The 144,179-nt window shown below is 43.9% G+C and overlaps 2 protein-coding genes across 3 annotated transcripts; one reads left to right on the top strand and one right to left on the bottom strand.

Annotated features, from left to right (window-relative positions):
* The first annotated feature begins 39,492 nt into the window (after window positions 1-39,492).
* On the top strand, window positions 39,493-82,449 carry LOC129701473 (coiled-coil domain-containing protein 69-like). Of its 2 annotated transcripts, XM_055642670.1 has the most exons (9): window positions 39,497-39,666; window positions 54,373-54,436; window positions 70,002-70,213; window positions 70,793-70,892; window positions 76,840-76,913; window positions 78,279-78,380; window positions 79,364-79,483; window positions 79,622-79,719; window positions 81,789-82,449. In XM_055642670.1, exons 1-9 carry the CDS (start codon window positions 39,619-39,621, stop codon window positions 81,970-81,972), a joined length of 1,002 nt encoding a protein of 333 aa, XP_055498645.1. In that variant the 5' UTR covers window positions 39,497-39,618; the 3' UTR covers window positions 81,973-82,449. The 2 variants fall into 2 exon arrangements, with proteins under 2 accessions (XP_055498644.1, XP_055498645.1); XM_055642669.1 differs by having other exon boundaries at window positions 39,493-39,666; window positions 79,364-79,719.
* Window positions 82,450-94,583: 12,134 nt separating this feature from the next.
* On the bottom strand, window positions 94,584-111,726 carry LOC129701475 (platelet-derived growth factor receptor-like protein). The gene is made up of 6 exons (XM_055642671.1): window positions 111,303-111,726; window positions 108,197-108,509; window positions 102,426-102,577; window positions 98,590-98,883; window positions 96,889-97,028; window positions 94,584-95,871 (listed from the first exon to the last, which is right to left on the bottom strand). Exons 1-6 carry the CDS (start codon window positions 111,358-111,360, stop codon window positions 95,662-95,664), a joined length of 1,167 nt encoding a protein of 388 aa, XP_055498646.1. The 5' UTR covers window positions 111,361-111,726; the 3' UTR covers window positions 94,584-95,661.
* Window positions 111,727-144,179: the final 32,453 nt, after the last annotated feature.

The following is a 144,179-nucleotide window of genomic DNA, read 5'->3' on the forward strand; positions in this document are numbered from 1 at the left end:
GCTGGGCTTGAACACTCTGGAGTTTATAAGGATGAGAGGGTATCTTATTGAAACATATATGATTGTTAAGGGTTTGGACACGCTAGAGGCAGGAAACATGTTACCGATGTTGGGGGAGTCCAAAACCAGGGGACACAGTTTAAGAATAAGGGGTGAGCCATTTAGAACAGAGACGAGGAAACACTTTTTCTCACAGAAAGTTGTGAGTGTGGAATTCTCTGCCTCAGTGGAGGCCTGTTCTCTGGAAAATTTCAAGAGAAAGCTGGATAGGGATCTTAAAGATACCGGAGTCAGGGGATATGGGGAGAAGGCAGGAACAGGGTACTGATTGGGGATGATCAGCCATGATCACATTGAATGGTGGTGCTGGCTTAAAGGGTCGAATGGCCTACTCCTGCACCTATTGTCTATTGTCTATTGCCTATTGTTTGTTTGTGAGACTGCGTGTCTCTGTGTGGCCGTGTGTCTACGTACATGTCTGTCATGCCCTGAATTATGTCAAAATGGTAAACGATAGCGCTACAATTTTTGGACCACCTTACTCTGGTGTGGTGTGGTGTATCAAGATTTGTTCAGATTGATGTTATACTTTATAAGTTATTCACATTTTTAACTTTACAAAACCCCATTTTGAGAAAAATTACTTGAAGTTGCAGTGGCAGTTACAGCTATGACGTCACATTGGGATTGTAGCCCTGCCCGCTACTATGTTACAAATCCCAGGATGCTGAGTCCTGGCAGCAAGTGCAATTGGGTTGTTTTTCCTGGGTGAGTAGTCGAATATTTGTGTTGGGGGAACGGGTTGCATTGGGGGACCAGGCCTCCCATGTGACAGGGACCCAACGGATCCCACTTAGTTTAGTATATTACTAAAGCTCTCATCTTGTTTGTTTGTTTGTATGTATGTGTGTGTGCGTGCATGCGTGCGTGGATGCGATATTCCATTACCCCGCAAAAACGGTATACGATAGTGCTACAATTTTTGGCTACTTACTCACTATTATCCTGGGATGTAAAAGAAACAAGTTTCCTTGGGAGTGATGTTATATTTTACAAGTTATTGACATTTTAAACTTTAAAAAAGACATTTTTCAAACCACTTTTCCACTTGCCCTGCCCGTCAGCCACATACAATGACTTCACACTCATTTACATTAAAAAATCGCGATTTTCAAAAAATAAATTATAATCAATTTCTTCATTTTTCATTTCACAGCTAACATTTAGCTTATTTTAAAGATAAATCACGATTTTCATCATGAGGGGTGGGATATGGGGGTGTTTCATTTAAAAAAACATCACAATTTTCATTGTGTGAGGACGGGATAGGGGGAGGTAACGATTGGGGGAATAGGGGAATAGAGGGAGATGAGGGCGGTTGGGTGGGAGAGGGAGGGGGGAAAGTGGGGGAGGTGAGGAGGGAGTGTGGGGGAGGAGGGGGGATAAAGGGGGAAGAGGGGATTGGGGGAGGTGAAGAGCGGGGTGGGGGGGGGGATAGGGGGAGGTGAAGAGCGGGGGGGGGGGTGGGATAGGGGGAGGTGAAGAGCGGGGTGGGGGTAGGATAGGGGGGGGAGGATTGAGGATTGGGGAAGAGGGGGATAGAGGGAGAGGAGGGGGATAGGGAGGGGAAAGGGGTTATGGAGGGAGAGTGGGAGTGACTGAGGTTAAGGGAAAGGAGAGGGAGGGAGAGGTGCGGGAGGTAGTGGAGGAGGTGAAGAAGTTGGGGAAAGACGAGGGAGGGTGAAGAGGAGGGAGATAGAGTGCTGGGGATAAGGGAGAATGGAGGAGGATAGGGGTAGGAAGAGGGATGATGAGGTAATGGAGGTGGGGAGGGGGAGAGAGAGGAGGGGAGGGAGGGGGTGAGGGGAGGAAGCAGAGGAGGGTTGGTGGAGGTTGGGGAGAGGGAGGATGATGGAGGAGGGGCATAGGGGATTGAAGAGGAGAGTGAGATGTGTTCACATTGATCTTAAATTTTACAAGTTATTGCCATTTTAAACTTTAAATACATCAGCTGCTCCTGCGCAGTTGGGGGCTATGGGTGAGTGGTGGATTATTATGTTGGGGGAACGTACCTAATGGGTACAAAGCAGAATGGACACGATGCGGAAAGGATACCAAGCCGAATGGACACCACGCTGAATGGACAAGACGTTGAACGGATGTGACGTCGAACAGCCGCAGAACGGACATGACGTCTCCGGGGACGGGATTGATCCGACACATTGTCAGTCATCGACTAATGTTAGCGATTGGTCCAGACCCCGTGTCTATCACATCACTCGCCGGGAGAGACGGGAGTGTGGGGGGAGCTTGAGCTTGCATTTGTAAAATGGTGGTAGTGACTCTGTGGCGATTGGTGGTGGTGGACGCGGGGGTCTGGACCAATCACTAACTTTTGTTGATGACTGACAAGGTGTCGGACCGATCCCGTCCTGGAGATATACAAGGTACAACAATTTAACTCCTTTTAAATGTACCAAGGTGCACAATTCTTGCAGCAAAAATAGATTTATTTAAAGTGTTTCATACCTATTTATCATTTTTTCTTCATGGTCATTCGGCGTCATAAATTTTCGACTTAATGTCCGTTCAGCTTCGTGTCCATTCAGCATCTTGGCCTTTCGACGTGATGTCTGTTCAGCATCTCGGCTTTGACTTCTTGGCTTCCGCTGAACGTCCTTCGGTGGCGCCCCATCCAGATACCGTTTGAGTCTGAAGTAGGGTCTGAAGCGTTGGGTAAACATTCTACAGGGGTCAACAATGGCAGAACTAACGGTGGCACAGTGGGGCAGCGGTAGAGTTGCTGCTTTACAGTGCCAAAGACCCAGGTTTGGTTCACCTGACTACAGGTGCTAGCCATACATGGGGTTTGTACCTTCTCCCTGTGACCATGATGGTTTTCTCCAGGTGTTCCAGTTTCCTGCCGCACTCCAAAAACATACAGGTTTGTAAGTTAATTGGCTTTGGCAAAAGTGTCAATTGTGGCTAGTGTGTAGGATAGTGTCAGTGTACTGGCGATCGCTGGTCGGTGCAGACTCAGTGGGCCAAAGGGCCTGTTTCCAAGCTGTATCTCTGAAAGTCTAAACTATAATAAACTGATCAAACTCTAACAGGAGGTTCGTGGGGAGGTGTGGGGTGTTGCAATGCAATGTTTGCAGTGCATCACAATGAAACCTCATTGCATCTGGTGACTTGCAATGGATTTTAATTGTTTTTGGCTTCACTCTCACACCCAGATCCAAAGAAACCTTCACTATCCATTGATTAACAGCGTGTTGGCATCAAGACTGCAACTGAAACCAGTGATCTCTTCAGCCCACTCTTAATCTGGGTACATTTTTGGCAAAACACCATAGGATTCCAGTCACCTTTTGAAGGAAACCAGATCACAGAGTGCTTTCAAGAAGTTTATATATTTGGCTTAGTTTGTCTCTGTTGAATTTTATCCAAAGTCAATGCATTCAAGAGTGATTGCTATGGTTTTTGCACAAGTTCTTTGCACAACTGCACATGATGAGAGTTGAACTGTACATTAAATCCCAAAGCATTAATATGGTATCGTTACTGCTTCTCCCCAAGTGACCAGTGAATCTGCTGGTAAAATTCCATCAGACCAAAAATAAAGATAATAAAAATAAATGTAATGCTATGTATGCAATGCCACTTTTGACCTGTGTGTAGCGCAAGAATGCACACACTTGCCAAGACGCATTATGATTTAAAATCACAGCATAAACGAGCCATGACAGTTGGGCAGCACGGTGGCACAGCGGCAGAGTTATTGCCTTACAGCGCCAGAGACCCGGGTTTGATCCTGATTATGGGTGCTTGTCTGTACAGAGCTTGTACATTCTCCTCATGACCTGCTAGGTTTTTGTCTGGGATCTCCGGCTTCCACCCACATGTCAAAGACGTACATTAACTTGGTAAAACTGTTAATTGTCACACGTGTGTGTAGAATAGTGTTAATGTGCGGGCACCGCTGGTCAGCGTTGACTCTGTGGGCCCAAGGGCCTGTTTCCATGCTGAATCTCTAAACTAAAATGAACTAAACTAAACACAACAACATTCTCTACATAAATAGCTGACAGCATGACGGGATCGACCATCTCTGTGTGTTGTTCAGTCTTTGTTCAATTGAAGTTCAGACCTCTTGATCAGAGAATTTGCGTTCAATACCCACGCTAAAGTTTTATTTAATGCAGTCTGACACGCCAGTATTGAGCAGCAGCTGAGCAATTGGAGGCACCATCTTTCAGAAACTGATGCTCCATCTGCCCTCATCTGATCCCACCACATTATTCTGGTTAGTTATGATTCCCAAGTCAACATTAATATACATGTAGACACAAGGAACTGCTGATGCTGGAACCTTAAGTAAAATATAAATTGCTGGAGGAACTCAGCTGGTCAAGCGGCATCTGTGGAGGGAATGGATAGGTAACATTTTGGGTCAGACTGAATGGAGTAAGGGGGATAAGACCTGGGGACAGGGCAAAGCTTGACAAGTCTGGATACAGGTGAAGAGGGATTGATGGATGGACAAAAGCAAAAGGTGAAACAGATAAAAGGGTGTAAGGAAAGAATATTGAATTGTGAAGCAATTTTAAGTAGCGCCCCCCCTCTCTTTCCTGAGCTCCATAAGCACCCATTTCTCCCACCATCCTGTCCTGTCCTCTCCCCACCCCCCCACACACATTCCCACCTCCAACTGCCCCATTTCATTCCACCCATAGCCCCTCTCTAAATTTACATTTCACATCTGCCCCCTCCGTATCTGACACCCTTTTGTTTTCTTTTCATCTCTTGCCTTCGCCCAACAATTTGCCAATCACTCCAACCCCCTCGCATTTATCCATCTATCACTTGTCAGACTTAATCCTGCCTCCGTCTCGTTCTCAGTTTCACTACAGCCAGTCAGAAGGCGAATCCTGACCTGAAACATCACATATCCATTTTTGCCACAGATGACGTTAGATCAGTTTTCCAGCGTTTTGTGTTTAATTAATATATATGTTATTCCTTCATTCACACATGGCTACTTGTGAGATGTTACTATGTAGATATATAAGTAATCCTCGAGGAATTATTAAGACAGATGGGATCAATTTGGTTTCAAAATTGGTTTGAACATAAAAGATGGAGGCTAATGGTGGAGGGATGTTTCTCTTCATGGAGGTCCCAAGACCAGCGTTGTTGAAATTTGTGTTCTTCAGCACTGCCGAGGCATATTATGACATTTGGACATGTATATGTATCGGAAGGATTTTGAGGGATATGGGCCAAATCCAGGAAAATGGGAGTAACCCAGAGTATCAACATGGTTGGCACTGGACAAAGCAAAGAGCCTTTTTCCATGCTGTTTAGCTCTATGACTTTACAACTACGTCAAAGATTAATTTATCTTTCAACTCTATTTTTGTATTTCAGGGAGCTATATCACTCTCAAAAATAACATATGACTACCCAGTTCATATCCCAGTTGGCAATTACTCTGCACTCTTAAATCTGAACAGTAATGGAGATCAAGTTGGATGTCTTCGTGTTTATTTTCAAGGCAAGGGAATGCCACCAGCATAATCAAGGACAAATCGCACTCTGGCCATGGTCTCTACTCCACTCTCCCATCAGGCAAGAGGTACAGAAGTGTGAAAATGTACATCTCCAGAGTCAGGGACAGTTTCTTCCCAGCTGTTATCAGGCAACTGAAATATCCTACCCACAACCAGAAAACAGTCGTGAGCTGCTATCTACTTCATTGGAGATCTTTAATTATCACTGGACTTTATCTTGCACTAAATGTTATTCACATTATTCACTTTATCATGTATCTATAGACTGTGGATGGTTCAATTGTAATCATGTATTGTCTCTCCGCTGACTCGATAGCATGCAACAAAACCTTTTAATTGTTCCTTGGTACACGTGACAATAAACTCAACTAACCTAAACTGTCGGCATCGATCATTAATTACATATCTATTTACTTTTGTTCTGCATTCATTCTATTTTTTTTAATTCTCCCCATATTTTTAAAAGTACCTTCCTCCCCCCCCCCCCCCCCCCCGGGTGTTAAGTCCAGCTGTCCAGGTGTGACACAGGGTAGAGAGGGGAGGAGGGGAAAGGGGGAGTGTCCTCTTCCAAGGGTTGCTGCATGAAGGATTTTCACGTCAGTCTTGGAGACTGAACACACTGTAAATGGGGGTTGTGGGGGATGTGAAGGTACATCGTCGGACTCTCTTCGAAAGGCTCAATGCTGGCTCGAAGGGCCGAATGGCCTACTCCTGCACCTGGTGTCTATTGTCTAAAGCGAGCATAAAAAGCTCAAAGTTCATTCGGGAACAATGCGCCATTGTCACTTGGTTTCACTTTGTGGGAAGTGATGGTGTACGAGTGGGAGAGTCTAGGACCAGAGGTCATAGACGCAGAATTAAAGGACTTTCCTTTCGGAAGGACGACAGATAAACACAAAATGCTGGAGTAACTGAGCGAGAGACATGCAGCATCTCTCTAGAGAAGAAATGGGTGACATTTTGGGTTGAGACCCTTATAAGGACTCCAGTCTGAAGAAGGGTCTTGATCTGAAACGTCTTGGCTGTTGACTGTTGAACGGTCTTGACTGATGGGACACCAGCGCTGCTTCTCTGCATTGGCCATATTTCCCACAAGTCCAGGAAGGGCTGTAGGTTCACCTGGCGGGACAGGCAGAGTGAGCTGGGTTTAGCGTTACTTCTCTGCGCTGGCTGTGGGCTGGGGCACAGCTCCCGTCTGACTCCTGACGTCTCTAGCCACCCAGGGGGGGGAGGGGGGGGCACTCAGGACAGCGCTGGAGAGCCGGCCGGGATCGATCCTGGCTGCGGATGAAGCGCAGATCTGTGCCACGTCACCCTCCTCCAATAACCGCACTCTATCCTCAGTCCCACCCACTCCTCCCTACTCCTCAGGTATCCTTCTTCAGGTTTCGGCCTGAAACGTTGCCTATTTCCTTCGCTCCATAGATGCTGCTGCACCCGCTGAGTTTCTCCAGCATTTTTGTATACCTACCAAACAACCAAAGGAGTTCGCCATCTCGTAAGCCCAATCAGGCATCTCCGGTCCCATCTGCAGGAGAGTGTGTGGTTCCTACACTGGTTTCTTCAGCCACCTTCACACCCAACAGAATGGATTGGAAGCAAGTTATCCTCAAACCCACAGGACTGCCAAAGTAGAAGAAGAGGGGTTTCCTTCCATCTTTCATCTTATAAAGAGTGTCTAAAATCATGAGGGGAATAGATAGGGCGAATGCACAGTCTTTTTATTGGTGCTTGGGAATAACAAACCAGGGGACATAGGTTTAAGGTGAGAGGAGAGATTTAATAGGAACCTGAGGGGCAACTTTTTCACTCAGAGGACGTGGGTGCATGAAACAAGCTGCCAGAGACAGTTGAATAAAGTACAATAACAACATCCAAAAGACTTTTGCAGGTATATGTGTAGGAAAGGTTTGGAGGGATATGGGTCAAACATGAGCAAATGGGACTAGCATTGATGGGGCATCTTGGTCGGCACGGAGTGGTTGGGCTGAAGCGCCTGTTTCTGTTCTTCTACGACTCTATCTGGTAGGAATTTCTTAAGAATATGCTCCACTTCTAAAGTGTTTAGTTCAATATTCTACAGTTGCTTTGAAGCAGTTCTTCTGAAAGATCATACAAGAAGTGGTCCAGGTCTGCCTGCCCGACAACTTGAAACACACAAACTAAGTCTGAAACCACAATAGAAAGAAATGTGCTAGCTCCTCAAACTGATTGATTTCCAGCAGTCCATTCAAAAGACCTGACACAATCCTGCCTCCCATCAACGTGACTGAATAGGGGAGCCTGGAACCAGAGAACTAATTCATTTCCTGAAATCTGCGGGTCAACATAACCCTGTGGGAGGGCTTTGTGGCGCATAACTTAAGTTTACTTACTGAACTATTCTTTAAATAAAACATATCTACGCAGCAAAGATTTGAAATCCTAGATAATGCTGAGGCCTTCTGCTACCTTTTGATCCTTAGCAGGTTTACAAAGTGACTTGTGAAATGAGTGCTGGCCAAAACCTTTGATGCTTCTTACTTTAAAGGTAGCGCGCAGTGTGAGTACATTAAAGCTTTCACCCTGATTTAATTTATTTGCTGAAATTGTGTGGCACTATCCTGAAAAGCAATGCAAAACAAAGGCATTTCTTTTGGCAATCAGTTGAATGGCAGATTCTGCAAGTTCCAGTTGGGTGCAGCAGTCACCTCACCACCTCAGGGTGGCACAGTGGCACAGCGGTAAGGCTGCTGCCTTATAGCACCAGAGACCCAGATTTAATCCTGACTACAGGTACTGTCTGTATGGAGATCGTACGTTCTCCCCGTGACCTGCGTGGTTTTCTCCGGGATCTCTGGTATTCTGCCGGAGTAACTCAGCGGATCAGGCAGCATCTCTTGAGGTCGTGGATAGGTGAGGTTTTGGGTCGGGACCCTTCCTCAGACATATTGTAGTAGGCGGGAGAGAGCTGGGAAACATATGGGATCAGGACTAAGCCTGGCAAGTGATGGGAGTAAAGGGCCTGTCCCACTTGCATGCGATTGCGTGCATTTGGCGCGACCAACCGGAAGCGGAGTTCACGAGAAATTCGTGCTAAATTTGTGCGTGACATCATTTACGTCATGCTTACAAATCAGCTGGGCAGGAGGCGGGCCGACTGAATTTGGGCGTCGCACGACGTCGGGCGGTGACGTCATCACGCAACGCCACGCCGGGCGGTGACGTCATCACGCAACGCCACACCGGGCGGTGAGTCATCACGCAACGCCACACGCTAGGCATATGCCGTCAAGATGCTGCGTACCGTCAAGACGCTGCGTACGACGTCAAGACGCTGTGTACGACCGCAATGCGCCTGTGCGCGTACGCGGGCCGACAAGCCGTTGGTGTGCGAAGGTTTTGGTCACTGCAGGAATTTCAGAGCCCCGTGCGATGTCGGGCCCAGCCCCGCACAACTCAGCGTTTCTAAGTGGGATCGGCCCCGCACGGCCAGACGGTGCCCGTACGCCTCAAGCGACCACGAGGTCGCGTAATTTACGAGCCAAGGTCACGTAAGTGGGACTGGCCCTTAAGTTGCAATAACCAGGCCTTCATATTGGTAGGACTTGGGAGCATTTTCTTAACTAAAAACTAATTTATTGATCTCAAAAACAGGAGTGTCGACAAACCTACTCTGAACAAATTTGTTAATCTATCAATTATCTATCTGCATTTTCATTTTATTTGAAGTCTACTAACATATCCAAAATAAAACAGGATCAGCATTATCTGCTTTAACCTTGTGCAATAAATAATTTGACTGCGTAATCTATCAAAGAGTTAAACATTCCAAGCACTGAAGAAAGTCATAATCTTCTTCTAGATAACAGCTATTTGAACTGTCACTAGTAACATGTGGAAAATATTAAAGCTTTCTCCAGCCTATTAAAGACAGTACATATTGGCCATGTGAGCCTGTGGGGTGACTGTTGATAGACTAGCACTCTGTTGAAGCAACTAACAGGTCCTGTGTTACTAATAGTGTCGTGGAAAAATTTTAATCTAATGTCTGGGTCTCTCAGGGAGCAAGATACAATTGTGGTATCAACATTGCTCCACCTACTCAGATTAGAAGAAGCAAATGCCAAACCGCCCTTGCATTCAGGATCATTGTTGATTGCCTTGAGACGGGTCTGCTCCTTCTCACTGTCTGTATGCCACTCCCAGTGCTGGCTGGAATGCAGCAAGATGTTATACTGGCTGCAGCAGCTGAGAGCCATGTTGAATAAACACCAGTCGCTACCCTTTCACGGCAGATGGAGGGACTTGCGATTGTAGCAAGTCTGCTCAGAAAGTGTTGTCCTTTAGTTATTGTTGCAGTCTCTTACCAGCAATTAGCAACCAGAACATTGTTTACAAAATGAAGCAGCAATGCGAAGCATTGAATTAAAGTTAAAGCATTCCTGATTTTCATCACCCTATCATTGGCCATGATGGCTTCAGCTGTCTAGGCTAGGCCATAAACTCTGGAATTCCCTCCCTTAAACCCCTCTGTCTCACTCTGCCTCCTTCTCTTGCTCTAAGGAGGCCCTCAAACCTTCCTTTGTAACTAAGCTTTTGGTTGCTTGACTTAATATTTCTTTAAGTTGTGCAATATTAATATTTAGTTTGATAGCATTCTTGCAAAGTACTTTTTGCTATCGTTACCTAAATACAATAATGCTTCTTAGACCAGAAAAAGTGTAATTGGCTATAATTGGACTTTTGTAGAGTGTAGGGCCACAAAATGCATGATATAATTGGGATGTATACATTATATATACAGGACATACACTTTCCGTCTCTTCGTCCTTCCATGGTCCAGATTGCACAAAAGTCTGTCCTCTCTTGATTTCTGATGTATGTGCGGTACTGCCTATGCCAAGGTATATTTCCCGAGACAAATTGACTTCTGTGTGTCTGCAAGCGCATGTGCATTGTGTGCATGCACAGGCGTGTGTGTACAAGTGTGTGTGTGTGTGTGTGTGTGTGTGTGTGTGTGTGTGTGTTTGCACACGAGTGCGTGCATGTAATGCTCTGCCTTAGATCTTTATACAGTACCAGTAACATAATCTACATTACAATGTTGCACTGGATAATTGAACTGTGTGGTACTGATACGCAGTCAAGCATTGCAAGATAGAAAAATTGTGTAGAACTATGTGGCTTTAATTAAAATTATTTTTTGTTTTGCTTGGTGTTACCTATTGGAACTAATTATCAGTATTATTCCAGCTAGAGAATTGCTAGAGTTCTTGTTTCAACAACTTATCCGTATTATTACAGCGTTTGAATAATGAGGATGCTGATAAGGGAGTGGACTGCCTTTAGAGGGAACTGTTCTCAGAGTGATTTATCGGACAGTGACGATTGACACTTTCAGGATTCTTTGGGGGGACACATTCTAAACCAATGATGTAGTGGAATATGCAGAGTTTCAGAATTCAACAAATAGATTAGCAAAAGTATGGCACTGAATAACCTCACACTCTGCAATTCAATCCATCTGATCCAACTTGACAAAAATAGCAATGGCTGTGGGAACAAAGTTTCAAACAAATGTGACCCTTGGTTTTTGGCTTTGATTTTCTCCAGCCACTGGGCTGTGGCAAACAATGGAGTTACACTTGGGTTCTTTACTTTCCTTTAATCACAGGCTATCACAGTAACAGGTAACTCAACGTATATCTCCACGTGTCCTCCAGGGGACTTCCTGCACTACACAAACTAACTTCCCAAACACACCGATTGCCGGTAGAAGCCTAAATTAAGATAGACTCAAAACGCTTGAGTAACCCAGCAGGACAGGCAGCATCTCTGGAGAGAAGGAATGGATGATGTTTCGAGAAACCTTCTTCAGACCAAATTTAAATGGAAAGAGACTGACTAACCAAAACCCCACACAATAATAATAACAATACAATTAGTAGTTACATAACACTAACGATAGCAATATTTCTGTGCAATAAACACCAACATTGCAAAACAATAAACTAAGAGTACACAAATTAGGAAGGCAATAGAGTGATGCAGAAATGGATTAGATATCTTCAGAAAATAAAGCACCATACAGCACCAACCTGTATACCTGGTGTAATCAGGTTTGTACGAATGGAAGATTACTGCATTTATGTCTCGCGTTTGACACTCAGTCATCCCTACTAAGACTGGCTGTTTCAATCTGCCTCATTTTAGTTGTTCTGAAGCCCTCATCTCTGTCCTTACTGCACCAATCTACCTCTGGCTGGTCATCCTCTCTCCAAGATTGAGCTCAATCAAAACTTTGCTGTGTGAAAGAATAGAATAGAATAGAATAGAATAGAATAGAATAGAATAGAATAGAATAGAATGCCTTTTATTGTCATTCAAACAGCTTGGTTTGAACAAAATTGCATTTTCTACAGTCTTACATTACAAAAAAACCCAAGACCCACACTTAACACAGTTTACACAAACATCCATCACAGTGAATTTCCAACACCTCCTCACTGTGATGGAACTCTTATCTTTTCCCTTTGTTCTTTACCCGCAGTCCAGCAGTCCAACTGCAGCGTCGAGGCGACTGGGGCTCCCGATGTTAAAGCCCCCGACAGGCGATGGCAAGTCCCACGGCCGTTAAGCCGCGCCGGGTGATGTTAGGACCCCGGCTCTAAGTCATTTAACCCCGCGATTCCGGCGGGAGAAGTTGCCGTTGCGGGAGCTCCAAAAAGCGGTCTCCCACCAGGGACCTGCGAGCTCCCGATGTTACCGTCCACCGGGCCTGGTGCCGGAGCCTCCGAAGCTCCGAAGTCGGGTCGCAGCCACGTGCCACCACAGCTCTTCCCATTCCATAGACGGCCAGCTCCACGATGGCAGGTCTGCAGACTCCGCGATGGAGCCCTCGGGTTGTTTCCGGCCGGAGGCCACCGCCGGCTCCACGATGCCAGGTCCAACGACACCGGAGACCCAACAGGGAAAAAGTCAGGTCCCCCGTACAGGGAAGATATTAAACATCCTTTCATTTTACAATTCTTAATTTTGTTTTCATATCCCTTTGCAACCTCACCCTTCCATATTTCCGCAATCTCCACCACCCAATAATCCCAGCGATATCTGCACTCCGCCATTAGATAAGTCCACTGTGCCTTAAGCTGCTAAAACCCTAATGTTCAGGAAATCCCTCCCAAAATCTTCTGGTGCATCTTTTCAGATATTTCTTGAAACAACACTTGATCGAACTCTTAGTCATTTAACATGGAACAGAACAGGTTTATAGGTTTGTAGGTTAATTGGCCTTTATAAATCGCCCCTAGTGTATAGGGAATGGGAGAGTGAGATAACATAGAACTAGTGTGAATGGGTGATTGATGGTCAGCATGGACCCGGTGAGCCGAAAGGCCCGTTTCTGTGCTGTAGATCCAAAAGTTAAATACTAAAGTAAAAAAACTAAAACAATACAACATAGGTACATGACCTTCAGCTCACCCAGTCTGTGCTGAACATGATGCTAAATTAATCTCATCTCCTCTGCCTGCAGATGAACCATATCTCTCTATACCCTGAATAACCAACTATCTATCCTAAAAACTCTTAAATACCACTGTCAAATCTGCCTCCACCACCACCCCGATGGACCATTCCAGGCATCCATCACTCTCTGTGTAAACACGCCTGCACATCTACTTTAAACTTTGAAGATAGACACAAAATGCTGAAGTAACTCAGTGCGACAGGCAGCATCTCTGGATACAAGAAATGGGTGACGTTTCAGGTCGAGACCCTTCTTCAGACCATCTACTCCTTTAAACTTTGTCTTTCTCACCTTAAAGTTAAGCCCCTTGTTATTACATCTCCTGATATGGGGGCATCAATGTTTTAGTGATAATTTTCCATTACAACATACACACTGTATAACTATGTGGGTTTGTAGTTGTGGTGGCAATTATAATGGCAGTGGAGGAATAATGGTGGAGGAGATTGTGGCATTGATGATAACAAAATCTTGGTTGACACATCAATGTAGTACCATGAGGCTGGGTATGTCAGATGTGTGATCTTTTGGCAGAGTCTCCAAACAAGACCATGTCTGCTCCTTCAAGTGGACATAAAGCATTCAGGAACAGCAAGGATGTTGCTTCTTTAGCATTATCGAGCTCCATTACATTACGGGTAGTACAGCTACTTCATAAATCCAGCAATCCAGGTCCAATACTATCTCCTTTGGCAGATAGTGAAGATGGTTGTGAAGATTGTAGCAGGATCTTGATCGATTGGCCAGGTAGGCTGAGGAATGGTTGACGGAATTTAATACAGCGAAATGGGAGGTGTTGCATTTTGGGATGTCTAACAAGGGCAGGACCAAAGATCCTATAGCAGAGCAAGATGGGTTACTCTCACGCAAACGTGAAGTACGTTCATGGACGATTTTATGACTCATTTAAGCAACCAGCCCCCGCCATCTTGTTCCGCCATCTTGCTCCGCTTTCTTGCTCCCGCCTTCTTGCTTCAGGCCAAAGATTGGATCCGCAGCAAGGAGAAGGAGAGCGCGGCCCGGGGCAGCGAGGAGAGAGAGTGTGGGACCCGGGAGGTTTACAATGTTTCTTATTTACAATGTTTCTTATTTAATGTCCCTTGTCTAGTCTGAAATAAAGTTCATTATTGGATTAGAAGAAATATAATTGTGTGTGTTATATACATTTATATAATTTCATGTATGTGTGTTTATAAACATTTTATTCTTTAACAAGAATCAACAGAATTATGAACTAACAGAATTATGAATCTAACCCTATAATCACGCACAAAAAGTCCCCCCCTGTCAATCACCCTGCGAGTCGGGTCGGTTCCGGTTACTACAAAATCAACTCAAACACTGCTTGTGAGCCATTTAAAAATAAATGATTTAAAAAACATTAAAAAAGACAATTACCAGAATCAAATTTTATTCTTGACAAGAAGTTTGAACTGACAGATTTATGAATCTAACCCACACAAACTGTTGCCCCGCAACATTGATTACAGTGCGAGTCGGGTCGGGTTAGGTAGGCTCAGGTTGCTAAAATGGGCGTGGAAAAATGCCCATGATCCCCTCCATAGCGTACTACACGTCAGTCCATTGCATTTAGCAGGAGTAGCCTATCTTGCTCTGCTATAGGATCTTTGGGCAGGACCTGCACAGTGAATGGTAGGCCTCAGGGGAGTGCTGTAGAGCAGAGGGATCTAGGAGTGCAAGTGCATGGTTCCGTGAAGGGTGAGTCACAGGTAGATAAGGTGGTCAAAAAGGCTTTTGGCACATTGGCCTTCATCAGTCAGAGTATTGAGTATAGAAGTTGGGAGGTTATGTTGCAGTTGTATAAAATGTTGGTGAGACCACATTTAGAGTATTGTGTTCAGTTCTGGGCAACATGTTATAGGAAAGATATTGTCAAGCTTGAAAGGGTTCAGGGAAGATTTTACAAAGATGTTGCCAGGACTAGACGGTCTGAGCTATAGGGAGAGGTTGAATAGGCTGAGGCTCTATTCCTTGGAGTGCAGGAGCATGAGGGATGACCTCATAGAGGTGTATAAGATCATGAGAGGAACAGATCGGGGGTAGATGCACAGAATCTCTTGACAAGAGTAGGGGAATTGAGGACCAGAAGACACAGGTTCAAGATGAAGGGGAAAATATTGAATAGGAATCTGAGGGGTAGCTTTTTCACACAAAGGGTGATGGGTGTACAGAACAAGCTGCCAGAGGAGGCAGTTGAGGCTGGGACTATCCCAACATTTAAGAAACAGTTAGACAGGTACATGGATAGGACAAGTTTGGAGAGATATGGACCAAACGCAGGCAGGTGGGACTAGTGTAGCTGGGACACGTTGGCCAGTGTGGGCAAGTTGGACCAAAGGGCCCGTTTCCACAATGTATCACTCTATGATTTTATGACTATCTCCCAGCGCCATCTGTGTGGTATTTGCATGTTCTTCCCTTGACTGCATGGGTTTCCTCCTGAGTGCATTAGTTACGTCCCAAGAAGGAGCTGATTGCTATGTCAATTATCTAGTGTAAACTATTCACAGAGTAAAGAATTGGTTGTAGGAAAGGCAGGATGTAATTGATGGGCATGGGGAGATGGAGAGAAACGAAGTGTGGGAATGGGACTAGTAAGATTACTCTGAGATCCAGTATGGATTCACTGGGCCAAATGGCCTCTGCCTATGTTGTGATATTTGTAGCTTTATTAAAGCAAATTCCTTCATAGATTGTAAAGCACTTCCAAGTGCATTGATATACACCGAGGAACTGTATTTATTATAGTCTATTTATTGAATTTATTACAGTATAGTGTATTTATTGTACTGTAAAATATGTAATATAAATGTGCAGGGCAGCACAGTGGCACCACGGTAGGTTTGCTGCCTTACAGCTCCAGAGACCCGGGTTTGATCCTGACTAAGGGTGATGTCTGTACAGAGTTTGTATGTTCACCCCATGACCTGCGTGGGTTTTCCCCGGGTGCTCCGGTTTCCTCCCACATTCCAAAGACATACAGATTTGTAGGTTAATTATCTTTGGTAAAATTGTAAATTGTCCCTTGTGTGTGTGGCATAGCGTTAGCGTGTAGGGGTCACTGGTCGGCTGGGACTTGGTGGGCCAAAGGGCGTATTCCCGTGCTGTATCTAAGCTAAACTAAACTAAACTAAACTAAACTAAACTAAACTAAACTAAATCTAAGTTCCTTAGAAAAGCAGAAATTTGAGTGTAGCCAATTTCATCCCTTTTATCTTCATGCCATTGAGCTGGTAATGATCAGTTTCACCCCTCCCGACAGTGCAGTAAATACCCTTCAGTTCTTGTCCAACTTGTTAGGTTAGCGAGACCACACCGGAATTACAAACAAAAACACACTTGTGTCCCCCACTGCTACGCAGCACAATGGGGCGTCTACACAGGCAATCCTCCCGCAGCAGATAAAGGAAGAAACCAACCCATAGCAACGATGAACAAGGCATAGAAGCGAAGGCTGGGGGAACGACAATGCGGACAGGAATGGATTGAGGCCTCAGTGGGGGTGGAGGGGATTTGAGACAGATGTCAGGCAGATGGGTAGTGTGCAAGATAGCAACTGAAACTGACAGCAACAACTGGGTTGTCAGAGGCAGAGAAGACATCACAGAGCAAGAATTCACCAGCACTGCATCAGTAGCGACATTGTAACTGAGGCTGTGGTAATTGCCAGCGTTCTGCATTTCTAACAAATCTGTACATATTTTTCTTGAAATGCTTGTGCCAACATTATAAATGTTCTTTTTCTCTGTTGGCTACGAGTGTCTAACCTATCGACAGACAGCTGAATAGGAAATGGATTAGTGATATTTTAGCAACAGTAAAAACTTAATGGGTGCTGTCTGTTTGGAGTTTGTATGTTCTCCCCGTGACCATGGGTTTTCTCTGGGATCTCCAGTTTCCTCCTACACTCCAAAGACGTACAGGTTTGTAGATTAATTGGTTTGGTACGATGGTAAATTGTGACTAGTGTAGGACATGGTAGTGAGCAACACAGGAGCCCCACAGGGGACCATCCTCTCCCCCTTCCTGGTCACCATCTACACCGCAGACTTCAGATATAACTCGGACTCCAGCCACCTGCAAAAGCTTTCAGATGACTCTCAATTGTGGGCTGCATCAGTGAGTGGAGGAAAGCTAAATACAGAGGTGTAGTCAGCGACTTTGTTGAGTGGTGTGGGCTGAATCACTGACAAGACTAAGGAGTTGGTGGTGGATTTTAGGAAGAGAGCAACACCCCTTTCACCTCTCTCCATCAATGGTGTGGATGTGCATTTTACCAGGGAGTACAAATACCTTGGTGTTTACCTGGACAGTAAACTGGAGTGGTCCAGGACCACAAGAAGGGACAGAGCTGTAGTTTTTGAGAAGGCTCCACTCCTTCAACACCTGCAGTAAGATACCAATTGGTGGTGGCCAGTGCCATCTTCTTTGCTGTCATGTGCTGGGGCAGCAGGGCGAAGGCTGCAGACGGCAATAGGATTAAGACGGCTGGCTCCTCATCAGGAGGCTGGCTCTGGCCTGGGGACGGGGTTGGATTCATGGGAGGTGGTCTTGGAGGGGAGGATGCTCGTCAAACTGCGCAGCATCCTGGACACTACAGCTCACCCCCTCCATGACACACTGGTCAACCTGAGGAGTACCTTCAGCAACAGACTGGTTCCACCAAGATACAGTACAGAATGCCACAGTAGATTCTTCTTCCCTGTGGCTATTAAATTGTACAACTCCTCCCCTTCTGTTGAGGGGTAGACTGCTCTCTCCCCCCCCCCCCCCCCCCCCCCCCCCCCCCCCCCCCCCCCCCCCAGTCCCAGTCTTTGCACATCCTAAATCCTTTCCAGTCACCACTTTAATTTCATGTTTCATGTATTTTGTGTTTTATGACTGTGGGCAGATCAATTTCCATCCTGGGATAAATAAAGTTCTATCGTATCGTATTATATTGTATCGTATCATGTGTGTCGGGAAGTGTTAGTATACAGGGTGATCCCTGGTCGGTGTGAACTCGGTGGGTTGAAGGGCCTGTTTCTAAACTAAACTAAACAAAACTAAACTAATCTAACCTATCCCCATATGCCTGTGATCTCTCTGAACCTTTCCTGATCCGTGTACCAATAACTTGGGATGGTTTGACTTGGTAGCCAATGGAACAGGAGAGACAACAGCATTGACAAAGTATCTCAATGTTAGTGACAAGACTGTGGCATTCTATCTGTTTACATTAATCTAAACGGTCCTGGGAAAATGATAGCCAATAAAACAAAATCATACTTGTTATAGAGTGAATAAATAAAGAATGAATTGTGAAATTGAACCTTTCCGTTGCTGCTTTGGTATGGGTTATTTGGTATGGATGCCTCTACGCACACAACTTTTATGGGAGGGTTTGCAGCTGAGCATGTTGAAAGTTAAGTTGACATTTAGTTTGTGCCAGGAGAAAGTAAATAGCGTGCAGGTGGAAGGAGAGAGGAAAAAGCCGGTGGTTATCTTTGCTCACCACTCCCTTCCTGCAGCACGGGTACATTGCACACTTCCCGACACAGTATCAAATCCAACAATTTCACTTAACTCACATTCTCCTAATCCGATAGGGCCAGTTCTGCAGTAAGCCATCTCTCAGTAAGTCCACTTTTCTCGCTCCACTTGCACAGCCTAACCTGCTGAACATCTCATGTCATATCGAATTAGGCTATTTGGCCCGTCAAGTCTATTCCACTATTCAGTCATGGTTGATCCATCTTTCCCTCTCAAACCCATTCTCCTGTTTTCTCCCTTTAACCTTTGACGCCCTTAATTAATCAATCTACCCAAAGACAGCCTCCACAGCCTTCTGTGGCAATTTTCTTCTTGCGTATGGCGTGCACAGCCTAAAGTTGTAGGACAACTTGTTCTATTTGATCTTATTTGACTGTGCACACCGGGTTGATTGCATTCGTCGAAACAGGGCAGACCACGTGAAGGTTGCAATCTCCCACCCCCTGTGGCAATGAATGACGTACATGTTTGTAGGTTAATTGGCTTGGTGTATGTGTAAACTGTCCCTAGTGTGTGTAGGATAGTGTTAATATGCGGGGATCGCTGGTCGGCGCGGACTCGGTGGGCCGAAGGGCCTGTTTCTACGCTATATCTCTAAACTAAACCAAACTTTACCAGGCACTATTTCCTGAAGGACAATTATTACTATCAAGTTGCCTCATCTATTGCATGGGAATCTACCCAACCCCTTCCTATAGTACTTGCCTAATGTCCTCAACCTCTATTCATATGCCTGTCCCATCACCTGCATACAACCACTGCCTCCCACCCAATCCTTCCCAATGCCCATGCCCACGACACAGTAAATGTGCAAGATCTCAGTTGAACAACATTTGTTAAAAGGCAAACCTTCCTTCAGCCCAGGAATTAACGTAGTCAATCTTCTTAAGTAGACAAAAAATGCTGGAGAAACTCAGTGGGTGAGGCAGCATCTAGGGGGAGAAGGAATAGGCGGCGTTTCGGGTTGAGACCCTTTCTCAGACTGATGTCGGGGAGGGGAAGTAAGAAAGTAGGAGGAGACAGTAGGACTGTGGGAGAACTGAGAAGGGGGGAGAAAGCAAGGGCTATCTAAAATTAGCGGTCAATGTTCATACCGCTGGGGTGTAGACTACCCAAGCGAAACATGAGGTGCCGTTCCTCCAATTTGCACTGGGCCTCACTCTTTCAATGGAGGAGGCCCTTCTTTTTCTATTACCTCCATTGCATATGGATTCCTCCGTAAATAGTGAGAAAACTGTGAACATGTTAACAAGGATATTGGAAAATTATTTTGAATTCACATTGTAGAAATGATTTGCCCCCAAAAAAGATGTAAAGGCACAAATCCAACTTTAAGGTAGCTGTAAAGCAACACAAGAATTCACATACTTGTGAATCGAATGTGATTGTCGCCACTCTCACAGCAGTCAGTGCGATTTTGTGCATTATCCTAGAGTGGAGGTTAACTCCATGATGAGTAATGATTCCTGGAATAATCAGGGATAATTACAGAATTGAAATAAATATGAGCTAAGTCAAAACAATCATGAATTTCCGTTAGAAATAACAGGAAACCTAATACAAATGATAAGGGAAGCATTCGGAGACAGACACTTGATCCAAACTTATTGGCAACAACTCAGGTCGCATGAACTATTGGGCCATCGTCCTACATTCTGCAGTGTCCTGGTGAATTCACTTAGCAAGTTAATTGATTCATTGACCAAGTGTGGACCACAAGAGTCAAGAGTGTTATCTGTACCGACAACTGATCAATGAAATTCTTACCTGAAGCACCATAATAGGCCCGTAACACAACATATGACAATAAATATATTTAGTTCTAGCGTAGTTTCGAGATACAGCATGGAAACAGGGCTTTTGGCCCATCACGTTCACACCAACCATTGTTCACCCACTCACATTAGTTCTGTGTTATCCAACTTTCTCATCCACTCCCTATACAACAGGGCCAATTCACAGAAGCCAAATAAACTAAAACCTTGCACGTCTTTGGAATGTACGAGGAAACCAGATCACCTGGGGAAAATCTATGTGGTCATAGGGAGAATGTACAAACTCTACATAAATAGCATTCAAGTTCAGAATCGAACCTGTGTCTCTAGCTATATGAGGCAGCTGCTCTGCCAGCTGTGCCATTGTGCCACCCTATACAATAAATACAAATTCAATAAGTTAACAATTCCAATGCGAGTGGAAAACAAACCCAAAGTCCTCAATGCATGCAAAGACAGTCCATAGTTCACAGTTGAGGTTAGTGTTGTGCAGTTTTCAATAGCCTGATGGTTGTTGGGAAGAAGCTATCCTTCAACCTGGTGGTCACGATTTTCACATTCCAATAACTGCTCTCAATCGTAGTTGTGATATAATAATAATAATAATAATAATAATAATAATAATAATAATAATAATAATAATATATTTTTATTGTCATTGCACATCAGTGCAACGAAATTTAGTATGCAGCTTCCAACCGATGTAAAAAAAGATAATAATAAAAATTTAAAAATAAAATAAAATAAAATAAACTGTGTGACATGACCATCCGAGGGAGACAGTCCAGGGGGGGTGGGGGGCACTCAGCAGGGCCGGTTCAGAGCCGCTATAGCTCTGGGAATAAAGCTGTTTCTGAGTCTGGAGGTTGGGGCGCAGAAGGCCTTGTAACGTTTGCTGGAGGGAAGTAGTTCGAACAGTCCGTTACAAGGGTGTGAAGAGTCTTTATGGATGCTGACGGCCTTCCTGAGGCACCGTGCGTGGTAGATGCCCTCCAAGGCTTGTAGCTGTATCAGAGCATGACCAAGGTGATATGGCTTTAGTTTAATTCAATTTAGTTTAGTTTAGTTTAATTCAATTTAGTTTAGTTTAGTTTAGCTTAGTTTAGAGATACAGCACGGATACAGGCCTTTTGGTCCACTGAGTCCATCCGACCAGCGATCCCCGCACACTAATACTATCCTACACACACACTAGGGACAATTTACAATTTTACCAAAGCCAGTTAACCTACAAACCTGTTTGTCTTTGGGGTGTGGGAGGAAACCAGAGTGCATGGGGAAAATCATGCGGTCACAGGGAGAACGTATGGACTCTGTACAGACCTGGGTCTCTGGTGGTGTAAGGCAGCAACTCTACCTTTAGCGTACTGTCTTTAATGATACCGGCTGCTTCTTTGAGACAGAGCTTCCTATAGATCCCTTCGACGGTGGGAACATCAGTACCAGTGGTGAACCCGAGATCAATACCTGCAATTGTGGACAATTCTGCCTTGTGTGACTGAAACACTCGCTGAGACATCAACTGAGGTAAAATTATATTTCTGTTAACACCAGGTCTATGATTATATGATCGATTATAATGGTCCATGTTATTTTACTGCAAGAATCAAGTTTAAATCAATCTATTTTGAGAAAGAGTTTCTCTATTTTGCTGGATCACAATGTTACACTGAACAATTCACGATTTCAAAACTTTAATCTCAGTAGAACAAACCATCAGTCTCTGCAGGCATACAAAGCAGGGCAACCCAAGGATCAGAACGTGCCAGCTCTGATATCGATATTGCTAACTCCCATATTCTCCTTAATACTCCAGCTTGCAAATAGTAAGTGTATTATTAAATATTGTCAAGGGATAAGGTTTCTTTTCTGCACCATCTACTTAAAGACAGCAGATTTCTGGCTCTCACTGCTTAACCGGATGGAAGTCAACAACTCTCAAGTTTATTTGGGAGTCCAGCTGTGAGGAACAGTGAGGATATTCCTGTCAGTAGAAGCTTCAAAGTCAAAATCTTGCTGTTGACTCTCAGTCTGAAGAAGGGTCTTGACTTGAGACATCACCTATTCCTTTTCTGCAGAGGTGCTGCTTGTCCCGCTGAGTTACTCCAGCGTTTTGTATCGATCCAGGTACTTTTCTTATGGTCCAGTCAACAGCTAGATTTTGACTATTAAGTCTCTACTGACATGAATTTTCTAGCTGTCTATCTTCAGTGTAAACCATCATCTGCAGTTCCTTCCTACACACTTTATCTGAATGGGTACTCCTTTCTCCATCGTACCCCGTGGACGTGCACCTAATTCTCCCTCTAGCCCACCACCCTTTCAGCTTCCTCCTTGCCCTTCCTCCTATGTTCCTTCCTCTGGCTTCACATATTCCATCTATTTTTTCCTTATCCCACAGCCTTCAGGCTTCTCCGCATCTCTGGCTTTTATCAACCTATCTGCCACTCGAAACCTTCGTCTATCACCTATCTCTTGCCAGCCTCAGTCCCGCCCTCTCCTCTCTTCCAGCTTTCCCTGCCTCCATCACCATTAGTCTGAAGAAGTGTCCCAACCCAAAATGTCACCTATCCCCATTCTCCAAAGATGCTGTCTGTCACGTTGAGTAACTCCAGCACTTTGTGACCTTTTTGTAAACAAGCAACTACGGTAAACTGCCTGAAAATAAATAGATTAGATCCATGACTCCAGCTGCTGAAGTGGAACAAGGTTTGATGCTAGGGGTAATTACAGAGATTCCTGTCGTTTAAAGCTATTTTTAAATTTTAAAATAGTTGCCTTTCCAGGTTGTAACTCCAGCCAGTGGCCCAGTCCCTGTCTGATGAAGCAACATGAAGACAAACAAAATATTTGCTTTGCATCCCTTGCAAAGGTATTTACATCAAAATCCAAAAGCGCAGCACCAGCCCCTCACTTTTCACTGGCATGAAACTAGCACGCTCACTTCTGATGCAGAAATCCCACAATAGAGGCAAGCACATTATAGATGACAATTCCAGTTCTCTATTAACTGCGTGGGGAAAAGTTACCTGAAGGTCACAGTGGTGCAACAGTAGAGTTCCTGCCTCACTGTTCCAGAGACCCGGGTTTCATCCTGACTAGGGGGGCTGTCTGTGCAGGGTTTGTATGTTCTCCGCACGACCATGTGGGTTTTCTCCATGTGCTGCAGTTTCCTCCCACATTCCCAAGACGTACAGGTGTGTACGTTATTTTGCTTTGGTAAAATTATAAATTTATAAATTCATAAAATTATAAATTGTCCCTAGTGTGTAGGATACTGGGTGGGTAGTGTACTGGGTGATCACTGGTTGGCGCGGACTCGGTGGGCCGAAGGGCCTATTTCCGTGCTGTATCTCTAAAGACTAAAGTCTGAAAGTCAGTAATTTATTACTAATGTAAGTGGCAATACCACATTACGTTATTTGTACAATGCTTGCCATTCAGTTGAAGACTAGCTGCCAACAATTAAGGTTGTATGTATTTAAGGCTATGGGTCTCACTAATTTTATGTAATGCAAAATACACATTGCTGAAGGAACTCAGCCGGTCAAGGAGCATCCATGGAGGTAATGGACATGTGACATTTCAGATCAGGATCTTCTTCAGACGCAAGACATCACCTGTCCCTTCCCTCCATAGATGCTGCCTGAACTGTTGAGTTACTGCAGCACTTTGTGTTTTGCTCAAGATGCCACCATCTGCAGTGCCTTGTGTCTGAATTTATCTAAACCTCAACCTTTGTTAAACACAAAAGAACCCATAAAACATTACAGCATAAAGTGCAGTAAAGTTCAAGCAGAAGTGATATTTTTGTGAAACGACATTGAACTGGGTCCCTCTCAATTGCACATACAAATTCTCATTGCAATATTTTGAACCAATGACTTCACATTGCCTTGGCTATTAATCACCCCTCTACCAACATCACAGGAACAGATGCTACAACCCTTCCCACCCCTTGCTGTGCTTCCACTGCCCCTTCCAATCTCCCATTCTCTGGTTTTCAATGATCTCAACAGAGGTCTTGTTTTCATTGTCCCGTTCATGAATAGCACAATGTAGACCTCTTCTCCCAGGGAGAGAGAAAGTTCAAAGGAGATTTCTGTGGCTAGTTTTCTACACACAGAGTGGTAGGTGCCTGGAATGTGCTGCCAGGTGTAGTGGTGGGAGCAGATGTGGAAGCAGAGGCATTTGATAAGCACATCAACATGGACGGAAAAGAGGGATATAAACCCATGTTTAGGCAGAATTTGCACTTTAAATCAGCATTGTGGTCAGCACAGCCATAATAGGCTGAAGGGTCTGTCATTGTAGAAACATAGAAACATAGAAATTAGGTGCAGGAGTAGGCCATTCGGCCCTTCGAGCCTGCACCGCCATTCAATATGATCATGGCTGATCATCCAACTCAGTATCCCGTACCTGCCTTCTCTCCATACCCCCTGATCCCCTTAGCCAGAAGGGCCACATCTAACTCCCTCTTAAATATAGCCAATGAACTGGCCTCAACTACCCCCTGTGGCAGAGAGTTCCAGAGATTCACCACTCTCTGTGTGAAAAAAGTTCTTCTCATCTCGGTTTTAAAGGATTTCCCCCTTATCCTTAAGCTGTGACCCCTTGTCCTGGACTTCCCCAACATCAGGAACAATCTTCCTGCATCTAGCCTGTCCAACCCCTTAAGAATTTTGTAAGTTTCTATAAGATCCCCTCTCAATCTTCTAAATTCTAGAGAGTATAAATCAAGTCTATCCAGTCTTTCTTCATGTATCCAGTCTTTCTTCATTGTAATCTTAGTCTATTGTATTGCATTTTTGTTGTTTATTGTACAGTATTATTATTGATATTTTTGCTATAATTATTGTTATATAACTACTAATTGTATTGTTGTGTTATAAGATTTTCATGAGTTTGTCTCGTCCCACATTAATTTTGGTTCCTACCGGCAATTATTATATTGGGGAATTATTTTTTGTAGCGCAGGAAGTCCCCTGGAGGACACACGGAGAGGGCACGTTGGGTTATCTGTTACTATGATTGCCTGTGATTAAAGAAATTAGACACCAAGTAACACCATTGATGAAAGAATGGGTCGATTGGGCTTGTATTCACTGGAATTTAGAAGGATGAGAGGGTATCTTATAGAAACATATAAAACTCTTAAGGGATTAGACAAGCTAGATACAGGGAAAATGTTTCCCATGTCGGGGGAGTCCAGAACCAGGGGGTCACAGTTTAAGAATAAGAGGTAGGCCATTTAGGATTGAGATGAGGAAAACCATTTTCACCCAGAGAGTTGCGAATCTATAGAATTCTCTGCCACAGAAGGCAGAAGAAGCCAATTCACTGGGTATTTGCAAGAGAGAGTTAGATTTAGCTCTTAAGGGTTAAAGGAATTAAGGGATATGGGGAAAAAACCATAACGGGGTACTGATTTTGGATGATCCGCCATGTTCATATTGAATGGCGGTGCTGGCTCAAAGAGTCGAATGGCCTACTCCTGCATCTATTTTCTTTGTTTCTGTTTCCTTGCAGACCCATTATTACCCACACCCCAGAGGTGTGTAGTACTAAACACCAAAAACCCACGGTTACTCTAATCTGTAATGTTCTATGCTCAATGATTACTGAAATAGATGCAGTTTCACAAGGTTTGTTTTTCCCCTGTAAAGATGACAACTGACTAACTTTATAATGTTAGTAATTGTTTTGATCTGATGTCATGATTCTACTCTTTGGAGATTTCTTTGTAATTGAAATCAATCAGATCGAGTACAACATCTTGAATGGAATGAGTTATTGCAGGATGTTTTACCTCGTGAAAGAAAATAATGAGGATGGAAAAAGTTGAATTATTTCTGAATGAGTGCACTGCAAGGAAGGTAAAGATTCTGATATTTATAGCCCATAAAATTAATTAAATAAACACCTCCCAAATTATTTGCCAGGTGAATAGGGAACTTGGCGCTGAGCGACGTACATTAAGAAAGTGCAATTTTAATCTCTGATCAGTGTTGACATATCTGATCTCAAATGTTACAGAAGCTTGTTCTCAGCACCTCATTCAATCAGCTTCTCTAAACCATTGACACATTTGCTTGCCAAGTTCCTGCTCTTACGATCTACTAATGCTCACTGAATATTTTCTCCTTGGCTTTTAAGTGTACGTTTACATTTCATATTGTTTACTGACAGTGTACGTGTTGAATATGGGTGAATACAGTATTGGATTTCACTGAGACTTGTGTCGAATTACTCTGCCGTCACTTTGTTTGGGTTACATGTGAAAAGTTTACCATTGAACAAGTCAGAGGGGAGCTGCTAGTATATGAGGCCTGGAAAATGGATTGTGCAATGTGGGTTATTTCAATTCCCAGTGTCAGGCACACGTCACAATATCATTGCTTTCCATGTCGTTAGAGTGGAATTTACTCCACATTAATCCAGGGAAGTGAGTATTCTTTAGTGGGCACTCCCAAGGAAATCAAGGGTTCATAGCAAAGTGCTCAACTGGGAAACCCTTTAAAAGTAAATCCAATGGCTTTACTTCCATCCATGCAGCTCCCACCAAATGGCGTTGACCCACTAGAATCACTATTTAGTCAGGTCCTGCCTCCTCAGTACCCTGACCTGCCGTACACCCCCTTCAGTATTGGCCTACAATGGAGGCTGCCACCTCTATTTACAGATGCTCCCCGATTTACGGTGCTTCGACTTACAAAATTTTGACTTTACAATCGGCAAACAGTCGGCAACGGCAGCGAGCCGCACATCACGTGGTCGGATTGTATTAAATGCGTTTTCGACTTGCGATATTTTCGATGTTCGTTTATCGGAACATAACCCCATCGTAGGTCAAGGAGCAGCTGTATACTGTAACTCAATCTTTTGACAAAATAGGTCACCTGTGTTGGCCCCGATAGTATTTACACCTAACTGTCTTCAGAACTGTGGGCCGAATGGTGGAAATATTAGAAGCATTGAACTGTATAGATCAAACAGAGGAGAAGTGATGGCAATGCTTACTACAGAAGATTGACATCAGCAAAGTGCAAAATGGAATTACTTTTTAGGTCCAATTACAAGAATTGCGTTTATGCTAAAGAATTATTTTAATGTAAATGTGGACAGTTCACATGCAAGCCATGTTATCTGAAAAGCACCATATTATTTCCTCACTGCAGTGTGTAAAGCATTGGACATAGAACAGTATAACACAGGAACAGCCAGTTCAGCCCACAATGGCTATGCCATACTGTGCATGATGCCAAGATGAGCTCATCTCCCCTGTCTGCACATGGTCCATTTCACACCATTCCCTGCATATCCATGCACTTATTAAAAAGCCTCTTAAACACCACTCTACTATCTGCCTCCAGAACCATCCCTGGCAGCATAGTCCAGACATCCACCACCCTCTACATAAAATAAATTCCCCCTTACATCTCCTTTAAACCTTGTACCGCTCACCTTAAAACTATGCCCTTCAGTCTTTGGCAATTCCACCCTGGAAAAAAGTTCAGACTGTTTACCCTTTCTATATCTCTCCTAACTTTGTATATTTCTATCAGGTCTCCCCTCAACCTTTGATGTTGCAGATAAAACAATCCAAGTTTATCCAAACTATCCTTGTGGCTACTACCCTCCAATCCATGCAGCGTTCAGATAAACCTATTCTACATTCCTTCTGAAGCCTCTATACCCTCCTATGATGGGGCAACCAGTACTGCACACAATACTCCAAATGCTGCCTAACCAAAGTCCTATAAAGCTCAATAGTATCTATCTATATCTATATCTATATCTACCTATATTACATAACTAACTCTCATCTTGTTATCTTCCAGTTTGCATTGTTTTTATATTTGCGCAAAACCAGTAGGTGATATCGCTACGATTTTTTCGCCACCTTACTCATCGTTGTCCTATGCTGCAAATGCACCAAGTTTTGTTCCGATCGATGGTATATTAAGTTATTAAGGTTTAAATATCCTGTCAATCATGGCCGGGACAGCAACGCTCCTTGCTGCACCAGTCACTGGCTGCGGCCCGCCCGCCTGCCTGCCTGCGCCTACCTTCCTGCCGGTGCGACCCGCCTACCTGACTGATCCCGAGGCCTGGGCGCTGAGCCTGGGTCTGAGGGCACAGACGGCTGATGCTCCTCCGGGGCACGCATGAAGGGAGAGGAGCGGCAACCTTGAGATCGTGCAGAGGTTGAGATGGGAAAGTGGGGGGGGGGTTAAGGGAGAGGTAGGGATAGGAGAGAGTGGGGGGAAACTGGGGGAGGTGAGGAGGGAGGCTGGGGGATTGAGAGTGAGGGAGGGGAAAGTGGAGGAGGGAACCTGGGGAGGATGGGGGATAGAGGGAGAGGAGTGGGGTAGGGAGGGGAGAGGAGTTATGGAGGGAGGGACGGAGGGAGGAAGGGAGTGACTGAGGGTAGCGGCAAGGAGAGGTGAGGGAGGGATTGGGGAGGGAAGGAGGAGATGGGAAAGAAGAGGGAGGGTGAAGCGGAGGGGGAGGGAGTGCTGAGGGATGAGGGGAAATGAGCCGCGCCTGCGCGGTTGGGGCCTATGCGTGAGTGGTTGAATATTGCGTTGGGGGAACGGGTTGCATTGGGGGAACGGGTGAGTGGTTGAATATTTTGTTGGGGGAGCAGACCCAATGGGTCTGCACTTAGTATACCATTATTAAATATCCTTCACTTCCCCCGAAAATGTTGTCGTTTTTTCGCACAATCCGCAAGCATTTCCACTTTTCATTTCACTGCACATCATGTATGTGTTTGTGATGAATAAACTTGACTCGACTTGATAATACTACAAACTAACATGGGACAGAGAACGGAATCGGAACAGCAAATTGTACATCCACACAGCCAACACCTCTTTGACCATCATTTCATAACTTCCTAAGGTGCAGAAGCCCTGATGATAAACAGGGAGGTCACTTAAGGATGAATAAGAATGTTGTCTCATTGTGCCAGCCAAGTGTTGCTAAGCACCAGAGAAGGAACTAGTGTGTACATAAATCTTGCAGTGCGTCACTCTGTGCAGAGATTTCAACTTAATGTAGACTGTACAGAATCATTGCACAATGTGAAATTATCATGTGAAATGATAACTTAATTACAAATACACAGACACATATTTAAGATAAGACGGTGCTAATTCTGCCGTTGCAGACTTCTACCAAAGGTAGCCTGCAAGCGAAAATCCTTCCTTGCCAGCACCAGATTCCTACAAGCTTAACACACAAGGATAGAAAACAGGAAACAAAGTTTGTGCTCTGCTCTATCCAGATGGATCCTCCTTAGAAAATAAGGATGTCATTTGCACTGATCAGCTGATGTTTTTGTGGAAATTCGAAGCCTTGACATACAGAGAGCTCAACCCTGAATCAGATGTTATGATATTATCAAAAATGTCTTCTTACATGACATTAGGCTGAGGCATTATAAAGTTTAAATATCATCAGTTAACTAAAATAATTGGTTACTGGGTGGAAAATGGAGGATACAACTTCGACCATCTGGAAACTGAATCAAATTACATCACGTGTTGTTTGGCTAGGCTCACTGTTTTGTTCGAGTTATTTAGATCTGCAAGTTGCCTTTTGCCTCTGATCTATTCCTGCAGGAAGCAATTCAATATGAGACGCTGTGGATTCTCCATTATGTCATCTTGGACATCAAAAAGAGGCCACGAAGCAGTGTTTTTCAGCTTCTTTTTTCACAGCGGCCGACACGAGATTTTTACATTTTGAGTGAGGCTAACCAAGTGACACAAAGAGGCCATTCAGCCCAAACAAATCAAAGATTTCATTGCAGATTTAAATTCAGATTTTAACGCTAAGAAGTTGCAACTGTATTGTTTTGAAGCAAATAAAGAACAACACTGTATTTATCCAGCAATGTCTATTATGTTGCTTTCTTGTGACAAAAGTCAATTCTCAGACTGAAATGCTTATCAGTCATTGTTTTTTTCTCTGTCTACTAGGGTGAATAAAGTGAGGCTTTACTGAACTATTCCTGGATCAATCCATCTGTCCCAGGTAGATGTTTTCCCCGCTGCACATTCCTTCCTGTTTATTACACAAAGTAGATTGAAAAGAGATGGCAACTGGACAGATGGAAAAAGCTTTTAAAAGGTCAAGTGGCAATCCACACTTGCCTCTTCCCTAACAATGTCGATTTATTGTTCACGTAGGCAAGATGTTAATACCCGAGACAGAAGAAACTGCAGATGCTGGATTACAAATAAAAAGACACAAAGTCCTGGAGTAACTCAGTGGGTCAGGCAAGATTTTTGGAGAATATTCTCCAGAAATGCTTTATTTTTAGTTAAGTTTATTAAGGGCCTGTCCCACGGCGGGGACCTAATTTGCGAGTTTAGAAGAGTTTAGGAGAGTTTAAAAAAGTGTCATGTTCTTGATGTATCGCAGAAGTAGAACACCTCCTGCGACCTCCTACGAATATGTAGAAGACCTCCTTCGATCTCCTTCGACCTCCTTCGACTATGTTGAAGACTAGCTTCGACTAGCTTCGGGAAATTGGACACCGAATAGTGGAGAGTGAAGACAACCACCTTCGACTATACAGGTGCACAACCTTTTATCCGGAGTTCCGGAAACCGAAAAGCTCCGAAAACCGGACATTTTTTCCAGGATGTCGTCTGCACACCAAAGCTCGCGTTTGGCACCAAACTTGACCCGAAACGACCCACGGTCAACCCAGGTCTGTACTACTGTAGCGGCTGCCTCCTCCCCCGGGGAGACACTTAAACATCTGTAAATCATTGCTTAAATGTTAGTCAGTTAGTTTGGAGGGCTTTTATGTGAAGGGGTAAACTTTAATTCTTAGTCCCCTACCTGGTCGGAGAGGCGGGGAGCGGGCAATGCCTTACCGGGTCGCCGTGCGGTAAGCTCCGGAGCGCTGTGGCCGCCGACTCCCAACATCGCGGAGCTGGGGCTGCGGGCGTCCGGCCGCGGGCGGCGCCGGTTGTAGCTCCGACCCCGGTAACTCTACCCCTGGCTGCGCGGCGCTCCAAATCCAGCGCCGCCCGCAGCCCCAGCTCTGCGATGTTGGGAGTCGGCGGCCACAGCGCTCCGGAGCTTACTGCACGGCAACCTGGTAAGGCATTGCCCGCTCTCTCCAACCAGGTAGGGGACTAAGAATTAAAGTTTCCCACTTCATCCCCCCCAACACATAAAATCCCTCCAAACTAACTAAATAACAATTATGCAAAGCTTTACAATGATTCCCCGGTCTCCGTGGAGGAGTTAGCCACTCCCGACTTTTCAAGCCGCCTGCGATATCTGCGATACATCAAGCCTACCTACCTAATCTACGCTAAAAATCTTCCATTCCGAAATCCGAAAAATTCCGAAATCCGAGAAGTGTCTGGTCCCAAGGCTTTCGGATAAAAGGTTGTGTACCTATTCTAACACTATCTACGACTACGTTCGACTACCTACGATTACCCTCAGCTACCTTTGATTGCCTTCGATTACCTACAAGTAACATGTCGATCTACTACAACCTACTTCGACTAAACCTACGAGTAAAAAAAAAAGATTTTTTTCCACGCCAACCAATTTTTACTCACGGATAATTTTCAGCATGCTAAAAAATACTCCTCGACCACACTGAGGCCTCGAGTATGCAGGCAATTCTGTCGATCATGAAGGAGAGTTACATAGACCTCCTAGGACCACGTGTCGTCCATGGTGCGAGTTTGAGTCGAGCGCAAATTCTTCTAAACTCGCAAATTAGGTCCCCGCAGTGGGACAGGCCCTTTATTATCACGTGTATCAAGCAACAGTGAAGATTTTTTTGTTGCAAGCTATCCATTCAGTGGGCTATACCTGATTATAATCAAGCCATCCACAGTGTACAGACACAGGAAAAAGATATAATGATCAGTGCTAGATAAAGTTCAATAACGTCTGATTAAAGATAGTATGAAGGTCTCCAATCCTGCACCTATTTTGTGACCACCTATTTTGAACCGCAAACTTACTATTCTTGTTAACTACATGGTCATCCAAATCTTTAATGAAGATAACAAACAACATTGGACCAACACTGATACCTGTGGCACTCCACTGGTAACAGGCCTCTAATTAGAGACACAATCCTCCACTGCCACTCTCTGTCTGCTTCTGCCAAGCCAATTTTGAATCCAATTGGCCAGCCCACACTTGATCCAATGCAAGCTAGGCTTCTGGGTAGTCTATCGTGCAGGATTTGTCAAAGGCCTTCCTAACATCCATATAGGACAATAGCAATCCTCTGACACAAAAAGCAGGAGTAACTCAGTGGGCCAGGCAGCATCTCTGGAGAGAAGGAATGGGTGATGTTTGTGACAATGTGAAGAAGGGTCTCGGCCCGAAACGTCACCCATTCCTTCTCTCCAGAGATGCTGTCTGTCTCGCTGAGTTACTCCAGCTTTTTGTGTCTATCTTCGGTTTAAACCAGCACCTGCAGTTCCCCCCTACATAATACCAATCCTTTGCCCTTGTCCATCTTCTTGGTGATCTCAATCAGTAACTGCCCTCCTCTCTTACCTGCAACGTTATCATGCCTGCAACATCTGTACCATCCCGGGATGATGAAGATGGGCATCCAGCAAAAACAAGATAGATGCGGTCAAGCAACTCCCTCCCACCCTCCCTCCGCAACCCACCCCCAAACCCTTGTCGCACTACCAGTTCCACTGTTTGCATCATTGTATCCTTCCTATGAGCATATCTTTCCAAGCCAACAATGGGCCTTTATGGATTCCACCCTTCCTGAGGTCATCTGTTGCAGGCCCTGATTTGCTCTGGTCTTTTCTCACCTCCAGTTTCCACCCCCCTCACCCCCACCCACCTCTACTTTTCACTCTGAAGAAGGGTTACGTCCCAAAATGTCACCTATTCCTTTTCTCCAGAGATACTGCCTGACCTGCTTAATTACTCCAGCATATTGTGTCTATCTTAGATGTGGTCGATGCTGTTCATGTGTAAAATGGTCAACAGCTGGGGTTAAAGGTTACTGGGTGCTTTCTCCCTCAAACTTGGATGCTCTCCAGCTCCAGCATGCGATGCTTCACCATTGAAGAAATAGGAAATGATGCAGATTCTCTGGATTCACATATGAACATACCATTTCATCCCACTCTTGCTATAAGGGACAGTATATTGAGTACAGTGGACATTTTAAGCATTGCATTTAATGTGTGGTGTGTGGAACAGATCACCTTCAGAGTAATGGGGATAATTAAAACTTCCTGAAGAATGCATTCCATGGAATTCGTATTTAGCACTTGAAATTACTCGCACTTTAAAAAAAAACAATGTTTTTTTGTAAACAGAGGGAATAATTGTGCTTGAACAAAAAAATCCAGTTAATGAAACTGAAATAAAAACAAAGTTCTCTGCAGGAACTGTGAAGAGTGAAAAATAATTAATGGTTCAGATCAAAGATCCATTGTTAACACTGGGAAAGAAAGAAAACAGGGTGCTGAAACAAGGATGGTGATTTACAAAAAAGGACACAAATTGCAAGAGTAACTCAGCAGGTCAGGCAGCGTGTCTGGAGTAAATGGATAGGTGACGTTCCCAAAGATGTGTGGGCTTTGTAGGTTAATCAGCCTGTGTAATTTGCCCCTCGTGTGCATGTGAGAAAGTGGGATAACATAGGACTAGTGCGAATGGGCGATCCATGGTAGGTGTGGACTCACCCGAAGGACCTGTTTCCAAGTTGTACCTTTGAATCAATTAATTCAACAAAAGTTGTGAAATGCAGAGCTCCAGGAAATGCAAAACAAGTCCAGTCATGCTAATGGAGAGAGAAAAACGGAGCCAATATTATAAATGGATGACCTCGAGCAGAACTGCTTACTTCTGATCCGAGGAAGCAAGGTACCTGAAGTTGTAGAGTTTGATATTGAGTCCAGGAGGTTGTAAAGACAAAGAGCAAGAAGGGTCACGACCTGAAACGTCACCCATTCCTTCTCTCTAGGGATACTGCCTGTTCCGCTGAGTTACTCCAGCATTTTGTGTCTACCAAAGAGCAAGAAGTTGTCCCTCAAGCCTCTGGATTACTGTGCAGGGGGCCACGGATAGATGTCATAGTAAGGTAGATATTAAAGTCACAGGCAAAGCAAGCGTTCGAATCCCTGTGGACTGGATGCAAGTGCTCCACAAAGTGGTTACTCAATCAGCTTTTGCTTTTTTCCAAGCTAGAGGAGAGCACATTGTGAGCATCATATGCAGGTAGCCCCAGTGGAATAAGTGCAAGTGAATCTTTGCCTCGCCTGCAAAGACAAAGCCCCTGGATGGCGAGCAGGGAAGAGTTAAAACAACAGGTGTTACATCTTTTGCAGCTGCCTGGGAAAGTGTTTGAGGTGTGTTTGGTGAAGACGATAGGTGTGAACCAGTGAGACTAGGTGTGAACCAGTGAGACATGAAAGAACCAGTCCTTTTAGAATGCTGAATGGAGAGGGAGCCTAAAGTGTGCTGGTAGTGGAATCTAGTTGAAGGTGGCAAAATTATAATTGCTTTGTATACTTAATCATATGGAGTCTTACCTCCATATCAAAATTAAGGAGCATCCGAATGCTCCTGTTTTTTTATTCTCACAGGGCATACCTAAGATTTAATGAGATGCCATTCATAATTTATGAACATTTCCGAGGTTCCATGCACAGCAGCACAGTGATGCAGCTGGTAGAGCTGCTGCCTCTTGGCACCAGAGACACAGGTTCAATCCTGTCCTCGGATGCTCTCTGTGTGGAATTTGCATCTTCTCGCTGCGATCATGTGGGTATTTTCTCTGGGTGCTGCTGTTTTCTCCCACATACAAAAGATTTGCAGGTTTGTAAGTGAATTGGCCGCTGTGAATTGCCCCTTCATCATCATCTCTCGCAGATGGACAGATGCCAACCGGCCATATTGCCCCTAGTGGGTAGGGATGCAAATAACAATGTAACAATGTAGAAACTTATCCCCAGGAAACATGGAGTTTTCGGCTGGGCCAACTGGAGGGCCTGTTTTTTTTCGGTGCTGCAACGGCGACCTCTTTCAATCAATTCAGTCAAGATCGTGGAGCGGGGCTTAGCACCACTGCCCCGCGCGGCTTTTGATCTGCTTTGATTTGCACATACCCGGTAGATGTAGCACCACCCGGCGTGGCTTTAATGTTCAATTCACTGAAAGAGCAGCTTTGACTTTGATCTAAATCGGGGGGGGAGAAGAGATAAGTTTATTTCCCTTCCATCACAGAATTGAAGCTTTATGTAAATTCAATTATGTTGTGTGTGGGGTCTTTTGTTGTAATGTAAGAAATCGGCATTTCATTTGGAAATCCAGGGTCCAATGACAATTAAATATCTGGAACTCTTACTCTTGTATCTTTCAATCAATTCAGTCAATCAAACTTGATCTGCTTTGATTTGCACATACCTAGATGTAGCACAGAAGTTCAGTCACTGAAAGAGCAGCAACTTTGATTAAAGGGCAAGAATTTAATTCCAGAATTGAAGCTTTGTAAATTAAAATCGAGTAGTTTTTAAAATCTGGAAATAAGGCTATCACAATTCTGGAACCACAAAACAACTGGATTTTCTTTTAAAATAAAGACGTCTAATTTACTAATGTTCTTCAAGGAAAGAAGTCTTCCTTCCTACCTAAAGTGATTCAAGACCTATTAACTTTTTACTAGCCTCAGTTAAATGTTTCAATGCCTCAGTTCATTTATTATTAGGGATGCACAATAAATGCTGACTGTGCCAAAAGTTGATGGAAGTGTATAAAATTCTGAGACATAGATAGGGTAGATAGTCAGAACCTTTTTTTCCCAATGTGAAAATGTCCAACACTAGAGATCATGCCTCAAAGGCGAGAAGGAGAACATTTAGTGGAGATGTTCGGGACAAGTTTTTAACACAGAGAGTGATGGGGGCCTGGAACACACTGCCAGGGGTGATGGTGGAGGCAGATACAATAGTGCCGTTTAAGATGCTTTTGGATAGGCACATGGTAGTGCAGGATAGAGGGATGGATCAATATAGGTCGATGAAATCAATCTATCTAGGCATCATGTTCAGCACAAGAATTGTGGCCCAAGGGCCAGTTCCAATGCTGTACTGTTCTATGTTCTATGTGTTATGCATTTCCAATGATATCAACACCCATCAATGAATGAGTTAATAAAAAAAGTTTGCTGAATTTTGCATGCACAGATTAGCCTAATAAGATTTAGAGTAAAATCACAGTAAACATTGGTAAGGACGTAGACACTGCTGGCAACAGCATTGTTTGTTTGCCATCTCCAATTATCCTCGAGCTGAAGGTGTTGGACTATCTCTATCAACCACCATAAACCCTGGGATTCAGATACATCCATGAAGCTGTCAGGTGGGGAGGATCACAGCAGTGATAACAAACGGGATAGCAATATACTTCTATGCCAGGATGATGTGACTTTAAAGTACCCTACAGAAGGCAAGTGATGGTGTGCTCCCAGTCACGTCCTACCTTTGCTCCATGAATAACTTGGGGATTACTACTGAGGAAGCCTTGAGAGGTTGCCCAGTGGCAAATCACAGCAGGCACAGCACAAGAATGGTGGAGCCCACAACAGTCCATTGTTGCCTGTGGAAGAGGTGATCATGAAGGGATCTCAGTCTGAAGAAGGGTCTTGACCCGAAACGTCACCGGTTCCCATTTCTTCAGAGATGCTGCCAGGCCCACTGAGTTACTCCAGCATTTTGTATCTATCTTCGGGATAAACCAGTGTCTGCAGTAACTTCCTACACATTCATTGGGAGTGTTGATTCCTGAAGAGAATCAAGAGATATGAGGTTTGTGGTGCCAGCTTAAATTTCACCCATTATTATAATAAACGGTGGCAGAAGCATGAGGGACCGATTCGTCTACTTCTGCTTCAAGTGCCTTTTATGTTGTGTTGTGTTGTTTTGGCAGGATTTATTCGCATCCCTAAATGCTCTTGGAATGAAGAGACAGTTAATATTGAATCATGCATTGGGCCAGAAATCACATACATTTCACATTGGATCAGAATAGTGGATTTACTTCCCTGAAATACATCAAAGAAGCAAAATAAAATCTTAGGACAATTTTTAGCTTCAGGACAATGTCAATTCCAGATTTTATTTAAATACTTGAATTTACACTCTTAACAATTGGGGATGGAATTCATGTATCAGGCTTGTCAAGGAACCTGCTCTGCCCGAGAAAAGCTTCACCTAGAGTGTGGTGAGTAATGTGTACGGAGTGGATGCTAAAGTAGGATAACATCGAACGGGTGCCATGGACATAGTGGGGGAAAGGGCCTGTTACCACATTGCATCTCGGAGCTAAAGTAAGCTGCTCTTCCTCACAGCCCTTACCCTCATCTAGTCTCTACAACAGGAAGTACCTTTTCTCCCCTTCAACTCACATTTCCTGTCGTGTTTCCTGCACTAGTCGGCTTTCACCTGCAGCCGCTCTTTCATCAGCCTCACGTCTCTCTCACTCTCAGTGGTATTTGTGGTCAGAGAAAGTCTCTCAGGTTACAGCTTTCTTCACACCCGCCTTTTTCTCCCCCCTTATCATTCCCACCATTCCTTCCAAATCCCCTGCACATTTTCGCTATTCCTCCCCAAACTCTAATTCCAACTTGTGTCCATTGAAAGCCAGCAACTAACTATCTCTGAGGAAATCATATCCCACTCTCTTGCACGCTAGTCTTTGCACAGCCATTGTTCGCTTAAGTGATTTCCCAGAAGCTAGAGGTTAATCATAATAATTTCTTCTCTGCAGTTACTCATAGGTCAACAAAAAAACGTTTCTCACCATGTCCGATTCATACTTCATGTTACATGGGCACCCGAAATTTTTCATGTAAATTTTAACCCTCTTGTCACATCCTAACATTCACCAGCCTTTGATACTCTGGCAGGGGGGTCCCAAAGTTCATTTCCAGTCTTATAGCTGACAAGTTGGGCTGAGGAGACACCTGCTGGTCAACTGAGATCTGTACCTTTTCCCAGAGTCTGTTTTAATATATAAATTGCTATTTCTTGCCCCATTACCTGATGTTGCTCACTGCATTCATCTTCTGACAAACACTTTCTTAGATCTGAAAGTCTCCCTCATACAATTTAGTTTTGAGTTACAGCCGGAAAGCAGGTCCTACGGCCCACCAAGTCCATGCCGATCACCAATCACCACTCACACCAGTTCTATGTTATCCCACATTCTCATCCACTCCCTACACACATGGGGCGTTTACAGGGGCCAATTAACCTACAAACCTGCATGTGAGAGGAGACTTGAGCACCCAGACGAAACCCACATGGTCTTCTAATCGAGTCCACAGCACAAGATTAGAAATTGTTCAGCCGGAGCTGAACACACTTCTCGGCATCTGCATTCAATGGGGTCTTGTGCTTCTTGTGCATAGTGGTGAAAAGATTGGTGGAAACAGGGCCGCGACGTGAACACTCTTTCCTTGACCCCCACCACATGGTTACAGGGAGTTTAGATTAGTTTACAGTTGCAGCATGGAAACAGGCCTTTTGACTCATCAAGTTCACACTGACCATCAATCACCTGCTCACACTGGTAACTATGTTACCCAGCAGTCTCATCCACTGTTTACATGCTAGGGGCAATTCACAGAGGTCCTTTAACGAACAAATCCGCAGGTCTTTGGAATATGGCAGGAAAGCGGAACACCCAGAGAAAACTTGTGCGGTCACAGCAAGAACGTGGAAACTCCACAAAGACAGACACCAGCCGAGGTCAGGATCGAACCTGGGACTCTACCAGCTGCACCACAGTGTAAGAAGTTGGAAACTGAAACTGTGCAATTTATTCCAACTAAAATTTCATAAAAGTGATTTTTAAATGCATTTAGAAAAATTCTACTTGCAAAAGTATCTGCCTTAATAATTAACGACTGTTGTTCGCCTTATTTTTATGATGGAAATCTGCAGATCGAATGACAGTTGAGGAGAGGAAAATCGGTAGTCTTGCAGCTTTAGATGGCGTGCTGTTTACAAGAAATACGGCAACCCTTAACTGCTAACCACAAGTGCACACAACAGACCCGGGTTCAGTTCAAACCAATTGGGTGACGAAGTGCTGAAGGTTTAATGTTTCGCCTCCAGCGTTACTGTGAGCAGGCTTTTCACAGGCAGATCTCTGTCAGTTAGACTGGAGAATGGGCAGCAACAGCAGTAAGTCGTGCTGCAGCAAACCAAGAAAGAAGGTAAGCTTCAAGCCCCTTTGCTCTGGGAACTTTATACCAGTTGAGGAAGCAAGACAAACAGTTGTGTTGTTCGTTTAGTAGAACGCACCTCTCGTTTTCACTTCTCCCAACTAAGTGGCCAGTGAGTGGGAAACTTCTGAGAAGTTTTTAAAAACTCACTTCTATCTGGCTGTTATCTGTATGAGTAAATGTGCAGAGCCACCCGCCCGACTTTTGAGGGCCATACACACAAAAGGATACGGTGTGCTGGCTGCAAAATTTAATGTCGAGTTTCTAAATGCAAATTACAAGTTGAAAACTACAAGTGCATCAACGGTGGTTAGCAAACTGTTTTACATTCATCTGAAATGCATTTTTTGGGGGCAATTTAAAACATCTATTCTGTGCTTTACTCCCACTAAGTTACTGACAGTTGAAGGGGTTTTAAATGCGAGTCAAACATTGGCTGTTCAGGTTTCTTTTGCAAAACGTGGTTTAGAGTGCAGATGGCGATGCGGGCGCGCTGAGTATGACTAGAGGGGCCGAATGCACCGTACTCTGCAGACGGATCAAAAGAAAAGCATATGCATTGCTGAAGTGCAAAGTCCCTAACAACGGTTGAGATAGTGACTGAAATGTAGTTCCTTTTGAACTGTCATTGAGATGTTTCTTGCATAGATGTTTAGTTTATTATTGTCACGTGTACTGAGGTACAGTGAAAAGGTTTTTCTTGCGTGCTATCCAGTCAGCAAAAAGGTGAGACATGAATACAATCCAGCCGTCCACAGTGTAGTCACAGCTATTGGGCTTCATCATACTAATTATTTAGGTCGTGGCTCATACAATTATAGGAGGCATAGATAGGGCAGACAGTTCATTTTTCCCAAGGTGGAAATGTCAAGGAGGGCATAGCTTCAAGGTGAGAGGGACAAGGTTTAAAGGGGATAAGTGGAATTATTTTTTTTAAGATGATGGTGTGTACCTGGAACATGCTGCCAGGGGTGATGGTGGAGGCAGATACGATACTGGTGTTAAAGGTTTGTAGATTGGCGCAGGGTATGGAGGGATATGGTTGGCACAGTGGCGAACAGCAGAAGTGAGGCAGTGGTAGAGTTAGTGCCAGAGACCCAGGTTCAATCCTGACTATGGGTGCTGTCTGTGTGGAGTTTGCATGCTTTCCCATGAGTTTTCTCCAGGTGCTCCAATTTTCTCTCACACCCCAAAGACATGTAGGTTAATTGGCTTCTGTAAATTGTCCATAGTGTGTAGGATAGAGCGAGTGCGCAGGTGATCGCTAATTGGCGTGGGCTGAAGGGCCTGTTCTTCTGAACTAAAACTAAACGTGCCTTTGTTCAGTCGAAGGGTGGTCAATCTGGAATTCATTGCCACAGAAGGCTGTGGAGGCCAAGTCAATAGATATTTTTAAGGGGGAGATTCTTGATTAGTATACGTGTCGGTGGTTATGGAAAGAATGGGGTTGAGCGGGAAAGATAGATCAGCCATGGCCGAGAAGACCTGATGGGCCGAATGGCCTAATTCTGCACCTGGAACCTGAAATATTTTAAGATTAATTTAGCTTGGCATCATATTTGCATCAGGCATTGTGGACTGAAGTGCCTGTTGCCGTGTTGTACATTTCTATGTTCTATGCACAAGCAAATCTCCTACTCTTTTCATAAGCAGAAGAAAATTATTGACTATGAAAAATAGAGAATGATCAGTAGTATCTGTAGTATCAGAAGCAAATGGAATCAAGAATGAAAGATGATTTAGTAACCTCTGGGAATAGATGGAGATAAAGCAACACTTTTGCGTTTGTAATCCCAAGTTTGAACCAATTATTCCATCCAAACATTCAATATAAACCAGAGATATTGTATAAAGATTTAACTTTGTGCTGAAGCAATTTCGCTGGAGTGCTTATTTTTCTTTTACTTTTGGACTTTTGGACCAGCAGGTATTTGCCCCTTGGTCCTTGACAACCTCATTGGTCACTTCAATGTTATTTACTCCTCTCTGAGTTCTCTAAAGTTAGGAACTTGTTCAAATGCAAACAGAAAGTGTTGGAAAAATTGAGCTCGTCAGGGAATGTGCGCAGAAGTATAGGTTCTAGGCTGCTAAAGTGTTTAATGTTCAAAAAACTGAAACCATTGTCTTTGAGTCTTAAAGCACCATTTCCAGCCAACAATTCCATTCTGTGTGCAGACAGATACCTCAAACAGATTCAGATAACTCACAGATCTGGCAATATATTATTTTGGGCCACATGATTGTATTGTCACTAAGACCTTTGATTTCTACATCCATCACCTTATCCAAACCCTGTCCTACAGCTTGTTTTCCAGTGTAGCCCTGTTGCTTCCAAATGACTAGTTCATGAAATAGATAGGATGAATGTGCAGTCCTTTTCCCAGCATTGGGGAATCAAGAACTAAGCATAAGTTTAAGATGAGGGTGAACATGTTTAATAGGAACCTGAGCAACAACCTTTTCCACACAGAGGGCGGTTGGTGTAAGAGGAAGTGGTTGAGGCAGGTTCAATAACAACATTTAAAATACATTTAGATTGGAGTTGTTTTGAGGTATATGGCCCAGTTGCAGGCAAATTAAACTTAGTTAGATGTGGAATCTGGGTCAGCATGGACATGTTGGTCTGAAGGGCCTGATTGCATGCTGCAATTCAATAAAAATGTTGGCTCTAGTTCAAACTGTTGCAGGCTAGCATCAATCCTCTCTTCGTAAGCTTGAAGGACAGAACTGCCAGTGTCCAAACTTGCACCTGTCATCCTTGTGCTTGCTAATTTCCATTGCTTACCCCCCCCCCCCCTTTTCTTGCTTCAAGATGTTTTTACCCAAGTTTAAGTTATTCACGCTGATAACTCCTAATATAGCATTGTACCAGTTTGTTTGACAATTAATGCTCTAGTGAGCGTCTCTAATTTTGAAGCTGTTGTCACTGCTCTCGTCTAGTCTCCCACCTTTCAGCAGCATATACTTGATTCTATAGAACAGCACCACGGCATTGCTATTAGAGTTGCTGCCTTACAGTTCCCGCGACCTGGTTCTCAATCCTGACCCTTCGAACTGTCTACATGAAGTTTGCACGTTCTTTTTCTAAATACATTCCTGTGTTCCATATCCATGTATGTTGGAAGGATAATAGGCCATTGTATATTGCTGTTAGTCTGCAGGTGAGTGGCTGAATCGGAGGTGATGGGGTTGATGGGAATATGGGGAGCAATAAATGAGATGAGTTAAAATGGATGTGGTAGTGAAAAATGAGCAGCCAAAGAGCTTGTTTCTGTTCTGTGTGACCTATGACTTTATGACTCTCAATCTCACATACCTGATACTTTCAGTGTAATTGGCTGGTTGCATGTATCAGCATTAGCCCAATGGTGTGAGAACCCAGCATTGTTTTAAGCTAGCCTGTGCTTCCTAATCTCGCTGGTATTATGGCTCTTCTGAATATTTTTGTGTGGAAGATTCAACTGTAGCTGACCCTCAAAGATTATGACTTGTTGGCTGATGGTTCAATGGCTCTTTATTATCACTTTATCAAGGTACGGTGAAATTCTTTTTGCATACAGATCAGTAAGGTTATTGCCATCCTACCATTAATATAAGTACATTAGGTACAATTCCCGGTTTAAGTACAGAATGCATACAAAACAGCCCACTGAGTCCATATATGCAAGAGTTGCTAGGATTTGGTACTAATTTCAAAGTCCCGGCTGCATAAAGGCCCGTTGCAGCTGTTGCTTCTGACTGGATGGTCCAACAAACCATTGTCCCTCTCCTCGCCATCTTCAGCCTTAGTGCTCCAGTGACATCTGCCGCAGCCGACCTCTAGTTTAATACAGGTGTCAGTGGTTAAAGGGTGAAGGCAGGAGAATGGGGTTAGGAGGGAGAGATGGTTCAGCCATGATTGAATGGCGGAGTAGGGCCGAATGGTATAATTCTGCTCCTACCACATCTGAAGTTATGACCTTGAGGGCACAGTCAGACACCGGTTCTTCTTATCGGCCCTTTGTTCTAATGCCCATCGCCAACTCCCTTCACCTTACTCCCTGATTCCTGGTCTCTGGGGATGAGTAGGAGCCGGGCTTGGCAGCTTCCCCACTCCAGGTGGGTTCCTGGCTTCTCAGCGGGCGAGCACGACATTCGGTTGCGGTATGGCCATGGCCTGCGGGGACTTCTGGCGTGCATAGTCCGTCGGAGGGTGTGGTACAGGTACAAAACAAATTGGGCTAATTCTTAACCAGGGGCTAATGTAACAATTTGCAAATAGGGTGTTGAGGGTAAGAACAGCGCATAGACACATAAAGCTGGCATAACTCAGCGGAGCAGGCAGTATCTCAGGAGAAAAGGAATAGGTGATTTTTTTGTGTCGAGACCCTTCTTCCGACTGAGAGTCGGGGGAAATGGAAACGAGAGATATAGACGATGATATGGAACAAATGAATGAAAGATATGCAAAACAAGTAACGATGATCAAGGAAAGGATGAGCCCACAATGATCCAATGTTGGCTGTGGGCTAGGCGTTAACGAGTTATCCAGACCGTGATAAAACTAGTACGATGACTAGGGTGGGGAAGGGATGGAGAGAAAGGGAGGATTCAAGGGTTACTTGTAGTAAGAGCAATCTAAACTTATACTGCTGGATTGTAAGCTGGCCAAGCAAAATAAGAGGTGCTGTTCCTCCAATTTGCATTTGGCCTCACTTGAGGCCCAGGACTGAAAGGTCCAACAGTCCTTTCAGGTTAGGCAGAGGTTCATTTGCATCTCCTCCAACCTCATCTACTGCATCCGCTGTTCCAGGTGTGGATTCCTATATATCGGTAAGATCAAGCTGATTGTTTCGCTGATCACCCTCGCTCTTTCTGGCTTGGCCTACCTGACCTCCTGCTTTCCGGACACTTTAACTTCCCTTCCCATTCCCATACTGACCTTTCTGGCATTGGCCTCCTCCATAAAGTTTGACATCATTGGAAAACTCTGCTATTCTTTTGTATAGGAAGAAACTGCAGATGCTGCTGTGTTCCAGGGATGCTGCCTGACCCGCTTGTTACTCTAGCACTTTGTATCTTGTCTTCTATTAAAACTTGGATTGTACAAGATAAACGGCATAGCTTCAGTAGACAGAAAATGTTGTCCTATGGGAAATACACCGAATACCAAAGTAATACCCCACATGAGTATCCTTCCGCTTAATTTCCTTTATCTCGCTCTTATTTCATGTTTGCAAATCTATCGTTCAATTCCTTAACTAGCTTCCACTGCTAGTCTCATAACATCTCTACTATTTGCCTCCACAAATGGCACTCTAACTCTGTTATACTAGGGCCAATTGTACCATGCTGAGTACGAGAACAAGCTGTGATTTCTGGATCAAAACCCAGCTTTAATTAAGAAAAAATTAAGATAATTGGATACGCAGGAAATTGTAGATGTTGGAATTTTGAACAAATCACAAAGTGCTGGAGTAACTCATCGGGTCATGCACCATCTGTGGAGGGAATGCACGGGTGGTGTTTCTGTTCAGGACCCTTTTTATTTTTTAATAAAGTTGAGCTCAGTCCCCCATTTTTCCACAAGACTATATTTAAGAGGGAGTTAGATGTGGCCCTTGTGGCTAAAGGGATCAGGAGGTATGGAGAGAAGGCAGGTACGGGATACTGAGTTGGATGATCAGCCATATTGAATGGCGGTGCAGGCTCGAAGGGCGGAATGGCCTACTCCTGCACCTATTTTCTATGTTGTCTATGTCTAAAACGGCAGATTGCTGAAAATGTCTACAGCCTTCTTGTTCATCTTGTGCAATCCAAGCATGCATGGAAGGTATAATTCAGTGACTTGGGATTTCTCGTGTCAGAACAACCTGCCCAGGGGTGGAGATGAAAACTTTTTATAAAGTAGCTACAAAGAACCAGACACCTTGACAAAGAGCTCAGGTATACTTCAAACATGAAGCCACCATATGTACACAATAAAGTGAAACCTGCTTTGCACACTGGGCAATTCCTTAGCACACAAAAAAAAAAGGGTGTATTTTTAACAGATTTCCTGCTGAAAGCGTGTAGTTAATGTCGTAAGCTAATGTTTTTACTGCAGCAGAGCTGTGGTCAATTAAGGGAACAGAAGTAGGAGTTACAGCCATCAAACCAGCTCCAATTCTCATTTACTTCACAACGGATTGAAAATCGAGGCTTTAATAAATCTTGTATAATCATTTTTTAAGAAGTTATAAAGCAGGAAGCAGGCCTTGAACTGAACCTTTGATATCTCTGATGCATTGCCTACACATTTAACAAAAAAAACATATCCTCCCACACAAACTCTCCATCAAAAGTTACCACAATTGAAGCTGACATCTAATATGAAATCAGAAATGGATTTCTCACCTGACTAGATTCAATTTCCACAGTTTCACATCCAGGTTATCAGAATATCATGTCCCACCTTAGAGAAAAAAACTACTTGGTGGTGGTAAAACTGGTTTTCATGAATATTACCTCAGACTTCACATTGCCTTTACAGCTAATACAGTGGTGGTTGGAAAGCAGAATGAATAATCTGTTGTCACAAATGTTTTAACCTGGAACTGTGAAACGGTGCATATGAAGCAACACCACACTCCATAAAACCACAAGTGTCAATATTTTTTTTGGTTTCCAGGCAATGACTTTTCTGTTGCTTCTATTGAGTTCTTATCATGTTAGTGCACATTTCTGCTTTGCGATTCAGTTGCTGCATTGGAATTATGTCAAGGGCCCCATAGTAATGGGTCTTCCGTTGGTGGAAATTGGCACCTTGTGTAATTCCACGGAGAATTGGACCTGGGTTTCTCTCCAGAAAAGAGCTGAAGCCACTGACTTCATGTCGAGTATCATCTGGAATCAAAAGAATGTTACAGCATGGAAGGAGCCAATTTAGCTCTTCGAGTCCTTGGCAACTTCATGCAAGATTAAATCGGCAGATCCCATCCTCTGTAGCGTTTGAGTTTTCCAGGTTTGCAATAGTCATGAATCCATTGCTGAGGCTTTGGCTCCAGAAGAGTGCAAAAAGATTATAAAGTACGGTGAAAATTCAGAAATCTGTGTCAAAGCTTTAATATGGTATTTGTGGGGCAAGAAGAGAGCACAGGTTTGGCCCCCACTAGACTTGCACAGGAACAGATCCTTCAGCACAAAATATCTGTGCTGAATATGATGCCAAGACCAACTCTTATCTACTTGCACATATTCCATATCCATCCATTCCTTGCATATCCATGTGCCTATCTAAAAGTCTCTTAAAGGCATTTATCATATCTGCCTCCGCCACCTCCTGCTGATCTTTAATCATCTGTTAACACTATTTCCCACGTTCACACCCACTCCTTGCACACGAGTGGCAATTTACAGAGGTTAATTAACCTACAAACCCAAATGTCTATGGGATGTGGGAGGGAGTTGGAGCACTTGAAAGAAACCCACATTGTCACAAGGAGAACGTGTAAACCCCACATGAATGGCACTCGAGGGCAGGATTGGACCTGGTCTCTGGAGCTGTGAGACGGCAGCTTTAAGGGCCTGTTCCACTTGGGCGACCTAATCCGCGACTTCTGGCGAGTTTGCCCTCGACTCGTACTTGCAGCACGGTCGACACGAGGTTGTAGGAGGTCTTCATAACTCTCCTTCATGCTCGAGAGTGGTCTCCGCGTACTCGGGGGGGCCTCGGCTAGGTCGCGGCGGTTTTTTCAATGTTAAAAAATGCCCGCAAGTAAAACAAGGTCGCCATGGAAAGAATCGATACTTTTTTTACTCGTAGGTTTGTTTGTAGTACGTCCAAGTAGGTCGGCATGTTAGTCGTAGGTAATCGAGGGTAGTCGAAGGTAGTCGTAGATATTCATCATGGTCGAAGGAAGTCGTCTTCACTCCACTATTCAGTGTCCCATTTTCCCAAAGTTAGTCGTAGTTAATCGAAGGAGGTCTACATAGTCAAAGGAGGTTTTCAACGTGACATTTTTTCAAACTCTTCTAAACTCGCCAATTAGGTCGCTCAAGTGAGACAGCAGCTTTACCCGCTGTGCCACTGTGCTGCACATCCTCCTTGGAGATCCTGTTCAAGAATTCTCCTTAACTTTATTATCCTCTTTTGCTGTCCTTCTTTAATGCCAACTTGCCTCTTACAAACACCCAGCTATAATTACTTTAGCAATCAACTAAAGATTCCTGTTACTATAGATACCCTCGTGGGCAAACATTGAGAACAGAATACATTGAATGCATGGTATCCTTCTGAGGGTATTACCACACACCCACCACTCTTTATGTGATAAAGTTACACCTCGGGTTCCTATTTAATTCCCCCCCCCCCCCCCCCCCCCCCCCCCCCCCCCTCCCCTCACCTTAACCCTATGTCCTCTGGTTCTCTATTTCCCCCCTACTCTGGGCCAAGAGACTCTGTGTGTGTCTACCCAATCTATTCCTCTTATGATTATGTACACAATCATTTATTTGCATTGGGTCTTTGTAACTTGGCAATGTATGTTCCTATTGTTCGTATCCAAGTCATATGGGATAAATGCTCGGTACACATTGCAGTTGAAGTGCATGTAATATATGGTATTAATAGAATTCAAGGAGCTTAGCAGAGAATTTGGGGAACAACCCATGTCATCTTAGCGACAGTCAATTGCTGTGGGCATGAGAGAGTTAGAGGGGGGCACAGGTTTTGACAGATAGCCCATGTGGATTGGGTGGAGCTTGATCCCGATGCACTTTAGAGAACTTGAGCTTTAAATTGGTCAGCCAGGTGCTGAATATGGTACTGAATAGTGGAACCAATGTGAAGAAATTAAACAGAAATGGTTTTAAAATATTCAGTATGTTGGCTCTGTGGCAAGGAAGTTAATGTTTTAAATATCAAAAAGTGAAAAATATAAGATGTTGGAGAAGCAAAATGAAAACATTTGCTGGAAATATTCCATTGATCAGGTTGCATCCGTGGAGAGAAGCCGTCAAAGTTTTGGGTTCTTTCTTCAGAGCTGGGAAGAGTTAAAACAAGTGTTGCAATGGAGAAAGGGATTGTGGAGGAGAGCGATGGGGAATCAAGCAACTGGGTGGAAGAGAGCAAAGATTAAATAATGCAAGAGATGATTGACCAAGATGGAAAAGGGCGGTGAAGGAAAAATAAGGAAAATGTAGGTGTGGGCATGTGAGAAGGAATGGGGCACTGGCAATTTAGTGGGGTAAAGGAAACACTCTGAAGGGAAGCATAGACTCGGTGGGTCAATGTAATGAAATAAGATGAATTTGGAGATGGTCAAAATAGTGGAGGAAGACTAATGATTTCTAATTACCTCAAGGAACGTACAAATAATAAAAATGTAAAGCCTGGAACTGCTGGATTATCTAATATTGTTGACCCCAATTCTGAGTCCACCAGTCCTACTGACTATCTGATTATGCAGTATTCTTCTGATTCTGCAGTATTCTGCAGTAATAAGATGAGTTCAAGAAAATTGCTCTGTGTGGTGTTTCTGAGCTTTCAGTAGTGAAATATGTTTTATTAAACAAACCAGTGGTACTTCTTCTAAAGGTCTTTTAAAGATCCTTTTTTAGTCATGAAGCAGAGTTTCTGCTCTGCTTTAATGAAGAACTAAGCAATTTTAATAATAGCAACTTCTCTAAAGAGGTCTGAATATTTGCCAGCATGAGAAAATAAATCATAGATTATAAAGTTCCCTGCAGTGTAAAACCTCCATTGTTATCAGTATGACTGCACAAACATCAGGAGAATGGTTTAATTTCTATTCTTGGTGTGCAAATACCTTGGATTTGCAACTATAGATCAACTAGAAAAGGTTTAGAGGGATACGGGACAAGTTTAGATGGGACATCTTAGTCGTCATGGATTGAAGGGCCTGTTTCCCTGCTCTATGATTCTCAGTAATTAATGTCAACATCTCTATCCATCTTTAACCAAGCCATTGACCTTGAGCAAGTTGATTCAAAATAGTTTTGTGCTGCTGATTCAAGTTAAGTTTGGATGTATTTATATTCTCTCCAAGGTCCTTGACAAACCTGGTCTCAGCATTGTGGTGGTCATGTCTCTATCAGATGGTCTTTTTCCATATAATTCTATGCCATATATTTCTTCATTCCTTATTGTTGTAGTTTACATACATCTCATTTTTGTAGAGCTTTGTTGCAGTTCATAAATTGAGGAAAGGTAGGGACTTGATAGTGACAAAAATCAGTTCCTATATCAGGCAAAATAGAGACCAATTCATTTTCAAGAAAAAGTGATTGCATTGATAACTGGATTTCAGCCTGTTTGTAGTTGTAGGTGAATCGTATACAGTTAACTCCCTGAACAGCACAGTGCTGATGCGGGTCTAGCCCCTGCTTGCAGTTCCAGAGACTCTGGTTCAACCCTGTCCTTGGGTGCTGTCTGTGTGGAGTTTGCGCGTTCTCCTTGTGACCGCGTGGGTTTCCTCCGGATGCTCCCGTTTCCTCCCACCTTCCAACAACTTGGTTTGTAGGTGAATTGGCCTCTACAACCTGCTCTGGAGTGGAGGGAATGGATGCCAAAATTGGATAACATGGAATTAGTGTGAATGGGTGATCAATGGTCGATGTGGACTTGATGGGCTGAAGGGCCCGTTTCAAAACGTGATGCCCTGAATGGGTTGCAATATTACAATTGCAGTAAAAATATTGTGATAATAAAGATTTGGCAGAATTTCCTGCTGTTATACTAAATATCTCTATTTATAACCCATGTTCCCATAGCCTCCCCTGTCAAATTTAAGGAGCCATGTACATATACCAGTAGATCTCTCTTTGCACTCATTTCAGAATAATGCCTTTCCCATTTCTCCCATTGTATTACACTCTGCATTACTTGGCTTTAAAGTTTATCTGCCCCAGAATGTCCATTCCACCAACTTGCTTGTATCTCCAGGAAGTTGTATGCCTTGCAGTCTATCGTTATGTTCCACGCAGTGCACTACACCTCCAAATTTTGAGTGAAATGCAAATCTGGAAATCTTCGTGACACATCATTCGGAAGCCATGCTGTAAAACACATTTTACATTCCATATATTTTACACAGTTAACAATATTTCCATCGACGTCCCTCTCTGTTACTTCAATTAAACTCGGGCAAACGTTGACAAATCAGTGTTGGTCTTTTCTTATCAAATACGAGTGCTGGGATGAAGATGCATGTCCTTGTAAAATTTGAGAAAAACCCAGTGCTATGGTAACTCTACAGCACCAGTGGAGGGAATGGATAAGCGACACCTTGGGTTGGGACTTTTCTTCAGTCTGATTGTAGTAAGGGGAAGGAACCTGGAAAAGAGGGGGGGGGCAGGACAAAGCCTGGTAAGTGATAGCTGCTGTGCTGCAAAACCTCCTCCAAGTAATGTCGCCCCATCACTAGCCAGCCTGTGTCCAACCCCCTCCTCTCTTCCACCTTTCTTCCCCCCCCCCCCCCCCCCCCCCCCCCCCCCCCCCCCCAGCCCACTGCAATCCATCTGAAGATGTCCCAACCCAAAACGTTACCAATACCTAAACACCACAAATGTTGCCTAACCTGCTGAGTTATTCTAACACTTTGATTTTTTTTTTGTTTTGTTCAGGATTCCAGTATCTGCATTGCCTCATGTCTGCATGGTTATGGTTATTGACTTGATGTAAATTAATACTCCCTGGACATTTAGAATTTGCTCATACATTTCCACCAGCGATTTCACAAGCCCTTTTTATACATAGAACAGTGTTGACAGGCAGGACTAGTTGTCAGAAGTGAATATCACGCTTGAGTTTACACCTGGCAGGAGAGCACTTCTTACTGAATGCAACTGCCCACGGCATAAAACCTACCATTGGCCAGGCATGTACCTTCCAAGTTAAAGCTGTTCCACTGGACTCTTGCCATGTCCTCGCTGATCTTGTCCAAATGGAATTCAACAATCTGACCCGCTGGCAGGTTTAGCATGATGCTGCCACAGGCCAATGATGCCAGCAATAAAGACACTCGCAGAATGCTGCCTGGATTAGAGGTTATTGGCTGTGAGAAGAGGTTGTGCAGACTTGCATTGTTTCTCTGGAATACCAGTGGCTTTGAGAAGACCTGATAGAAGTATTAAAATTATGAGGCATAGAAAGGATAAACGGTCCAAACCTATTTCTCGGGGTGGAATCGTCAAAGACTAGAATGTGTAGGATTAAAGTCAAATGGGCAACATTTAAAGGATTTGTGCAGGGCAGGGTTTTTTGGTTTTTTTTTTTACATGGGTGGCGAGTGCCTGGACCCCTGTGCCATGGGTGGTGGTGAAGCAGATTAAATTGTGGTGTTCACGAGGCTTTTGTATGCAGGGAATGGAGGAAAATGAATTGTGTGCAGGCAGATGAGATTAGTTTATTTTAGCAGCATATTCGGCACAGACATTGTGGGCTGAAGGGCCCCTGTTCCTGTGCTGAACTGCATTATGTTCCATGTTCTAACACCACCTTCTTTTGTTTATCGCCCTTACCAGGCCACCAAATGAAGAGCTTTTCAGCTTCACATTATTTCTGATAACTGATTTATTATTATTATTATTATTATTATTGGAGAATGCCAGTTAGTACACACTGAGGCCGTAGGAACATAGCTGAAGGCCACAAGAGGAATGTGCGCACACACACACACCAGTCTCTCTACCAACGCCCGCCCATTGGCTCCATCTACACTTCAAGCCGCCTCAAGAAAGCAGGCAACATAATCATGGTTCACTCGCAACCTGGTTATTCTCCCTCAGGCAGATGCTACAAAACTTTGAAAGCTTGTGAACTGCTTCTTCCCTGTGTTTACCAGCCTTGCAAAAGCCGGGGTACAGATCTGATCTCTCAACGTACCTTATTGTGAAACTTGCGTTTTTCTTTTTTCTTTTTTGGAAGAAATAATAATGACTGTACCTGCCTCTAGCCCTTCGTCCATATATCCACCACCCTTTATCCTTGAACACACGGTACTCTAAAGGTTGTGTTAAGGGGTATAGAAGAGCAAGCCACACTCAAACATCAGGGTGTTATGAAACAAAGAAGGGATAACGGGCAGATGGGCCCCAAGAAATAAACTTGGTCATCCTGGTCACAAAAGAGCATTGTTTTGATTGCCCAGAGACCTCTTCAAAGAACCTGTCGACCTGGTTCCCAAACCAGTTGCTTCCCACTCACACTACAACATCAAATGTTTTTTGGGTGATCTTTGAACATAGTGCATGCATCTTGGGGCTTTATTTAGGCTTGCCCATCTGCTGCTAAATATCAGGCGGGTGCCAAAAGGTCAAATTCCAAACTGACAGGTAACCTCCTTTATTCCTAACTAGCCTTTTCCTTTGGGGGGCCAGAAGAGGTTACAATTTGACCCATTGTTTAGAGTTCACAGTTACAACAGAGCCAGAGAGTGAATTCAGTCGAGCGGCTGCGGTTGGGAAGGTTACCGGGAGTTGCTGCTACTTTCCTCCTCTGTTTTGATTTTTCACAGCGTCAGTGCCTGGTGGGTTTTAATGCGAGTGCCGTGGGTTTAGCGGTTATCCTGTTTGGGTTGATGCAGCTTCATCGTAAGCAGGGACCTTGGCCACTGGCAATGTGTTAAGCAGTTCAAGGAATTCAAGGCATTCACTTGGCTCGACCTTCAGTCATGATAATATTGAGATTCATCATGTGGTTCAGGCATAAAGTAAAGAAATATTTTGAAGGTTGAAGTGTTTTCTTGGCCATCATCCCACACTTCTTTATAATAGGATTTGATTTATCTGTAAGTCTGATAAATATGGAGAATTGAGCCTTCCCCGATGTGATATTTAACCACTGCACACCCATTCTGCCCTTGCAGGCAAGCAGAGGGATTGTATCATAGTCATACAGCATGGGAGTGGGCCCTTCAGCCTATCCTGCCCATGCTGACCAAGATATCCCATTTAGCTCGTAGGACTAATGGAATCAAGAGATATGAGGGAAAAGCAGGAACAGGGTGCTGATCTTGGATGATCAGCCATGATCATATTGAATGGCTCGAAGGACCTACTCCTGCACCTTTTTTTTTTTCTCTGTTTCAATTTACACTAGTCCCACATGCCTGTGTTTTGCTCGTATCATTTTAAACCTTTCCGATCCATTTATCTGTCCAACTGTCTTTTAAATATTTTTAAATGCTTTATACATTGGAGAATAGTGATATAAATAACTAAGGCAAGATGGTAGATTGTAGTTACAAAGAGAGGGAAATGGTCTGTAGGGAGGAAGGTAATTCTCGGGCTTGATACAGGGACAATGCTTTCCCCTAGATGAAAAACATTGAACCAGAGTTCATCGTCTCGAAATTAAAGGACAAGATATTTGGGACAGAAATATGCAGGCATTTCTTCATCCACAGATTGGTGGATCCTTGGAATTCTCTAATTTGGAGGACCATTGAACTTGTATGCAATAAAAATCAATAGTTTTCTGGGTATGATGAGAATCTTGAGATATTGAGATAAAACAGAACTATGGTAGATCAGTCATGATTTCAATGTGGTGAGGCCTAAAAGAGCCACATGACCTGCTCCTGCTCCTAATTCTAGTTCCTATTATTGTTCATTGCTGACTCTGCTGCCTGTTGCAGATAAGTCTGAGTAAATTATTCTTTCAGATACTGCAATGTACAAGGGATGAGTAACCCTGTTTATTTTTGATCTGAACAGAAAGAAGCTTCACCAGAACACAAGGAGGTTTCTCAAGAATTAACAGCACTTCAAAGCGATGGTGGTAAGAAACCAGTGACAATTAAGCCAATTGATAGTGCCATCATGATGTGGTGGGAATAGGTTTGAAGGGCTGAGTGGCCTTGTTCTAATTATTAAACTTCATGCTTTTAATTTAATAAACTGTATCTCGAACAGTAAAATTGAATCGGATTCAAGACTATTTTGACTAGTCAAATGATGATAATTGGTGACCTTGTGATTTTTTTTTTTGGGTGAAATTGATTCAATGATGTTGTTTGTGAAATATCGACCTGTGAAACAAAATGGGTCTAGATGGAGTCTGAAGAAGGGTTCTGACCCTTAAAACCGAGATGAGAAGAACTTTTTTCACACACAGAGAGTGGTGAATCTCTGGAACTCTCTGCCGCAGAGGGTAGTCGAGGCCACACAGTTCATTGGCTATATTTAAGAATTAGATGTGGCCCTTGTGGCTAAGGGGATCAGAGGGTATGGAGAGAAGGCAGGTACAGATACTGAGTTGGATGATCAGCCGTGATCATATTGAGTGGCGAATGGTGCAGGCTCGAAGGGCCGAATGGCCTACTCCTGCACCTAATTTCTATGTCTCTATGACCCAAAACGTCACCTGTTCCTTTACTTCAGAGATGCTGCCTGACCAGTTAAGTTACTCGTGTTTAAGAATGAACTGCAGGTGCTGGAAAATCGAAGGTAGACAAAAATGCTGGAGAAACTCGGCGAGTGAGGCAGCATCTATGGAGCAAAGGAAATAGGCAACATTTCGGGTCTGAAGAAGGGTTTCGACCCAAAACGTTGCCTATTTCCTTCGATCCATAGATGAGTTTTTCTAGCATTTCTGTCTACCTGCTAAGTTACACACAAAATAATGGAGTATCTTAGGTTTGGATTGAACTGTCCATATATTGTACAACTGTCACCCCTAGTGCTGCTGGCCTGCGTTACAGTATGAGATTTGTCCCTTTTAAGCCAGTTGGATTAAGCCACCTTACTCACATATATAATACTAAATAGTTTGTCTTGCATTCTGCAGAACTCAAGTATATCCTTCCCTGCCCCTCCCTGGTGTTAGATTACCAATGCACTCTCCGGTAATGTTAGATTACATATGTTTCCGGAGTTTGGGGCACATGATACTGACTCCATTTCCCTTGCAATCTAAACTGGCTGGGCAATCCTGGTTCAGTACAGGAGGGATGACTCCTTGTGAAGGAAGGAAGAGCAGAGGCTAGTTTAAATTGAAGATGGATGAACTGAAAATGTGCCACACAAGGATTCTTCCAAAGATAGACACAAAAAGCTGGAGTAACTCAACGGTCAGGCAGCATCTCTGGAGAGAAGGAATACGTGATGTTTCAGGTCGAGATCCTTCTTCGACCTGAAACATCGCCTATTCCTATTCTCCTGATGCTGCCTGACCCGCTGAGTTACTCCAGCTTTTTGTGTCTATCTTTGGTAGAATCCTTGTGTTGCACAGCAGAAGACAGACACTCCTCCTTTGTCAGTGCATGGGAGATCCATAGAGTAATATTGTGAAGATGAATTATTTATCTGTCTAAGGAATTGGAAACGGTGAGCCAGATCATGAAGATGGGTGTCCACCCATGACTTCCCCTGCTTGAGGCTGCATTGCGTGCTGCTAACTGTACAATGGGCCTGTCAAACTCCTGATTATGTTTGACAGACCAGCCCTCCCTACTGCCTCAGCAATCATTGGCCATGTGACCAGCCTTTGCCCTTGGGAAACCTGTATCCTCACTCAGCTTTGTCCCTTTTTTGGGGTTAGGAGGTGGTGACTTTAGAGACACAGTGAGGAAACAGGCCCTTCGGCCCAATGAGTCTGCAATCCCCTGTACACCAGCACTATCCAACGCACTAGCATCGATTTACAATTCACAGAAGCCAGTTAACCTATAAACCTTTTTGTCTTTGGAGTGTGGGGGGAAAACCAGAGCACCCCGAGAAAACCCACGTGATCACAGAGAACACGTACAAACTCTGTACAGAAAGCACCCGTAGTCGGGATCGAACCCGGCTCTGTAAGGCAGCAACTCTACCATTGCACCACTATGCCACCCTCGGCATCACTGTGCCGCCCTCATAGTGAACCTCTCCACACTTGGGGGGAAAAAAACAAAACAGCTCAGAGACGTCACCAGGGGTTTCCTTTCCAATCAACTCTAGGGAGGAAAAGAATGGAAATTTGAAAATGTTTATGTTTTTTTCAAAAGAATTGGGACCAGCTACAGCCTTAATTTGTAGAAACAAAGAACTTGCAGGTGTTGGTTCGAGTGAAAAAGGATCCCGACCTAAAACATCACCCACTCGTGTTCTCCAAAGATGCTGCCTGACCTCCTGAGTTACTCCAGTACTTTGTGTCTTTTAATTGCTTACCCAAATTATCTCTGCCTTGATGGCTGGTATTTTGAGGAAATAATCAATTAATGGTGTGGTGTATCATATACGGTGTAAAAGTTCAGAAGTGATAGGAGCAGAATTGGGCTAATCGGCCCATCAAGAACATCCTTTAATTCTGAGGTTATGACCTCCCACTAGTGGAAACATCAGGAGATGCTATTTTCCAGTGGAATGATCAGGGACTGTCTCCGGTGGACAATCTCAGCAACTGATAGACCACTCTGCCCATCAGGCCACCTCCTGACCAGCGAGCAATTCCTGGCAGTAACTTCATTCTCTGAGCTTCCACTCAATGGTCCAATTCAATGAAGGAGCAGGAGAAAGGCATGACAGATTATTACCACGGGATAATTAATAACAGATAGCCCCATTGGACTAACTGATAGGCACTTCATTCATTTTGCAAAGCAACGTAATTCATAGCTGACTAACTGCAGCACCAAACAGTATTGCATTGAGCCTGGAGCGGTACCATGTTAGAAATGTAAGCCTTTAGCACTCATTCTTTCTCTCACTATCATAATAGATTGCAACACGACATCAAACTCACTGCATGTGTAGCTTGCAGTAATGTTTCACAGCAGTTACCCTCTAAGCCAGTGATATCCACTGAAGTGACAAAACTGCCACAAAATGGTTACAATAGACAATAGGTGCAGGAGTAGGCCATTTGGCCCTTCGAACCAGCAGCACCATTCAATGTGATCCTGGCTGATCATCCCCAATCAGTACCCCATTCCTGCCTTCTCCCCATATCCCCTGATTCCGCTATTTTTAAGAGCCCCATCTAGCTCTCTCTTGAAAGCATCCAGAGAACTGGCCTCCACCGCCCTCTGAGGCAGAGAATTCCACAGACTCGCCACTCTCTGTGAGAAAAAGTGTTTCCTCGTCTCCATTCTAAATGGCTTGCTCCTTATTCTTAAACTGTGGCCCCTGGTTCTGGACTCCCCCAACATCGGGAACACATTTCCTGCCTCTAGCGTGTCCAAGCCCTTAACAATCTTGTATGTTTCGATGAGATACCCTCTCAACCTTCTAAACTCCGGAGTGTACAAGCCCAGCTGCTCCATTCTCTCAGCATATGACAGTCCCGCCATCCCTGGAATTAACCTTGTAAACCTACGCTGCACTCCCTCAATAGCAAGAATGTTCTTCCTCAAATTATGGGACCAAAACTGCACACAATACTGCAGGTGTGGTCTCACTAGGGCTCCGTACAACTGCAGAAGGACCTCTTTGCTCCTATATTCGATTCCTCTTGTTATAAAGGTCAACATGCCATTCACTTTCTTCACTGCCTGCTGTACCTGCATGCTTACTTTCATAGATTGATGTACAAGGACCCCCAGATCCCGTTGTACTTCCCCTTTTCCCAACTTGACGCCATTTAGATAGTAATCTGCCTTCCTGTTTTTGCTACCAAAGTGGATAACCTCACATTTACCCGCATTGAACTTCTTCTGCCATGCATCTGCCCACTCCCCCAACCTGTCCAAGTCACCCTGCATTCTCATAGCATCCTCCTCACAGTTCACACTGCCACCCAGCTTTGTATCATCTGTAAATTTGCTAATGTTACTTTGAATCCCTTCATCCGGTATAATGTAAATAGCTGCGGTCCCAGCACTGAGCATTTCGGTACCCGACTAGTCACTGCCTGCCTTTCTGAAAGGGACCCGTTAATCCCTAATCTTTGTTTCCTGTCTGCCAACCACTTCTCTATCCATGTCAGCACTCTACCCCCAATACCATGTGCCCTAATTTTGCCCACTAATCTCCTATGTGGAACGTTATCAAATGCTTTCTGAAAGTCCAGGTACACTACATCCACTGGCTCTTCCATTTCCATTTTCCTAGTTACATCTTCAAAAAATTCCAGAAGACTAGTCAAGCATGATTTCCCCTTCGTAAATCCATGCTGACTCGGATCGATCCTGTTACTGCTATCCAAATGTGCGGCTATCTCATCTTTTATAATTGACTCCAGCATCTTCCCCACCACCAGGCTAACTGGTCTATAATTCCCCGTTTTCTCTCTCCCACTTTTCTTAAAAAGTGGGTTAACATTAACTACCCTCCAATCCACTGATCCTGAGTTTATAGACCATTGGAAAATTATCACCAATGCATCCACAATTTCTAGAGCCACTTCCTTAAGTACCCTGGGATGCAGACCATCAGGCCCTGGGGATTTATCAGCCTTCAGTCCCATCAGTCTATCCAACACCATTTTCCTACCTAATGTGGATTTCCTTCAGTTCCTCGGTCACAGTTATTGCTGCAGTTATCTGAACTTGAATAAACTTGAGAAAAATTAATGATTGTTGTGATTATGAAATTAAAATAAATGTCGGCAGGTTTGATAGAGTGTTAAAGATTTGAACATAGAACAAACAGTACAGCATCAACACAGGCCCTTTGGCCCACACTGTCTGTGTCGATCATAATGGAAAATTAAATTAACCACATCTACCTGCACATTATCCATATCATTCTGCTCCCTGCGTGGTCATGTGTCTGCCCAAATGCCACTGAAACATCACTATTGTCTGCTTTCACCACCCTCTCTGGCAGCATTTCCAGGCCCCGTCACACTTTGTGTTTAACAAATCTTGCCTCGCACATGTCCATTTAAACTTTCCTCCTCTCATTTTAAAGCCATGCCACCTAGTAGTTGCTGTTTAAATGGTTCTTTATTGTCATGTATTCACTGCACAGTGAAATACATTTTGCCTAGCTTTCACATGCACAAGTCGCCTTCATTTGGAGCCATTTACACAAAGAGAAAAGTCCAAGTCAGGTCCGCGTGCTGGAGTGCCCTCAATCCAGTAGCTGTAGCAGGGCCTCCTCTGTTGCGCTTGGCCCCCAAACTGACCTCCCTTTCATCGCTCAGCAGCCGTGGTGTACTAAGCAGCTCCTGCAGCCGACCTTGAAGGCACTGGAGGCAAAACCCCGGTCCCTCTCCTACTGGCCCACTCCTGCTTCAATTCCAGATTCCAGGGCAGAGCTCAGTGGCATCCCAGCTACCCTTGCAGGCAGCGGCCCACTGGGTCCTTCTTCACGGTGGCTAGGCCGGCCTGCAGCCACTCATGGCCACGGGCGGTCCGCCTTCATTTGCGATTGTTTCCTTCCCTTGGGGCTCCCCACACCCCCACCAAGCACAGCCTCCCATCTCCAGGGTCTTCCAATGCCAACTCCATGCTAAAATCTCTACCCTGCGAAAAAGACTCTGACTCTCTGCCCCATCTATGCCCCGTGTAATTTTATAAACCTCTCTCCTCAGCATCCGAAAAAAACAATCCAAGTTGTCCACCTCCCCTTTCTTGCTAATGCCCTTAATTACAGGCACCGTCCTGGCGAACCTCTTCAGCACCTTCTTCAGTGTCCCCATATCCTTCCTGTACTGTGGAAACCAGAACTACAAACAATGCTCCAAATGTGGCCTAACCATAGTTTGATACAGCTGCAGCATGACTTGGTGACGTTTCTACTCAATGCTCCAAATTCCTGACCTTTGTACACAATGCCCTGTTGTGGATGTGGATGAGTGCATGGAGTAAAAGTTCATGGGTTTAAAAAGAGAACAAAGTAAAGAGCCTCAGAAGGATGGGGAAATGTCAATGTCAACATAGCAGAATATAGTAAAGTTGGTGTCTTGCCCTTGACTTCATTTCTCCATTGAGTTTGTGGGAAGATGTGTGAAGGAGTTGCTTGGTTGCTCTCTCATCAAAGGATGGATGGAAATGAATGGTAAATTCCCAACTGGGCTGTTGCTGTGCCAGAGCAGGACATTGGTACAAGGAAGATTGGAGGGTCTTCGTCCCTAAGGTCATTGTTTGACCAGGTTGATCCTTGCTATGGTTGGGTAGTTTCATGATCTCTTTTATCAATACTATGTTAGTGTTAATTCCAGATTTATTTATTTCAGTAAATTTAACTTTCTAGTTGTCATTGCATGGTTTGGGATTGTTTCATTTCAAGCTTCTGTATTGCTAGTTCAGGAAGATAACCGCAGTGTACATAAACATTGGTGAGGACACCAGGATTAATTCCCACACTCATCTAAACAGTCTATTCTCACTCGCCTAAACTTCCCTAGCCTTTTTAAGCTTTCCTTGTAAGGCAATTCCCCCATTTTAGAGAGTAATAGGTGCCCCTGATTGATCCTGGTCTTTTCTAGCCCCCCAACTCCTTTCTCCTCCTCCCCCCCCCCCCCCCCCCCCCCCCCCCCCCCCCCCCCCCCCCCCCCACTTTAAGCCTGAAGAAGGTCCTAACCTGAAATGTCACCCATCCCCTTTCTCTAGAGATGCTGCCTGACCTGCTGAGTTCTTCTATTTTATCCCCCATTTTAGACATTGAACCAAAATGTTTTGAACCGCTTCCAATGTATTAACGCCTCTCCTTAACTAAAAAAGCCGAATCATCTACACAGTAATGCAGATGTGATCTAATCAATGCCTTAACCTCCCAATTTCTATATTAATATTGGTTTGTTATTGTCATGCGTACCAAGATACAGTTTTGATGTGCTGTCCAGGCATATTATACAAAACTGGAGTACAATAAAAGTATATGCAAGAGGTACTGAACGGGTACTGAAAAGAGAACTAAACAGTGCAGAATATAATGTTGTGGTTGCAGAGAAAGTGTAGATCAATAAAAGTGCAAGCTCAGCAATGAGGTAGATTGGGAGATCAAAACTACATCCTTAGCTGGTGATCGATCTGTTCAACACATCTGAGCATACCCAATTACTTATTGAACCTGCATATCAGCTGTGGGCATATTGTGTATTGGAACATCCAGATCCCCCTGCATTGTATAATTCTGTAATCACTCGCCACATCAATAACATGCAATTTTTTATTTCTAGCAAAATGGGAAAAAATTGCAATTTCCCATTTGCAAAACCTAACAGTATTTATTTGCAGCCTCATTATGTCTACAACTTATTTGCATCAGTAGTAAATTTAGCAACCATGCCTTCATCAAAGTCACTTTTGTAAAGAGTAAATTGTTGAAATCTCGGCACAGTGTGGAACACCACTCATAGAAACATAGAAAACTGGTGCAGAAGAAGGCCATCCGGCCCTCCAAGCCATTCAATATGATCATGGCTGATCATCCAAAAATCAGTCCCGTTCCTGCTTTCTCCCCATATCCCTTGATTCTGTTAGCCCGAAATGCTATATCTAATTCTCTCTTGAAAACATCCAGTGAATTGGCATCCGCTGCCTTCTGTGGCAGAGAATTATATCTTGCTGTCTTGTGAAGATTCCAGTTTATGTTGACTCTGTTTTCAGTTGGGCAACCAATATTCTATCCATGCCAAAATATGAACAAGTTATCTGAGAGTTATGTGTTGTATCTTGTGTGTTTATTGAAGTTATGTGGGACAGCTGGTCCGTGAGTGAATGCTCAACATTTATTAAACAGCTCTGTTGATATTCCAAGACTGATGTCACAAAATGGAAGCTTTTATCTGGTCTGGGTGCATTCTATCTTTAGCTTGTATAATTTGTTTACAAGCATTAAAGAAATCCTTCTATGCCAACTTTTAATGAAACGATTGCTCTGCAAGGACCAAATGACAATCTTGTGTTCTGTATTATTGCCATGATTTGCCCTGCTACCATTTTTTCTCCGCAATTGCATGGGTTTTTCTCCTCAAAATCCCTCCTCTTAACAGTGGATGGCATAGTGGCGCAGTGGTAGAGCTGCTGCCTCACAGCACCGGAGACCCGTGTTCGATCCTGACCACATGCTCTGTCCGTGCGGAGTTTATAAGTTTTCCCTGTGAGCGTGTGGGTTGTAAATGGGTGTTCCGGTTTCCCTCCAATTCCAAAGATGCGCAGGTTTGTAATCGATGGTTGGCGTGAGTCGGTGGACCATTTGCCACGCTGTAAGTTGGTTATATTGCAGTGTAGCTCGTGCATGAGGCAGGATGCAGCCATGAGTTTTGCATTAATTATGGAATATACATACATACACACATTAATGTGTGTGTGTAATTAATTATGGAATATACATACAAACATAATCCTCTCATTTGTTTGTGGTGTGTAATATGCTGAGGAACATGTTTAAGTGTGCCAATTGACATATGTTATCAATGTAAAAACATGGCAGCAATTCCTGGTGGGAAGGAGCTGACTCGACAATTGTACATTACCACAGAGTGCTGGGTAACATGATCCATTTACTAAATTTGTAATAAAAACAAAATTTGAGTTACAATGCACAGTCTCTGCCTCTTTACATTGTCTTCACACATCAAAGAAAGATGCCAATGGGATTAAAATTAATCTTCAATTGGCGGGACAGTGAATATGTGTTGTACTCTTTCAAAAATTGGCTGCATTGAATCTATGAAACCAAATCCATACGAGCCCTAGGGCAAGTTTCCGGTCCATAGCTCATGTACTTTGAAAGCTGTACATATGGAGAGAGAAAGGTGGCAAATTTGGCCATTTTTTTGGCATTTGGCCAGACTGTAAATTGATTACAAGAGCACAGCTTACATAGGGACTGACATTTAAAAGAAGAATTAATCAAATCACCAGTGGTAACAAAATCATAAACATGTTCATGTTATTACGGAGAATAACCAGAAGAATTTTCTTGCTCACTATTTCGGAGAAATTCAATCACTGACACTTGCAAATTTAATTACTGATTTTTGCACCAATTTGTTAAAGCATCAGAATCAATTGTACAGATAAAACTGTCTCTGTTTCTTCTCTCAAATTTCAGAACTGTGTATACACTTAAAAAAAAAAAAAATAAAAAAAAAAAGTGCAAACTATTAAATTGCTTCTGACATGTTGGAAGCTGGCAGCATTTCACACAGCCTGTTGGCAGATGCATGTCTGACAGCTGGCAGAAAAGTATTGCCTGAGAATTAATGTATAACAGTGAATGTTTCCAAAATGTAGACTGCATTGCTGTGGTTGCTTTCATCTAGTCTCCTGTCCGTTGCCATACTAAAGACAGCACTACTTGCATTCTATATAAACTATCGCTGTTAAATTGAAGCTGACTCAATTGCAACACCTGTCGCCATACCTCCTCCCTCGACTCTGTCCACGGACCCTGACAGTCCTTTCAGGTTAGGCAGAGGTTCACTTGCACCTCCAACCTCATCTACTGTATCCGTTGTTCAAGATGTGGATTCTTATACATCGGCGAGACCAAATGCAGACTGGGCGATCATTTCACGGGGCACCTTGGCTCAGCCTGCGTGAACCAACCTGATCTCCCGTTTGCTGGACACTAAGTCTCCTTCCTGTTCCTACACAGACCCAAAGATCCTATAGGATCTTTGCATGGCCCTTTCTGTCCCCTGTCTCCTCCATTGTCAGAGTGAGGCTAAATGTAAATTGGAGGAACAGCATCTCGTATTTCACTTGGGCAGCTTACAGCCCAGTGGTATGAATATTGATTTCCCTCACTTCAAGTAGCCCCGGCATTTCCTATCTCTATCCCTGCCCCACCCAAGTTGCACAAGCTTCTCATTTTCACCTTACAGTTTACAATGGCCTGTTTCCTTTATCATCATTACTTTTTTTGCATATCTTTCATTTATTGTTCTTTATCTCTCCACATCACCATCTATATCTCTTGTTTCCCTTATCAGTCTGAAGAAGTGTCTCGACCTGAAATGTCACCCATTCCTTCTCTCCAGAGACGTTGCTTGTTCCGCTAAGTTACTCCAGCTTTTGTGTCGAACTTTGATTTGACTAATTGATTGAAAGGTACAGCATGGACTCAGATCCTTCAGCCCACCGAGTCCACGCTGACCACTGATAACCCGCTCACAGAAGTTCGATGTTATCCCACTCCCTACACACTAGGGGCTATTTATAGATGCCAATTGACCTATAAGCCCACACACCTTTGGGATGTGAGAGTAAACCCACACGGCCACAGGGAGAATGTGTAAGCTCCACACAGACTGCATTCAAGGTCAGGATTCGATCTCTGATCTCTGGAGCTGTGATGCAGTGGCACTTCCACCTGCACCACTGTGCCATTTGAACTTGTCTGAAGACTGGTCCCGACCAAAAACTTTGCCTTGCCATGTCCTACAGAGATGCTGCCTGCCTACCCGCCCCACTGAGTTACTCCAGTACTTAACTCAAGATTCCTGCATCTGCAGTTCTCACATCCCTATTTACTATGATCTTCTGTGAAACTCATTATTCTTGGTGCAAAAAAGTGAAAGCATACCATTCTAGAAATTGTCCCAAACAACATTAAATAATCAAATAATACTGAAAATGACAGATTATTATATTGAATATGGAATAATTTCAGTGAGTATCAGATTAGTATTTCCAGTGTCCTTTAACTGAATTTCCCCATGTTGAATAGTCCAATCAAAGTTGTTTGCTCTTTCATGAAGTAGCATGTTTTAATTTTAGCTTGAGGTTTTTAAATCATGTGACTGCTTATCCTGTTTTCTAAAGTAAGTACTTATTCTAAAGCAGCCACTATTCTGCTTAAATGCATGAGAGGATCATTTTATTCTAACTTGCAAAGAAAAGATTGTCAGTAATATGCACAGAGAAAGTTGTATTTGAGAACAATACTAAGTTAAACTTGAGAGATTGTTCAGGGCATCAAATCAAATAACAGAAGCTTTCACAGCTCCTTCAATGTGATAAATCCTCTGTTTTACCATACTTATTTTCTAAGCAGTTTATTTTCTATTTTCCTATTTATTTTCCAAACTTATTTTCTATCTTGTTTGAGGGCCAATAAGACCTGAGATCGTAGTTGTTTTCACACAGCTTACTCTCGACCATTTGCTCTCCCCTGTGGTCTGTACAAAATCTTCTTTCTGTTTCTCTGCTGTCTGACCTTTTTCCCCTCTTTAATTCCTTTCAGTCTTGCTAGACTTTGGAGATGCAGAAAAGGTCAATAAATGCATTTTGCATTAAATAACTGACCACTTTGATTCTGTGTTGCATTATATTTTTAGATTATTTGCATCGTTTTTAAAAAGAAGTAAAAGCAGTATCACAGGGTTGAAGATGTGTGTGGAGATTATGTGCAGCCTGCCAGCAAGGGCAGCTGATACGTGTTTACATTTCAACTCCCTTTATCACGACAACTGCAGACTCTGTTCTCTCTTCATGCATCGCTAACCCAAACATGCCGAGCAGGCCTCGGGACATGATGGTGGCGACTGCTAATGATAGTGGGGGGTTTATGCAATGATGTAGAGCAATGCAACTAAAATCAGTAGGAAACTGGAGCAGGGCTGAGCTGTAACTGGAGGGATGAACAAGCCAGGCCTGCTGAACTGTAGGATTGCTCCAACATGAAGGAGGATGGTCAGTCCAACATGTTGGCTGCTGTTTCTTTGCAGAGTAATCTGGTCAACCTCTTTGTGAAGTCTAAAGAGGGGTCTCGACCAGAATTGTCGCCCATTCCTTCTATCCAGAGATGCTGCCTGTCCCGCTGAGTTACTCCAGCATTTTATGTCTATCTTTGGTGTAAACCAGCATCAGCAGTTCTTTCCTACACCTCTTCCCTAGTTGTCCAGCAGATATCTTCCACGGCATGATCTCTCTATTTTCATTGCTACAGAGATCTTCAGGATGTCCTTGTTGTTTCTTGGCCAATGAAGTGTAGTTACGGAGGGAACAACATGAAGGTCGATGAACATTGAACACCCCTGTCTTCCCTGTACCCCACCTAGGTGCACACCCATTACGCCAACTATCCCTGATCCACCGTCCTCTTCCACATAAATCCCTTTTTTTGGATTTATATTTCACTCTTCTTATCTGACACCCTTTTATCCCCAGCCCATCTGCCAATCAACCCCCCTCCTTCTTCTACACCCCCCCACGGCATCCACCTATCACTTGCCAGTCTTTGTCTCACTCCCACCTCCTTCCCAGCTTTCTCCTCCTTACTACAATCAGTCTGAAGAAGGGTCCTGACCCAAAACGTTGCCTATCCATGTCTTCCAGAGATGCTGCTAATCTGACTGAGTTACTCTAGCACTTTTTGTTTTTGTGGGCAGTCACTCTTGCGATGTAGGAAATGCAGGAGATGAAGGTAGCGCGGCAGAGTTGCTGCCTTGCAGCGCCAGAGACTTGGGTTCGATCCTGACTACGGGTGCTGTCTGTACGGAGTTTGTACGTTCTTCCCGCAACCTCGTGGGTTTTCTCCGGTTTCCTCCCACAATCCAAAGACGTACAAGTTTGTAGGGTTAATTAGCTTGGTGTAATTGTAAATTGTCCCTAGTGTAGGACCGTGTTAGTGTGTGGGGATCACTGGTCAGTGCCGGTTCAGTGGGCCAAGGGCCTGTTTCTGTGCTGTATCTCTAAACTAAAAAAAGTGGTCAAAACAATCTCCAACAAAGGTGCTAAAGACCAGATCAGAATGAGTGAAGTGGTCTGAGGGAAGAAAATTAACTTGGATAACCCTCTTAAATTGCTCTCTTACAGAACAAAGGGTGGGTGAATATGGTGGTGGTGGTGGTTCTTGGCGTAATGTCTCATCTGAACAAGATGTCCAACAATATACTGCACTGTTTCAGCTCTAAAATGTCAGCCTAGATTTTTGAGCTCTAGTCTGGAGTGGAGTTGTGCTCAAACAGCCAGCTGACGTAGAGCCACAACATCTGACATCTGGAGGGTTTAGCTCATCCATGTATAGATCTTTACTGGCAAAAAACCCATTGTATCTCAATGTTAGTTAATGGTATGTGACATCCAATCCTTAATGGATGACAAGTGTTTGAATCCGTGTCCAAGAACTGATTCCAGCCATATGGGAATATTTTTTTTTAAATTTATTTTATTTTTTTTTAAATTTTTATTAACAGTACAGAAACTTACATTAATACACATCACATATCTTATTACATTATGTTGTACCACTTCATTTTTTGTGCTTTAAAAAAGATAGAAATAAAAGAAGCAAGGAAAGTAAGCAAGAATCGCGAAGGTGCAGGAAAATGTTGGGAGAAGAAAGCCCCTTAGGGAAGGAATTAGAGAAGGAAGTAAAGAAAGGAAATAAGACCCTAGAAAGAAAAGAAAAAAAAGAAGAAAGGAAAAACAATCGCTCTATTGTAACACAAAACTCCGCCAAAAAGGATATACCAACCGTGTTTTTATTAAAAATGTATTTTATACCCCCAGTTACCAGATCCTGGCACCCTTTATATTTTAACTTACTATTGCACCTTATGCTTGTAATAGTTCTGTAAATGCAGACTACGTGTTTTGGAAGTGATCTGCTTTGCCTGCTAGGAGGAGTCTCATCTCTTCCAAGTGTAGTGTTTCGAACAAGTTTGAAATCCACATTTTTATTGTTGGTATTGGAGCATTTTTCCAAAATTTGAGTAAGCTTTTTTCCCCATTATTAGCCCATAATTAAGTAAGTTCTTTTGAAACCTATTTAATTCGGGGTTACCTTCCGATATCCCAAAAATGATCCATTCTGCTTTTGGTACCAGTTTTATTTTAAATAATTTTGTGAAGATTTCAAATATTCCGTTCCAGAATTTTTGAATTTTTATACAAAAAACAAAAGAGTGCGCTATGTTAGCTTCTTGTGACTGACATTTATCACAAATGGGTGAGACATTGGGGAAAAGTGTATTTATTTTAGTTTTTGAATAATATAGTCTATGTAATGTTTTATATTGGATTAGAGTATGTCGTACGTTGATCGAGCATTTATGCACATATAATAAGTGTTTATCCCAGCTCTCTTTTGAAATTTTTATAGCTAGTTCTTGTTCCCAGTCTCTTCTAATACTATCGGTTGTAGGTATTTCTATATTCAAAATAATATTATATAAGTATGATATTAGATTTGCTGATTCAGCCTTTGTCTTCATGGCTTCATCCAATAAGTCTGGGGGCATGTTATGATAGTCTTTTGTGTATTTTTTCAGATAGTCACGGATTTGAAGATATTTGAAATATTGATTATTTTTCAAATTATATTTCAGTTGTAATTGTTGAAATGATAATAATTTTCCTAACTCATACAAGTCTCCGAGCGTTTTGATTCCCGTTCTTTCCCATTGTGTAAATTATTTATCTATAATTGAGGGTTTAAACAAAGGGTTATTGACTATTGGCATTAAAAGAGATAGATTTCTTAATTTTAAGTTCTGTTTTATTTGTTTCCAAGTTCTAATTGTACTATGTATCATTGGATTTTTATTATAATTTTTGTTATTCAAATTCATTGGTGAGTGGAGAGTCGCTCCTGTATTACACGGAGAGCAGTCCTCTCTCTCCATTACAATCCAATCCACCCACTGGACAGAGTTGTCCAGCAGGTGAATCATATTTTTAATATTTACTGCCCAATTATAGTACATAAAGTTAGGGAGCGTTAGACCACCCATCTCTTTTGGTTTACTAAGGTGTGCTCTTTGTATTCAGTGGGATTTATAATCCCATATAAAGTTTGTAATGTCTGCCATATGGGAATATGACTGAACCTTTTGTCTTTACCATTTTAAAAATTCATGGCATGCCCTAATCCTTTCTGCTTGGTTACCAAGGGGGCAATATGATAAGTTCGAAAATAACATCCGCAAACTGGTTTGAATATATAAATGATATTTTTATTTAAGGCCATTCATATTAGTCCCTAGTTCAACAAGAAATCCAACTCTTAATGCATGGCACACAAGAACATTTTCTTTTTGGACACCTCGGCATATTTGGAATACTAAACTAAACCAAACAGTGTAGTAGCAGGTGGAGCTGCTGCCTCACGGTGCCAGGGACCCAGGGTTGATCCTGACTTCGGGTACTGTCTGTGTGGAGTCTGCATGTTCACCCCGTGGTCCCAACATATATATATATATATTTTTTTTTTTTTGAAAAACGGCATCAGCAGTTCATTTTTTCTAGGTTTACTGCTCCAGTTTCCACCAACATCCCAAAGATGTAAATTAATTGGTCTCTAAATTGTCCCTGATGTGTAGGGAGTCGATGTGAAAGTCAGATGACATAGAAATACCTGATTGAGTGGTGGATGGTCAGCATGGAGTCGATGAGCTGAAAGGCCGGTTTCCATGCTGTATCTTGGTAAAAATAAAAACACAACTATAGATTGACTTTCTATCCATTAAAATATCTGCCCCTTACACATTCGCGTACTCAATAGTTGGGTTGCTTCTCTTTCAGAGTTACCTGGAGCTGCTTGCAATCGGCTGCAGAAGGCAGATGTTTCCCTTCTGGAGTGTCATGAGAAAGATCTACAAAGTGTCAGAGAGGAGCACGAGCAGGAACTTGTGCAACTCCGTGAAGACTTGTGTTCAACACACAATGTGGAGAAGCAGCAGCTTCAATATCAACACGCAGACTACATTGAGAAACTAAAGCAGGAGCAGCAAAAGGTTTGAACTATGAATAGAGATTAACCATGGCAAATAGTTTCATTTTGTTGTATTCTAAGTCCAAAGATGTACAGATTTGTAGGTTAATTGGCTTCTGTAAAATTGTATATTGTCCCTAGTGTATAGTAGTATAGTATTGGTTTACTGGGTGATCACTGATCAGCGCAGACTCGGTGGGCCGAAGGGCCTGTTTCCACACTGTATCTCAAAGTAAAGTTACTTACAAATGACGTCTGTGCTGACAATGGCACGCATTTATGTCGGCTGCAAAGTCATTGAATATGGACTAGTTCACCATTTGAATGTCGTCTGTTCCCTTGGGCTAGCACGATACAACTTTCTGTGCCACACCCTCATGCCTTGGTTTCTGCTTGTGAGCAAGAGCACGTGGGTCAAAATGGGGATGGGGTGGATGGTTAGTGTCTTTGATGATTGTGTTTGAGCTTCTTGTGGGATAGGAGATGTGTTGAAGGCATGTTCGTAGCACACCCGAGGTTGGCCTGGTTGAAGTTCTTGGCTATGATGAAGGCGGCTGGCCTCCTTATTTTACCTTCACCAAAATTGTTGTTTCTTTGTTAGAAAGAAGTAGAGCTGTCGGACTCCAGAATAGTGGAACTGAAAGCCAGACACTCCGAATACGTCCACGTTCTCAAGAGGGAAAGCGAGACTGCATTGGCAGGTAAAGCACATTCAGAGTCCTTTCGAATAACACAAATTGGCTGTGAACATGAATCTTCACTTGCCGTTTTATCCATTCCCAAACAAAAGACATATTGGCGATCAATAATAGTAAATATTTACACTATGTTGATAATTTGAACAAAGATTGTCATGAAGATATGTTGTGCCAGTTTAATAAATACAACAGATGAGACTAGCTTCGTGTGGTATAAACTGAAAAAGGATAGCTTCATATTAGCTGTGAAATGCAAACATCTATTCCTATAATCTGGGATTACTAAAATGGCTTTAGCAACTGTTTCCTTAGTAATAGAAAGCTGTTAATCTTTGATCTTCCATTCACCAACAAGCCATGCCTACACAGATTTTCAAAGAAGCTTTCTGATTGGAATAATTTAGCATAAATTCCCGTTGTTTTTACTGAACCTGAGCCAACATTATTATCCATGTGCATCCAATACATAGTACATAGAAAGGCATTGCACTGCACAAGACCATGCCCTGTGGCCCACATTGACTGTGCTGACCATAATGCCATGTTTAACTAATCTCATCTGCCTCTACGTGGTCCATATCCCACCTTTCTCAGCAGATCTATTTTTCACCCCGTTCCTCTGAATCAGACTTGCAACCTTTTTGATTTTGTGTAGAAGCACAGTGTCTCCTGCCCAGAGTTGGGGAATCGAGAGCCAGAGGACATAGGTTTATGGTGAGGGGGGAATGATTTAATAGGAGCCTCAGGGGTGACTTTTTCACACAAAGCGTGGTGGGTGTATTGAACAAGCTGCCCGAGGAGGTAGTTGAGGCAAGTACTATCACATTGTTTTAGAAACATTTGGACAGATACATGGATAGGACGGGTTTAGAGGGATATGGGTCACACACAGGCAGATGGGACTAGTGTAGATGGGACATATTGGCCGTTGTGGGCAAGTTGGCCCAAAGTGCCTGTAGCACGCTATGATTCTATGACCCTTGCCTGGTTGAGAAAAAGGTCAGTCCTATCTTGCCCAGAGCCCTGTCCCCACGCATGTTTCAAGAGACTTTTTGATAGAATTATCCACCAATGCTACCAACTTGAATTATTGCACTGACACTAAATACTGACCTGTCTGTCTTCCTTTAAATAAAACTTGATGCTGAGATTCATCTTCACCGCAGCATCCAGAAACACTTGCTTCCTATGAGCTGTTGCTGTATTAAAATCAATTAAAAAAAATAATAATAATAAGTAAATCACCAAATTAAATAGTTGGCTCCTTTTACAGTTCTAATACTTCTAAGGATGTTGAAAATCTGCGTCATCCCATTTCAGTGATTATTTTCTGTTTCTGAGGTTGATAATAGTATATTAACTCTGAATCCCCAAATGATGTTGGTAACCAGAAATGTGGCGCCCCAACTATGTCGCAGCGTGGTTGGCAGCCGAGACCCAGCTTTGATCCTGACCTTGGTTATTATCTGCTTGGAGTTTGCATTTTCTCCCTGTAACCATGTGGGTTGTTCCAGATCTTCTGGTTTCCTTCCATGTCCCAAAGATGTGCATGTCTGTACGTTAATTGGCTTCTGTAAATTGCCCCTAGTGTGTAGGAGGTGGATGAGAAAGTGGCCTAACATAGAACTAGCGTGGACAGGGATTGATGGGCGGAGTGGACTCAGTGGGCCAAAGGGCCTGTTTTCATGCTGAATTAAACTAAACCTTGTCTCCCATTTCCCACAATTTAAGAAGGTCACAGCATCTAAGGAAGAAAAAAAATATGCTTGTTTGGCACCTCGCCACACTTAATTTCATCTCCTCCACAAAATTCACTGCAATTACTCAGCCAAGCTATTCTGATAGCATGATCATAACCTGTGTCCTCCATAACCAAGATGGACAAAGACTTCAGGCAATTGAAAACACCACCATCTGCATGTTTCCTGTTGCCTATCACACTTTCCTGACTTCACAAAAGAATGGCAATCTATTTCCATCACAGGGTGTAAGTTTGTGGCCCTACCTCCCCAACAGGATGGCAGCGGTTCAAGTAAACTGATCACTAGCTCCGTACAATGGCATCAAGGACGGATAATAAACACTGGTTTTGCCAGCACTCATTCTGAAAACTGAACAGACAGAAAACACTGCACCTGTGTATTGGTTAGAATATATTAGCAGCAGGTTACTTATTTCACAACATCTAAATGGGTTCTCTGCTTCATGAGACCTGGTCTTTGAATATCTTATAGCTTCTCAGATTTGAATCAAAGAATCGTGGAATATTTGTGTCACTAAAGGAGGTTATCTCACCCATCATGTCCTTGCTCTTCAAAAAATAAGAGCTGCTGAACACATTCTCACTTTCCCACCTTTTCTACAAATGTGACTATCACTAGTCAGAGAATCACCTGCAATGGGTTTCTGTATGTAGCATAGGAAATCATTCAGCCCACCAAGCCCATTGAATCTCCCAGAAGAGCAATCCCATTGCTTCCCCTCTCATTATGTTCCATGTAGGGTGTCAACTTGTGCTTTCCACTTTGCCCATTAGCTTCATTTGATTCTTTTTGGCATGTACCTATACTTAAGGAGTAGGTTACCTTGGCCAATTAACCTACCAGCACACACTTGGGATGTGGGGGGAAACGGGATGCCCAGCAAAACCACAAGGTCACAGGGAAGACATGGGGATCCTTTACAGACAACACTAGAGGTTGTGGTCAAACCTGCGTTCCTGATGCTGTGAGGCATCAGAATTACCTGCTGCTTCACTGTACTGTCCTTCCCTTCCTGAAGCCACTTGGTTACCTTTGGTATCCTCCAATTTGTACTCATTTACACACCACGCATCTGCCAACATGGCAACTGCTTCCACACAGATTCTGATGGTTCTGGTCTCTGCTGCACCCAATGCCTCGTTTGATTCATCCATCATTTATATTTGCCAGTCTGGACCATCTTTCACTAAAATAACAAATCCAAAATTTCCTTTGTTTTCAGTCTGTTCAATATTTCACCAATGTCGTCCATCTCCATGGCAAAATCTAAAGCCAAGTGACTGACTTCATCCACTTCTCTGGTTCCTGTGAATCTGAACCACAATTTGCTATACAGACCCTGACATGTGTTTTGGACCAGATATCATTTCCCTCTATAAAATAGTACAGTCATCTCTGTGACATCAACTTTGCTAATTGCCAATGAAACATTCATCTTTCTCTTATGTCTGGAATAATCATAATATTACACCATGGCCTCCCTTGTTCTCTACATATAAAACACAATTTTATAAAACCCTACATACCATGTCAGAGCGATTCCTCCATCACTCCATTGCTTTCTGTCCTACATTGCTCCTTCAGTTAGCATTAACATTCTTGGCCTTTAGTCCTGTACTCTTTCCCGCAGATTTTAACCCAGAGATAACTTTACGGTTCTTGTACTGGCCTCTTGATATGCTACAGGTCTAAACTATCCTCCATTGGCATCAAGGCTTTCAGCTGCTAGTGCCTTTAACTCTGGAATGACCTCTGTAAACACTTCTTCCTCTCTTGCCTCTGTTTAAAGAGGCTCTACAGCAGTGGTTCCCAACCTTTTTTTGGCCATGCCCCACCTAATCACCTCTAAAATCCTGATGCCCCCCCCCCCCCCCCCCATGTGGTGATATATAATTCTTATCATTTAAAAAGTGAACTTCTAAATCCAATTCAATAAATAAGGTTCTCCCATGACCTCGCGCGCTTCGTGCGACGTGCATGAAGAGCGATGGCGCGGTGATTATGTAATAACTACACAATAAAGACCTTTTTTACCCCCAAAAAATTATTTACTCAAAATAACATCTGAAACATAAACTACATACCTGATGGAAAATCCAAAAAAAAAAAAAATCGAAAATTTGGACCCAGACCTCCTCAGTTGCCCCCCTTAAAAATCAAATTGCCCCCCTGTGGGGCGTACGCCCCACGTTGGGAACCACTGCTCTACAGATAGAATGCATCTGACCAGGCTTGTCGACATCTGCCCTAATATCTCTTTAGGTTCAGCCCCAGTTTGATTTGGTTACATTCCAATGATGAAGCTCCTTAAGATGTTCTGCTTCATTATAGACACTGATGGAAGCTGTGGCAATTACAAGACCACAAATCTACTATCCGCATACTTATTAAGTTTTCAGTTCTAACCAAAGACTGATGGACTCTTCTTGAGATAGAAAAATACTTTTCATTTATACTTGCATCGTGAACGGTATCGCAGCTTTGAAATTGTGTGTTAATTACGACAAAGCTACTAATTGCCATCACGGTTGCTGTAGCTGCCAGAGAATAAAAGTGGCTCATTGGCATGATCTATCCACCACTTATGAGAAGGAACAAAGTACTCCATGTATTAAAACAGGCCCATGCAGTTAACATCTGTCAACCAAACAGGCCAACAATTTGTGCAGGATGAAATGGTATTTTCCTTTAAAAAAAAAATGGTAATCCTGTTAGTCATTTACTGGGATCCAAATCCGTGAGCATCAGACATCCTCCAGCACTTTGCCCTCATAGTTCCTCATACAGTATGGAGCAGCAGGTTACTGTAATAGTCGAGGTATGATGAATGAGCACGAATCTCTCAACATCAGTGCATGCACGTGCAGGGATCTAAAGATAGCGAAGACAAACAAACCTTGTCGACTCTTCCGCTGCATACCATGAAGTAATGAGTCATTTATAGAACACATGCCTTACTCTATGTATAACACCTAAATTAGCAATTGAATCGGGGGGATTTTTGCCCTCTTGGGTTCAGCTCCAAGAGGGGATTTGCTTTTGCCAGTTTTCCCTAGAGTAAAATAGCAAAATAAGCCCCCGAGCAGATTCTAGGTGACTATTAAACAATGAATACAAGGTAATAACTCAAAACACACAATGGATTGACATCATATCACTGTTCGGAAAATCGGAACGAGTTTAGAGAACACAATTGCGTAGGGATGGGTAGTAACAATGCTAATTCAGTTCACTAGTCATGCATATAAATGCACAGAAAAATTGCAGGACTTGCATTCTCTCTACATTCTAATCGTATGGTTTACATCCGCACACCAAGAGCTGGGGGAAAAAAAACCCATTGAATCCCAGCAAGAACAGCAAAATCAAAGAAAAAGTTAAGGAAAGAGTGGGAAAGAATTTATTTTGAACACCATTGATTGTAATCAATGTTGGCAGCACTGCAAAACAGAGGAAATTAGTAGGTCTTAGATGAATTCTGTAATGAGCCATTTTAAAGTACATGTACAAATTGCCTCGATGGCAAGTGCTTCTCGTGATAAAACTCGGGGAAACAAAAGACAGCTAAAACAGGTAGTATGGTGACGCAACCCAATGTGGCAAAATATGTTAAAAGGGAGGCACAGACAAACTACAGAATGAAACAACTGGGGACACGATAATCCTCAAGCAGTCCATCACTCACACAAAGTGGCTAAATTGGACTGTGGAATGCCAGGAGTTACAGATCCTTTAAACACCAGATGAAAATGGACATGAGAGCTTAAAATAGACATGCCAAAACAAGATCTGGCTCAAAGCTGAAGGATACTAGTTAATAAAAGAGGTTTTGCAACAGAACATTTAGAAGGATGGAGACTAATAGTACATATGAAATACACAATAAATTGCAGTATTGCTTTCTATGCTTATTATAAAAATGCCGAATTATTAAGTGTTAACCATTTACATGCTAGTCTAGGCTCGGTGATTGTCACAATCATTTAACATGAGTGCAACACCATTGGAGCTATTTCTTGCATGAAATGTTAAAACAAAGTTACTTTGGAGGAGTCAAACAAGAGACTGCAGAGGGTGGAATTTTGAGCGAAGAACACACTGCTGGAAGAACTCAGCATGTCTAATGCACATGGTTAATTGCATTCCTGCTCTCCTCCAAACTGAGGGGCTGTGTTTTCCTTCACCAGGACTTGTAAAACAGCACAAACAGGAGCAAGAGTCGCTGACCGAATCCTTTGAGAAAGCCAGCATGTGCCTTAAGGTAGGTTTGTGTTTCATCCACTGACCTTTGCTCTCATCAGTGTTCTTCTCCCATGTGCCCTTCCCCTGCCCTGCCTTTCTCTCCTCGAAGCTAGTTTCTCCTAGGATTCCCCTGCGGGAACGTGGTGTGTTTGTTGTGGTTCCTATCATTCACGGTTGAATTTGGGGAGCGAGTACAGAAAGACCAGGTGTATACAGAGCATGCAAACCAATCACTGATTGATCAAAGGTTGCACTAAGGACTTTGAGCTTTTATGCACCAATATTGTGTGTGCATGTGTTCTCCTTTAAAATGTGCCTCTCTCACCTTAAAGCTATGCCCTCTAGTATTTCATTTTTGAATCCTGGAGAAAAAAGGTTTGATTGCTAGATCTGGCTATGGACAGGTGGAATCTGGTAATGTGCATTTTTCCTGTTTCCATCAATCACCCACCCTCTGGATAAATTTGCTGAACTAAATTGAGAGGGCTTGGGTGGCAGGAAGGAGGGTGAGGGGACTGGAGATGGTGTTGGACTGCTTCAAAGGTTCAAAGGTCAGTTTATTGTCACATGTACAAATTAAGGTACAGTGAACCTCGAATTACCATACAGCCATACTACAAAAAAGCAACAAGACACACAACTATATAAGTTAACATAAACATCCACCACATCAGATTCCCCACATTACCACTGATGGAAGGCAATAAATTCCAATCTTCATCCTCATTCTCCCGCGGTCGGGGCAGTCGAACCATCCGCTGTCGGGGTGGTCGAAGCTCCCGTGTCGGGGCGGTCGAAAGCTCCTGTGGTTTGGAGCTCCCGAAGTTAGTCTCTGACCAGTGACTGCGAGCTCCACGATGTTAAAGTCCGTAGGCTCCCGTGGTTGGAACTCTGGGGTCGATCTCCGACAAGGATCGCAAACTCCACGATGGTAAGTCAGCAGGCTCCCGCAGTTGGAGCTCCTGAGGTGGGTCTTCAGCAGAGGCCAACTCTTCGATGTTTGGCTGCAGTGCAGACGGAGATACGATACGGGAAAAAATTGCATCTCCGTCGAGGTAAGGGATTTAAAGTTTCCCCCTGCCCACATAAACAAGCTAAAGAACACTAAAACATGTACTTAACACATACTTTAAAAAAAAACAACAAAGTAAGACTGGTAAAATACTGTGTATTTACCCTATCTATTCCTCTCATGGAATATTCCTCTGCTTTTGTTAGTGACTCCTGGGCTATCCCTTCATGATAAACCTGAACAGGATTATTTTAAATTATAAACAAAATATTTTAATTCACTTTAGTTTAAATATCTGAACTAATCTTGTCTGATGTCTACTCTTGGCTATGATGATATGCTGCTCTAATTTACTATTAATATTCCTATAAGGAAAGAATAGAGGAACTTACTACCCAAGTCAACTCATTTCAAATGAAGACCAAGAAAATTGAGGATGCAATTTTAAGAAGGGATCTTCACAGAGATAATAAGGTATTTAGAGTTATTAATGCCTGAATTGATAGATCTGACTAAAACCTGTTATATCTCTGGTCAAACCTTTAATCAGCAAACTTTAAAGTCATAGAACTGTGTAGCACAGAAATGGGCTTTTGACTTTATACGATAGACAATAGGTGCAGGGGTAGACCATTCGGCCCTTCGAGCCAGCACCGCCATTCAATGTGATCATGGCTGATCGTCACCAATCAGTACCCTGTTCCTGCCTTCTCCCCATATCCCCTGACTCCGCTATTTTTAAGAGCCCTATCTAGCTCTCACTTTAAAGCATCCAAAGAACCCGCCTCCACCACCATTTTGGGCACACCACATGTGATAGAATATAGATTAGTAAAGCATGGAATGCTCCTTGCAATAGGATTTGGAAAGGAACCACTGGTGAGATGATGCTTAATAATTCTCTGGCTGCAGGATTTTGACCCAAAATATTGTCCATCCTCCAGAAAGGGTGCTTGACCTCCAAGTTCCTCAGTGGGACAGACAGCATCTCCGGGTGCCCGAGCTAACAATGATCATGAACCTCATCCCCTTTGATCTCTGTCTCCCTCTCCCCTGACCCTCAGTCTGAAGAAGGGTCTCGACCCGAAACTTCACCCATTCTTTCTCTCCAGAGATGCTGCCTGTCCCGCTGAGTTACTCCAGCACTTTGTGTCTACCGTCGGTGTAAACCAGCTTCTGCAGTCCCTTCCTACACAAAGTCCGATCAATGATAGTCCGAAGGTGAAAAACTGCGGGAGAATTCTCTGCAAATGTAGGAAGATGCAGGGAGACCAGACTAGTAAAGGCTTTTTAGTGATTCTCTAGAGAGATGTAAGAATTTAATTGTCCTATCTGTAACACATGACAATAAACTCACTTGACTTGACTTCTTGACACCCTGGAAACAAAACTGCATCATGGTTTCTTTTGAATTGTTTAAAAACGGGTGACCTCGTTCTTTGTGCTTTATATTGCAGAATTCACGTCCACCAACACTGTTCTGGGAGCAGGAGCTGGAGAGCTTACACTTTGTGCTGGAGATGAAGAATGACAGGATTCATCATCTGGATAAGCAAGTGTTGCAGATGAAGAATCTGGTACATTCGGCTGTCCATCAATACTGGCACAATTATGGTTTGGCACGAGCACTAATATTAATATTTAGTTTTTGCTGTGGTTCAATTTTATTACTAAAACACAGATTTATCTTTCCTCTCCCTTGCCTCTCCTGCCAGGTGGAAGTGAATATCATACTTGAGGAGAAAGTTAAAACCCTTCAGCAAGAAAATGAAGACTTGAAAGTTCGCCTGAAAAATCAACAGGCCTTTTCAAGGTACTGGCATTGTCCATTGGTAACAGAATGTATCTGTTGGACGGGCACGTGAGCACTCGGGAGGTGCAGGCGTAGGATGGGATTTGATGCAGCATCCAAGTCGATGAAAACTATGCAACAGCAAATGATACATTTTGAGGTGGATACAAGAATCTGCAGATGCCAAAAAAAATACAGTGCTGGATTAACTCAGCAGATTAGGCAGCATCCCTAGCGTGAATGGATAGGTGACGTTTCAGGCCGAAACCCTTCTTCAGACTGATTATGGGAGTGGGAGGAGTAAAGAAAGCTGGAAAATAGGAGGTGCAGGCAAGCTCTAGCAGGTAGTAAATTGAAGATAGATGGAAAATGTTTGGTACAGGCAGCATCTCTGGAGAAAAGGAATGTGTGACGTTTCGGGTCGAGATTCTTCTTCAGACTGGAATTACCTGTAGCAAAGGCTCATTTGAAGAAGGGTCTTGATTCGAAACATTGAGTCTGAAGAAGGGTCTTGACTTGAAAAGTCCCCCTTTCCTTCTCTCCAGAGATGTTGCCTGTCCCACTGAGTTACTCCAGCATTTTGTGTCTATCTTCAGTTTGAAGCAGCATCTGTAGTTCCTTCCGACACATGTAAAAGATTGATACAGTTGAGGGTTTTTAAAAGGCAGATTGTGGACAAAGGCTAGAGATGAAAAGGCAGAAGTGTTGTGAGATGAAAGGATTGAAGAGTTACAAATTGTTAAACTGCAGATTGAGGATTTTGTTAAATTAGCTTTTGGTGCCGGTGATTCTAGTAAGCGAGCTCTGTAGCACAAGATGAAATAGCACTTGGGGGAGGGTGGTGTGGAGAGGGAATATTGAGGTTCTAGGGGTGATACAAACATATGAGGGAGTGGACTACAGCTGCTGGAAATGCAATAACTGTTTTACTGTCTGCAGTAAGTAATCGCAGATGTTTCAACGTGGAGATTTTTAGAAGCTATCCCAAAGGGGGATTTCCTGCCACCAAATTGCTGTCTAGTAACTTCTGCTGCAAAGTGTAAGTGTGTAGTCAGAGGTCAGATTAGGGCTTTTTTTATTATCTTTCCTTTTTAGTTTAGAGATACAGCGCGGAAACGGGCCCTTCGGATCCACCGAGTCCGCGCCGACCAGTAATCCCCACATACTAATATTATCCTACACACACTAGAGACGTTTTACAATTATACCAAGCTAATTAACCTGCAAACCAGTATGTTTTAGTTTAATTTAGAGATACAGCATGGAAACAGGCCCTGCAGCCCACCGGATCCACGCTGACCAGCGATCCCCGCATAGTAACACCATCCTACACACACTAGGGGCAATTTACATTTATACCGAGCCAATTAACCTACAAACCTCCATGTCTTTGGAGTGGGGGAAGAAACTGAAGATCTTGACGAAAACCCATGCAAGTCATGGGAGAACGTACAAACTCCGAACAGACAGCGCCCGTTGTCGTGATCGAGCCCGGGTCTCCGGCGCTGTAAGGCAGCAACTCTACCGCTGCGCCACTCTTTGGATTGTGGGAGGACACCAGATATCCATGAGAAAACCCAATTCGTAGGGAGAACGTACAGACAAGCAAGCGTAGTGAGGATTGAACCCAGGTCTCTGACGCTGTAAGGCAGCAACTTTACCGCTCTGCCACCGTGCACCCCTTAAATGTTGCCTTAAATGATGCCCTGTTATTGTTCAGTGCCTTGGGAGCAAAACTAAAATATGTTTATCAAAGATAGCAGAAAGCTAGTGACACCAATGAAACTTCCTTCAGGAATTGGTGGATAGGACAGGTTTGGAGGGATATGGACCAAACATGGGCAGGTAGGACTAGAGTAGCTGGGACAGGTTGGCCGATGTGGGTAAGTTGGGCCAAAGGGCACATTTCCACACTGTATATCACTCTATGACTATGTGAATAAATGAGAAAAGCAAAGGAAGCACAAAAGGGGTATTCATGTGAATGCATGTGTGTGGATGGTTTAAAAAGTGCATTTAACTTCAGTCTAATAATCTGAAATGCATGTAATTAAAATGTGCTGTAAATGATTGCATATATTCTTCTTTAGGCAATTATCAATGGAACATGAGAGCCTGCAACACACTTTGGAGAAGGAAGCAATGATGAAGGATAGACTTTTTCACGAGAAAGAAGAGTTGGTCTGGAAACTGCAGAATGGAGATGGTTCACCGACTGGAGAGACTTCATGGAGGCAGCTTCACTCGGAGTCGATGGAAACATCATTAACGTGACAGTAATCAATGAATGAACAGGAATGTTTCGACAGAACTCGATCACCTTTTGTATTGTCTGAAAGAAGCTGGAAGCATCTACCTCAGCATGCTTGGTCTCTTGAGTTAGCGGATTTGGGAGTTGAGCTAACTACAGGCCACAATTGAACTTTAGAAGTGAAGCTGCACTGTATCTTTAAAGAATACATTACTTATGTATCCCCATTTTTCTGATGAAGCTTTGGAAAGACAGAGTTGGAAGAGAAAACAGTTGAAATGGATCCAAAGTGATCCATGTTCAGGAACTTATGCTTGTCATAGAAAGTGCTGCGGATCTTGCTTCTGAAATGACTTATTAAAAGGTGTTGTTTTGTTTCTTCATAATTATGCCGGAAAGATTGTGTGGTTTCATCAAAATGGCAACATTTGTGCTATTTTGTGCGATTTGTCTTCCTTGACGCAAGGTGTCATTCTGACATTAAAAAAAAAACAACCTGAGTTTACTTGTTTATTATTCACACCAGTTAGGCTCTGCGATCAACAACAATTGAATAGATCATGACAATAGTTTAGTAATTAATGTATTCTGAATGCAAGAGTATTCAAAAAACATCCTCCAGGTTGTCTATTCGTTGACCATGGAGAAAATGATATTTTGAAATATTGCATCTTAATATTATAAAGTGAAAACTGGCATTATCCACAAGTACAATATAACATTTAATAACCAGATTTTTTTAAAAAGGTAGAATCGCCAATCTTGATGCATCAGAATGTTATTTATAAACATAAGAAATAGCACCATGCATCAGAACCTGTTATTTAGGTATGGTGAATCTCTGGAACTCTCTGCCACAGAGGGTAGTTGAGCATCAAGGCTATATTTAAGAGGGAGTTCAATGTGGCCCTTGTGCACCTCCTCTGCCAGGTACGCAGATACTGAGTTAGATGATCAGCCATCATCATATTGAATGGCGGTGCAGGCTCGAAGGGCCGAATGGCCTACTCCTGCACCTAATTCTATGTTCTATGTTTCTATGTAACCCCTTGCACCTTCTCTGCCATGCAGTAAGATCATAGAAGATCCTTCTGTGCCGCTTTCTTATACTAAGCCCACTTCCCTCAGTTCATAGGTCAATTCAGTGACAAAGCCTCCACAGCCACCCTAGGTTGCTTATTTACTTATTTAATTTTCAGGATTTGTGATCCATGGGCAAACCCAATATTGATTCCCCATCTCTCACATCCCTTATCCTTGATATGCCTGCAATGCTGTTGGGTGGAGATTTCCCCAAACTTGACCCAGTGACAGTGAAGAAACAGTAATTTATTTCTGAATCAAAATGGTGTGTGATTATGGAGGGAAATCTGCAGCCAGTGGTGTCCACATGCTCATGCTGTCCTAGTATTTATTGAGAGGGTCAAGAGTGTTTTATTGTCATGTCCCAGATAGAACAATGAAATTCTTTCTTGCAGTAGCACATCATTGATTTATTTAATAGAGAATTTCAAAGATGCACTACTCTCTGGAGGAAGACATTTCTCTTTATCTCGGTGTTGAATGAGTAACCTGTTGCATTGAGGCAGTGAACTATTAAAGCTGCATCTTCCCTGTCATTGCAAAAGTACATATTGCAATCACTCATTCTGCTAACCTCTGGACTAAACTAGGGTGGCACGGTGGAGCAGCAGTAGAGTTGCCTTACAGCACCAGAGACCTGGGTTCAATCCGGACAACGGGTGTGGTCTGTATGGCGTTTGCACGTTCTCCCAGTGACCTGGTTCTCCCAGTGACCTGTGTGGGTTTTCCCCAGGTACTCCGGTCCTCCCACACTACAAAGACCTACAGGTTTGTAGGTTAATTGCCTTTGGTAAAATTAGTAAATTGTCCCTAGTGTGTAGGATATTTCCAGTGTTAGGGGATTGCAGGTCGACGTGGACTGAAGGGCCTGCTTATGGGCTGTATCTTTAAACTAAACTAATCTGGAGAATAGAGGTCAGGTCTTCCTTATCTTTCTTCAGTAGGCATGAATCTGCTAAACGTTTGTTGCATTCCCACTGTCACGGATGTAGCGTTCCATAAAGACATCCATAATTTACATTTTCCCATGTATTGTTATATAATAAGAATATTTTGGGTTTTCAGCAACACAATTTAAGCTTGTAGGGAACAAACTCATGAGAGAGGGCCGTGAGTTTATGTATTCGAGTCCTGAACAACTCAAACTATCACCTTAATTCATAAAACAGTGCAATTATCCAGTGTATGGATTGTGATATCAATCAAAGTTACAAACATCCTCTCGGTCTATCTGTGAAATACAAAACGTGGCTTTCAACTTTTATACCATCTGCATTCCATGAAGTGTAAATTTTCCCTGACTCCTCCACGAGCTTCATAGTAAAAATTGTATTGAAGTTTATTAATTAAAAAAACTCACACCAGTGCAAATGGTGCTGCGGTTTGACACAAAATGCTGGAGTAACTCAGCCAGACAGGCAACATCTCTGAGGAGGAGTGGCTGACATTTCTGGTTGAGACCCTTCTTCAGACATTCCTAACAAATGGTGCTGCAGTTACCTAGCACAATATTCAAACAGAATGCTGACTGGCAACTCTCAGATACCACAGCACCATTCAGCAAGGTAACTGACAGTCAAAAAGGTACAGGGATGTCTTGGTAAATGTAACACAGATACATTTGAAATAATTACACGTTATTGCCTTGTGAACAGAAGAACATGGTATGCAATTTTGAATGTCATTGATGCATATTTAAAATAAATGAATGCCAAAATAGTTCAAAGATTCTTTAGTTCACTGCTAGAAGCGGCTGGTTTGATTGAATTTAATTTGGGCTTATTCAGTGGTTAAATGTGCTTGAACATTTTATAATCCCAATACCATTACCTCAGACCATGTCGTTCACAACAATTAGTTACGAAAAGTTCAGTGATGTTGACTGTAATGACAATCACCGGGCTTGGTAGAGTAGCAAAAAGAGGGGACGGTACGGAGCATGTTTATGGTGGGGGATCTACCCTACTGGACCGAATGGGAAGCGGTGCGAGGATTGTCCATGAACGTTTGTTTGGAATCCAAAGAAAAGCTGAACTACGATCTAACCAAATGGCAGTAAAAACATTGTGTGCCATTATTTCTGCTTCTCTGTTGCCAATCAGTATTATCCCATGAAAGGTCTCGTGTGGCCCCTGAGAATATCAATTCTTCTGATTTTTGTTCATGGCACGTACATTTTATTTTTTACAAACAGTGTCTCATTACCTCGGGCACCTTAAATCGAACGTTGTATTGGCAGATTCTTGTCATAAAATTATGAAACATCAGACTTGCAAAAAAAGCCAGTTATGTAAGGGGAAACTAACTTGCTTCAGCTAACTGTTATTTGTCTGAAAAAGGGTCTCGACTATGAAATGCCAAGTATCCATGTTCTCCAGCGATGCTGCCTGACCTGCTAAGTTACTCTAGCACTGCGTCTAATTATCAAATAGGACCCAGTTCAGAAAACTAAATTTCTTTAGTTCTATTCTGCAATAATTGATAAAGGGATGAAGGTTGCTCTAATTATTCAGACATTCCATGATCATTAAAATGTGTAACTTCCAAGATTGCAGAAGAGAATGGGATTGATCTTCTGGTTGTCACGTCTGATGCTTCCTGTGTTCCTAAGCAAGGGAGTTAAATATAGACTAGCTATGATATAATTGTATGATAGGCCAGGTTTCAGGGGCTCAGCAGTTTGCTCTTCCTTTGAATCTAATTATGGGCATTTTTCATACTTCAGATATTAAAATTGTTTCATGAAATGTAATGATGGTCCTAATAAACCAGAAACCATAACCGCTCACAGATGGTCAGGGTTGCACGGGAGTCTTGAGTCGAGAGGCCATGCAATTCAAAGCCTGACCAGCTCATTACTTGAGCAAAGAACAAAGTTGGAGCAATTCAGCATGTCAGGCAGCATCTCTGGAGAACATAGTCTGGAGAAGGGTCCCGCAATATTTAAAAAACATTTAGATAGATACATGGATAGGACAGGTTAGAGGGATATGGGTCAAACACAGGCAGGTGGGACTAGTGTAAATGGGACATGTTGGTTGGCGTAGGCAAGTTTGGGCTGAAGGACCTGTTCCCATGCTGTATGACTATGACACAAAAAATCACATATCCATGTTCTTTATGGATGCTGTCTGATCCACTGAGTTATCCAAACCTTTGTTTTTTTTGCTCAAGATTCCAGCATGAATGAATAAATGAATACTTTATTGTCATATGTGACAAGTCACAGTGAAATTCTTTGTATACATACCCAAGGTATGCAAATAGTCGCCACATAAAGGGTGCTGACAATAGACAACAGGTGCAGGAGTTGGCCATTCGGCCCTTCGAGCCAGCACCGCCATTCACTGTGATTATGGCTGATCATCCCCAATCAGTACCCCGTTCCTGCCTTCTCCCCATATCCCCTGACTCCGCTATCTTTAAGAGCTCTGTCCAGCTCTCTCTTGAAAGTATCCAGAGAACCGGCCTCCACCACCCTCTGAGGCAGAGAATTCCACAGACTCACAACACTGTGAGAAAAAGTGTTTCCTCGTCTCCGTTCAAAATGGCTTACAACCTTATTCTTAAATGGACAGAGCTGTATTGTTAAAAGTGCTATTGTGCTGACTGGTTATTAAGTTGATTTGTCAGGTGGACGGACATCTTGTGGTTCAGTTAAAAAAATCACAGTTCCTCCAGGCCCTTGCATGATATTCCGCTGTTAATTGCCACCACTGAAAATGAAGGAGGACAAAAGTGCTGGGGAAACTCAGCGGGTGTGGCAGCATCTATGGAGTGAAGGAAATAGGCAATGTTTTGGGAAGAAGGGTTTTGGCCCAAAACGTTGCCCATTTCCTTCGCTCCATAGATGCTACCGCACACGCTGAGTTTCTCCAGCACTTTTGTCCTCCTTCGATTTTCCAGCATCTGCAGTTCCTTCTTAAACACTGAAAATGAATAATGCTTGTATTGTTATGTGCAAATGTTGATACAATTGATTCACGTTAATTGGACTTCAACTTAACCTGATGTGCATTGTTGAGAGATGTTGTGAAACATTGCAGTTATTTTTTTTAAAGAAACATAAAATGTAGAAATAACATCCTCTCATTGGATTAAACAGGCCTCATCTATGGCGAAAAATCAGAATCAATGTTTCAGGCCAGGTATACTGATGAAGTTGTCTCCAACCTGAAACGTTAATTCTGGCTCTCTTCCCACAGCTGCGTCAGCTGGTATAGCTGCTGCCTCACAGCTCCGGGTTTGATCCTGACCTTGGGTGCTGTCTGTGTGGAGCTTTGCACATTCTCCCTGTGACTCCTCTAAATGGGCTTCCTCGAAATGCTCCGGTCTTCTACCAAATCCCAAAGATGTGCGGGTCCAAAGCTTTATTGGCCTCTGTAAAATTTCCCCCATTGTGTAATGAGTGGGTGAGAAAGTATGAACGGGTGATCAATGGTCCTGCTTGAACTCGGTTTCCAAGGGCTTGTTTCCATGCTGTATCTCTAAACTAAATTAAGATGCAACCTGACCTGTTGATTAGTTCCAGCATTTTCTATTTTTATGTTTCAGATTTTTATGATTTTCATGTTTTTTTAACATGCAAACGCTGCAATTGAAATACATTCACTTGGGTTAAATCTTAAAGTTATTCATAAAGAACACATTATTTACTTTACTTTAGACTTTAGAGATACAACGTGGAAACAGGCCCTTCAGCCCACCGAGTCCATGTTAACCAGTGATCACCCATACACTAGCATTATCCTACATACTTGGTACATTTTTATAATTTACAAAAGCCAATTAAGTTACAAGCCTGTACTTCCTCTTTTAATTGCCACCACTGTAACAGCTTGGATAGGAGCGGCCTTTCCCGGAGTCGGGCCCAGAGCTTCAACAGCGGGTGCAATGTGCACTTTTCCATCACGGAGCGGGGGAGCCCATGCCGGTGGTTGCCAGAAAGGAGTGCTCCGATTGCTGGCCTGGTGACTTTGGCATCGTGGAGGCTGTGGTATGCGGAGCATCTATATAACCATATAACATATAACAATTCTTCTTCGAGTCCGTTGCAATCTCAGATGTCGTTCTGCCAGTATCTGGCGCAGGTCACAGCAATTACATATAACAATTACAGCACGGAAACAGGCCATCTCGACCCTTCTAGTCCGTGCCGAACACGTATTCTCCCCTAGTCCCATATACCTGCGCTCAGACCATAACCCTCCATTCCTTTCCCGTCCATATAACTATCCAATTTATTTTTAAATGATAAAAATGAACCTGCCTCCACCACCTTCACTGGAAGCTCATTCCACACAGCCACCACTCTCTGAGTAAAGAAGTTCCCCCTCATGTTACCCCTAAACTTCAGTCCCTTAATTCTCAAGTTATGTCCCCTTGTTTGAATCTTCCCTACTCTCAGTGGGAAAAGCTTATCCACATCAACTCTGTCTATCCCTCTCATCATTTTAAAGACCTCTATCAAGTCCCCCCTTAACCTTCTGCACTCCAAAGAATAAAGCCCTAACTTGTTCAACCTTTCTCTGTAACTTAGTTGCTGAAACCCAGGCAACATTCTAGTAAATCTCCTCTGTACTCGCTCTATTTTATTGACATCCTTCCTATATTTAGGCGACCAAAATTGTACACCGTACTCCAGAATTGGCCTCACCAATGCCTTGTACAATTTTAACATTACATCCCAACTTCTATACTCAATGCTCTGATTTATAAAGGCCAGCACACCAAAAGCTTTCTTTACCACCCTATCTACATGAGATTCCACTTTCAGGGAACTGTGCACAGTTATTCCCAGATCCCTCTGTTCACCTGCATTCTTCAATTCCCTACCATTTACCATGTACGTCCTATTTTGATTTGTCTTGCCAAGATGTAGCACCTCACACTTATCAGCATTAAACTCCATCTGCCATCTTTCAGCCCACTCTTGCAACTGGCATAAATCTCTCTGTAGACTTTGAAAATATACTTCATTAGATTTAGATTACATTAGATATAATTTAATTGCCACACAACCAAGGTCGGTGGAATTTGGGTTGCCAGCAGCGGTACAGTAATAAAGAACACACAACCACAATAAAAATTTTACACAAACATCCACCACAGCATTCATCACTGTGGTGGAAGGCACAGAACTTGGCCAGTCCTCCTCCATTTTCTCCCGTGGTCGGGACCTCCACCCTCCACAGCCATTGCTACGGGCGTCCAGATGGTAAGGGACAAAGTCGAAGTCAAGGTGAGTCCAGGATCGGCTCTTCCCAACCAGAGACCGCGGCTTCAGGCTGGTGTAGGCCGCAGGCCGGCAGTCAAAGTTTTAAAGTACCTGCCGTGCCGCAGCCGGAAGCACCGCAGACCGCAGGGACGGCGGTCGAAGCTCCCCTCCAGGGGTGATGGTAAGTCCATACCGCGCCCGCGGTAGAAGACGGCCGCGGGCCGGCGGTGGAAGCTTCTTCTTCCCCCCGGGTCCTCCACGAGGGATCCCGGGCTGTAGACGCCGCACCAGCTGGAGTTCTGCAGACCGCTGCTTCAGGCTGCCGGCTGCCGCGGACCAGCGTAACGGAGCACTCCCCTCTGGCGAGCCCCAGCGAGTTCTCACCCGCTCCGCGCCGAGAGTCCACGCTGCGCCCGCCGCTGAAGCTCCGGGCGCGTCTCCGGAAAAGGCCGCCCGATCCTCGATGTTAGGCCACGGTGGAGGCGATCTGAAAAAAGTCGCCTCTCCATGGAGGAGGCGGCCAAAACGGTTTCCCCCTCACCCCCCCACACCACCCCCCACACAAAACACACAAAGAAACATTAAAAACAGACTTTTAAACATACAAAAAAAAAAAAAAATTGAAAAAAACGGACACGCTGCCGACAGGCTGCTGCCTGTGCAGCGCCCCCCCCTACATCTCCCTACATTATCCACAACCCCACCTATCTTAGTATCATCTGCATACTTACTAATCCAATTTACCACACCTTCATCCAGATCATTGATGTACATGACAAATGTACATCTAGCCACGGGCGTGGCGTGGACTTACCATCCGGAGTCTGGGATCGCCGGAGACGAGCTCTGACCGGCGGCCTGTGGCCTATAGCATCCTGAAGCCGCGGTCTCCGGTAGGAAAGTGGACGATTCGGGCGCTCCAAGCCGTGGAGTGTGTTCAACCGTCCCGACATCGGAGTTTCAATCATCCCGACAAGAGGGCCTGTACATTCGGTCGTCCGTAGCGGCAAATACGGAGGGTTTATGGCCCCGACCACGGATGAACAAAGGGAGGAGGACTGACTGAGCTTTGTTGCCTTCCACCACAGTGAAGAATGCCGTGATGGACGTTTGTGTTAAATTCTATTGTGTATTGTATGTTCTTTTTTTCAATTGTATTGCTGCTGGCAAATACATTTCACTGTACCTTAGTTGGTGCATGTGACAAATAAGTTTGACTGACTTTGACTTTCTTTGGAGTGTGGGACGAAATCCGAGCACTCAGAGAAAACCCACATGGTCACAGTGAGAATGTACAAACTCCGTACAGACAGCTCCAGTAGTTAGGATCAAACCCATGTCTCTGATGCCATGAGGTAGCAACTCTACACTGTGCCGCAATGTTACCTTGTAAATCATAAATTCATCACCCCCACATTTACACTAGCTTTCCTCATTTAAGAAGTTATTTGACCAGACATTTGGTTACCTGTTTTAATAATGTCTTTATTTGTTGCCAGATTTTTCCTGTGCAATTATTTGGGATGTTGTAACTGTTACAGTCACGACATAGAGAGAAAATGCTGTTGCCTTCTTAGGGCTTTCCTGGTGTTAGTTTAAGAAACTTAATTCCACATATTTCCAGTATACTAAAGTTTGCACTAATGCCAAATATGAAGATGTTAACATACAATCAGGATTTTAAAATATCCTAAAAATGTTGGTATGATTTGCACGCTGCAAGAGGTTCAACTCCGACCTTTGCATTTGCTTGGACAGTGGTAACATTATTCAAGCACTGAACAATGGGAAGAAGGTCAGAGCTATTTGAAGCTCTTTCTGTGATGCTTGTAGAGGTTGCCATGTAGATAAGGAAAAGGAGGAGTACTGTCTGGTGGGGAACAGAATGGGAGGCCATGTTCCGACGAAGTAGAGTGGAAATGAGGAAGGGAAGAAGATTCTGATGATGCAGCACCTAAACTGGGAAGCAGCAATGATCAGACAGAGAAGGCTGAGAGCCACAGTCAGAGGAAGTGAACCAAGTACTGTGATCAACTCTGCTCAGCGAGATAGACCAAGGAACGACTGGGGTTGACTGTAGGCTAGGACTCCAATCCATACCTTGGATACCTGAAGGTTTTATTCAGATAAAATTCACCTGATACTGTAAATGCTTCTTAAACTCAAGTTTGTGGATAGATTGGTGCCTTTGCACTTATGGAGATACTGAGGAGACAGATCAGGATCAGGCAGACATGGGCAAGTGTGGGACTTGAGTTGTTGGTGGACATATCTTGAGTAATGGTTTCTTTATTATCATGTGTACCAAGGTACAGTGAGTTATTTTTCTTGCATGCAGATCAGTGGGATTATTGCCATACGTAAGTACAATACCCAGTTAGCATGTAATGCAAAGTAGCAGCCCACTGAGTCTATATGCAATAGCCGTCTGGTTATAGGCGCCATTTCAAAGTCCCAACTTCAGCTGGCCCCTACAGCCAAACTTGAAGGTGCAGAAGGTAAAATCCTCCGGTTCTAACTACCGTCTTTTGTCCAGCGTCCGCCATCGTCACTGACTCCCTCCACCTCCTCTTTGGTTCCCAGTGTTCGGGGTGAGTGGGGGCCTGGCACGGGTGCTTCCCTGTCCAGGTTCCGTGGCGGGCGGGCCAGGCCTGAGGCTGCGGTATGTCTGCAGCTTGCCGGGACCTTCAGCCGCGGCACAGCCACTGAACTTCAGCTGCATGCTTGCTGGTACTTCACATTACCACCTGCCCTACCCTGCCCTGCCCTGCCCTGCCCTACCCTGCCCTGCCCTACCCTGCCCTGCCCTGCCCTGCCCTGCCCTGCCCTGCCCTGCCCTGCCCTGCCCTGCCCTGCCCTACCCCTACCCTGCCCTGCCCTGCCCTGCCCTGCCCTACCCTGCCCTGCCCTACCCTACCCTGCCCTGCCCTGCCCTGCCCTGCCCTGCCCTGCCCTGCCCTACCCTACCCTGCCCTGCCCTGCCCTGCCCTGCCCTACCCTACCCTACACCTGCCCTGCCCTGCCCTGCCCTGCCCTACCCTACCCTACCCTGCCCTACCCTACCCTACCCTACCCTACCCTACCCCCCTACCCTACCCTACCCTGCCCTGCCCTGCCCTGCCCTACCCTGCCCTGCCCTGCCCTGCCCTACCCTACCCTGCCCTGCCCTACCCTACCCTACCCTGCCCTGCCCTGCCCTGCCCTGCCCTGCCCTACCCTACCCTGCCCTACCCTACCCTACCCTACCCTGCCCTACCCCTACCCTACCTGCCCTGCCCTACCCTGCCCTGCCCTGCCCTGCCCTGCCCTGCCCTGCCCTGCCCTGCCCTACCCTACCCTACCCTACCCTACCCTACCCTACCCTACCCTACCCTGCCCTGCCCTGCCCTGCCCTGCCCTGCCCTGCCCTGCCCTGCCCTGCCCTGCCCTGCAAGGCTGCCATCCATTTTCCTCAGTTTCTACAGCTCCAACACATCTCAAGGTGACGCCTTCTGCTGTAACACATCCAAAATGTCCTCCTTCCAGATGCATGGCTTCCTCTCTGCTACGGTTGATGGAGCCCACACATACTTTTCCTCCATTTCCCACATGTCTGCTCTCACCACCACCAGAATTTCCCCAGACAAACAGAGACGGAGTTCCCTTTGCTCCTCTCCTTTCACTCCACTGGCCTCTGCATCTAACATGCCACCATTGACTATTTCCAGCTGATCCACCATGGATCCCACCACGAGTCACATTTGGCCACCCCACCCAGGCCCTATCAGATGGGGGGCAATAAGTGCCATTTGGCATGGGCTTCATGCCTGTCTGCTTCAAAGGGATCTTGATTTGGGGGCCTCTAAAATTGCGGGGCCTCTGCTTGATCTTGGTTTGAAGCTGTCTAAAATTAATATTGGCCGGGCCTCAGTTCATCTATGAGAGGCCTGACCGCACCCCCTACTTTCTCCTTCAGCAGAAATCACTCTATATCTCCTGCTCTTCCCATTCCATCTCACCCATCTTTTTCCTATGTGTTGCCGCTTTCTCCTGCAACCACAGCACCTATCCACCACCCAGGGACCATGCATTGAGTTACTCTTTTGTTGCACTTTGTCTTTTACTCAAGGTTCCAGTATCTGTAGCTCCTTGTTTCTCCATGCACAATTAAAGTAGGAAGGAACTGCAGATGTTGGTTTACATCGAAGAGTGACACAAAATGCTGGAGTAACTCAGCGGGACAGGCAGCATCTCTGGAGAGAAGGAATGGATGACATTTTGGGTTGAGACCCTTCTTCTGACTGAAGAAGGGTCTCGACCTGAAATGTCACCTATTAAAACATCTCCCCCTGCAGTCCCACTAGTGTAGTCTGCAACTTGCTCTGTGCAGCAGCGTTCTCAGTAGATGGAGCGCCCTCTGCTGGGCATTACCTCCCTCTGCAATTGCTCATTTTATTCATCCCTCAGACTTTGATTCCCACTCCCATCATTTGTGTGAGCACAGTAATGCTGTCTCCACCCGCCAAATCTTGTGTGACCTAGAAGACATCGTGGCGCAGCGGTAGAGTTGCTGCCTTACAGTGGCAGAGAATCTGGTTTGATCCTGATCACGGATGTTGTCTGTACGATGTTTGTACGTTCTCCTTGTGACTATATGTGTTTTCTCCCAGTGCTCCGGTTTCTTCCCCCATTCCAAAGACGTGCAGGTTTGTTGGCTAATGACTTCTGTAAATTGTCCTTGGTATGTAGGATAGAACTTGTATACAGGTGCTCATTGGTCAGTTCAGACTCGGTGGGCAGAAGGGCCTGTTTCCAAGCTGTATCTCTCAAGTAAACTAAGGAGCGTAGATTTGAACCAGCATGTACATGTCCTCTAGACGTGCTGCCTGACCCACTGGGTTACTCCGGCAGTTTGTGGGATTTTTTTCAAAACCAGCATCTGCAGTTCCTTCTTTAGATTTAGATTTTGGTTTATTATTGTCACTAGTTTTGCTCTGTTTTGCATGCCATTCAATCAAATCATTTAATACTGTGCATTATTACAATCAAGCCAAACAAGTGCAAATGGCAGAGCAAAGAGAAAGATATAGTGCAGAATATAGTTCTCAGCATTGTGGTGCATCAGCTCCACAAAGTCCAATGTCCGCAATGAACTGGAGTGTATCCGACAGGACCTTAGCAGATAGAAGGACCGTTTAGAAACCTGAAAACTGAAGGGAAGAAGCTGTTCCTGAGTCTGGTAGTGCATGTAGCGGCAGATTTTTCAAATCTTTCAGGAAATTAACTCCCTAGCCACTAACTGGGTGAGACAGGATAAGGGGAATATCTTTGGTACGCATGCAACTGCCTCAGAAACCTTCAGAGCTTCTCCTTTCATAAAGCTTCAGCACACAGTCTTTTAATGAATATTTTCTTTATTGTAGATATAAAACAGTAAGATACAGCCAAGGTTTTTCTGACTTGTTCCGGCAATCTTCATCGAACTCCAGCTCATTACTTCAGATACTAGAAAACTCCTCGTGTCTCCATGCTTCACATGATCTTAACATGTGGCTTGACATGCTCGACATGTGGCTTGACATGATCGAAGGAGTAACCTTCTCCCTCTTCACTCCAAAACGAATCTAACCAACTAAACTACCACGCAAGCAGTTAAGCTGCATAAACACGCCCAAAGACACGTCATAAATCCCACCCACATTATAACGGGCAGTCTAAAATTTAAAGGAACATGCCATCCACAATGACACGCAAAACAGGCCAAATGGCCACTACAGTGCACGCTTTCAAACTTCTGTATCTTCTGTCCGATGGGAGTGGGGAGAATAAAGAATGAGGAGGGAAAGGTCTACAATAATATTGGCTGCTTTCTTGAGGCAATGTGAAGTGTAGATGAAGTCTATGCTGGATAGTCTGGTCTGCGTGATAGACTGGGAGTAACTCTGCAATTTCTTGCTGTATGGGTAATGATGTTGCCAAAACATGTTTGTCTTCACATAAATGTCATAAAGGGATGTTACTTCTTCATTAGGAATTGTAGTTGTAGAATCAGTGTCCATATGAAATAATAATAACTGGCTACAAAAACTCACTGCCCCTGATGTCACATTGATCACCATTGCTGGTTTTATTTTACATTTTCATTAAGAGTTAGAATTGTTGTTACCGGTACAAGTGACAACATTATATTACCAAACAGGGATCTTTCCCCTTCAGAGGAGAAGCATTGTCTACTTCTCTTGAAGGCAATCATTGCACAAGCACTCACATACACATTTGTGATGAATGATTAAAATATCTTTTCTGAGACTGAAATATGCAAATGTACAACTAAATACTCTGCAGGGGTTTAAAAATAACTGCAGTTGGTTTCTCCATTTTGCAGTGTAGTTGTCAGTAAACTGAGGAGAAAGTCTTAATCCTGCTCCTCTGCTCATTGTCGACCTGGACCAGTCCGTGGGAGTACGTTGACACGAGTGGAGACTGAGGTCGCCCCCTGCTGGTTCTGAGCGGTACAGGTGTAGAGTCCATCATCAATAGGCCGGGCCTCATCTACCAGCAGCACACTTTGCGATGACTGGACTGCCTGGCCACCAGCATACACTGACTGCTGGCTCTCCACGGTGTAGGTGGGTCTCCCCAGCTGATTACACAAAGAGGGGAATAAAAAGAAACAATAGATAGAATAAAAAAGATGATAATTCCATTTTAAATGCAACATAGTTGTTTACAGCTTTGTAAATACGCATTTCATCTCCATTTCAATGGGAAGTCCATAAATAAGAATAATGATAAAATTAGTTATTACTCTAACACAAAGTGCTGGAGTAATTGGCCTGTCCCACTTGGCCGTCATTTGCGCGTCATGCAGATGGCGCGCGAAGATTTCGTACATCAAAAAATTCTGCGACCGAGCGTCACTGCCTATGTCATCACGCACCATGCGCGTGTAATGAGTACCATGCGCGCATCACGTGCATGTCATGATGCGCACGGTGTGCGTCGTGACACGTAAATGATGTCGAGTAAATTTACTTTACTCAACGGCTCATGCAGCATCACCGAAGAACATGGAGCCTCCTGAGAAAATGGGTCCCGACCCAAAGTGTCGTATAGAAGGATGGGGAAGGACCTCATTGAAGCTTACCCGAATAGTGAAAGGCCTGGATCGAGTGGGTGGAGAGGATGTTTCCACTAGTGCGAGATCTAGGATCAGAGGGCACAGCATGCACTTTTAGAAAGAAGTAGAGGAGGAATTTCTTTAGTCACAGGGTAGAGAATCTGTGGAATTCATTGCCACAGATGGCTGCAGAGGCCAAGTGATTGAGTATTTTTAAGATGGAGATTGACAGATTTGTGATTGGTAAGGGTGTCAGTGGTTATATGGTGAAGGCAGGAGAATGAGGTTGAGGGAGAAAGATAAATCTGCTTTGATTGAATGGTGGAGTAGACTTGATCAGCCGAATGGCCTAATTCTGCTCCTATGAATTATGACCTGATGAACCAATGCCATCAAGGCCATGGCACAGCATGCCACCAAGAGATACACACCCCATGCCCATTTTGATGAGGTCCAAGGCTGAACTTCAAGCTCAGCAGAGGTCCACATGAGAAGTTCTAAGTCAAACGTTTCTAGAGGTCTCGGGGGTCTTAAACGTACCTGCTGGCCAGGGAATTCCCAAGTGAAGTCCACGTCTATGTTAGTTTCCCCAAGAACTGTACAGGTTAAGTTGAAGTTTACACCCGCATGCACAGAGCTGGATGAGGCTTCGATTGTAGCAGCTGGACGTGCAGATGGATCTGAGAGAAAATCAACTATTTAGTTCACCCTCATAGATGTAGTCATATACAGTAAACCCTTGTAATAACCGACCTCTCTATAGTGGCTTTTGGTTACAGCGGACCGAGGCTCCCGTTGCACTGCGCCTGCCCACTTATGCGTTAACGTTACCTGATGAGCTGGCGCCACGTGACATGATTCTGGTTGCGTGGGCGGCATGGAGGCGTCGTGGGTACCGGGCCTAACCCGGGCATAACGTGCGTGGGACTGAGGGGCTCTGTGGCACCCCGGCCTGTGAATTCCTGCTTGTTTAAACCCCCCAATGATGTGTTTCTTCCCTCCTTGCCCCAGGTTAAACATTATCCACCCCCACTCAGTTATTGCAGAGGATCGACAATAATGGTGCTTACAAATTAGAAGCGTTGACTGTCAGTTAAATAATGTAATTATAGTGTTAAATTAATGCCAGTTGTTGGAAAAAGCATATCGATTCGGAATATGAATTGTCATGTATGTTTCTGCTGTATTAAGGCACAAATTAGTATCTGATAGCAAATATTCTGGAATATTGAGTGTTGGATTAATGAGAATTGACTGTATAAACAGCTGAGTGAGCACTGGAATTGTGTCGAATAATGTAGACTACGGATCTAGTGCTGGTCAAGGGGATTGGTATCGGTACCATTTAATGGTCAACATTAACCATCAAGTTATATCAATACCAATCCCATTTGATGGGTTTCTGTGCCTTGTGGCTATGGCTCTGGATATGTACTTGAATGAGCAAGGCACAGGGCGATAGACACAAAGTGCTGGAGTAATTCAGTGGGTCAGGCAGCATCTCTGGAGGAAAAGGACACAAATTGGAGGAACAGCACCTCATATTTTGCTTGAGTAGCTTGCAAACTAGCGGTATGAACATTGAATTCTCTAATTGTAGGTAACTTCTACTAACACTCCCCTCCCCTCTTGCCCACATCCTCCACCTTAGTCACTGAATCAGTTCCACAGTTCACTACATTGCATCCTTCTTGAGATTACACCTTCCCTTGCCAATAATCAGCACTCCACCCCTGCCTGAGAACATTTGTAGTGTAGAAAGGAACTGCAGATGCTGGTATATAACGACGGTAGTCACAAAGTGCTGGAGTAACTCAGCGGTCAGGCAGCATCTCTAGAGAAAATGGATGGGTGACGTTTCGGGTCAGGAACCGTCGTCAGACTATCTATCTGAACATATTTGTTGCCTGCCCTTATTGGCCCTGGTCTTTCGTGCCTCCAGCTCTTCACTCCCCCCCCAACCCCCCCACCCCACCATCTACTAGTTTCTGTCTGAAGAAGGGTCCTGACCCGAAACATCACCTTCCTTCTTCTCCAGAGATGCTGCCTGACCCGCTGAGTTACTCCAGCACTTTGTGTCTATCAGTATCTGCAGTTCTTTGTTTCTATAAGGCATAGGGGATATGGTATAAATGCAAGCAAGTGGTGTTAGTGTAGTTAGACATGATGGTTAGCATAGATATGGTGGGCTGAAGGGCCAGTTTCTATGCTGTATGACTTTTGACTCAATAACGTACTTACAATAGGTAAAAATGAGGAGGTACTTGGTGGAACTCTGCCTTAGCCCCTGATAGCTTGCCACGCAGTATAGTGTGCCGCCAAACAATGGAAGGGCTTTATGGATAACAAATCCTTTCTTCACGTCAAACGTGATTAATTTCCCATCCTCTGGAATCAACTCCGGTGGATATTCCCGATGCAGAGACACTTTGGCAAGAGGATTGGTCACCTGGCACGGCAACCTTGTGGGTCTGTCAGTGCGAAGCTGAATGGCCATGTAGTAATCGTTTGCTGGTACAAACAGCTCACGAGGATCTGTAGGGAACAGAAACATCAGTAACTTAAATCATTTTTAGCACAAAACAAAAAGCTTTTCACTGTACCCACATGGCAATAAACCAAACTCGAACTCGAGTGGTGCTGAATCTCTAAACTAAACTAAACTAAACTAAAATAAAGTATTGCAACTTCATAATGTTTAGACTCATTCAATAATTTAGATCCAATTCAGGCACTCAACCCAATTTTATGCAGAGGGTAGTGGGTGCATGAAACACTGGAGGCAGATTAGATAGTGGTGTTTAAGACATCCTTACATAAGCGCATGGATATGCAGAGAATTGAGGGATACAGATCAGATGCAGGTAGATGAGATGAGTTGATCTTGAAATCATGTTCAACACAGACATTGTGGGCTGAAGGGATCTGTTCCTGTGCTTCACTCTTCTATGTTCTATGAAAGCAATCCAATTTAATTTCACATTAGCCAATTGCAGCTTGTGTGTTGCTGAGGGGCATCAAGCTGGTAGAGCTGTTGCCTCGCAGCGCCAGAGACCCATGTTTAATCCTGTCCGTGTGGGGTGCTGTTTGTGTGGAGTTTGCACGTTTTCTCTGTGACCGCGTGGGTTTCCTGGACGTGCTCTGTTTTCTCTCACATCCCAAAGGCAGGCGAGTTTGCAGGTTAATTGGCCTCTGTAAATCTCCCTAAGTGTGTCGGGGGGAGAATGAGAAAATGGGTTAACAAAAAACTAGTGTGAATATGTGATTGATGGTTGGCATGGATGATGGGCTGAATGGCCTGTCTCCATACTGTACCCCTTTCCATACTGCAATCATTAGAAAGGAATAGACTGTCATGAAACATTCATTGAGAGTAGCTGTTTACTTCTAATTACTATTGTTACATGGTTAATTTGCAAAAATTGAGTGTTTTGGAATGTTACTTTTTTTTAAATTGTTTGATGTTTCTCAGCCATTTCTACACGCCCTTGTGATTTCCACGTGGGAAAGGACCATGGTTTCTTCACCTATTCCTTTTCTCCAGAGATGTTGTCTGACCCGCTGTGTTACTCCAGTATTTTATGTCCATCTTTAGCGAATATGAGGTGGATTGAGTCCAACCCAACCCATCACATCTGCTCAGCTTTACAAATTGGTACGTAACTGGTACTATCAAGAGAACACTGGCTTTAAGTTATGAATGAGTGGAGAAAAGGAGTAGAAATAGTTTTGTTCTTGAGAGTTTTTTTTTTCACACAGAGAGTGGTGAAACTCTGGAACTCTCTGCCACAGAAGGTAGTTGAGGCCAGTTCATTGGCTATATTTAAGAGGGAGTTAGATGTGGCCCTTGTGGCTAAAGGGATCAGGGGGTATGGAGAGAAGGCAGAACGGGATACTGAGTTGGATCCCATGATCTTACTGTATGGCGGTGCAGGCTGATGGCCGATGGCCAGGCACCTAATTTCTATGGTTCTATGTTTCTATGTAACAGGTCTTCCATACTGCAGCCAGAATATTATCCGATTCTTACTGTAAACCACTGATGATCCAGGGACTTTGGTGGCACCAGACGAGCAGATTTTCAAGACTATATCACCCTTTCTCTTATTAAAACACCTCCATGTTTTTTTAAACCGAAGATAGACACAAACGTTTTATTTTTGGATATTCCACAGTAGTCCAATAAACTTTCCAATCCACTGGAGTCCAGGAATAAGGGGTCCCGTTAAGTTTAAAGGGGATGTGGAAATCAGATTTGCTGTATTTAAAGGGAGCACTGGAAACATGGTCTCAGTGACTTTAAAGAGGGTGCAGAAAACAAGACCCCAGTGAGTTTAAAGGGAGCGTGGGAAAGAGAAGCTAATGAGTTTAATGGTGGCATGGAAAACAGATCACTTGTAAGGTAGGAAGCAGGGTCCTGGCGAGTTCAAAGGGAATGTGGATAAACTGGGCCCTGGTGAGTTTAAAGTGAGCCTGGAAACAGGACCCCAAAGAATCTAGGAGCATGAGAAAAAATATTTTGGTGAATTAAAGGAAACACAGGAAAGAGAACAAGACCGCAGGTGCTGTGCCTGGTGTTGTCAGCCCCTTAATGATGTGGTGTGAGCTATTTGCTGAACACTAAGACCCAACCTTCGGATTAGTTTATTTTATTTTATAGATACAGCGTGAAACGGTCCTTCAGCCCACTGAATCCACGCCAACCAGCGAGCACCCCTGCACTATCCTACACACACCAGGGACAATTCACAATATTGCCAAGCCAATTAGCCTACAAACGTACTTCTTTGGAGTGTGAGGGGAAACTGGAGTTCCCGGCGAAAACCCACGCAGGTCACACGGAGAACGTACAAACAAAGTACAGACAGCACCCGTAGTCAAGATCAAACCCGGGCCTCTGGCGCTAAGGCAGCAACTCTACCGCTGCACCACCATGCTGGCCTGGTGATGACTTTGGAATACTGCCAGGTTAAAAAAAATTATCACGGAACTCTAAGGTGAGCACAAGGTGTACTTCTATAATGTGTACAACAACCTACCTATCAAAAGATCCCCTCCCTCACCTGTGTTCATTATCACCACCCATGCTTTGGCCTGCCCACCTCTCCCAGCCGCCTCTCTCGGCCCCACCTGCAATCAGTCGGAAGAAGGGTCCCAACCTGAAACATCACCCATCCACATTCTGCTGCCTGACCTGTTGAGTTACTCCAGCATTTGTGTCTTTCTATGGTAAATTCGCATCTGCAGTTCCGTGTTATTACTTATTTAATTATAAGGCACCTCCAATATGTGGCCGTTTTGAGGAAATCACCCATGACACCAGGCTACTAGGAGACTCTATTAATACCACAGATATTTTGTACAACGAAGGAAGAACATGACCACAGCTCAAGATGATCAGATTCCCTATCAGAATGGAATGAATGCAGCATGGTGACAGAGTTGCTGCCTTACAGCGCCAGAGACCCAGGCTCAATCCCGACTATGTTTGATGTCTGTACAGAGTTTGCACATTCTCCCTGTGACCACGTGGCCTTTCTCCAGGTGCGCCGGTTTCCTTCCACACTCCAAAGACGTACTGGTTTGTAGGGTAGTTAGTTTGCTTTGGTAAGTTGTAAAATTGTCCCTAGTGCATAGGACAATGTTAGTGTACGGGTTGATCACTGATAGGCACAGACTCAGTGGGCCGAAGGACCTGTTTTTTACACTGTATCTCTAAAGTCTTATAGAAATATGTTAATGAAAACATCTCCATTCATTCATCACGATGTGGATCCACAGCATCTTCTGCAGTTACAGCATGCAGTCTGAAGAAGGGTCGCAACCCGAAACATCGCCTGTTTATTCCCTCTACAGATGCTGCCTGAGATGCATTGAGTTCCTCCAGCACTTTGTGATTTGCCCAAGGGTCCCGCGTCTGCAGTTCCTTGTGTCTCTATCACAATGATGTTGCCATCCTGCCATTGCTTTCAGTTACATTTAAGCCATTCTGAAACCTGAGTCTTTACAGTCAAATTCCAGGGGCTAGTTCTGTTTCTGTGCCTACTTTCAGACTAACACCTGAATGTGGTCCCCACCAGTGAAGAAGACATAAGTGCTGCCCGTTTTGGAGTCATCCCTCCTGCAAGTCTCAGCATCACAGTCCAGCGCCCAGCAGCTGTATTCACCGGTATCAGCTCCTGTGCTGTTTGCCACTGTCAGTTGACTAAATCTTCCCCGATGGTTAATGCTGTAAAATAAAAAATAAAGCTTTAAAATATAATTCAAACAAGTATCAGATGACCAAAGCTTAAATTCATCTGTGAATGGAGTTGTACAGTGGCACAGTGATAGAGTTGCTGCCTTACAGTTCCAGAGACCCAGGTTAAATCCTGACTACGGGTGCTGTCTGTGCAGAGTTTGTACGTTCTCCCCGTGACCTCATGGGTTTTCTCCGGGTGCTCCAGTCTCCTCCCACAAGACAGACAGGTTTGTAGGTTAATTTGCTTTGGTAAGAATTTAAATTGTCCCCAGTGTGTAAGATAGTGCTAGTATACGGGGATTGCTAGCCGGTGCGGACTTGGTGGGCTGAAGGGCCTGTTTCTGTGCTTTAGCCCTAAACTAAACTAAATCTAAAACTTCCCTGCATTTGCAGATATTGTTGAAAATTTGTAAACTCTTGCTCTGCTCCCATGAAGCCAAATTGAATCATATGAAGATACACATACTCCCATTTTAACCTCCACTTTATACTAAAGTGTCAAGTGTCCATTCTTTTCGAATTGATGTTAAGCTGAGGTCTCTGTAGACACAAGGAACAACTGATGCTGGTTTACAAAAATATACACAAAGTGCTGGAGTAACTTGGCACGTCAGGAAACGTCTAAAATACATGGTGGTCATGGTAGACATGGATTGGTAACTTTTCAGGTCAGGGCCCTTCTTCTGATTGACTTTTCCAATGAATGATAAAGTTTGCTCAATGCAATCTTAGAGAAGATCAGGAGAGTCCTGGCCAATGCCGGGACCAGAGGGCCTGTTTCCACGCTGTATCTCTAAACTAAATGAAGAAAAAACAAAACAATCTCTTGGAAGCTGACTCTGCCAAAACATTGGTTGTTCTAAGATCAAATTAGCTAAAATTAGTTTCAGGACCCTAGTCCTTATAATTCCAGGAAATAGCATTTGTAGAATTTAAATATATTTATCTTTACTGCTGCAAATATTACGTCAATACTGAAAGACAAACTTTGAAACCCTATTTATTCTATTAATTATGGCGTGCTATGTTTCCCAATTTGATTACTTAAGTAACATTTAGTAAAAAGTGAACAAACATGAATAATAAACATTGAACTCTACCAAATCTAATTTTATTAAATGGTGGCTTGTGTATACAAGTCTCGAACCCACAAAAATCAATCTTTTCATAACCCTTTTAAAAAAACACAACAAAAAAAAAGTTCTTCATTGGTAGTTTGTGCCAAATGCGCTTGTTTATAGAGACTCGCACGGCTTTAAATGATTTTTAACCCACCATGAAATTACACATTTTTTTACTGTAATTTTTGATCATTTACATCTGGATTGCTCCACATGTAATTGATTTAAAATATGATTAAAACTACTTTTGTATCAAACCTATCTTCAGGTGTATTGATCAAATGAGATTGTGTCGATACTTAAATATCACAATGAATACTTTTATAAGCTACTTCATCAATTGTATTTTAACAGCACACACACACACGCTCACACACGCATACACACACGCTTGCACGTGCATACACACACGCTCACACACGCATACACACACACACGCTCACACACGCATACACACACGCTCACACGTGCATACACACACGTTCACACACGCATACACACACACACGCATACACACACACACGCTCACACATGCATACATACACATGCGCACACACAAACATACACACCAAACATGTTTGTATTGATTCATGGCAGATGTTTGTTTTTAGCAATATGCAAAGTGATTGGAAATGAAAAGAAAACACCTGTCAAAATAATTGTAAAATCATGAAAACCTAAAATAGTAAATAGAAATTCTCACAAAAGGATGCAAAGTGCTGAAGGGTCCCGACCCGAAACGTCACCTATCCATGTTCTCCAGAAATGCTGCCTGAGTTACTCCAGCACTTTTGTGTATTTGCCCATTTGTGTATTAACTCATATCCGCGTTCCTTGTTTCTCCATAGAAATTCTCGCCTCTAACTTTACATAAAAAGTAACTAACATGGGCAGAAGAGATCTCATTAAACAATCATTGCAAAGCATTTTTTAAGGGCCTGTCCCACTTAGACGACTTTTCAGCGGACTGCCTGCAACCTTCAAGCTCGCGGCACTCGCCTGAAAAACCACGAACTGGAACGGTTTCTGTCAGAGCGGAACACGCACGCACACGTGCGCACACACACACACACACACACGCACACACGCACACACGCACGCACGCACGCACGCACGCACGCGCACGCGCACACGCACACGCACACGCACACACACACACACACACACACACACACACCCACACACACACACACACACACACACACACACACACACACACACACACACACACACACACACACACACACACACACACTGGAGACACTTTTAAGAAGCCAGACAACTTTTAATAAGCCAGAGATACACAGCTGTGAAGTTTTAACGGGCATTTAACATTACCAGTCAGTTTTCCTTGGTTCTGAAATCTCGTGCTTAGGGTTATTTTCCCCAATGAGCCAATGAAAATGCCCGGACAAGATAAGTCAAGAGAGTTTGATAGGACAATGAAATTCTTGCTTGCTGCAGCACAACATAATATTGTAAGCAAAAATACAGAACAGTTCAGTTCAATATACACATAATTAAGCAGATAAAGTACAATAGGCTGTTACAGTTCAGAGTCTGTTTGTTGGTGAGTTTAATAGCCTGATGTCTGGGGGGGAAGAAGCTGTTCTTGAACCTGGATATAACAGATATCAGGCTCCTGTACCTTCTGCCGATGGTAGTGGAGAGATGAGTGCGTGGCCAGGATGGTGTGGGTACTTGATGATGTTGGCTGCCTTTTTGAAGCAGCGACTGCGATAGATCCCTTCGATGGTGGGGAGGTCAGAGCCGATGATGGACTGGGCGGTGATTACAACTTTCTGCATCCTTTTCTGCTACTGGATGCTCAGGTTGCCGAACCGAGCCACGATGCAACCAGTCAGCATGCTCTCTACTGTGCACCTGTAGAAGTTCGAGAGATTCCTCTTTGACATACCGACTCTCAGTAATCTTCTCAGGAAGTAGAGGCGTTGATGTGCTTTCTTTATAATTGCATCAGTGTGCTGGGACCAGGAAAGATCTTCGGAAATGTGCACGCTCAGGAATTTGAAGTTCTTGACCCTTTCCACCATCGTCCCGTTGATATAAACGGGATTGTGGGCCCTTATCCTACCCTTTTCAATGTCCACGATCAGTTCCTTGGTTTTGCTGGTGTTGAGAGCCAGGTTATTGTGTTGGCACCATTTGGTCAATCGGTCGATCTGATTTCTATACTCTGACTTGTCCCCATCATTGATTCCTCCCACAACAGTGGTGCCGTCGGCGAACTTGATGATGGAGTTTGCACTATGTCATGCTATGCAGTCATGAGTATAGAGTGAGTACAGCAGGAGGCTGAGCACGCAGCCTTGAGGTGCTCCCATGCTGACTGTTATCGAGGATGACACATTTCCACCAATATGGACAGACTGTCGTCTGTGGATGAGGAAGTCTAGGATTCAATTGCAGAGGGATGCGCAGAGACCCAGATCTGAGAGCTTGGTAGCCAGCTTGGTGGGCATGATGGTATTAAATGTCGAGCTGTAGTCAATGAATAACAACCTGGCATATGAGATTTTCTTGTCCAAGTGGTCCAGAGCGGATTGGAGAGGAGAGTCAGTGAGATTGCATCCACCGTTGATCTGTTATGGTGGTAAACGAACTGCAGTGGGTCGAGGTTCTTGTCGAGGTAGGAGTTGATTTGCGCCATAATCAACCTCTCAAAGCAGTTCATCACCACAGACGTTAGTGCCACAGGTCGATAGTCATTGAGGCACGTCACCTTGTTCTTCTTGGGCACCAGTATTATTGATGCCCTTTTAAAGCAGATGGGAACCTCAGACCTCAGAAATGAGAGGTTGAAAATGTTCGTAAAAACTCCAGCCAGTTGGTCCGAACAGGTTTTTAGAACACGACCGGGTATACCATCAGGTCCAGGCGCTTTCGGAGGGTTAACCCCCCTGAAGGATCTTCTGAAGTCGGCCTCTGTCACTGTGACTGAAATACCGTCACGGCGAATGGGGGCTCGGGAAGGCACATCAGTGTTCTCCCTATCAAAGCGTGCGTATAACGCATTGAGCTCGTCAGGGAGTGATGCTTCGATGACAATTAAGCTGCCTCCTGATTTTGCCTTATGATGGCATTTAAGCCCTGTCATAGTTGCCGAACATCCGTCTCACCCTCCAACTTGGAGCAGAAGTCCCTTTTGGCCTTTTTGATGGCCTTACCAAGGTCGTATCTTTGCTAGTCAGCTAAGGAGATTAACTAAAACTACCTACGGCCACCTCGACTACCTACAACGATATGGCGACCCCACTACAACAAAAGTATCGATTTTATCCATGGCGACCAATTTGTGGTTGCAGAACAATTTTCAACACATTGAAAAATTTGCTGCGACCCTACTGAGGCCGCGACTGGTTCCCAGATGTGGGAACTCCTCTCGAACATGACGGAGACTCGCCAGAGACCACCAGCGAACATGTGGCGACCATGCGGCGATCATGAGGCGAGCGCAGAGTCTTCTGCACTCGCCTAAAAAGTCGCCTAAGTGGGACAGGCCCTTAACTGGCTTTGTGAATCTGTTACACCTGGGACGCTGTTTTAAGGAGATTTCAATGTAATTTAAAGCCTATATTAAATATTAAATTGTATTTTTCTCCAGAGTGGTGGATGTTTATTTATGGTTCAAAGTTCCTTCCCCTATTTTGTCTGTGTTGGTATTGTGCTGTGATTAGCTCTTGGCTCTTGAATGCACTCTAGGAAATGCTTGTTAGCACATCACTTGGAAATTAACTATTGGGCATTTTCCAGTGTGTTTGCGTGCAACTGATGAGTCCAGTTCTCGATCACGTTGGAGGTGACAGAGGAGCCTGGAAGTGACGTGTTGGATGCAGAGGCTGGTGGGGTCAGGGGGTGAGGACGGGAGGAACTCAATCATTGATCTGCCTATGGGGGGAGTGGGAGTAAGAGCAGAACTATGGGGCACAGGGGAGATACCGGTGGGAGATCTATCAATAGCAGAAAGGAGGGGGACCATGTTTGATGTGGAGGGGGGACATCTTGGATGTCCTAGAGTGGGGGGCCTCTTTTTGGGGTCTGAGAGGTTGATGATGGTTGATTTGCAAGATGCAGGATGGGTTTAGATTTATCCTGCCCTTCCTCCCTTACAGCTTTCTCCCCCAACCCTCTCACCACCACAATCAGTGTGAAGAAAGGTCCCGACCCAAAACGTCACCTATCCATTTTCTCCAGAGCTGCTGCCTGACCTGTTGAGCCACTCCAGTATTTGTTGTCTATCTTTGGTATAAACCAGCATCTGCAGTTCAGCATCTGCAGTTATGTGGGGCGACAGATTTTTTCGGCTGGCACAAGGTAGCCGGTAGTGCATATCGAGTCCAGTTGTGTATGTGTAATTACGGGGCAGGCACACCGAGGCCTCCCCTTCTTTTGCATTTCGTTGTCTCTGTACCACTGACAATGACAATTAATTGAACATTTCATTTTTTTCATTTCGTGTAAATACCCTGAATCTGCCGTCATTTTACTGAATCTGCCGTCATCATTTTCTTCATCTAGATAAGAGGGGTAGGCCCAGCTAATGTGCTTCCCCTTACAGCGCAGCAGGAGATTCTCTCCAGCAGCAATGACCAAAGTATCGGATGGCTTCTGAAACCTGCCTTGCTGCAGTAACTGGGTCATGATGCTGATTCTTGCAAGCTTCTTAGCCGCCACCTTCTTCACTTTTGGTTTGCTCTTTGGCTTTTTGTTGGTCAGTTTCACTTTCCCGCCAGCATTTTGCTTTTTACTTTTGGTATTTGCATCCTTCTGGCATTCCGCTAAAAAAAGAAACAACTCTATTAGATCAACAATATTAATTTTATTATGAAGCAAATTATTTTGCTTTGTAATCATAAATATTCCATTGAACGTGTGAATGAAAATGTCTTGTTTTGCTGACTCAATGGCTTTCATTATTATTTCGCAATCTACTTACATCAAATGAGGTGAAAATGATACAGTAGAAGTAGTTATTGGCCAAACCTGGCCATTTGATAGAGAAACAAGGAACTGCTGATGCTGGTTTACTGAGGAAAGACACAAAATGCTGGAGTAACTCTGGACAATGTGGCTAGGCAATCTGGTCAGGACCCTCTCCTGGTCCCTTTCTGCAGATTTATAGCAGAGGTGGGAGGGAAGCACGGTGGGTCATCCATTTGATGAATACAAAGTCTCCCAGACCCACGAATAACAGGAATCTTAATTTCATGTGTTCCATGTTGCCATGTTCCATTATCCTATATTCCATCCATTATCCTTCAAACATACCACACTTAAATCACAGAACCATAAAAACATTAAAGCATAGATGTGAACCCTTTCAGCCCATCTGGTCCATGCGGACATTGATTCTTATCAAGTTCAAGTGAGTTTATTGTCATGTGTCTCTGTATAGGACAATGAACTTCTTGCTTTGCTTCACCACCCAGAACATAGTATGCATTTACTACAAAACAGATCAGTGTGTCCATATACCATTGTATAAATATATACACACATGAATAAATAGACTGATAAAGTGCAAATAACAGATAAGGGATTATTAATGATCAGAGTTTTGTCCGAGCCAGGTTTAATAGCCTGATGGCTGTGGGGAAGGAGCTATTCCTGAACCTGGTTGTTGCAGTCTTCAGGCTCCTGTACCTTCCACCTGAAGGTAGCAGGGAGATGAGTGTGTGGCCAGGATGGTGTGGGTCTTTGATGATACTGCCAGCCTTTTTAAGGCAGCGACTGCAATAAATTCCCTTGATGGACGGGAAGGTCAGAGCCGATGATGGACTGGGCAGTGTTTACTAGTTTTTGTAATCTTTTCCTCTCCAGGTTGCTGAACCAAGCCCATTCTGCACTAATCCCATGTGTTTGCATTCGGTCCATAACCCTCTAATCCTTTCCTATCTAAGTACCTGAGTAAATGCCCTCAAAGCATTGTAATAATATCTACCTTAACTGCCACCTCTGCCAACTCATTTCAGATATTCATCTCCCCCTGTGTGAAAACCTTACATCTCAGAATTCCATTAATTTCTCCCCTCTCATCTGAAACCCATGTCCTCTAGTTCTAGGCTCCACCGCCGTTGGAAAAAGATTTGCATTATCTATTCTATCTATGTCTGTTAGAATTTTATCAACCTCTATGAAATCACTCCTCAGTTGCCTATGTTCTTAGAGATGGCCATATTTATATGGAGAGACTGGCTATACTTAATGTGTAGGAAGGAACTGCAAATGCTGGTTTAAACCGAAGATAGACACATAAAGCTGGAGTAACTCAGCAGGACAGGCAGTATCTCTGGAGAGAAAGAGGTCTCGACCCAAAACATCACCCATCCCTTCCCTCCAGAGATGCTGCCTGTCCCGCTGAGTTACTCCAGCTTTTTGTGTCTATCTTTGGCTATTCTCAATCTCTCCTTAGCCCCCCATTCCAGGCAACATCCCAATACATTTTCTGCACTCTCTCTACTGCTAACACATATTTCTATAGTACAGTAATCATAACTGTACACAATAGACTTTAGGGTGGCACAATAGCATAGAAGTGGAGTTGCAGCCTTACAGCACCAGAGACCCAGGTTCGATCCTAACTGCAGGTGCTGTTTATACGGAGTTTGTACGTTCTCCATGGGTTTTCTCTGGCTGCCCTGGTTTCCTGCCACGCCACAAAGACATACGAAAAATAAAACCTGCACATCAGCTCATTTCTATTTGGCTGTTTGTGGAGTTTTGCTGTGTACAAACCGGCTGCAGTGTTTCTTAAATTGCAAGAATGTTAAAAAATCACATGAAAATGACCAAATTGACTGTAAAGTGTTTTGCACGATCCCACAGGTCACAGGTAAAGCTATATAAATGCAAATTGATCATACAATCCCCCCCCCCCCTTGTTTTATAGGGGATATTGTAAGCCAAAGACATCACATAACTGCAAAATCTTTCTTGCCATTAACCGAACATATTTTCTCGCAGTTTGACTGCTAATGAGAAGGAACACATCTAAGGGGATATGCAAAATATTTGATAATGACCCTGGGGAGAGACCTTTTCTATGCCCCAAGCATGCTTACGGTTTGGAATGCACTGCCTGAATGTAGTTCAGATTCATTTGGTGCTTTCGATGATGAATGGAAAAATTCTTGAAAAACGAGGAGTAAAAGCAGTTGGATATGAGAAAGGTGTGGGGTGTGAGAACAGCTGGATTGCATTTCGAAGGTGACGTTGGAGACTTGAAGGACCGATTGGCTTCTTTCTGCCGCCTGTCAGTCTGAGGTATATTCACCCCACAGGTTACAACAACCAGTGTGTGAGTGGAAGCGTCTCCCTTCTGAACTCCAGGACCTGAGGAACTAACTAGTGGTCAGATCACTACTAAATCTCTCGCATCAATTACTTTCTTATTGAGTGCAACAATTATATTCATTAGCCTGCCAAATAAGCTTGATTTTAATCTCCAATTCATTGACCTTTAGGTTACAGGATGTGATTTGAAAATACCATTGGGTGGCTGTATGAAGTTGACAAATGTTTAAATTTTTCTAAATTTTTCTCAATTTCTAACCCCTTACGTTTTTACTCACCAAATTCCAGCAGAAACACACTCAGACAAACCAGCACGAAAACCAGCCCCGGCCTCATTGCGGAAAGTTTCGTTTAAAAGTAAAACAAACGAGGAAGCATTTGCGCTCTGCAGCCAGCGAAACAAATGTGGAAGCAAACTGGAGCGAGTTTCACACCAACTCGATTTTCTTTCAGGAAATCTCGCAGCAGAGAACTGGCGGTGCCAAGGAACTTGCGTTTCCCCAAACGGAATCAAGGAGTCAACTATTTCTCATCTAACAAAGTGCCCTCACAAACGACTGAGATGAAAACCTGATCGAGCTGGCAGTTTAAAAGACAAACTCAATAGAATCCATTCAAAGGCATTCAGCTCTCAATAAACATCCACATTCCTGTCATACTTCCCTTTCCACCAGTACCTACTGAAATCTATTTTAATACTTTGAAAATCCAGCATGAATCCACGTTTTAAGTAGGCATAATTATTTTCCTTCCTTGAAGCCACAGAGGTCAAAAATAAATTTGACCTCTTATGGTTTAACACCGAGCCTGTCGAATTTCATCCTTTAAACCAGAATCATACTTAAGATCACTGAAAGAGCCCTTTATTTAAATGGCATCTTTCATTGTGCAAGGTTCTTTTACACTTGTTGATGTACTCTTTATCAGCACAAAAACAGGCCATTCAGCCCACTTGTCCATGCCGACCAAGAACCCCTTTGTAAGCAAGCCTCATTTACCTGCTTTTGGACGTATCCCTCGAAACCTTTCCTATCCATGTACTAGTCCAAATAACTATTGTACCTGCCTCAACTACTTCCTCTGGCAGTTTGTTCCATTTACTGACCACCTTCTGAGTGAACCTGTTGCCCCTCAGGTTCCTATTAAATCTTTCTCCTCTCACCTTAAACCCATGCCCTCCAATTCTTGATTTCCCTACCCTGGAAAAAGAGCTCAGTGCATTCATTCTTTCTATGCCAATCATTGATACAATGATATGGCACAATGTAGCAGATATGGCACAATGTAGCAGATATGGCACAAACGTGAATTCCATAAACAGTTATCTAGTTACACCCAGACAATCTATTTTTGTGATAGTGGTTTCTTGATTGAAAGATGCAGCATAGAAGCAGGTCCTTTGGGCCACTGACTCCATGCTGACCATCATTCACCCATTCACACAATTTCTATGATCTCCCACTTTTGCACACTAGGGACAATTCACAGCGGCCAATAAACCTACAACACGCACACATCTTTGCAATGTGTGAGGAAACCGAAGCACCTAGAGAAAACTCACGCGCTCACAGGGAGAACGTGCAAACTCCATACAGTCAGAATCTAAGGTCATGGATTTCTGACGACCTGAGGCAGCGGCTCCACCAGCTGCGCCACAGAGCCACAGAGCCACGCTTGGTTGCAGGATAACTAATGGACAATGTACCCCGAATACCTCCCTATTCTAATTTTGTGTACCTCCCTATTCTTCTTCACATCCACCTGTGGTAGCTGACAGGGCTGCAGTTTAACAATCAGCCTAGCTTACAGGAATGAAAGTCCTCCTTTGAATTTTTTAGTCGCTGTAGAAATTACCTTTTAAGAGGGGAAATCTGCTTTCATTGGGTGGCAATAAACATTGGCCATTGTTATAACTATCTCAATACATTCAATATCACTGTCGTAAAGAACTAGCAGGGCTGCCGAGAACAACCTGGCGGAGGTCCGCTGAGAATGAAGGGGAAACTAGGCGGGGGGGGGGTCCACTGCTAAGGAAGGGAAAACTAGGCGGGGGGTCCGCATAAGCACGAATGGGGGACAAGGCGAGTGGGGGGGAGGGAGGGCACCTGTGGCCTCGAGTGACAGCAGGCCTGGTTTGTCGCTGCGAGGAGATAAGACTGTTCGATTAACTTTTGTAACCTTGTCAGTGCCAGAAAAATGGTGACTCTGTGTGTACTACCTAGTCAAGGTCTGCAGTATGATTTTACTGGATTTTTTTGCAAAACAAAGAATTGTACTATACCTACTGGTACACGTGGCAATAAAGTTTCATTGAATCATTGTGTGAAGGAGAATACAATCAGCAGCATTACTCCCACACATGATCTGCACTGTAGTCTTTCTCATTAACCAGCACCTGCAGTGCCTGTGTCTCCAAGGAACAGTAACAACTTGGAAGTTAAAGCGAGGAACTGCAGATGCTGGTTTGGAAATAATGAGACTAATGGCTGGAGTAGGGTCAGGCAGCATCTCTGGAGTACATGATTAAATGAAGTTTTGGGTTGAGACCCTTCTTCAGACTGATGGAAAACCTGGGTATCTCTTTCAAAGACATTACACATAAACTATGGGGTTAATGTCCTCTGCAAGAGGCTCTGGAAAGGATGCAGCAAAGATTTACAAGGATGTTGTCGGGGCTCGAGGGCCTGAATTATACGGAGAGGTTGAGCTAGCTAGGACTTTATTCCTTGGAACGCCAGAGGATGAGGGATGATTTTGTAGAGGTGTACAAAATCATGAGGGAATAGATTGGGTAAACTGTTGTGTTTGATAAGTCACTGGATTCAGATAACAGTTTTAATTCACCCAGTAATTTATTACACTACTAAATAAGGCACATGCACTCACGTATTCTCAAATATCCCGAACGCACTCGCAAACCCCGAGTACACAGCAGAGCACGCCACAGGGTATTATACTGCATCTGCCATACATTTGCCCACTCACCCAGCCTATCCAAGTCACCTTGCAGCCTCCTAGCATCCTCCTCACAGCTAGCACTGCCCCCCAGCTTCGTGTCATCCGCAAACTTAGAGATGTTGCATTCAATTCCCTCGTCCAAATCATTATTATATATTGTAAATAGCTGGGGTCCCAGCACTGAGCCTTGCGGTACCCCGCTAGTCACTGCCTGCCATTGTGAAAAGGACCCGTTTACTCCTCCTCTTTGCTTCCTGTTTGCCAGCCAGTTCTCTATCCACATCAATACTGAACCCCCAATACCGTGTGCTTTAAGTTTGAATACTAATCTCTTCTGTGGGACCTTGTCGAAAGCCTTCTGAAAGTCCAGATATAACACATCCACTGGTTCTCCCCTATCCACTCTACTAGTTATATCCTCGAAAAATTCTATAAGATTCGTCAGACATGATTTACCTTTCGTAAATCCACGCTGATTTTGTCCAATGATTTCACCACTTTCCAAATGTGCTGCTATCCCATCTTTAATAACTGACTCTAGCAGTTTCCCCACTACCGATGTTAGACTAACTGGTCTGTAATTCCCCGTTTTCTCTCTCCCTCCCTTTTTTAAAAAGTGGGGTTACATTAGCTACCCTCCAACAGGAACTACTCCAGAATCTAAAGAGTTTTGAAAAATTATCACTAATGCATTCACTATTTCTGGAGCTACTTCCGTAAGTACTCTGGGATGCAGCCTATCTGGCCCTGGGGATTTATCGGCCTTTAATACATTCAATTTACCCAACACCACTTCCCGACTAACCTGGATTTCACTCAGTTCCTCTATCTCCTTTGACCCGCGGTCCCCTGCTATTTCCGGCAAATTATTTATGTCTTCCTTAGTGAAGACGGAACCAAAGTAATCATTCAATTGGTCCGCCATATCCTTGTTTCCGATGATCAATTCAACTGTTTCTGACTGCAAGGGACCTACATTTGTTTTAACTAATCTCTTTCTTTTCACACATCTATAAAAACTTTTGCAATCAGTTTTTATGTTCCCTGCCAGTTTTCTTTCATAATCTATTTTTCCTTTCCTAATTAAGCCTTTTGTCTTCCTCTGCTGGTCTCTAAATTTCTCCCAGTCCTCTGGTAGGCTGCTTTTTCTGGCTAATTTGTACTTCATCTTTTGCTTTGATACTATCCCTGATTTCCCTAGTTATCCACGGATGCACTATCTTCCCTGATTTATTCTTTTGCCAAACTGGGAAGAACAATTTTTGTAGTTCATCCATGCACTCTTTAAATGCCTTCCATTGCATATCCACCGTCAACCCTTTAAGAATTAATTGCCAGTCAATCTTGGCCAATTCATGTCTCATACCCTTAAAGTTACCTTTCTTTAAGTTCAGAACAATTGTTTTTTGAATTAACAATGTCACTCTCCATCCTAATGAAGAACTCAACCATATTATGGTCACTCTTGCCCAAGGGGACACCCACAACAAGACTGCAAACTAACCCTTCCTCATTATTCAATACCCAGTCTAGAATAGCTTGCTCTCTCGTTGGTTCCTCTACGTAGGTTTAGAAAACTATCCCGCATACATTCCAAGAAATCCTCTTCCTCAGCATCCCTGCCAATTTGATTCACCCAATCTATATGTAGATTGAAGTCACCCATTATAACTGTTTTACCTTTGTTGCACACATTTCTAATTTCCTGTTTGATGCCATCCCCAACTTCACTACTACTGTTAGGTGGCCTGTACACAACACCCACTAGCGTTTTCTGCCCCTTAGTGTTTCGCAGCTCTACCCATATCGATTCCACATCCTCCAAGCTAATGTCCTTCCTTTCTATTGCGTTAATCTCCTCTCTAACCAGCAACGCTACCCCACCTCCTTTTCCTTTCTCTCTATCCCTCCTGAATATTGAATATCCCTGGATGTTCAGCTCCCAGCCTTGGTCACCCTGGAGCCATGTCTCCATGATCCCAACTATATCATAATCATTAATAGCTATCTGCACACTCAACTCATCCACCTTATTACGAATGCTCCTTGCATTGAGACACAAAGCCTTCAGGCTTGTTTTTACAATGCTCTTACCCCTTAGACAATTATGGTGAAAAGTGGCCCTTTTTGATTTTTGCCCTGGATTTGTCTGCCTGCCACTTTTACTTTTCACCTTGCTACCTATTGCTTCTACCCCCATTTTACATCTACTCAAACATCGCTGTGTTTTGTTCGTCAATGCAGCCTTTCCCAGGGAATGGCGTGGGGGGGACTGCGTTCCCAGGCACTGATCGCAGGTACGAGGAGACAAAATTGTTTTTGAAAGACTATGGAACGCTAACCTAGCTGATAACTCCATTTCACATTTTAACTGAAATTGTCAGTTTAACCCTTATGCTACAGTAAACACACAGTCTTGTGCTCAGAGAATCAAGAACCAGAGGGCATAGATTAACGTGAGAGGGGAAAGTTATAGCTTAGTTTTTGTGTAGTTGAGAGACACAGCATGAAAACTGGCCCTTTGGCCCACTGAGCCTGTGCCTACCAGTAATCCCCTTACACTATCACTATCCTACACACTAAGGACAATATACAATTTTTGCTGAAGCCAATTAACCTACAAACCTGTACAACCTTAGAGTGTGAGAAGAAACCAGAGTACCCTGGGAAACCGCACACAGTGACAGGGAGAATCTACAAACTCCATACAGACAGCACCCATAGTCAGAATCAAATTCCTGGCACTGCTAAGCAGCAACTCTACCACTGTGCCTGCATGCCACCCAGTTAATAGCATCCTGAGAGGTAACTTTTTCCCACAAAGGGTGGTGGGTGTATGGAATGAGATGCCGTAGTTTAGGCAGGCACTATCGCAACATTTAAAAGCATTTAGACATACATGGGTAGGATATATTTAGAGGGATATGGGCCAAACGCAAGCAGGTTGGACAAGTGTAAATGGGCATGTTGAGCTGCGAGGACAAGTTGGGCAGTAGAGCCTGCTTCCCTGCTATAAGACTGTGGCTCTATGACTGATAATTCCATCGGTCACCAATGGGCAAAAAAACAGCCACTAGCAAATTTTCAGCAGGATAGTTTAGTAAAGGACTAAATTGCTCTGGTTTGGTCACTGCCAGTTAAATTACTAAACAGGAGGCATCATTAACAAAGACTTGGTAGAAAATCACCTCTGCCTAGTTGACTATAGCACATGTCATGGGGGAAATCCTTTAAAACCGAGATGAGAAGAACTTTTTTCACACAGAGAGTGGTGAATCTCTGGAACTCTCTGCCACAAAGGGTAGTTGAGGCCAGTTCATTGGCTATATTTAAGAGGGAGTTAGATGTGGCCCTTGTGGCTAAGGGGATCAGGGGGTATGGAGAGAAGGCAGGTACGGGATACTGTGCTGGATGATCAGCCATGATCATATTGAATGGCGGTGCAGGCTCGAAGGGCCGAATGGCCTACTCCTGCACCTAATTTCTATGTTTCTATGTTATGAATAATCTAACTAATACTATAATAATCTAACTAGGGTAACAGATATTATAGTGGTTTGGAGAGGCTTTTGGATAGGCACTTGATCATGTGGAGGTAGATGAGATTAGTTCATCTTGGATTAATTTTCAGCACAGACATTGTGGGCTGAAGGGCCTGTTCCTCTGCTTTATGTTCTATGTTTTGTGCTCAAGGTTCCTTAGTTTAGTTTAATTTTGAGATACAGCATGGAATCAGGCTCTTTGGCCCACCAGGTTTGCGCCTACCTGCGATCCCTGCACATTAACACTACCCTACACACACTAGGGACAATTTACATTAATACCAAGCTACATAAAACAATAAAAAAAAAATAATTATAAGTGATACATAAAATAATAAGCAAACTCTGCAAAACAATACCAATGTGCGTAGTGTCCACAGTTTCCATATAGAGGTTTATAAAGTCAGAGGGGCAAAAAATAATGTGCGTAGCCACAGTTTCCCCCCAGCATAGTGGAGTAAATAGGCTACAAACATGTACGTCTTTGGAGAGTGGGAGGAAACCGGAGATCCCAGAGAAAACCTACACAGGTCATGGAGAGAATGTACAAACTCTGTACAGATAGCACCCATAGCCAGCATCGAACCCAGATCACTGGCGCTGTAAGATGTAGATTTAGATTTAGATTTAGTTCTCTTTAGATTAACAAAGGAAGACTGCATGGTCTGTTTCTGTTCTGTGTAGCCCATGCAATGCTTTGTAATTTAAAAAGTGACAAGAAAGTTAAAAGTGATTTTGCATTTTGTCTGTGTAGAGTTTAAATGCACTCCATTCCCCCGGGGGTTGGTCCAGTTTTCCTCCCACGCTCCAAAGACCAGCTGGTAGGTCAATTGGTTACTGTAAATTATCCCTAGTGTAGGTGTGTAGGAGGAGAATTTGAGAGGAAGTGAGAAAGAATAGGTTTCAGGGAAATAATAAGAAAAACAGTAGTGATGGGAATGTTCCGTTGGAAGTTGGTGTGGACCCAATCGAGCAAATAGTCTCCTTCTGCATCTTAATCGGTGAGTAACAATGTTTTTCTGGAAAATAAATATTACACCACTAATACATCGCAGTAAAAGAAGCATTCTCCGATTCATTGTGTTTCCTGAATCTTTGACAAGACTTTTGGCAATGTTTTTGACAAGGTACTGCAGGATAGACTGGTGAAGGAAGATTGGATTAATCCGAATCAAACTCCATCTGACATTACTCGGCCCATGAATCCAGTTGACAACTGTGGACCCAGTGATGATGAGAGATCTAGCAAACTGGATAAAACATAGTCTTGAAGGCAGGACACAGTGGGTGGTAGTAAAGCGTTATTTTATTTTAAGACTGGAGGCTTGTAGCAAGTGGTATGACAGGAATTAATGCTGGGTCCATTGTTGATCATTATTTATATTTATGATATGGAAGGGAATGAAAGTAACATATTTAGTAAATTTGTTGATGACATTAAAATTGGCGTTGTAGTAGAGAGTAAGATTATGACGGGATCCTGATCAACTGGACCCATGGGCCGATCAATGGCAGATGGAGTTTGATTCAGATAAATATGAGGTGTTGCATTTTGGAAAGACAAACCATGGGAGGACTTACAAAGTAAATGGTAGAACCCTGGAGAGTGTGGTGAAACAAAGAGATCAAGGAATGCAGGTACATAGTACCACCAAAATGATCACACAGGTAGACAGGGTGATGAAGAAGGTGTGTGGTCTTCTCGCCTTCGTTGTGAAGGGTATTGCATAGAGAAGATAAGGCATCATGTAACAGCTGTATAAGATGTTGGTAAGGCCACATTTGGTGTATTGTGCACCAAGTGTGGCCTTGCGTTATAGATATGCAGGGGTTTGGGTACTTTGGAAATGGAAGGCTTCTGTGAAAAAGGTCAAGTTTTGTTGAGGTGACAAAGGGATACCAGGTGCAGGAGGCCCATGTGATCCAAATGGTGTCATCAAGTCTGGGTTTCTGACGAAGCTCCCAATAGTTTCTGTTCCTGTGAAACCCTAGGTGCAGTTAAGTCTTGGTTTCTGTTAAATGAATGCTAAACCCAGGTCTGTGATTGGGTTGAGGATTTTATTTATACATAGTATACGTGTTAAAATGTTTTTTTGTATACATGGTTTGTAAGTAAACAAAGTGAATGCCTCTTAATGTGATCCCTTATCTGTAGGAAGTGATTGGCATATAGGGATGGCCACCCCATTGCATTTTTGCACCTTTAGTATCCCCGCCTCCGTTTAGGGGTATAAAAGTGTATGTAATTCGTTTGGGCGTGTCGATTGTCTTTCCTACTGTTCTGATTACATGAGGCTGCTGGGGGCTCGAGTGAGTAGATTCGAGGCTGGCCCAGCGGAGTTGTATACAAATAAAGAAGGGTTTGGATTTCAGTGTTCGTCTCAGTGATTAACTGAACCAGACTAGGGGGGTAGTATTAGATCCAGAATCAACAGTGTTATAAGGAGAAGCTAGATAGGATTCTTTCCCTGCAGTGCAAGAGGCTGAGGGTTAGTTTAGTTTAGAGATACAGCATGAAAACAGGCCTTTGGCCTTCCGAGTCCACTTAACTGAGGCCAATTAACCTACAAACCGGCACATCTTTGGAATGTGGGAGGAAACCAGAGCATGCGAAGGAAACCCACGCAATCATAGTGAGAATGTGCAAACTCTGCACAGACAACACCAGAGGTCAGGCTTGAACTTGTGTCTCTGGTGCTATGAGATTGACCATATAGAGGTTTATAAAGTCAAGAGGGGCAAAAAATAATGTGCGTAGCCACAGTTTCCCCCCCAGCATAGTGGAGTCAAAAGTAATAGGCATGAAGCGGGCCAAGGTTTCAGCTAATGCTACACAGGCAGGGTTTAAACTAGAATGGCGGGGGGGGGGGGGGGGGGGGGGGGTCTGGGTCTACTGATTTCGTGAGGACAGAGGCACATGATTGGCTATAAGTCGGTATGGAGGGTGGTGTGGGAAAGGTTAGTGGACAGAATAGGCAGGTGAAGGGCGGAGAGCAAGGAAGGAGGGTTGGTTGAAACTGCACGTATTTTAATGCAAAATGCTGAAGTAACTCAGCAGGCCAGGCAGCAGCATCTCTGGATTGAAGGAATGGGCGACGTTTCAGGTCGAGACCCTGCATTGGACTGAAAGTCTGGAGATTGAGACATAGAGATATGGAAGGGTAAGGTGTGAAAACGAGACATCAAAGGGGGCGAAGTTCAATGAAAACGGTGAGGTGACATTTTGCAGGCTGCATACAGATGAATATTTGTCTATTCACATTCTGACTTTTTAAAGTTGAAATCTGTTACCAGAACCGTAGCAGTCGGAAACAGACTTTTAATCTCAAGATAAAGAATGTAGAAACAGAGAACTGCGGATAGACAAAAATGCTGGAGAAACTCAGCGGGTGAAGCAGCATCTATGGAGCGAAGGAAATGGGCAACGTTTCGGGGCGAAACCCTTCTTCAGACTGCAGATGTTGGTTTACACAACCAGCAGATCAGGCGCAATCACTGGAGAATATGGATATGTGATATTTCAGGTCGGAAGCCTTCTTCAGTCCTGACCCAAAACATTGCCTATCCATGTTCTGCAGTTAAGCTGCCTGACCCACTGGGTTACTCCAGCACTTTGCTTCCTTAACTGCTAGTGTTAATGTTTCCAGTCGATGATCTTGGCCTTTCCCCTGATGCTACATGATATTCTGTGTGTTTTCTGTCATTGTCTTTGCTTTTCTCATCATGAATGCCGCCTGACCATTTGCATATTGCCATCATTTTCTATTTTCTTTTTGGATTTTTCTCTGGATTTGATATGAAGTGAAATTTATTTGTACAGAGGGTTGTAAATCCTTAGCATTCTTCATCCTAGAGTTGGATTGTTGTGTATATTCAAGACCTTGGATGCCAGGGATTCAAGGGACACAGTGTGAAGTGGGCAAGTTGAATTGGGGTAGAAGACTAGTCATGGTCTGACTGACGTGGAGAGCTGGCTCGCAATAGTTTCCCATAGTCCTATTTGTTGGGTTCTGATACAACGTTGCATGTCAACAATTTGCAAACATGTTGGGTTAGTTGTAAATGCAAGTTTTTGTTGAACAAAATAGACCACCAAACGTTCTGAATGGTTTACATACCCAATCCCAAGCCATGGAGTTGTGACCTAATTTGGAGTTGCAAAGATAAAACATGTCAAAAAACTGTTTAACTGAACTGTGTGGTTGTTTTAATGTTATAATATATTTATTAGCAGCATTGTTGGATTTATCTATTGGAAAAAAATAGAAATCAATCAATTCATTTACTGTTGTACATATTGCCCGCCTGATGACTAAATCATTTTGGGATGACAGATAGTTCCTCTGTTCCAATGGAGTCAAAACAAGGAGAAGATGGGGAAGCAATGGTTAACACTGCCAGATAATATAGGTCAACATGCACTCTGTTATGCTGAATAGATGAAATACAATACTTAATAATGAATTGGGATAGCTGCTGCATTACAGCGCCAGAGACCCAGGTTCGATCCTGACTATGAGTGTTGTTTGTACAGAGTTTGTATATTCTCTCTGTGACCCCGTGGGTTTTCGCCAGGTGCTCCGGTTTAGGTTTGTAGATTAATTGGCTTTGGTAAAAAAATTGTAAATTGTCCCAAGAGTGTAGGATAGTGTTAGTGATAGATTGCTGGTCTGTGCTGATTTGATGGGCAAATGAGTGTGTTTCCACACTGCATCTCTTGTCTAAAGTTTATTTCTTTTTTGTTTAGAGATACAGCATGGAAACAGGCCCTTTGGCTCATCGAGTCTAGTGATCACCCCATACACTAGCACTATTCCACACATAAGTAACAATTTACAATTTTAACCAAAGCCAATTATAATATAACCATATAACCATATAACAATTACAGCACGGAAACAGGCCATCTCGGCCCTTCTTGTCCGTGCCGAACACTTACTCTCACCTAGTCCCATCTACCTGCACTCAGACCATAACCCTCCATTCCTTTCCCGTCCATATACCTATCCAATTTATTTTTAAATGATAAAATTGAACCTGCCTCCACCACTTCCACTGGAAGCTCATTCCACACAGCTACCACTTTCTGAATAAAGGAGTTCCCCATCATGTTATCCCTAAACTTCTGTCCCTTAATTCTCAAATCATGTTCTCTTGTTTGATTCTTCCCTACTCTCAATGAAAAAAGCTTATCCATGTCAACTCTGTCTATCCCTCTCTTAATTTTAAAGACCTCTATCAAGTCCCCCTTAACCTTCTGCGCTCCAAAGAATAAATACCTAACTTGTTCAACCTTTCTATTTTGTTGACATCTTTCCTATAATTTGGCGACCAAAATTGTGCACCATACTCCAGAATTGGCCTCGCCATGCCTTGTACAATTTTAACATTACATCCCAACTTCTATACTCAATGCTCTGATTTATAAAGGCCAGCACGACAAAAGCTGTCTATACCATCCTATCTACATGAGATTCCACCTTCAGGGAACTATGCACATTTATTCCTAGATCCCACTGAACAACTGCATTCCTCAATTCGCTACCATTTACCATGTACGTCCTATCTTGATTTGTCCTGCCAAATCACCTCACACTTAGCAGCATTAAACTCCATCTGCCATCTTTCAGCCCACTCTTCCAAATGGCCTTAATCTCTCTGTAGCCTTTGAAAATCTACTTTGTTATCCACCACAGCAGCTAACTTAGTATCATCTGCATACTTACTAATCCAATTTACCACACCATCATCCAGATCATTGATGTATATGACAAACAACAGTGAACCCAACACAGATCCCTGAGGCACCCCATTAGTCACTGGCCTCCAGCCATCCACCATTACTCTCTGGTATCTCCCATTCAGCCACTGTTGAATCCAACTTGCTACTTCACCATTAACCTACAAACTTTGGAGTGTGGGAGAAAACCAGAGCACCCGGAGAAAACCCACTCAGTCACAGGGAGAACGTATAAACTCCATGCAGACAGCACCCGTAGTCAGGGTTCTGACTATAATTTTTCAGCGGACTGCCGATGACTGTCATGTTGCCGGTAGTCGCCTGAAAAACTGGGAACTGGAACGGCGACTGTCAGAGTGGAACACGCACACACACACACACACACACACACACACACACACACACACACACGGCGACACACACACACACACACACACACACACACACCAACACACACACACACACACACACACACACACACACACACACACACACACACACACACACACACACACACACACACACACACACACACACACACACACACACACACACACACACACACACACACACACACACACACACACACACCAACACACCAACACACACACACACACACCCATACACAAACACACACACACACACGTACCCACACACACATATACACACACACACACACACATCGTAAAGGCGGGGGCCAGGACAAGCGGGGGGGCTCTGTCTAAATTATTTCCATGGCGCAAAGCCAAGGTGATACAGACACACACCGCAATGAACAGGAATGTTGGCGCTGCAATTAAGACAGCTAAAGCACAGTGTACGGTAAGTCCTTTAAAAGAGGGGGGGGGGAGAGGGGGAAGAACGGGTGAGGGAGAAGGAGTGAAGACAACCTTTAAGAAACCTGACTGTGAAGTTTGGCAGACATTTAATATCACTGGTCAGTTCCTTGGTTCTGAAAACTACTGCTTACCTTTTTTTTCACCCAATGACCCAATGAAATTCACTGGTCAGCACCGACTCCAACCTACGAGAACCTCCGAGAACCTTCGACCTCCTGGCAACCCACTAGGACCTCCTTGCGACCTACCTACGGCTCAAGAATTCTCGCTAATCTCCATGGCGACTTCCTTCTAGTTGCCGCTAATTTTTCAACATGTTGAAAAATTCTTGGCGACCATAATGAGGCCGCGACTAGTTCCCAAATTGTGGGAACTCCTCACAACCATGAAGGAGACTCCCCGGCAACCACCCGTCAACATCTGTCGACCATGTGGCGACAGCAAAGTGTCCTGCAGTCGCCTAAAAAGTCGCTTAAGTGGAACAGGCTCATAAAGAATATATTTCGTGATCGCATCCAGCAGGCAAAGATAAACCGCGCTGATGTATTTGGAATCTTTTTGCCTTTTAAATGTAAGTTGAAATTAGCAGTTCTATTTGACCGAGACAGAAATCTCATTTTCTTCATTGACTACCTTGTTGAAAGGGCACACAAGGAGCCCACAGCCACAAAGTATTTGGCACCATGTTCAAAGGGAGTGGGCTTTTCGTATAAAGAAGATAGCAGGGCATCATAAGTGTAAGGACTGCGGAAACCCCAAAGAGGCCAAGAAACAAATGAGAAGAAACGATATGATCTCAATCGGGATAGACTTCTGGGGATTCTTCACCTCCTCACCTGTGGAGATAGTCACAAAAAGAATCAAAGTGAAATGGAACAAAATAAAAATAGCTTCAAATATTTTCCAATTCTATTAAAGTTCTTTCTTTTGGAGATCTCATTTAATACTAACAACAAAGACTATAGAAGGTAGACACAAAAAGTAACTCAGCTGGACAGGCAGCATCTCTGGAGAGATGAATGGGTGATGTTTCGGGTCGAGACCCTTCTTCAGACCCACTACACTGTAGTCCAAAGTGTAACCAGGCAGAAAGACAGATTGAGAGAGAGAGATCACAACTCTTGTGTTCACATCAATGTTACCATAGGAACCCTCATTTTTTTTGGTAATGAAAAGTTATAGAAAAAGAATAAAAATATGTACAGCAAGTTAGAGCGGCATGGTGGCGCAGCGGTAGAGATGGTGCCTTACAGCGCCAGAGACCCGGGTTTGATTCTGACTATGGGTGCAGTCTATATGGAGTTTGTACGTTTTCTACGTGACCACATGGGTTTTCCCCAGGTCCTCCAGTTTCCCCTCACTCTCCCAGGACATACAGGTTTGTAGGTTTATTTGGCTTCGGTAAAAATTGTAAATTGTCCCTGGTGTGTAGAATAGTGCTAGTGCATCAGGATTGTTGGTCGGCGCGGACTCGGTGTGCCAAAGGCCTGTTTCCGCGGTGTATCACTGAACTAAAATGACAACTAACCAATAATAACTTGAAGATAGACACAAAATGCTGGAGTAACTCAGTGGAGTAGGCAGCATCTCTGAAGAGAAGGAATGGGTGACGTTTCGGGTCGAGAATAACTTCTATTGATATTGTATGACACGGAACTACAGTAAAACTCTTGGGATCATCTTTCAAATAAGACTTCGTATCATGTGACACAGGGACAGATGATCAAATGTTTGGTCAGAGCTTTTAGGAGATTTAAAGTAGTTTTTTTAGGGAATACGGCTTAGGGTGTTGGCAACTTGAGATATTTGACCTCAGTAGTGGAAACATTAAACTTGGAATGATTACCGGACTTAAAAACTATGACCTCAGAAATGGAACAGAGATGGGACAGATAGGCCCAGGGTGTAGCTTGAGAACATGAGTGAGCATTGCAAAATCGAGGCGTTGCTTGGGTCAATGTCAGCTAACAAGCACACGGGTGATGGCAAACAAGATTTGTTGTGAATTATGACATGACCAGCAGTTTAGATATCCGGAGATAGACACAAAATGCTGGAGTAACTCAGCGGGCCAGGCAGCACCTCCGGAGAGAAGGAATAGGTGACGAAACGTCACCCATTCCTTCTCTCCAGAGATGCTGCCTGACCCACTGAGTTACTCCAGTATTTTGTGTTTATCTTTGGTCTTAACCAGCATCTGCAGTTCCTTCCTACACATGTAGATATCCAATCGTTTATAAACCAGTACTGCAGGGAAATAACGTGAAATAAACTTAATTTGCCGTTAATCGGTGAAAGATGATCTGGTCAGTGTATATCTATTGGGATAATTTTATTGCAAAATGATTTAGAATTTAAAATGACTCAGTGCATTTATTTCTCACTTATTATCACAGATCATGAGAGAGTTTGAGAAGAGTACAACCAAAATCCAAATATCAGATTGGATCCATGACTCCCTCTTGCTAAAGGCCAGTAGTGAGTGGAGAGAAAACTAGATAAGGCAACATGGTTAATAGTACATGCTCCTACCTTAAAGAAGGGTACAACACAGTAAAATATTATTAGAGAGGCACCCTGACTAATGCTGACACTGGGCAGTATGGTGGAGCTGCCACCTCATGGTGACCTGGGTTCAATCCCGAGCTAGGTTACTGTCAGCGTGGAGTTTGCACGTACTTCCTATAACCATGTACAGTATGCATTCCCCAAACACTCTAGTTTCCACCCACATCCCCAAGACAGTCTGTTAGATTAATTGGCTGCGGAATATTCCTTAGTGTATAACTGAGTGGTGGAATCTGTGGGAAATCAAAGGGAGTGAGAGGAGATTTATTTTTAATAAATTAGTGTAAGTGGGTGATTGATGTTGATATGGACTCAGTGGGCCACGGGACCTGTTTCCAAGCTGTATGATCTTATGACATATGGAAACTGTATAGTAACTGTAACAGCAAAGTAATATTCAAGGAATACTTTGTCTGGCCTTCACACTTAAAATGCATGCAATTGTTTCCAATCTGAGTGAGGCCAAATGCAAATTGGAAGAACAGCACCTCATATTTTGCTTGGGCAGCTTACAACCTAGTGGTATGAATATTGATTGCTCTAACTTCAAGTAACCCTCGAATCCCCTCTCTCTCTGTCCCTCCCCCACCCTCCCCATACTAGTTTCAAAGTCGTCCAGTTGACTTTCACTGTCTGTATAACTTATTATCACCTACCCCACAGCCAACAATGGACCATTGTGGGCTCCACATTTCCTTCATCACCGTTGCATTGTGCACATCTTTCATTCATTTGTTCTATGTATCTTCTATATCTCTCGTTTCCCCTGACTCTCAGTCTGAAGAAGGGTCTCAACCCGAATCGTCACCTATTCCTTTTCTTCAGGGATACTGCCTGACCCGCTGGGTTACTCCAGCTTTTTGTGTCTATCTTTGGTGTAAACCAGCATCTGCAAATCCTTCCTACACATTTTGTCTGTTTCCAGTCTTTTTTCGATTCCCATGCACCAACTTCAAATTCAGATTTAAATCCACCTTGAAATCCAGATCCAGAAATCTAGATAACATGTACAGTTTTCCCATTTCTTCAATAACTTTATGTTCATAAGTTATAGGACCAGAAGAAGGCCATTCAACCAATTGAGTCAACTCCGCCATTCAATCATGGCTGATCTATCTTTCCCTCTCAATCCCATTCTCCAGTCTTCTCCCCATAACCCGTGACACCCCTACTAATCGAGAACCTGTCAACCTCTGCCTTAAATATACCCATTGACTTGGCCACCACAGACTTCTGTGGCAATGAAGTCCACGGATTCACAAACTTCCTACTAAAGAAATTCCTCCTCATCTCCTTTTGAAATAAATTCCTCCTTTCTCCGTTCCCTGTGACATTTATGGGCCTGTCACACTTAGGCGATATTTCAGCGGACTGCCGGTGACTCAGGTTGCCGGCAGATGCCTGATAAACCGGCAACTGGAACGGCGACTGTCAGAGTGGAACACACAAACACAAACACAAACACATCGCTTCCTTCACCAGCCCGTTATGCAGGCGGGGGACAGGGCAAGCGGGGAGAGCGCTGTCTAAAAAATTCACACGGTGCAAAGCCAAGGTGAAACAGACACACACAACGATGAACAGGAAGGTTGGTGCTGTAATTAAGATGGCTAAAGCACAGGTGGCTAAAGTCCTTTAAAAGAGGGGGGGAGAGAGGGAGGAGAAGGGGGAGAAGGGGTGGAGCAACCTTTAAGAAGCCTGAGATACAGCTGTGAAGCTCGGCGGACATTAACATCACTGGCCAGTTATCCTTGGTTCTGAAATCTACTGAAGCTCGGCGGACATTAACATTACCGGCCAGTTATCCTTGGTTCTGAAAACTAGTGTTTACCTTTTTTTCCCAATGAGCCAATTAAATTCACCGGTCAGCACTGGCTGGCCCATTGAAGGGTTTTGGCCCAAAACGTTGTCTATTTCCTTCGCTCCATAGATGCTGCTGCACCCGCTGAGTTTCTCCAGCTTTTTTGTGTACCTTCGATTCTCCAGCATCTGCAGTTCCTTCTTAAACACTGTAGTCAGGCAACTGATCCATCCTACCACCTAGAGAGCAGTCCTGAACGACTATCTACCTCATTGGAGACCCTCGGACTATCTTTGATTGTACTTTACTGGCTTTACCTTGCACTAAACGTTATTCGCATTATTCCCCTTATCATATTAATTTTACACTGTGAATGGCTCAATGGTAATCATATATTGTCTTTCTACTGACTGGTTAGCACGCATCTAAACCTTTTCACTTTTCCTTGGTTCACAATAGATGAACTAAAACTGAACTAAACTTACTTGCAGTTGCAATGCAATCAAACCCCACAAATGCAAGTGGCGGCACCGGTCAGAGTGCCTCTGAACCCGTAGGGCAGAAACCCTCCTGATCCATAATCACTGGTTATATTTGCAGCTGCGGCCAGGTTCCTGAAAAACATGAAGGAACATTCAAATTACAAAGCGCATTTAGATTAGGAATTTCCCTTCTCCGTTGTGACCTGTGCTGTGGGATGTTTTCACTGATTCTGGAAGCGGTACCATCCGGCTAAATCAATGGTTCAATGATGCTTTATTTATTGCATGTGTAAATGCAGGGTGAACCTCTTTCTGCATTTTTGCGGCATTTCCACAATGGTATCTATGGTCTCTTTGGCACGCAGACCTCTACACAAGTGATGTGGAACTTATGGGGCAGCATAGTAGCTCAGCGGTAGAATTGCTGCCTTACACCGCCAGCGACCCGGGTTCAATCCTAGCTACGGGTGCTGTCTTTACAGAGTTTGTACATTCTCCCTGTGACTGCCTTGGTTTTCTCTGGTTGTTCTGTTTTCCTCCCACACTCCAAAGATGGATTAATTGGCTTCTGTAAAATTGTAAATTGTCTCCAGTGTGTAGTACAGTGCTAGTGTGCGGGGTGATCGCTGATCAGCGCGGACTCAATGGGCTGAGGAGGGCCCTGTTTTCAAATTGTATCTCTAAAGTCTGAAGTCTTTTTATATTTAGTTAGCATTTGTCTTTCCCTGACCTAATTTTTATTAATGCTGTTGCACTTCAGCTCACATTTTAATTTAGTTTGGATATCTTTAAAGTTTAAAAAAATGATTCAGATTTACAATACCTGCAATATTTTGCATTGTATTACAACTTTCTCCGTTATCTTGTAAACCAAGGAGAATGCTGCCATCTCGAAACCACATTCCCACTGTTCTCCAACACGTGGTGACACAAGAAACTGTAGATGTTGGAATATTGAGCAAAATACAGCTTAAAGGAACGCAGTGGGCCAGGGAATGGGCAGTTGACGTTTCGGGTCGGGACCCTTCTTCATTCTGATCTGTCCATTTCCTCCCTAGATGTTGCCCGACCTGGTGAGTTCCTCCAGCACTTTGTGTTTTGCTCAAAGTTCAGCAAATGAGGTGCATCATAAAATCAACCCACTAAACTTAGAATCAATTATGCGCAACCTGGAGTCTGAGCATTCCTGAATGAATTAACCTTTCATGTTAAAAAGGGAAAGCAAATGTCAGTAAGAACAAGGATAATAGATGGCAGTTCACTGCAGGTAAATAGGATTACATTAGTTCATGTTCATAAGACATAGAAGCAAAATTTGTCTTTTCGGCCCATCGGATCTACTCTGCCATTCCATCACGGCTGATCTGTTTCCTACTCAATCCCATTCTCCTGCCTTCTCCCTGTAATGTTTGACACAGACGAAGATATTCAACGATTCAGACAGTCACTGAAGATTCCACGTGTAGCTGAGTGTGTTTGAAGGAACTACAGGTGCTCGTTTAAACCAAAGATAGACACAAAATGCCGGAGTAACTCAGGGGGACTTGCAGCATCACTCCAGCAATCTGTGTCTATTTTAGGAGTAGCTGAGTTTAATCTGTGTGCCAGAAGTTAAATAAAGGGGTTTTTTGTGATGTCTATGTACTTATGTATTCTGGCAAAACAGGTGTAGATCCACAAACTCCAATCTAACTTATAAAGTTAGTGATGTAAAATAAATAAATGATTCCTACACAATCAATGAGGTACTTTTTGAAGCCATTGTATATTTACACAGCTAACCTACAAACAGTCTGAAGAAGGGTCCTGACCCAAAACGTCATCTATCCTTTTTCTCCAGAGATGCTGCCTGACCCATTGAGTTACTTCAGCACTTTGTGTATTTATCTTTGGTATAAACCAGCATCTGCATTCTTTGTTTCTACTAACAGGTTAGTTTGACTAACCTCCATGCCAATAAAATATTTTGGATTTAATAAAGAGTTATGTTACCATAATTATGTATCCGGATAAGGAAAAAATAGTAGCCAGAATGAATTTCAAATGAGACAATTGTACTTGGCAAGCCTGTTAACATTGCTTGAGCAGTTAATGGATATGGTTGACAGGGAAACTGGAGTCTTCACTGACATCAGGAGAACCTTTGATGGGGGATCACAATGGGTCCAATTAGAGGAGATGAAGGAAAATCAGAAGCTGGCTACCATCAGTTATCAAGGGATCATAAGGTCATAAGGTCATAAGTGATAGGTTCAGAATTAGGCCATTCAGCCATTCAATCTCTCCCTCCTAACCCCATTCTCTTGCCTTCTCCCCATAATCCCGCACTAATCACAAATCTAGCTATCCCTGCCTTAAAAATACGCAATGACTTGGCCTCCACAGCCTTCTGTGGCAAAGAATTCCACAGATTCACCACCCTCTGACTAAAGAAATTCCTCCTCATCTCCATCCTAAAGGAATGTCCTTTAATTCTGAAGCTATGACCTCTAGTCCTAGACTCTCCCACTAGTGGAAACATCTTCTTCACATCCATTCTATCCAAGCCTTTCACATGTCGGTATGTTTCAATGAGGTCCCCCCTCATTCTTCTAAACTCCAGTGAGTACAGGCCCAGTGCCATCAAACACTAAAACATTACAAATTGGATGAAGAAAATTTGGAACAACTTGAAAAATCAGTTTCTTTACTTAGATGAGGTTGCTCAAGTAACAAACAGGGTGATAAATTAAAGCAGAAGCAAAAATCAAAAGAACAAGGGAATCGGCTAACAACTTAAAATATTTGCTATGTAAACTCTGACATGAATAATTGTCTCTCGCGAGATGTTGCACAAGGAAAGTTTATTTGCAATTGAACTTTTTAGACATAAACAATAATCAAACTGGAATCTTTTAGTCGATTACAGACTGGTCCAAACTCTGACATAAACTGTTTGGCTCAACATGGCATGTTTCTTGATTTTGAACTTCTATCCTTTTCTAGAAATTTGAGGCTATTTCTTAAATAGTTTTTTCTATAAAAAATCATCTTACCTGCCAGTAACATTATCAAGCATGCAGCAAAAAAGTCTGGATATTCAGCCAACCTTGGTGCGTTCATTCCGAGTTGGTTGCCAAGAAAACTCTCAATACGTTTGCCACTCAGTTCATCAAATGTAACACTCCAGGCGCCGTGATGCACCTGCTGTGGAGAATCAGACCTGAAACAGAAGCATTTTTTTCTTTTGATTTGTTTAATTGGTGGCAATTTTTACTTTTGGAAATATTATAATGAGGACGTTTGGTTTGGACATTCCTTGATATCCTACTCGATTTGCATTTCATTGTGTTTGATAAAACCACGTTATAGACAAAGAACATAAAACAGGAGAGTGCTGGAACAGGCCCTTGGGCCCATAATGTGCATGCTGACCATGATGCCAAGGTAACCTAATTTCCTCTGTGTGCATGTGACCCTTTTTCATCCATTCCCTGAATATTCATGTGGCTATTTTAAAGCCGCTTCAATGCCACTATCATAACTGCTTCTACCACCACCCCGTGCAGGACATTCCTGGCACCTAGTAAACTGCGTTAAAAAAATAAGTTATATGAAACTTCACTTGAATTTGGTGGCCTTGCATCCTGCTTGAAGTGGTATGAAACTGCACGAATTTGGTGCACAAAAAAGCTGGAGAAACTCAGCGGGTGCAGCAGCATCTATGGAGCCAAGGAAATAGGCAACGCTTCGGGCCGAAACCCTTCTTGAATTTGGTGGCCTTGCACCCTGCTTGAAGTGGTCGGAAACTGCACTTGAATTTTGTGGCCTTAGACCCTGCTTGAAATGGTATGAAACTGCACTTGAATTTGATTGTCTTGCACCCTGCTTGAAGTGGTCTGAAACTGCACTTGAATTTGGTGGCCTTGCACCCTGCTTGAAATGGTAGGAAACTGCACTTGAATTTGGTGGCCTTGTACCTTGCTTGAAATGGTAGGAAACTGCATTTGAATTTGGTGGCCTTACACCCTGCTTGAAATGGAATTTCAAGGAATAGCCGTGAGCCATTTGCCACCACACGAACGGTTGCCACTTAGTCTAGTATTTTATATACTTCCTTCAGGCCTTGTCTACTGTTGGATACTAGATACTCCCTGTTTGAATGGTCATTGTGCTGAGTTGTTAACCAGCATTTTCAGTCTTAGCCGGAGAAAAACAATGGGCAGCTGGTTTGATGCCTTCCATTTTACACTCCCAATCAATGTTAAAATTATACAAGAAATGAGGAACTCCATGTCAGAGAGGTTGTCGTGCCTTAGTAAACAATTTGCTTTGAGTTCAACACCAAGCATCTTCAGAACACCTTTAACAGTAAAATCAGCTCCAAGAATAGGAAAAGGCTCTACAGCCCATTATGGGTTTCAGGCCTTTCAGTTTGTCATTTGTTTATTAATCACAGATTACATAATAACACATTCAGATTCAGATTCAATCTTTATTGTCATTGTGCAGTGTACAGTACAGAGACAATGAAATGCAGTTAGCATCTCACCCAGAAGAGCGAACATAGAATAATGGAACAGTAATATATATATATGTGCAGACAGTAGCAGTAGTGCAATTTTTCTGGGGGAAGGAGTGTCCAGGGGGGGGGGGGGGTGGGGGTGCAGAGTTAAGTTGTGTAACAGCCGCAGGGAAGAAGCTGTTCCTGAACCTGCTGGTCCGGCAACGGAGAGACCTGTAACGCCTCCCGGATGGTAGGAGGGTAAACAGTCTGTGGTTGGGGTGAAAGCAGTCCTTGACGATGCTGAGCGCCCTCCGCAGACATTGCTTGCTTTGGACAGACTCAATGGAAGGGAGTGAGGAACCGGTGATGAATTGGGCAGTTTTCACCACCCTCTGCAGTGCTTTCCGGTCAGAGACAGAGCAGTTGCCATACCATACTGTGATACAGTTGGTAAGGATGCTCTCGATGGTGCAGCGGTAGAATATTCACCAGAATCTGAGGAGACAGGTGGACCTTCTTTAGTCTCCTCAGGAAGAAGAGACGCTGGTGAGCCTTCTTGACCAGTGTTGGGTCCAAGAGAGGTCATCAGAGATGTTGACCCCCAGAAACCTGAAGCTGGAAACACGTTCCACCTCTGTCCCATTAATATGGACGGGGGTGTGTGTGCCACCCCTAGATCTTCTGTAGTCCACAATGACCTCCTTGGTCTTCTTGGAGCTAAGGGCCAGGTTGTTGTCAGCGCACCATGCTGCTAGGAGCTGGACCTCCTCCCTATAGGCCGACTCATCGTTGTTGCTGATGAGGCCAATCACCGTTGTATCATCTGCATACTTGATGATGGTGTTAGTACCATGTACAGGTGTGCAGTCATAGGTGAAGAGGGAGTAGAGGAGGGGGCTCAGCACACAGCCCTGTGGAACGCCGGTGTTCAGGGTGAGGGTTGAAGAGGTGTGCTTGTCTAACCTCACAGACTGGGGTCTGTTGGTTAGAAAGTCCAGTATCCAGTTGCAGAGGGAGGGGCTGATGCCCAGGTCGCTGTGTTTGGTGATAAGTTTTGAGGTGTTAATGGTGTTAAATGCTGAGCTGTAATCGATGAACAGCATTCTCACGTGGGTGTCTCTGTTGTCGAGATGGGAGAGGGCGGAGTGAAGTGCCGTTGAGATGGCATCCTCCGTACTCCTGTTCTTGCGGTAGGCGAACTGATAGGGGTCCAGTGTGGGGGGTAGGCAGCCTTTGAGGTGTGCCAGGACCAGCCTCTAGAAACACTTAGTGATGATGGGAGTAAGTGCACCTGGGAGGAAGTCATTGAGGCTCGCCGCAGTGGAGTGTTTTGGTTGGATGGAGGTGGTTTTAAGGCACGTTACATACCATAACTGTACAAGACATATTTGAAGCCACTTTTGAAGCAGGGGGCGGAAACCCTGGGGGGGGGGGGGGGGGGCAGAGGGGACACGTCCCCTCCATGTTTTGAGAGGTGGGGGACATCCCCCGCAAGTTTTTGTAATCCGGATTTAAAATCGGATTATCGAGGGCGCCAATTGGACGAGAGAGACGTCGGCCGGCAGGCAATGGGTGAGGGGAGGGGGGGACACCCATGACGATTGGAGGAGGGAGGTGTCTGTCAGAGGCAGACTGAGGATAGAGCGCGGTGATTGGAGGAGGGAGACGTGACACAGCCCTGCGCTTCATCTGCAGCCAGGATTGATCCCGACCGGGTCTCCGGCGCCGTCCTGTCCCCACCCGAGTACCCTCCCCCCCCGCTGGTGAGCAGAGAGGTCGGCAGCAAAGATCCTCCGTTATAGGATCTAGGATCTTTGGTCGGCAGTCAGACGGGCCAGCGCAGAGAAACAGCGCTAAACCCAGCTTTGGCTAACAATTGGGAGCTGGAATCCCATCTAATTTTCTTTATCTGAATCCAAAGGTCCAGAGTCCTTGTATCATGACCAAATGGTGATTTGATTCTGATAACATTCAAATTACTCAGCTCAGTCACTCACTGGATAAGCCTACAAAACTATCAAAGAACCTGAAGGAATATTTGTGATAAACATTAGTGTGACTATTTCAACCAATGAAGCATGTCATAAGAAGTTGTTTTTTCAGTGTAGGGTAAGTTAGTTAGTTATGTATGCCATTGAACACTGTTGAATGTTAGAAAGGAGGTGAGGAATTTCTTTAGTCAGAGAGTGGAATTGCCCACGTGTGGATTTTCTTTAGTCAGAGAGTGGAAGATGTGTGGATTCCATTGCCACCAAAGGCTGAGAAGTCCAAGTCAATGGCCTCCACATATTATATATATTTAAGGCAGAGATTGATAGATTTCCGATTAGTAAGGTTGTCAGGGGTTATGGGGAGAAGGCAGGAGAATGGGGTTAGAGGGAAATATAGATCAGCCATGATTGAATGGCAAAGTAGACTTGATGAGCCAAATGGCCCAATTCTGCTCCTAGCGAACTTATGAACATATGAACTCTGGTGAAACCGACCTACTACAAACCCACTGACTCACATGGCTATCTGGACTACACTTCTTCCCACCCTGCTTCCTGTAAAGACTCTACTCCCAATTCCTCCGTCTACGCCGCATCTGCACCCAGGATGAGGTGTTTCAAACCAGGGTATCGGAGATGTTCTCATTCTTTAGGGAATGGGGGTTCCCCTCTTCAACTATAGATGAGGCTCTCACCAGGGTCTCCTCTATATCCCGTAGCTCTGTTCTCACTCCCCCTTGTCCTCACCTTCCACCCCACCAGCCATCAGATTCAACAGATAATCCTCAGACATTTTCGCCACCTCCAACGGGATCCCACCACCGGACACATCTTCTCATCTCCTCCCCTTTTGGCTTTCAGCAAAGACCGCTCCCTCCGTAACTCTCTGGTCAATTTGTTGTTAAAACACAAATTACTTCTGCTATGACACCATGATAAACACTCAACCAAGAAAGCCAAGCCCAAAACCAAACTAGTATCTAAACTACCTATACACACTTATGCTATAGGACAACACCTAACTTTATATTCAGTAATAAGCTATCCATGTTAATAAACACACAAGCTAAATGTTTAACCAAGAAACCCAATCCCGATGCCACATAAGAATCTAAAATTCCTTTACATGGCTAAACCATGGGACAACAAAAGCTAAGCCAGTATATCATTGGGATTGTGAAGTGGGCACCTCCCTTCACAGGTGTTTCTTTGAGTTAGGCCCACAACGCCTCGCTACCTGCTCTCACCACCTATGCTACCAGCATGCACTACTAGGCAGCTAACCTGAACCTTGAGACAGGCATAAGAGCTGAATGGCCTCAGCTGCTTCCCCTTCTTACATTCTATGTTTTCACTTGTACCTAACTTGTACTGCATAATGATGCCATATTTCATAACATTATTTTATTCCCTGGTGAGCTGCTACCTGTATTGGGTAAAAAACTCAAACATGATTTACTTCTTCAGCCAAGTCTTGAAAAGAGCGTGGAAGAGAAACCTACAACAAAATGATTGAGTCTGTTTGTTGTCACCACCTGGCAAAGTTAACGTCCAGAAATTGGACATTGGATTGAAAGTAGCAGTGCAAAGTGATGTTGTGTGAAAATAGGAGACTGGATTCTCGTGACATGTGCAAGCAAAGAGAACTGTATATCACAGGTACATTCTGCAAGTTGCCCCGTCTCGTGCCCAGAGTAGGAGAATCGAGGACCAGAGGACATAGGTTTAAGGTGAAGGGGAAAAGATTTAATAGGAATCTGAGAAGGAACTTTTTCACACAAGGGTGGTGGGTGTATGGAACAAGCTGCCAGAGGAGGTAGTTGAGGCTGGGATTATCCCAATGTTTAAGAAGCAGTTAGACAGGTACATGGATAGGACAGGTTAGGAGGGATATGGACCAAATGAAGGCAGGTGGGACAAGTGTAACTGGGACATGTTGGCCGGTGTGGGCAAGTTGGGCCGAAGGGCCTGTTTCCACATTGTATGACACAATGACTCTGAGTTCATCTTGTAGAAGCTGTTAAAGAAACAGCACGAGATTCTACTGGATTGAGTCAAGAGATGACGCCTTCCACAGATCAAGAAGCAGATACTATGCCAATTTCGCAATGGAACTTGGAATACATTTGTGAGGGGGTAAATCTGTACTATAACTAGAATAAAGTCACACAGGAGGCTTGGTCCCCCCAACTCAATATTCCACCACTCACCCATAGCCCCCAACTACACAGGCACAACTCATTTACCCTCATCCCTAGCACCCTCTCCCCCTCCTCTACCTTCCCTCTTCTTTCCCCTCTCCTCCTCCCCTCCCCCAATCCCTCCCTCACCTCTCCCTCCCTCTCCTTTCCCCTACCCTCAGTCACTCCCTCCCTCCCCCCATAACTCCTCTCTCGTCCCGACCCCCTTCCTCTCCCCCACCTCCCCCACTTCTCACCTCACCCTATCTCCCCCCCACTATCCCTCCTCACCTCCCCACTCCCCTCCTCTCCCTCTACTCTCCACTCCCTACCTCCCTCACTCCCCCCCCCTCCTCTCCCTCTATCCACCTTCCTCCCCCACTCTCCATCCTCACCTCCTCCCTCTTCTTTTCCCTCTCTACTACCCTCCCCCAATCCCTCCCTCAACTCTTCTTTCCCCTACCCTCTCCCTCCCTCCATAACTCCCCTCCCCTCCTCTCCCTCTATCCCCACTCCCCTCCCCCCACCCCCCCCCCACTCTCCCTCCCCAGAATCTCGCGGTTGCTGCTCCTCCCCCACCTTGCGTGCCCCGGAGGACCATCAGCCATCGGGGCCCGGAGAGCCAGGCCTCGGGTCGGCCCGGAAGCACCAACAGCTACGACTGTGCTGGCATGTGGGCGGGAGTGGAGGGTGGGGGGAGAGCTCGGGGAAATGTTGGGGGAAGAGCCATGGGGGAGAGGGGGGTATCACAGGGGAGGGGGGCAGGAGCCAGCGAGGGGCACCAGAGGGGAAGGGGCTGGAGCTGCGGGACGTTGCATTGACAGTGCATTTGGGACACACAGCGAACGCTGAATGCTCTCCTCCGCCGGGATCAGATTGTTCACTTTCCATTTGGCGACATCTCCGGCTCCATGGTTGGTCCGCACCGAGCCACTTCCGGTCCCTCCGAAAATTGTGTCCGGATGGAGACCTCTGCCGGCCACCAACAGCACACCTCAGCTCCAGAAAAGACGCAATGGCGCAGGAAGGGGCGGACCGGAAGTGGCGGCGCTGCCCTTTTCTTTTTTTGTCCTGTTGTCACAGTTTATTTTGGTTTATTTTAGTGTGTATGTGTGGGGGATGGGGGGTGGGAGAAACTTGTTCTAGTCTCTTCCTTCGGGGGGGGATGCGACCTTTTCTTGTCATGTCCCCCGTCTCCGTCTCCGTCTCCGTCTGCGCTGAGGCCTAATGGCGGAGCTGGCGGCCTCCAACTGGGACCGACCTCGAGGCTCCAGAGGCAGAACCAGCCAGGACTTACCAGCGCGAGGCTGGCCGGCTTCGGGGCTGTGCCGGCGGCTGCGACCCGACTTCGGGGCTGTGCCGGCGTTGCGGCGGTGGCGGCGACCCGACTTCGGAGCCTCGGAGGCTCGGACGGCATCGTCGGGAGCTCGCAGGTCACAGGTTGGTGACCTGGTTTTCTTCAAATTTTTATTATTCAGGTATTTTACTTCTGCTAAAGACAACAAATGAGATCTCATGTGAACTGAAAGATATCAATGCCATTTAGTACCACACAGGGGTGGAATTCTAAATTATATTTTTGTCTCCAATATGGGGTTAAAATACAAAACCTTCCCACTCAGTTATGGGACTGCTGCTACACTGACACACGCGTTCTTTACTGGATCAGTGTCCACAAAGATGGTGAAAGAATGTGGAAAGATTGGAACCTTTGCTCCTTCCCACCCCCTCTTGTGCAAGTGCCATGGATGTCAGGTCCCATGTGACTTCCTCTCAAATAACAAGCAGTCACCTGCCCCAGGCAAAAGTCTCACATGCCAAACTTTTGTTGGGATCAAACATGTATTCTTTCTGCCTGGAGCCACCAGCCAGCAATCAAATATTGGATAAGTATTGCCTTCTCTTGCCTAATGATCTCAGTTCAATGTCATAACTCTTATTTTGAGTGGGGTGAATTCACTCATGACATGTTTTGCTCTAGAGCCCTTCACAGTCCAACAACATTTCACATGAATCCAAAATCTCCCGACTCATTTCCCACTAGGTCTGATCAATTTCTTGGCCTTATTTGATTTGGGCTCTTAGTGCATTTTACATTTTGCAATGTTGCAATATATTTCATCTTTAGCTAAGCTGACAGAGCTTTCATTGTTTGTTAAACAATGTTAATCATTATCTCCTACTGTTTATTGCATTCATAATTCAGATTCTTGTCCTTTGTTATCCTATGAATTAAAGGGTCACCAGCTGGCCAACCAATAACATTTGATTTGCACTGTTTGTAAAGAAACAGAGGAATTCTGACTCTCTCTCTCTCTCTCTCCCTGATCAGAAGAGAACTGGGCTGGGTCATAGAACTCACCCTGATGAAGGTACGTGTCTTTAGAGCTGCACAAGCCAAATGTAATTCCATGGATTGACAAAGTATCTGGAGAGCACTCTTGTGAGTATTTATTCCTGTTTTGGTTAGGGATTTATCATTGGTCTTTGTTTTTCTACATGCTCAGGTGGGGAACAAAGATTGACATGTACTGTGAGGACACGATTGGGAGTTGAAGACCAAAATGTCTGATTTAGATGTTTTAGCCATTACAATGATCTTCACTTTCCTTTTCACGTGTTTATATATAGCTCAAAGTTGCTTAAACTGTGGATTTGTACCTACCAAGTCTGAATTAAGAATGGAGTGAGTGAGTGAGTCAATCCAGCCACTAGATCTTTTATGCTAACTCCAACTAATAGTTGGAAGATAGGAAGTACTTCAGAAGGGCATGGAGGCACTGAATCTCTGAGCTTTCTTTTCCTCAAAGCTTCGGATCCAGGCTATTGTTGGGGTCATGCCTCAGCACAATTGTCTTCCCATTGAGTTGAGGATTTATTTCTTTATTTTGAGGGTTGCATATTTTGGAATTCACTGCCTGCTCTAAGCTAACAATATTTCAAAGATGTTTCCTCAATTACGGCCTAATAATGGCAAAAAAATGAATACTTAAATTTTGGAAACAGACAACAGTCCCTACAATGAAGATGTGAATTACAGATATGTCCGAGACACTACACTCGGGCTTGTCTTGGCGGAAAAAACCAGATCACTTTCTTAAGACATGGATACCCTTTACTGAATCCAACAACAGAATGGTTAAACACAAATTTAAATTTAAATCCGATGCTATGATGGGTGGGGGGGAGGTATATCTCCATCTTTTCTTTTCTTATTTCCTTTTCTTTCTTCTGCACTGCTTTTGTAGCTTAGGGGTCTTTTTCCTGCTCTTTTCCATTTTATCTCTTCATTCTTCTTTTTCTTCTTTTTCTTCTTTCCTTGTTTTCCTTTTTTTAATCTTTTAAAAAAAAATTAGGTTATAAGGTTAAAAATGAAGCTGTGCAATAATTGTATAATTGTTATGCGACTCGTCTTATCCTTGTACAATTACTTCTAATAAAAATAAAAATTTTAAACAAAATAAATAAATAAATAAATAAAACTATTTCAGTCAATTCGGCAACATCCAATCATTGTCTTCAGTGAGTGGACTTTCACCGCTGAATTGATATCACTTAGACCCCATTGTCGTGCCTTATCGCTTTCGACCGAGATTTTCCTAGCTATAACTTAGTTTAGTTTAGATATATAGCGTGGAAACAGGCCATTTGGTCCACTGGGTCCACACTGACCAGCAATCCCCGCATATTAACACTATCCTATATTACACTAAGGGGGGATCTTATAGAAACTTACAAAATTCTTAAGGGGTTGGACAGGCTAGATTCAATTCAATTCAAAGCACTTTATTCGTCCTCGAGGGGCAATTTAAAAAGGCGCATTACAGTAGCTTTTTAAAAAGGGACACAATCAACAAACATAAGCAGCACGCATACTGCACAATCAACCAGCACACGCATTTCACAGACACACTGCACAATCACACATCAACATTCAACACATAGCAATAGTTTTAAAGTGCTTCCTAAGTGCTTCAATTAAAAAAGTGCATATAGAAGGTTATTTCATTTCATATGTTCATGAGTCAGTGATCAGCATTAAAAAGCTGGACAGCCCTGGGGATGAAGGTTGCCTTCCTCCTCTGTGTCCGGCAACCCGGACAGCGGAGTCTGCGTCCTGAGGGGAGCCACTCAAACTCAGGAAACAGGATGTGAGAGGGGTCCTGAAGAATCCTGCGTGTTAACTTTACAGACTGTTGGTCGCATAGGGCAGTGAGAGTTCGGACGGGCTGCTCAATGATTTTTGAGCAGACCTTGACCACATTCAACAGGCGGTTTCTGTTTTGCAGGGTGATGGAGTGGAACCAGCTAGTGAAAGAGAAGGTTATTACATTTTCAATGAATGCATAGTAGAATGTGGTGAGAATGTCTTTGTTAATCCCAAATGACTTCAGCTTCCTGAGTAGGTACTGTCTCTGATGGCACTTTTTAAGGATTTCCTCTATGTTAGAGGAAAACCTTAGCAGGTTGTCGAAGGCTGTTCCCAGGTATTTGTATACCTCCACTATCTCCACTAGCTCCTGCTGGATGATAGTGGTGGCTGCCTCAGCCATCTGTCTCTGTTGGGGGGGAAAAGTCACAATCATGTCCTTGGTTTTGCTTATATTTAGCTCAAGACAAGACTTTTCACACCATACTATAAAGTCCTGCAGGGCTGAGCTGTGATGTTGTGTGTGGCTGGGAAGAAGAGACAGGAGAACTGTGTCATCAGCAAATTTTACAAAGTGGCAGTTTGGCTGGGTGGATCTGCAGTCATCAGTGTAGAGAATGAAGAGAAGTGGAGAGAGGACACAGCCTTGTGGAGAGCCAGTGAAGGTGAAGAGGGTGTCGGACAAGGTGTGGTTCACCAACACCCTCTGTGATCTGTTGGTGAGGAAGTCTATAATCCACAGAGTGAGTTGGTGGTTGAGGTGGAAGCGGGTGATGAGTTTCTCAGCCAAAATATGTGGCTGCATGGTGTTGAATGCTGATAACAAGTCTACAAACAGAAGTCTGGCTGTGGCCTTGGGGATTTCCAGATGCTTATGGATGGTGTTTAAGATGAATATTTTTGCGTCATCGACACCCCTGCCAGCCTGGTAAGCAAACTGCAATGGATCCATCATCGAGCCAGTTGCCTTGGTGATGTGCTCCTTGATGATCCTCTCCATGGCCTTCATGATCAGGGAGGTGAGAACCACCGGTCTAAGGTCATTCAGGACCTTGGTGGTGCCCTTCTTTGGGATGGGAATCACTGTTGAGTTTTTCCACATCGCGGGGACTGTGCTGCTGGTCAAAGAGCCCTGGAACGGATGCTGGAACACACCTCCCAGCTGCTCAGCACAGTGCCATAGGGTCCGCCCGCAGATGTTGTCTGGCCCTGGAGCTGTGTTCTTTTTAGTCCTTTTGAGGGCTCTCACCACCTCAGATATGTTGATGTTGAGGCCGGAGTCATCAGGTCTGAGTGTGGAGACGATTGATTCTAGCTGGGTGCTATTGTCCTTTTCAAATCTGGTGTAGAAGGAGTTGAGATCATTCGGGAGTGAAGTGAAGCTGCTTCCTGCTACCTGAATGGGCTTGCGGCTGGTAGAGACAGAGTTCACTGCTGCCATGTTCTTGAGGCCCTGCCAAGCCACACGGAGGTTCCCTTTTCCAAAGGTCTGCTCCACTTTGTTCTTATATTTCAGCTTGGCAATTTTTATGGCCCGCTTGACCTCTCTGTTTACCTCCTTCTTCTCAGCTTCAGAACCGGTAAAAAATGTTCTCTTTTTCTTATTCAGTATGTTTTTCAGATCTTTAGTCACCCAGGGTTTATTGTTAGGGAAGATTGTGACTTTCTTGGAGGGGATAATATTGTCTACACAGAAAGTGATGTATGCTGAGACTATATCCGCTTGCTCACTGATGTTGGTGGAGGAGGATGTGAGGGTATTCCAGTCTGTGATTTCAAAACACCCTTGAAGCCTGTCAATACTGTCCGGTGTCCACTGTTTGATGTCCTTGATGACTTTCTCTGTTCTCTTTACCACAGGTGTGTAGGCAGGAACGAGCAGTATGCTGCTGTGGTCAGCAGAGCCTAGGGGAGGGTGGGAGACGGCTCTGTAGGCGTCTGGAACTGACCCATAGCATTTGTCCAGTGTTTTCCCTAGACGGGTGGTACAGTTGACATACTGGTAAAATCCTTTAAGTGACTTGTCAATTGAACAGTGATTGAAGTCACCCATGATGAATTTGGGGGCGTCCGGAGATATCAGTTCGAGTCTGTCGAGCATATTTCTTATATGTTCCATAGCAGTGGATGCATTTGCTCTGGGGTGGATATAAACCAGAATGAAAAACAGTTGTGGGAATTCCCTGGGAAGGTAGAAGGGACGCAGGGAGACAGCCAAGAGTTCAATGTCAGGGTTGCACAGTTCTTCTCTGACAACAACTGTTTTGCACCAGTGTGGATTGATGTAGAGGCAGACACCTCCGCCATGGTGCTTGCCAGTCAGTTCAGTATCACGGTCTAACCTTACAGGAGATGCAGGAAGATTGTTCCCGATGTTGGGGAAGTCCAGAACAAGGGGTCACAGCTTAAGGATAAGGG

Source organism: Leucoraja erinacea, chromosome 11 (assembly GCF_028641065.1).
Source record: "Leucoraja erinacea ecotype New England chromosome 11, Leri_hhj_1, whole genome shotgun sequence".
In the NCBI taxonomy this organism is placed as follows: domain Eukaryota; kingdom Metazoa; phylum Chordata; class Chondrichthyes; order Rajiformes; family Rajidae; genus Leucoraja; species Leucoraja erinaceus.

Coding starts and splice junctions, on each gene's coding strand:
- LOC129701473 (XM_055642669.1), top strand. CDS start 39,619: ATGGGCAGCAACAGCAGTAAGTCGTGCTGCAGCAAACCAAGAAAGAAG. Junction 39,667..54,372: donor GCAGCAAACCAAGAAAGAAG/GTAAGCTTCAAG, acceptor TGATCTGAACAG/AAAGAAGCTTCACCAGAACA. Junction 78,381..79,363: donor ATCTTCACAGAGATAATAAG/GTATTTAGAGTT, acceptor TTTATATTGCAG/AATTCACGTCCACCAACACT.
- LOC129701475 (XM_055642671.1), bottom strand. CDS start 111,360: ATGAGGCCGGGGCTGGTTTTCGTGCTGGTTTGTCTGAGTGTGTTTCTG. Junction 102,578..108,196: donor AAAATGACGGCAGATTCAGG/GTATTTACACGA, acceptor TTTATTTTACAG/CATTAACCATCGGGGAAGAT. Junction 97,029..98,589: donor CCTCCTCATTTTTACCTATT/GTAAGTACGTTA, acceptor ATTTTCTCTCAG/ATCCATCTGCACGTCCAGCT.